The sequence below is a fragment of the Ursus americanus genome, chromosome 1 (genome assembly GCF_024610735.1).
Source record: "Ursus americanus isolate L20-20 chromosome 1, mUrsAme1.1.p, whole genome shotgun sequence".
Lineage (NCBI taxonomy): Eukaryota > Metazoa > Chordata > Mammalia > Carnivora > Ursidae > Ursus > Ursus americanus.
This window is the reverse complement of record NC_142127.1, coordinates 45,048,244-45,192,422: the sequence shown is the minus strand read 5'-3', so window position 1 is coordinate 45,192,422 and position 144,179 is coordinate 45,048,244. Positions and strand designations below refer to the sequence as shown.

The 144,179-nt window shown below is 35.1% G+C and overlaps 1 protein-coding gene and 1 pseudogene across 2 annotated transcripts; both read left to right on the top strand.

The window, feature by feature from the left end:
• The first annotated feature begins 14,029 nt into the window (after window positions 1-14,029).
• On the top strand, window positions 14,030-18,249 carry LOC123783225 (DNA primase small subunit pseudogene; annotated as a pseudogene).
• Window positions 18,250-53,223: 34,974 nt separating this feature from the next.
• SCN7A (sodium voltage-gated channel alpha subunit 7) lies at window positions 53,224-140,644 on the top strand. 2 transcript variants are annotated; one of them, XM_045780477.2, is made up of 25 exons: window positions 53,224-53,505; window positions 71,623-71,858; window positions 75,048-75,160; window positions 75,512-75,601; window positions 77,129-77,257; window positions 78,662-78,753; window positions 84,080-84,286; window positions 87,059-87,128; window positions 88,854-88,995; window positions 93,026-93,232; window positions 99,574-99,676; window positions 100,341-100,579; window positions 101,650-101,823; window positions 103,266-103,622; window positions 108,777-109,214; window positions 112,255-112,360; window positions 120,114-120,268; window positions 122,705-122,878; window positions 125,057-125,164; window positions 127,571-127,849; window positions 128,613-128,666; window positions 129,447-129,584; window positions 131,118-131,222; window positions 131,552-131,822; window positions 134,545-140,644. In XM_045780477.2, the coding sequence occupies exons 1-25, from the start codon at window positions 53,496-53,498 to the stop codon at window positions 135,609-135,611; spliced, it is 5,064 nt and encodes a 1,687-aa protein (XP_045636433.2). In that variant the 5' UTR covers window positions 53,224-53,495; the 3' UTR covers window positions 135,612-140,644. The 2 variants fall into 2 exon arrangements, with proteins under 2 accessions (XP_045636433.2, XP_087717321.1); XM_087861195.1 differs by lacking the exon at window positions 53,224-53,505 and adding an exon at window positions 53,662-53,735.
• The last annotated feature ends 3,535 nt before the right edge of the window (window positions 140,645-144,179 follow it).

Here is a 144,179-nt window from a genome sequence, read left to right as displayed (position 1 = left end):
ATCATTAAGAAGATTTAACTTTCTAAAGAGTGTAGAGACATTCTCATATATTAACGCACATGGTACTGAAATACATGGTCTAATGGCTCACCAGAGGTCAAATGGTGATCCAAAAAATAACTGTGGGTTCCTTCAAGTGCCCTTTGCTATTCATTTCCTTCCCTTTGATAACAATTATATATATGGAATTATTATATTTGCAATATTTACCCACTCATTCATTATTCATTTAGATGATAAATAGATAGCTAGAAATGATAGAAATAGAGAGAGAAAGTCTGAATCATAAATAGTGCAATAGATTTTAAATGAGTCTCTGTGACATTGGATGTATAGGCTGGTAAAGGAAATGCTTAGAATTCCACTGATTCAGTGTCTTCCTTTCTAAATAGGGGTAGCTTAATAATTCTAAATGAGGACAAAAATATTAATGTGAGTAACTCATAAACTTAATGAATTTTGTCCAAACTAAACAAGAATTTTTCTTAAAAATTGAACAAAAGTTTGTGTTTACTGTCTTTATAATGATTAATTGGATTAATGATGCTTAACAAATTTTAACAATATTTAAAACTATTTGATGGAATTCAAATTGATTTAACAATTTAAGTGTTCTGTCACCCATGAAGAAAAGATGTTAAATGATCCCAGGTTAATTAGCTTTTGATGCTTAACCAGTCTTATCTAGTCTTTTGCGCCTAAAAGCATAATCAGGATTTCAAAAAGTTTAGTTATTCCCAGCTTGGTTTAAGAAGGCTAAAGACACTAAGACTCATTTAATGAGGCTTAACTAAGTTTAATGGAGCTTGAAAATTTTAATGAAGTTTAAGTTTTAATAAGATATGAGAATTCCCTCCTATTTAAGATTATGAAGATTTTTCTTTATATCTGGAAAGTACCTTAATTCCCAAAGCAATTATGAATACAATGAAAATCTATTGATAAATAAAGATGACTTCTAAGGGATACAATATGCTTCTGGGGCTGAGAGGAAGAGCAGTCAGAAAGTGAAACTGTGAGTATTCCAATAAAATAGCAGATAATAGATTCTTAGAATCTGAAGGGGCCTTTCCTTCCATTTTATTTGATGTTCTACCCAACGCAGGATCCCTCTATATACTATTCCTGAAATACTGCCATTTACCTGTAACCTTGAACAACCCCTGTGATAACGCTACTACTCTAGAAAACATCACATTGGACGGTTAACCAACTACTTATAGATAACTAATTATTTTATATTGAGATGCAAAAATGGTATGAAGCCAGCTTGGCTTACATTTGAATATTGACACAAAACAGTTACCAACTGCATTTATACACATTGGTAGAAATAAAATAATATTTAAGAACATATGTTCTGGACTTAAGACTGCCTGAGTTTATATTGCTGCACCAATATAAGCATACTAGCTGTGAAGCCTGAGGGAAGTCATTTAACCTCTCTGAGCCTTGATGACTCAAGAAGATTTATTTCTTCATAGAGTTGTTGTGTGGCAAAATGGAGGCAACTGGTGAATCTGGATAAAGGATATTTGGGAATTCTCTGTACTATTCTCATATATTCTAAATGTTAGAAATCATTTCAAAATAAAAAATAAAGCAAATATAATAAAAATTAAAATGCAGCTCTTGTGAACATCAAATAATTGAATTGTGTTTTTATTTTGCTTCAGCGTATTCTGTCCATCTCTACCTATTCACTGGAGTATTCAATCCATTTAAAATTAATATAATTAAATGATTGATTACTATATGTTTTCTATTTTCTCCTCTGTTCTTTGTTCTTTCTATCCTCTCTTTCTGCCTATTTGGATAATGGAGTACTTTCAAAATAATCCTTTTGGCATTTCATTTTACTCCCTCTGTCATTTTTATGAATACCTCTGTTTTAATGTTTTAGTGGTTGTTCTAAGGACTAAAATAGTATCCTCAATTCATCCCAATCTTTCTTGAGTTAATATTACACCAGTTTAGAAAATCAACAAGGAGACACTGGCTTTGTATGACACACTGGACCAGATGGATCTCATAGATATATTCAAAACATTCCATTCTAAAACAGCAGAATACACATTCTTTTCAAGAGCACATGAAACATTCTCCAGAAAAGATCACATATTAGGTCACAGATCACATATTAGGTAACAGAAGTCTCAACAAATTCACATGATTTAAGTCCTACCATGCATCTTTTCTAACCACCATGCTTTGAAACGAGAAATCAACCACAAAACAAATGGAAAAAACACAAATACACAAAGGTTAATTAACATGCCTCTAAACAATGAACGGGCCAATCAAGAAATCAAAGAGGAAATTAAAAAATACATGTAGACAAATGAAAATGAAAACACAATGGTCCAAAATCTTTGGGATTCAGCAAAAACTGTTCTAAGAGGGAAGTTTATAGCAATGCAGGCCTAACTCAAGAAGCAAGAAAAATCTCAAATAAACAACTTAACCTTATACCTAAAGAAGCTAGCAAATGAAGAATAAACAAAATCCAAAACCAGTAGAAGGAAGGAAATAATAAAGATCAGAGCAGAAATAAGCAATATAGAAGCTAAAAAACAAAAAACAAAACAAAAACCACAATAGAAAAGATCAATGAAACCAGGAGCTGAGCTGGTTCTTTGAAAAGATCAACAAAATTGATAGACCTTTAGCAAGACTCATAGGAAGGAAGGAAGGAAGGAAAGAAAAGGAAAGAAAAGAAAGGGAAAAAAAAAAAAGAGAAAAAAAGAGAGGACTCAAATAAAATCAGAAATGAAAGAGGAGAAAAAATCACCACCACCACAGAAATACAAAGGATTATAAGAGAATATTATGAAAAATTGTGTGCCAACAAATTAGACAACCTGGAAAGAATGGATAACTTCCTAGAACATATAACCTCCAAAAACTGAATCAGGAAGAAATAGAAAATTTGAACAGACCAATTACCAGCAATGAAATTGAATCAGTAATCAAAAAACTCCCAACAAACAAAAGTCCAAGACCAGACAGCTTCAAAGGTGAATTCTACCAAACATTTAAAGAATACCTATTTTTCTCAAACTATTCCAAAAAATAGAAGGAAAACTTCCAAATTCATTTGAAGAGGTTAGCATTACCCTGACCAAAACCAGATAGAGACACTACAAAAAAAGAAAACTACAGGCCCATATCTCTGATGAACATAGATGTACAAATCTTCAACAAAATATTAGCAAACAAAATCCAACAACACATTATAAAAAACTATTCACCAAAATCAAGTGGGATTTATTCCTAGGATGCCAGAGTGGTTCAATATTTGCAAATCAATCAGTGTGATACACCATCTCAACAAGAGAAAGGATTAAAGCATTTGATTATTTCAATAGATGCAGAAAATGCATTTGACAAAGTACAACATCCATTCATGATATAAGTCATCAGCAAAGTAGGTTTAGAAGGAACATATGAAACATAACATATGAAAAACCCACAGCTAACATGCATGATGGTGAAAAACTGAGAACTGTCCCCTTCAGATCAGGAACAATACAAAGACTTCCACTCTCACCATTTTTATTCAACATAGTACTGGAACTCCTAGCAACAGCAATCAGACAAGAAAAAGACATAGAGGGCATCCAAATCAGTAAGGAAGAAGTAAAACATTCATTATTTGCAGATGACAAGATATTATACATAGAAAACCCTAAATAAAAACTCTACCAAAAATCTATTAGAACTGATAAATGAATTCCATAAGGTCACAGGATACAAAATAAATTGCTTTTCTATACACTAATAATGAAGTAGAGGCAAGAGAAATGAAGAAAAAAATCCCACTTACAACTGAACCAAAAAAATAATAACTAGAAATAAACTTAACCAAGGAGGTGAAAGACCTGTACTCTGAAAACAATAAAACATGGATGAAAAAAATTGAGGACAACAAAAACAAATAGAAAGATATTTCACATTCATGGACTGAAAGAACAAATACTGTTAAAATGTTCATATTACCCAAAGCAATCTACAGATTTAATGCAATCTCTATCAAAATACCAGTAACATATTCATAGAACTAGAATGAAAATCCTAAAATTCATATGGAGCCATAAAGGAACTGAATAGCCAAAGAAATCTTGAAAAAGAAGAACAAAACTGGAGGTTTCACAATCCCAGATTTCAAGATATACTACAAAGCTGTAGTAATCAAAACAGTATGGGACTGGCACAAAAACAGACACCTAGATCAACAGAACAGAATAAAGAGCCCAGAAATAAACCCACACTTACATGGTCAATTAATCTTCAACAAAGAGGCAAGAGTATTCAATGGAAAAAGACAGTCTCTTCAAAAAGTGGTGTTGTGAAAACTGGACAGCTACATGCAAAAGAAAAACTGGACCATTTCCTACGCCATACACAAAAATAAACTCAAAATGGATTAAAGACCTAAATGGAAGACTTGAAACCATAAAAATCCTAGAAACCATAAAAATCCTAGAAGAGATCATAGGCCATAATTTCACTGACATCAGTCATAGAAACGTGTTTCTACATATGTCTCCTGAAGCAAGGGAAACAAAAACAAAACTAAATAATTGAAACTCATCAAAATAAAAAGCTTCTGCACAGCAAAGGAAACAATGAACAAAACTGAAAGCCAGCTTACTGAATGAGAGAAGATATTTGCAAATGACATATCTGATAAAGGGTTAATATCCGAAATATATAAAGAACTTATACAACTCAATGCACACACAAAAAAAATAATCCAATTAAAAAATGGGCAGAAGACATGAACAGACATTTCTCCAAAGAAGACATATAGATGGCCAGCAGACACAGGAAAAGATGTTCAACACCTTAATCATCAGAGAAATGCAGATCAAAATCACAATGATATATCACCTCACACCTATCAGAATGGCTAAAATCAAAACACAAAAACAAGTGTTCACAAGGAGTGGAGAAAAAGGAACCCTTGTGCACTGCTGGTGGGAAGACAAACTGGTGCAGCCACTGTGGAAAACAGTGGAAGTTCCTCAAAAAATTAAAAATAGAATTATTATATGACCAATAATTCCACTATTGGTTATTTACTCAAAGAATATGAAAACACTAATTTGAAAAGATATATACACTCCTATGTCTACTGCAGTATTATTTACAATAGCCAAATTATGGAAGTGTCTATTGATAGATGAATGGCTAAGGAAGAAGTGATATATAATGGAATATTACTCAGCCATAAAAAAGGATGAAATTTTGCCATTTGCAACAACATGGATGGAGCTACAGAGTATTATGCTAAGTGAAATAAGTTCTTGTTGTGAAAAGAGCCTTAAAAGCATTCATTAACATCTTCTTTAAGATCTATAGCTTTTAACTCTATTATTGTGGGATATTTTTATTTTATTATGGTCATGAAAGACTTCTTACATCATTTATAAATTCATATTTAAAATTGGAGCATATCAAAAAGTACTGCTTGTAACTACAGATTTTCCTTTTCGTAGTTGACATCTTTGGGATTTGAAACACCTAAATTTTGTTATTTTTTTCTAACTTTTATTTTTAAATAAATTTATCTTTAAATAAATTTTATTTTTAAGTAAATTAAATTTTTAAAATTTGTTAAATTTTATTTTTTAATGTATTATTGATTTGAATTATATTAACATTTGAAAATGACCATATGATCTTATCTACCCCATTAAATTTAATCAAGTCATCAATCAAATTAAATTTGATCAAGTTATCTGTTCTCTTACCAAACATATTCATTGTCTTTTCTAGGATCAAATGATTCTTGAATTGTAGGCCAGGGTTCTGAAAATCAAATGCTATTCTTTGGCTACTTAAACTTATGTATTTATTTAATTTTCTAGAAGTCTCATCTTCATAAAAGAGATGAAAATATCATTAACTATATCCTTTTTGTCCTTGATTATTATCTATGAAAATGTAAATGATGGTAATTAGTATCAATTTGCAACAGTTCTTTATTAAGCACAATTTCCCTTAGGCAACTGTAGTAGTTCACTCAGACTTTGGCCAACCAGACTAAAAATATTTCATTCACCCCTACTTTTTTGTTGCTTGGGTATCCAAGTCACAGTTACCAAAATAAAATATTATTATCAAACCATAAGGAAGTTTTGCTTTCTGTTGACACTTTCAAGGAGAGTAACAAGAGATGATAGATTTAGAACAAAGAATAATTTAGAACAGATATCAAATGAGAAAAAACACCAGAAAAATCTACCAAACAAAACCATTTGACCATTGGATCTGCTCAAAGCTCAGAGCCCCCAACCAGCACCCAAACCTGTACCTGACATCTTCATCTTAACAGCCTGAGCAGAATTATATTTCAAATAATTAATGCTATTTTCTCCCTAATTCCTTACTCTTGTACTCTTTATATATTTTTAGGAACCGTGTCAGCCATGGAAGACTGGCAGATAAAGTAGGTGCTTGCAGAATTAGTTTTTCCATTTCAAAATTTAGGATAAAACCAGAGCTAGAGGTAGGCAGGAGGGATTAGGATGGGATCACTGTCCTGTGTTATCTGGTTTCCAATAATTGAAATATATATAGAGAAAAAGTTGTTTTGTTTTCATGTGAAAGTGTAAATTGTGTTACTCCGCTCCATCTTAGTTGGAAGCTGTAGTCCCCTGTGAATTTTTTATTTTGAAACCACCCCATATTTACAGTGCATAATCACTTAAAATGTCAAAAAAGAAGTAGCTATTGAATAATTTATATTTAAAATCTCAGACTGGTGAGACTTTTTACAAAGGAAACAGGCTTGATGTTTTATAAATGTAAAAGTTTTCACGCTGTGTCATAATCATTTCAAATTAATAGTCCTTAAGTAAGGTAGCAGTCCAGCAGTAAAAGACAAGTTTTCTGGATGGCGTTTGCTACTTTCAACAGTTTCAACTTTTAGCGGAAAGTCTTTATATTTTCAAATGGAATACGTTCCAATGATGCTTTAAAAATAACAATAGGGCACCACTTAGAGTGTGGTCAAAAAGCTTTATCATAAATCTGAAAAATAACTTAAAACTCCTTTGCAATCCTCTGTGCACACATCATTTTAAGTTTTAACTCTTGTGAATTACGCCTAAGATTCTGAGTATGGGATAATGGCAAATTTATAATTTTTAATGAAATATACAAAGTCACATCTAAACCAACATAAATGTTGTTAAATTCAGCTTTCTAGAAAGCTAACTTTGAAGTCTGTACTATATATAGAGAGTAATGATATTGTTACAGTTATGAATGGATAGGAAGATCACTTTGTCTTGTGAGGCAAGTTTAATTTGATTGCCCATCAGAGCTGCAGCTCAGACTTTATAAGTGAAGTATTCTTTTAAATAGTAGGAACAACATGTATTCATATTTGTGAAAAGATAGAACAATGATTATACTGTATTTTTAATTTGTAGGCATAGTTCTCAAGCAGACATTATCGATCCTTAATGGAGCTGAACATAGATAAGCATCATGTTTGTTTACAATCAGATTACGTATTAATCAATTAATTTATATTCTAACATCTCAGCTCTCAGTCTCATTTAATTTGTTGTACCATGAAGTTCTTGAATTTCTCTCCTATGCCTCTTTTTTTCAAGATAATAAATCTCAAAGGTAAATCTTTACGCTTTTTAACACCCTATTTGCAAAATGTTATCTTGTGTTATTGTGTACAAATAATACACTAGAAATAAAAGGAAAAATATTAACAGGGAATACCAATAAAATTAATTTTCTCAGGCCATAGAAACTAAGACCAATAAATCTACAATGAAGGGATTAAAAATGGTCAGCATCCATTGCTCTGCTATTCTCCATCGCTTTCTGCCTTTCTGGTCAGTGCTTACACCATTTCCACAGGACCACTTCCTCAGGCCCAGATTTCCATACCACCTTTGAAAATTGCCAATATGACATGGCTCTCAAAACAGTCTAACACTTTAAACTCCATTGTATACTACACTCAAACTCTCTAGATTTGAAGTAATGTTTCTTCTCTCCCCTTTAGCATATAAGTGCATGAAAGTAAAAAAAAAAAATTGATTTGTCTATTATGTTCAGATAGCATAAGTCAAATTCAATTTACTTCAATTTTTATACATTTTGTGTTTTCTCCTATTTTTTAAATGTCTTTGTAACTATGACATGAAAAATACAACATTTAAGCAAATTTTGTGCTATGGATAATTCACATATAAATTTTTCTGAAATATAAGAGAACAAATAATGAATTTAAGAATAGCATTGTCTTAGCATAAAATAGTTAATTGCCAGTGTTTGATTTCAGTTGCACTGGAAGTTTCTGCTATTTAAGAGAAAAAGAAAAGAAAACTTTTTAACCACAGGCTGATTCTTGATATTTCCACATTTAATGCCAGTCATTTGGCTTAAACCTTTGACCCTGCTTAAAGCATGCATTCTTGAGAGGAGTAAGAAATTCAACTTCTATCATATATTTATACCTTATTATATATGGTTTATAATCCTTGACTAGAAGAGAGGGAGTTCAGAATGTAAGAGAATTGAATAACTTAAAGTTAGAAGAATATGGAAACAATATGCAAGAATATGAAATGCAGGCACTCAGGGTGTTCAATGCCACTAATGTATACAATTGCCAATTCTGTATTTTTGCACTCTATGTTTCTTACTAATATCCCATATTAAAAAGGACACTTAAATACAAGCAACCCCCACACCTCAAAAGTGTTTACAATATTTTTGATGTTCTATGTTTTACTTTTTCCATTTTATAATTTATAAATTGCTATCATTTCAGTGGAATGTTTATTTTTTTTTTTTAGATTTTTTTTTTTTTTTTTTTTTTTTTGTATTTGACAGAGAGAGAGACAGCCAGCGAGAGAGGGAACACAAGCAGGGGGAGTGGGAGAGGAAGAAGCAGGCTCCCAGCGGAGGAGCCTGATGCAGGGCTTGATCCCAGAACACCGGGACCACGCCCTGAGTCAAAGGCAGATGCTTAACGACTGAGCCACCCAGGCGCCCCACAGTGGAATGTTTAAAGCAATAAAAATATTTTTATTTTTAGTATAAAATAACCTAAAGAAAAGAAGGAAGCTCTAACACCCATACCAAAATTTGCACAGGGTGAGCAAAGGCACTTCAAGTACCAAACCTAATTTCTTCCATTTTCAAAAGAAAATTTAGAAAACGTGGATTCAGTGGTTTGCCAATTATAGTCAGAGGCAAATCTAAGATTAGGACAAAGATCTCCTAATTGCCCAGTCTCAGTAATTAGTGTATGTGGTATCATAAAAATCCTTCCATTCACTTCCCTCTAATGTTGCCTCCCATCTATCCATATCTTTGTCCTGTAGTATTACAAATGTATGTAACCATAATTGAGGTTATCAAATAATTCTTAAGGAATTATTCTCCCAAATAATACTTGTATTTTTAATGGCATTTGTTAGTCAAATATCTAAGCACAAACAAAACATTGCAGTGAGAGGAGAGGCTGGTACTAAGGAACCTACCCTATGGCTTCCATTGTCTATCAAACCATTCACTTGCACTACTACATTTTCTGAACAAGTCCAAGTTAAGCTTCTAATCACAGACTTACCCCAAGACGTTTCACACTGGCACTAGGAAAAGGAGGGGGGTGTATTTGATGGGATCTGTAGATACAGTGAGAATAAAAATAAATATAGCTTTTGCTTAAAGTTTGTAAAACCTTGATGCAATAACCAAATATAAATCAGATTTTGGGCAGTACAAGAGAACTATTAGATATACCTAATATAATCCCAAAATTTTTATAGGAAGCTGCAAGGAGAAAGGGACAAAATCTGGGCCAGGTAATCAAGGCATGAAAAATTATATGTCACTATTGATATATAATAATGTAGACAGACATGAAACTACTGGAAAAAATTTAGGGACAGCTTAGGTCATCAAGACAAAATAAAGGGAATCATGGATGCCAAGTTTGAGCACGCAAATGAGGGATAGCCTTCAAATGTATCTAGAGCATAAGGTCATAAGAAGAAAACCAAACAACGTCAAAGGCAAGAATAAACTGGGATATGGAATTAAAAATAGGTACAAGAAAGCCAGGAACGTTGTCTGAGATCTGTCACAACAGGAGTCCGAAGTGGGGTCATGTTGAAAGGGAACCCTTTCCATGCACAAGGCATAAAGTAGGTAATTGTCTACCAAGCTTGATTTCAGATGCATGGGAAGGCCCTACTATATAAAACATAAAGAAAAAAAAAAACCTTTATCCATTGACTGGTTTTTGATTTAATATTTAACACCTCAAGCATTTGGTCTAAAGTTTGATCCTTGAAAGAAAACAAATCTGTTGTCAATTCTTTTCACCTTAGCAAGGCAACATCAGGATTTATGGTGAATCTCCAGTCTTCATAAGCCTGGAACCTATAGATAAGTGAATCAAACTATGGTTTACACACTGCTGGTTTCAACATAGCTTTTTTTTTTTTGGTATTGTATACATGCTCCTATTATTCTGAAAGTAACAGTGAACTAATAATTATGTGTATTCAAGTCTTCTTCATCTAATATTCTCATTTAAAATCCTTAGAGGAAGGCATTTTAACTTTTACTAATTCTTTATCTTCAAAATTTAGTATGGAATCTAATATATGATAGACGTTCAATACTAGTTGATTTGAAACTTTACTACAGGTAATTTTGTTCAAAAAAAGAAGTAATTTTCAGCATGTCAATCATATATTAATTCTCCTGATTGGCACACAGTCTGAAATGGTTTTTTTCCTTTTAATTTAGGTAAGTTCCCCTCTCTGAATAGGCTGCCATGTTTTAAATTTCATCATCCTCACTATCAAATTAGTTGGTGTTAAGAATACAAATTATGTTTCTACTTCTGTCTGATTTATCCTTTGTCCTTGGATGTCACTGCTTTTTTCCCTAGATCTAAATTCCAGATAATACTATTGATTTTTTTGTGTGTGTAATGCAGAGTGATGTTCTTTATCCACTTCCAGTAGGACATGCTGTTTGAAATACTTTCCTAGTAAAGTAGTATTTTCTGATGCAATATTGAATGAAGTACCATAAATCCTTCCTCAAATATTGTTGTATAAACATATATACATTTAAAAATACATACACATAGACTCTCTCACCTGTTCATCTTTCAAACCAATATTTCTATTTGGCTGTGGTTCTAGCAACAATTTGTATCACTGGAGTAGAGTGAAGCCAAATGTTTTGGGGTTTGTTCATTCAGCAAGATGACTGAAGCAAATGAGTTCACAAAAAAATATCATTTATAAAAGTGTCTAAAGAAGGTTTTGAGCAATAATAACATTTTATCAAGACACCAAAACTCTTTGCCAGGGAATTCTTAGATTTATGTAATAGTTTATTCAACACTTATAAATATTTCACTTTTGTCACTGCATTATAATATGGGAAAATTTAGATGAAGCCAGATATGGCGTGGTTGATCTTATTTCAATCAGCCTATGCTCTAGCTTTTTATAAAAGTCCCTTTTCTCTGAATAATACATTTCCCCTTCTTTGGAAGTAGTTAGAAACAAATTCATTCCTGCCTGTACAGAGCACATCTTTAGATCCTTGGATGCTCTCAGTTTCTTCTAAACAAGCAGCTGACTCCATGACCCTGCCACCTGCCACAGCCCACTGAGGTAGGTGGACAGTCAACTAAAACAGGGTCAATGGGAATTTGTCTCCAAGTTGCTACCCAGAGAGATTAGAGGTGCAGTCTCTGCATTGAAAGAGTCTACTATGGCCATCACTGGGCTGACAGGAGCAACTTGAACAAAGAAATTTCATGTGCCAGGAGAAAGATGAAAGAAGCTGATCCACAGGAGAAGTAGAGATGAGAGAAAATATGAACCCAGGAAGAGAGACAGAGAGCAAGAAACAGAGATAAGAGCCTTCTTAATGTCTGATTATCTTATACTTTTTGGTTCTTATTCCTATGACTAAATCCTATCTGACCTTTACTAGAAATTAGGAAAATTTTCTAATTATAAATGTTCTTCATCACCAGCATAGAATTCAAGCTCATGTTTGTACTTCCAAACTAGGACTATACAGGTCTCATAGTAAGTAGTCAAAAAAAGCGGGGGGGGGGGGGGAGGGTTATTGATTAAAATACACACAAAAACACAAAAAAATACTAAAAAAAAAGTTTGTTTAGACACTTTGGTTCCAAGAAATCAAACAGATAATCTAGAACTCTCATATCTGATAAAATCATCACTGAGAGAGTCCCTGATATGGGATAAGCTCTGGGCCAATGATTTTCCATTATCTCATTTTATCCTCCCACAAACTTAGGAGTTCCGTACTATTTTCAGCATTTCATAGATGATGAAACTGAGACTTAAACTTTCCTGGGGTCACAGAGGCATTAAGTGGTGAAGAGAGAACACAAATTCAGGTCTCTGACTCTGATCCTGAGTTCTTTTTATATATAATTCATGTGAACTTGGTCAGCTTTGTGTCTATGTATCTAGTTTATGACTAGATTATTCTTTAAGTATAATTGCAGATGAAAACACTAAAGACTACTAAAAATGGTTTAGAAGATTTGTAATTATATTATTTGTTACTTATTGCTTGTCAAATTAATTAAGTGAACAAATTTGAAAATTAAACGACATGAAATCACAGATAGCTAAATGCTAAAGACCGAAAGAGGACTAAAATCACCCAAATGCAATTTAATCTAATATAGGAATTTATTTTGATTGTGCCTTTTAGGAAGTAAAATGATACCTTTTTACTGTTTTTAATTCCAACAATATTATCTTCTATGAAGATAAAATTGGCAACTTTTTTGTTGAAAAAGTATGTACTTAGTATTCTCTAAACATGTTAGACATGAATGAATAAATAAATACCCTTATGACAAATATCTGAAAAAGATGATTCATAGAAAGGAATATTTTTACATCATTGTTATAAAAATTCACACTACGAGTAGCTACTACACATTTGGGTAGATATTTCTTATTAATTTAAAACAGATTTATCTCTCTGTGACCAAAATATTCATGCAAAATTTTAAGTACTACATTACTTTTAATGCATTTTGAAAATTTTATATTTTGACAAGGGTTGGTGCGACAGTGTACTTTCCGGTGAAAAGATTAGCCCAAATTAATGACTCAGATAAAGCACATTCAACCTTCAGGTTTTATTTTTACAAAATAAATCCATGAAAATAAGTTTAACTAAGCTACTAAAAATAAGTCTCTCTTTATTAAGCAATATTATTTGCAATTACGTTTTTGCTAGTATGTGATCAAAAGACAAAAAAGTGACTTAACTCTTCTAAAAGTTGTATCATTTTAAACGTTAAAAATCTTGACTAGCAACTGGCAGATGAAAAATAATTTATACAAATTCAGGAAAATTACTTTTGAAACATCACTCTCATGAAAGATTTTAAGAATGGAGACTAAAATATAGTTATGCATTTCAAGACTTTGAGAAAAGAATTTCTTTCAAATGATGAAAAGAATCTCTTATGTCTTATTTTAAGCTTTAAGTTTTTGTTGTTGTTGTTGTTTTGTTTTAATGAAAAAGAAGACTGAGACACCAGACACAGTTCACCGGGACAGCTCCATACATTCAGCAAATACCAATTATAGAGAAAGTCTGGAAAAGGAAAATTTTTTAAAGTAAAGCCATCCTTAAAAATAAGATAAACATCTATGGAACCAGTAATGAAATATGAGATGTGAAAAACAGAAAGCAGAGTTGAAACTTCAGGTCTTTGGGCTTTGCCTCCAGCAACAGGCACAATAGATGGGGGGAGCAGAGATTAAAAATGCCTCACCGAGGTAGACAGTGAATCTGGGTTCAGTTTGGATCCAGGCCTATGAATGGGGAGCAAAGAAAAGCTATAACTTTTCCCAAGCAAATGACTTACATAAAGAGGCGTACCTAAGACTATGAGGGGGGGAAAAAACAGAAAAATCTTCCTATTAAGTATAAGTACCAAGCTACTTGCTAGACCATGACTCAGTCTGAGGTTTCCCCACTAACCCCAGAAGATGTAAGTGCTAAACTGACAATATAGGATCGGATTGTATATGCAGGATTATAGAGACCAAATCGAGACACCCAAAACCAGACAACAGGAGCACAGAGAGGGAAGGAAGGGGAGAAAAATGCCATCATAGCTGGGCCTACAAACCAAAATTCCAAAACCAACGAGGAGAAAAATAGGTTAAAAAATCAAAATTCACAAGATTGTTACCGCAGATACAGTACAAAATAGTGCATCTAAGATGACCTCAGAATAAGTATGTTGCAGATTCTCAAAGGCATAGGAAAAAGGTAACCATGAAACAAAGTGCAGGGCAATATGAAAAACAACTATTTCCAAATATCAGGTATTAAAAATGTAATTACTGAAATTCAAAATTTAACAGATTTTTTTAGGTTGAAAGGAACACAAAGAAAGGATTATTTTCTTTTTATCTTAAAAAATGCACAGTAAACATAGAAGATAAAAAGTGAATACACAAAAAAGAGGTTCAGAAATAGATGTCAAATGACAGATTTAGTGAGAGGATCTAATTTATCTCTAATAGGAATGCATGAGACAGACACTGAGGAAGTGTTGGTGAAACAATATCCAAAGAGGTAAGGCTGAGAATAGTCTAGTACAATTGGAAGACATGAAATCTTCTGTTGGAAAGCACACTTGGAAGAACAAGCAAGATAAACAAGAATCACTATATCAACGCATTGCAGTGACATAATGGTAGTACAGTAATAAATAATATTAACGATAAATAGTACATGAATAAGTAATGAAAAATTTCACATTTAGAAATATATGGGTAGGAGCTCCCTTCTTCCTAGGAGGCCCAATAAATTAAGATGTTCAATATGCTCATTTTTTAAATAAAGTATTAAATAAAACATTCAGAACTCCCAATAGAAAACATCAAATATTAAGGGTTTTTTTTTCTTCCTTTCTTTTCGTTTTATTGTTTCGTTCTTCTTTGGAGCTCAGTTTGAAAGAACTGTTAATTACACATTTAAATTAAAAAGCACATTGACATCATATATCACTTTCTGTCCTCTTCTTGTATTTTTGCCTTTCTTTAATGATCAATATTCTTATTCCCCTCATCCCTTTGCTAATGTGCTTGATATTTACCCTTAAATATAACTTAATACAGGTTTACAGCTGGAAAGAAATTTTGCCTTAGATGAATCATACCTTGAGTCTCACTCATGTCTGATTTTGGTATTTATATGAGACTTTGGACTTTGACTTTAGAATTGATGCTGGAAAGAGTTTAGACTTTAGAGGCTGCTGGAATGGCATGCATGTATTTTGTATATGAGAATGGCATTAACGTTGTATAGCCAAGGAGTGAAATGGTATAGACTGAATTATGTCCCTCCAGAATTCATATGTTGAAGCCCTAATGCCCAATGTGATGGCAACTGGAGATGGAGCCTTGGGGAGATAAACAGATTTCAATGAGATCATGAAGGTGGGACCCTCATGTTGGGATTACTGCGCTTGTAAGAGGCATCAGAGAGCATGCTTCCTCTCTCCACCATGTGAGAGTACAGTGAAAAGCCTTCTGGAAGCCAGGAAGAGAGCCCTTACCAGAAAACTGAATCTTGATCTTGGACTTACCAACCCCCAGAAATGTGAGAAATAAATCTCACCCGGTCTATGGTATTCTATTTTGACAGCCAGAGTTGATTAATAGAAATATTTTTCCAAGTTTCTTTGCATTTCTTTATTTATAATAACTTCTGTTTTTCATTTTTCTTTCCTGCCCTACTTGACACATCCAATTTCTTTTGATGGTTTTAAATTCATTCACTCTTCAATTTTTTTTTTTTTTTTTTTTTTTGGTCCAGTCACTACCTTACCCCTTACTGTTGTCTTTTTTTTTTTTTTTTAATTTAACAATATCTCTGTCTTCCTGAAAGGCATGGTAGATATTTTAATACATTTTATCTTCTTGAGATCCCTAAGACCTTCCATAGCTTTCTCCCCCAGCAAGTTCTTTTCTTCACCAGAGTTAAAAAAAAAATGCATTCCAGTCTAATAAAGAAAAAATAAACTTTAATTTTTTAAAGAAGATATAGGAGAATATATTTATGATCTTAATATAGGGGAAAATATTCTTAAACCAGATCCTCTCCACCCCTCCCCCCCAAACGTGAGTAACAGTAACTTTTTGCACTGTGCCAAACAGGCAATGAACAGGAAGGTCAAGTACTAATTGACTGTTTTCTTTTTCTCACTATTTTGAAATTTAGATTACTAGTTCTGAAAGAACTAGTACAAAATGAACTAGAACTGGAACAAAAATGAAGTTTTACTCAGAGAGAAATAACGTCTCATTTGAGCAAATTTCATAACCATTTGGGCCTTAAGATTTGCAGACTAACAAGCAAGTTTTGAACTCCATCTAAGGTTAATTCATACTCTATGGAGCCGACTCCTGGCAGCAGTTACACCTAAGCAGGGCAGGCAAACAGGCTAGATACTCACCCCCGCGTTTCCAACCTCCTTCTTTTCCTCAGGCATACACAGGTTTTTGCAGCGCGCAATCTGCAGTGAATGAGAAAGCGCCCTGGGAGCTTCTGGGCTGGTGAACACGTGGAGACTGGGGCATCGCTGTGCGCCTGCAGAGAGCATGGAACCTCTCCTCCCGTTCTCTCGCCCTGGCCTTTGTCTCGCTCTTTGTCTCTCTTCCTCAGCTTGTTCGGTTTGTTCATTCTCAGTCGCCTCAAAAGTTCACTTTTCCACAGAAGCTCATCTTCCTGAAATGGGCGCAGCCTCCTTGCGTCCAGCTGAGCAGTGAACCCAGAGACTATGGGCTGAGACTGCGGGAGCCGCTGGAGTCCCCAGACCAACTTCCAAACGGGAGCTACAATTTCCAGCGGCTCCTGAAGAGGGCGCCAGCCTGCACCGGGATGTAGCGCAGGCTCGGGCTGTGCTATTCCCGCCAATTCCCGTCGTGCTAATCGTGCTGCATGGAGTCCGGCGCTCTATGCAGACGGGGGTGTTTGACCGCCTGAGCTGCCGCAGCTGCTTCAGCTTTATTACCTGTGCCGTCTGAACTATGGCAGAGTGATAAAAAAAATTGCTTTCACACGGTGAGTTTTCATTCACACTAGAAGATGACATTTGCATTTGCTACCAATCCTTCAACACCCAAAGTGGTCTGAAAAGGAGATGCAGGAAGTGCGCGGTATATTCCCGCAGACCCAATCAGCATAATACAGTGAGGCTGGAAGCTTCCCAGGCTCGGGGTAAAGACCTCACATTTGACATTGATATCATGCTATGGCAGTGTGTTAGATGTTCTGGTTCTGTAGACATATGTTCTGAGTCTGGGACCCTCAGGATGATGGCCATATGCATCACCGACTGAACATTGAAGGAGGGCTTTGGATTTAAGCATCGTCTCTAGGTATGTTCTGGAAGGAGGGGTGTTCATCGCTGGGTCTGTGATAAATCAGAAAATTGTCCTCCGCAGCACATTCTGGGATCCTTGACTATGTGAGTCTTGTAAAGGGTGGTGAAGATGTTAAAAACGAAGTTCATCTAAGTGAAAGAATTCACATTTGGGTAGAAAATCTATAACCGTAATTTAAAAATACATCAAAAAATATGCCTTGGTTATCAATATATTTTTTAAAATAAAGCTGCGATAAGATTTTAGCACTTGCCCTTGAGATGATTCATGAGGAACTTCAACAAATCTTCCAAAAACATCACACAGTTTACTTCAGCATTGGGAGCCTTTCAAGACGGTAGCCAGCAGATGTCAGAATAACATAAAACATGACAAATGCGGACCCAGGCTTGAGTGGGAGATCATGTTCCAACACTGTTTTCCATGGCTGGGTATCAATGTTAGCAAAGAAATCAATCTTTTGCTGAAGAGCTCTCTTAATATTCGTACTAAAACAGGTTGCATTTCTGTGCCTATTGATTTACAGAAAGTAGATCTGTTTGATCCATTCACTGTTCTAAACAAAATCTCTATCTGCCATGAATTGGGTAACATTTCCACTAATGAAGAAGAAACAGAGGAGAATGAAGCTGAATATCATCAAACATAGAATCAGAGATTTTAAGAAGACCTTTCCAGGTCCCCATGTGGAAGTTTTCAGTTTCTCTGAAACCTGGATAAGTCCTGAAAAGGTTATGTTCTCAAGAAGAATGATTTACAAAAAGACTTCTGAAGATAACAATTTCCCCCAAACCAATGTGGATATCTTCAATCTAAAATCAGATACTCCAAAAGCCATTCAATAAATATGGCATGACCATGTATGCATCTTAATGCTCAAAGCAAAATTTCCTTTTCTTAAGAAATAATTATGTTGAAAATACTCCTGAGAATACCAAAGGAGAGTGTCAAGATTCTTGGAAGGAGCAGTAATGGGAGGGATAAGTGGATTGCAGATGAATTTGTAAAATTTAATATTATACAATGATGATTCTAAGATTTCCACTATGAATACTCAGCTCTACCAATTGCTGTAGATAGAGGTAAGTGAGCAATAATATGCCTGAGATTTTAATCTCACCCCAATGGATATAGCCTCATATTTCTGGAGTGAATATTCTAGGTGAATGAGAGCTTTGTCCTTAAATCTTTGACCCTCTATTATACCTGAAGTATGTATTCGGTTATTACTAGTTTTGTTTACTAATATTTCTATTAGTCAGACTACCCTTTTAAAAGTCCTTTTAAACTGGGCATCTAAACCTACAAAAACTTCAATTCAAAAGATATGAGTTACTATATTACAATATAAGGGCCTAGTAGAGTATCTTTTACAACTAGCAATTATAGCTCTTAACTTCTTCCCTCAGAAACAATTGGATTAGTCCCCTAAAAAAAAAAAACAGCTTAGGAAAAATAACTGACTTCACCAACAAAACTGTTGTATTTGTCAAAACACTTGGACTTTCTGTATATCTGATACTTTAATTTTAAAGGTTCTGTTTCTTCCTTGTTTGATTTTGTGCTATAGATTTTGAAGTATCAGATTTCTTTTGCCTGATTTTACAGCCAATCTAAACAAACAAACAAACAAACAAACAAACAAAAAAACTCAGTTGTTCTGGTTTACATTCTATTTTCTGAGAAACATTAAGAAGCAAGCTATTGGGTTAGTGCTTTCCATGATTTATGAAAATTTTCGTTCCTTTGCTTTTCCTTGAACATTGTTTTCTCTATAGTTACACTGTCTTTTTTCTTTTTTTTTTTTTCTTTTATCTTTTGGTTTACATAGAGCAGACTAATGCAGGCAACACAAAGAAATGCCTGATTCCTTTCTCTTTGCCAATTTTTTTAAGAAGTATTACAGACTACTGTGCAAAACAAACAAACAAAAATGCCATTCTTGATTGTGGTCTGTATATGAGATCATGAAAATGGCACAGTAAAAAACAACCTAAATCAGAGTTGATTTGGGAGAAATCTGATCATTGTGCCTTATAAGAAGCATTAAGTGAGATTCTAGCTCCACCTAGTGTCCTGTGGTAAGATCATATTTTGGAAATGAAAACTAAGCCATCATAGGCAAGACTCAGATTAGGCAGCTATCATAAGGCTGGTGACTAACTCAAAGCAGTTACAGTCAAAGGCATATTGCTTTGTGTTTCTTAGCTGCTGTACTGAAAAACAGTCATGCAAGAGAAACTTTCTTATAGCTAAGGAATTTGCTAGATATTTACAGGACCAATCAGTACAAGTGCTCTTTCATTATATCAGGTTTAAAAATAGGAAGGTTTGAGATGATAGAAATCCTGATTTGCCGAAAATAACAATGAGATAGTGATGGAAGTCAGGATGGCCGTAACACCTGGAAATAACAAAGCTCACAACACATCTCAGGATAATTTTATGTATGCACGAATGAGGTCATATTGTGCTTGTCTTTCCTTTTAGTGCAAATATATTTCAATATAACCATTTAAGAACTGAATTGGGAGACAAAAAACAAATGAAGACGTAGAGGCTATGAATAATAAAATAAATATATTTGATTATATAACTATGGCTATAATGGGGGGAAGGGGAAATTTAAATTCACCAAATAGAGAATAATCTTTATTGTATACCTGTATAACATTGACAAAAATTAATCACGCACTTGGCTAAAATGAATATCTTAAATCCAAAAAGTAATGCTTGTAGATCACATTCTCCAAATAAAACTAGAGAAATAATTTTAAATGTTTCATAATTATTTAGGAATTAAGAGGCATACTCAACTCTTGAATCAAAGGGAACAAAAGAGTAAAATTATAAACTAAATAACATGAAAAGGAGAATACTTCATAACAAAACCTAGGAGATCTAGAAAAAGCAGAATTGAAAAAAAATTAACCTTCACAATACTCTGTTATTCCTGAAGAAAGATGAAAAATAAAGGTATTAGTATTTATCTCAAGCTCTTAGAAAAAGAATGACAATCTCAAATGAGGAAAGAAAATTAGTAAAGGTGTAAAGAACAAATTCACTTAAAAATGTTTTATTAAGAAACAATAACATAAAAAAAAAGCATGGCTATTTGTGTCTGTTCAAAGGGGCCAAACACAGCATTATTTCAAAGTCATCCCAGCAAAGTTTTCAGTCTGACTGCCCTATGAACCCAAATCAGAGGCAATTTAACATTTGTAATCAATACCTTTTTCAAAGTGTATCAATACTCCATCTAATTTTGAATTGCCATAAGAGCTTCTTACCATCCAACTTGGGCCAATTTTAATGTTTCACATATTCCTGAATAGAGGTTAGGAGTAATTGTCCAATTTTTTCTCTGTGGGGCCCAAAAGTAAATACCTTAGGTTTTGTGAGCTGGATTGTGTCTGGGGTCTGTCCCAGCTACTTAACTCTGCCATTGCTGCTCAAAAGCAGACATAAACAACTTTTAAATGAATAAGTATGTCTGTGTTCCAATACAAATTTGTTTATAAGGAAAAAAAAAGAGATTTGGGGATGATTTTGACCATTGTGCTGTGTTTGCTGACCCTGGGTAAGAGTGAATAGGGACCATAGATCTATATGTGAATATATAAGCAAGTTTCTACAGATTAGGCATTTCATATAGTGTTTTTTATTTTATTTTATTTTATTAAGTGTAATTTCTCACCTAATATCCACATCAACCCTATGAAGTAAGAGTGAATAGGGACCATAGATCTATATGTGAATATATAAGCAAGTTTCTACAGATTAGGCATTTCATATAGTGTTTTTTATTTTATTTTATTTTATTTTATTTTATTAAGTGTAATTTCTCACCTAATATCCACATCAACCCTATGAAGTAGGTAGTGATATCACTGCCCTTTTCCAGATGGAGAAACTGAGGTGTAGACACTGAAGATATCTGCCCAATGCTCTAATTAAATGAGATTTAATGTCATGTCTGCTGAGTCCAAGTTCTAAGCAGCTCTACAGCAATACTTGGAATCACAGTGTCATATACCCAGCACACGAAGGTGTTTTTCCTGGGTTCGGGAAGCTATTGCTCCATGTCCATATTTCTCTGAAGGCACTTCCACTCCATTTTTCAGGAAGCAACAGTTCATCCCACCCTCCCTTCGCTACCTTGCTCCAGCATGGAGTTCTCCCTAGTGATGGAAGAAGTGAGCATTCCAGTTAAGAATTCACCATTCCCTGAATCACATAATCATCAGATTAGGACCAAAGCATTATAACTGAGGCAGCATGGACCCACTCTCTCTTGTCCTTTGGAGTGCGTTGCATCCAAGCACAGCAAATGCTTGCTCCTATAAATTCTATGGAATAAACTGAAGAAACAGGGCTTCTTTTAGGCACAGGTTGTCTGCCAGCAATGTGATGGACAGATCAGAGACTGAAGGCTCAAAATAAATTTCTAGGCTCAAAATAAAGGTAGAAATACCCTGCTATATTCTTCAATCCAGCTTTAATAGTAAAAATTCCGAGCCTGTTTTAATACTTACTGGGTCCTTGTCTGACTTAATTGGTTAAGTTCCCAAAGATGGGAAGAGTGAATAATTAGGCTCACTCAAACCTCCTGACTATAAGAACCATAGAAATTATAATACATGCCTGAGGCTACTTGAGAGTCCACATTGTTTCTGGAATGTTATTATCTGCCTAGAGTATACCCAAAGGCAGAGTAACTAAAATCTGTTGAATTCTCCTCCATTTGACAACTCTTTAAGAGAATTTCTTAAAGTTACCTATAATGAAGTTAATGGAAGACCGACAAATTATAGTCTGATCATGAAACAGACTGGAACTGAACCTGATGAGACAAGGTGAAATTGCAGAAGACTGTGGAATGAATTACAAGGGTCGATGGTAGTCGCCACTTAAGTGAATTGTTTGGTAGAATGAAGTTCAACTACAGTGTGATGATTAAGGTAAGAACAAGGACATTAAAGGAAGAATAGTTACCAATTATTTTGTTTTCATGGGGTTCGAATGTTCATCCTTATGTAAGAAGAATGTAATTTAGGCACAAAGATACATTCTTTGAAAAATACGGTGTCAGACCAATAAGTTACTGAGGAAAAACCTTATTTGTTTACAACATTTTAAATAGCTCCTTTTGGAATCTAGAAGTCTTCCCTAAGCCTATGGCTTGGGACAGTCATCAGAATTTTGTTTTCATGCAATCAGGCAGAGATACAGATTCTCTGGCATCATCTAGTGAGATCACAGCCTGTCAGTTTGCACTCTGAAGCCACGAGGAAAGCAAAACTTTGGGATGTGAGAATTCTCCCTGGGTAATTGTAACAGAGGTGAGAGGAATGTCTGGCACGTAAAAAGTTTTTTTTCTTAAATTTGAGGATTCAAACTTGCTAATCACACAGCATTTAACAAGCACAGTCAGAAGATAATTTGGAATTATTCCTGGTTTATCTACATAGATTCAGTAATAATATATCAAGAATAACGTTGTTTTAAGGAAAAAAAGCCTGTCTTGTATTTAAATATAAAAATGTACCAAAAAATAGATAAAGTAAAATCAAATAATACCAAGACATGAATCCTTTCCACTATTATTTAAATACATATTTAATCAGTCTTGGAAAAGTTCTGACCAGTAGATAGATGGATTATGATGTGAAAATGTTGGGGTTCAGAGCAAAAGAATTCTTGAGGTGTCTTCAGTGCCAAAAGGGTGATTTTATAAAAGCATGTGGACAAAACCTGTGGGCAGAAAGAGCTGCACTGGGATTGTAAGGAGTGGCTGATTATATACTTTCAAGTTGGGAGGGCGTTAGGGATAGTGTAAGTCTCTAAGGAATTTGGAAGCAAGGTTTCCAGGACCTTGAGGGGCTACCTGTTGTTGGGAAAAGGTCATTTACTACTGTCTAGTAAAATATCAGTCGTGAGACCCTTCAGATGTATCTCAGTGGTCTCTATGCTTGGAGGATGATTGCCAATGTATAACTTGGGGAGTAGAGATAAAGGAAGTTTCCAAAGGAATGTTTATAAGGAAACTCACAGGATCCTGGAAGTCAGGCTAATGTTAAGCTAAGGTTAATTTTACCCTTAGCAACATATTTTTTTTTTAAGATTTTATTGATTTATTTGAGAGAGAGAGAGCATGAAGGAGGGAGTAAGGGGAGACGGAGAAGCAGACTTCCCCCTAAGCAGGGAGTCCAATGTGGGGCTGACGCTAGGCCCCTGAGGTCAGGACCTGAGCCAGTGGAAGGCAGATACTTAACTGACTTGGGCCACCCAGGTGCCCTGCCCTTAGCAAAGTATTAACATGGGGGCAGTTGAGTTCCTAGAGGAAGGTCACTCTCCCTGTCTCAAGGACTTGTCAATGGACTGTAGGTTGTAAGGAAATTTAATTTTTTTTTTTGCCTTTATTCTCCACATCAGATTAGATGTACAACAAATTTAAAAAGATAAGCATCTATTAATTAGATACAAATCTGAAATTAAATTTTAGGTTCTGGGTAAATTAATAGAAGACTGTATTCTAATAGAAAGTACACAATTTGAAATGTGAATTGTAGTTTAGTGTGTGGATAAACAGGAGTAATTAACAAAGGGAAAATGTAAACATTGCTTCTAATTTGCTAGGAAAGTTTGGTTTGAACAATAATTCCAGAATGCCTTTTAGGTAGTGAAGTTTATATATCAAACTGTTACATGCTTGGATTTATATCATTAACTCTCAGGAGCTATTGGGTTTTTTCCTGTAATAATCAAAACAACGGCATAAAATATTTGGTACTTCATTAATTAAGCACATACCTAAATCAATGTCTACAAGTATTTACATTTACATTGCCTCTTCACCCTTCTCCCACTATCAATCTCTTACTCCTCCAGGGGTAATTCAGTTTTGAAAAACTAAGATATATGAAGCCGCTTAAAGCATCTCACAAAACAAACTGGGTTTCTTTAGAATATTCCAAGAATTGCTTTAATTCTCTGTCCTCAGCAAAGCAAAATAATTGACTCTTTTAGGTGAATCAATACTAGTTCTTTTTTCCTTTGACAACCTTAAAACAAAACAAAACAAAAACAAAATTATGGTCATACCATAGGGGTATTAAATTCCTCTTGCTATTGTAACAAACATCACAAACATAGTGGCTTAAAACACAAATTCACTATCTTATTGTATGGAGGTCAGAAGTCCTAAAATCAAGGTGTTGTAGGACTGCATTCTTTTTGGAGACTCTAGAGAAAAATCTGTTTCCTTGTCTTTTCCAGCATTTGGAGCCCCCTGCATTCGTGGGTCCGTGGCCCTTTCTTCCATCTTCGAAACTATCTCTGATTCTGACATCTCGTCTCCTTCTTATAAGGATCCTTGTGATTACATTGGATCCACTCAGAGGCAGGAGTAGTCTCCCCCACACAAGATCTTTAACTTAATCACTGGACAAACTCCCTTTTGCCAGGTAAGATAATATACTGACAGGTGTTGTGGATTGGGACATAGACATCTTTGTCGGAAGGGGAGGATGTCATTCTGTCTACTACAGTAGCATTTAGAAACTTGAGTCTAAATTTAATGTGGTCTAGGAAAGAGAAAATAATAGAGATGAAAAAAGAGAAAAGCCCTTTTTGAAGCAGTTTAACTTCCTTCCTTATCACTAAAATTACAGTGAAAGAGGTCATGTAATTTTTATGGGATATTAAATGGGAAATAAGTTCTGTTAAGGCTGAAGCTAGCCTTTTTTTGGAGAGTAATTATGTAATTATTTTAATCTGTTTTATGAGGTATTTAAACAATTTATAGATGTAAATTGCCTTCCCTTTCCTGTTATCTGCTTTATCTGTCCTTCTACAGATATTTAAATGAAGCCAGAGAAGAAGTTGAAAAAGAATTTCACATTTTAAGAATTTTGTGAAAGGTATCTATCTGACCAGCTTCATGATTATATCTAGTACAAGCCCCAACACTTCACACGTAAATTACTATGTATCTAGTTACTACCATTTTTTTCAAATCTGTCCCCTACAATCTATCCTAAATATTATTCTCTTTAACACACACTGCTTAGTGATCACTGTTTCTTCAACACCTTAAATCAACCACCTGATGGAGTGATTTGTTAATCAATTCTTTCATTCATCAATTTATTCAACTGATGTTTTATTGGCTGTTTTCTAGAGTTTGTGCTAGAAACTGGGTGCAGGTGGGAGTGTGTGACAAGCACAAAAAAAAAATGTAAGTGTATGCGTTTTCACCGTGTTTTCCAGGCTCACCCCCACTGAGAATTATTTTGTTGCTTAAGGAGACAGTAACATACTGGTTAATGATGAAGATCATAGACAGTAGACTCAGACTTTCTAGGTTCAGACAGGGGCTCAACCATTCTCATCCTTCTAATTTTTTTTTTAATAATAATTTTTATTATGTTATGTTAGTCACCATACAGTACATCTTTAGTTTTTGATGTAATGGTTCTTAGCTTCCAAGTGTTTGAGTTTCTTCCAAATTTTTCCTTGTGATTGAGTTCCAGTTTCAAAGCATTGTGGTCTGAGAATAAGCAGGGAATAATCTCAGTCTTTTGGTATAGGTTGAGACCTGTTTTGTGACCCACTATATGGTCTATTCTGGAGAAAGTTCAATGTGCATTCGAAAAGAATGAGTATTCTGTTGTTCTGGGGTGTAGTGTTCTATATATATCTATGAGGTCCATCTGGTCCACTATGTCATTCAAAGCTCTTGTTTCTTTGTTAATTTTCTACTTAGGTGATCGGTCTATTGCTGAGAGTAGAGTGTTGAGGTCCCCTATTATTAACGTATTATTATCTATATGTCTCTTTATTCTGGTTAAGAGTTGCCTTGTGTATCTAGTTCTGTACATTTCTCAGTGCTCATCAAAATAAGTGTACTATTAATTTCCTTTGTTATTTTAGCCATTCCGACAGGTGTAAAGTGATATCTCATTGTAGTTTTGACTTGCATTTCCCTGATAAAGAGTGATGTTGAACATCTTTCATTGTATCTGCTGGCAGTCTGTATATCTTCTTTGGGAAGATGTCTATTCAGGTCCTCTGTCCATTTTTTTAATTGGATTGTTTGGTTTTTTGGTGTTGAGTTGTATGTTTTAATATATTTTGGATACTAACCTCTTGTTGGGTCCATTATTTGCAAATATCTTCTCTCATTTGGAAGTTTGTCTTTTTGTTTTGCTGATGGTTTTCCTTGCCATGCAAAAGCTTTTTATTTTGGTGTAGTCCCAGTAGTTTTCTTTGGGTTTTGTTTCCTTTGCCTCAGGAGACATACCTAGAAAAATGTTTTTATGTAAAAGAAATTACTGCCTATGTCTTCTTGTAGGAATTTTATGGTTTCAGGTCTCGCATTTAGGTCTTTAATCCATTTTGAGTTTATTTTTGTACGTGGTTTAAGACAGTGGTCCAGTTTCATCCTTTTGCCTGTAACTGTCCAGTTTTCCCAGGACCATTTGTTGAAAAGACTGTCTTTTTCCCATTGTATATTCTTGCCTTCTTTGTCGTGGATTAATTGATCATAAAAGTATGGGTTTATTTTGGACTCTCTATTCTGTTCTATTGATCTATGTGTCTGTTTTTGTGCCAGCGCCATGCTGTTTTGATTACTACAGCTTTGTACTATATCTTGAAATCTGGGATTGTGATCTCTCCAGCTTTGTTCTTTTTCAAGATTACTTTGGCTATACAGGATTGTTTTTGTGGTTCCATACAAATTTAATGATCATTTGCTCTAATTCTGTGAAAAATACTGTTGGTATTTTGATAGGAATCACATTAAATCTATAGATTGCTTTGGATAATATGGACATTTTAACAATATTAGTTCTTCCAATGTGCTCTTTTATTTATTTTGTTAATTTGTTTTTATTGAATAGAGAAAACCAGAGATACTTCTTTATAAAATTTCAAGCTAAACTATTTTTCACCCAACCTGCACGGAAACCCAATTCTAAAACATTAGGAGATTTTCTTGGCTGAAAAGAGATGTCAATATTAGACATGCCTGGGTGAATTTAAAGTCTTTGTACTGCCCTGCTGGCTGGGGCAGGAGACTTGGCTGCTGCTATACAAATTGAAGATAGTAAGTATTGTTTTTGACCAGAGACTGAAGAAATTTGTAGGTAATTCTGCACAAAGAAGAGGAGAAAAGAGGGGCGCCTGGGTGGCACAGCGGTTTAAGCGTCTGCCTTCGGCTCAGGGCGTGATCCCGGCATTATGGGATCGAGCCCCACATCAGGCTCCTCCGCTATGAGCCTGCTTCTTCCTCTCCCGCTCCCCCTGCTTGTGTTCCCTCTCTCACTGGCTGTCTCTATCTCTGTTGAATAAATAAATAAAATCTTTAAAAAAAAAAAAAAAAAAAAAAAGAAGAGGAGAAAAGAAATTTGGGTTAAAAGAATAATAAGCTCTTATTATAGAAGAGAGACAGAAACCATTGAAGAAGCACAAAAATGCTGCCAATTCTGTAAAGGTGTGTCTGTAAGACCAGGTATTAGTAGACAATGTTTCAGCAGAGGATGCCCTTATTATACTAGAAGGAACACATAACTTGGATTCATATGCAGAATTCATAACAGTTATTTAAATAAGAAGGGTACAAAATAATCTGCCTATGAACTTAAAGAGAAGAAACTTCTACTCTGAGTGATAAGTCAAGGAGCCAGCATTGTTGAAGATCAATACAAGCTGAATGAGCCATGGAGGAATCTTTCTTCAAAAATAAATCTGTCTTGATCCCACACCTAGCACACATCTTGATTACTTGGTAAAGTCAGTGAAGAATGAAGAAAGAAAGGAGAATTGTGGCAGGATTCTAGGACAAGAAAAAAGAAGCAGAAGGATCCGAAGAATGTAGATGTCAGGCAAGTAAGCTTCAGCTTCTTTAAGAAAGATATCCCAAGTCCCTCATGGGCAATTCTTAATTTAGAATCACCACAGCAAGCCTAGGGCAGAGCTTAAGAGAACATTACTTACATTTTTTTTTTTCTGAAATCAAAGTTGATTACAAGATGGATTACTATGATCATTTAGGGACACATGCCCTTGCGTTCCACAGAGACCTCCTTGAAAAACGAATGATTTAGTTAAGAATCTACTGAGTAAACAGGCATAATACAATATACCTATATGAATACCCAAAAAGACACATGAACAATGTGTTGTGAGCACAGAGGGAAAGATTCACCTTGTCTGGGCAACTTACAGAAGTTAGCCCAAAGGAGAATTATTGAATCTAGATTTTTATTTAAGGTTACTATATGTGTTAATACAATACCGATATCAACATACCTGTAGAAGAGTACATATTTAAGTGTACACCTCAATTAATTTTCATAACATGGATATAGCACCATGTAACCGACCATGCAACCAAAGCACAGATGAAAATATAGAAAATAACCAGCACCCAAAAAATTCCCTCTGTGCCTTCTCTCTACCACCTTACCCAAAAGAAAACACTATTCTGACTTTTTGACATTTAAATTCAATTAGCCAACACATAGTACATCATTACTTTCAGATGTAGAGTTCAATAATTCATCAGTTGCGATAACACCCAGTGCTTATCACATCATGTGCCCTCCTTAATACCCATCACCCAATTACCCCATCCTCCCACCCATCTCCCCTCCAGAAACCCTCAGTTTTCCTACAGTTAAGAGTCTTTCATGGTTTTTCTACCTCTTTGAATACTTCTCATTCAGTTTTCCCTCCCTTTCCCTATGATCCTCTACACTGTTTCTTATATTCCACATATAAGTGAAACCATATGAGAACTGTCTTTCTCTGATTGACTTATTTTACTCAGCATTAATGCCCTCCAGTTCCATCCATGTCGATGTAAATGGCAAGTATTCATCTTTTCTGATGGCTGAGTAATATTCCATTGTGTGTGTACAATATATACACACACCACATCTTTATCCATTCATTTGTTGATGGACATCTTGGCTCTTTCCACAGTTTGGGACATTGCTGCTATAAAAACTAGTAGTGCAGTTGCTGGGTTAAAGGATAGCTCTATTTTTAACTTCTTAAGGAACCTCTATACTGTTTCCAGAGTGGCAGTACCAGCTTGCATTCCCACCAACAGTGTAAGAGGGTTCCCCTTTCTCTGCATCTTTGTCAATATTTGTTGTTTCCTGACTTGTTAATTTTAGTCATTCTGACTGGAGCGAAGTGGTATCTCATTGTGGTTTTGATTTATGTTTCCCTGATGCCAGGTGATGTGGAGCATTTTTTCTTGTGTCTGTTGGCCATTTGGATGTCTTCTTTGAAGAAATGTCTGTCATGTCTTCTGCCCATTTCTTGACTGGATTATTTGTTTTTCGGGTGTTGAGTTTGATATGTTCTTTATAGATCTTGGATACTAGTCGTGTATCTAATATGTCATTTGCAAATATCTTCTCCCATTCTGTAGGTTGCCTTTTAGTTTTCTTGACTGTGCCCTTTGCAGTGCAGAAGCTTTTTATCTTGATGAAGTCCCAAAAATTCATTTTTGCTTTTGTTTCCCTTGCCTTTGGAAACGTGTCTAACAAGAATTTGCTGCAGCCAAGGTTGAAGAGGTTGCTGCCTCTGTTCTCCTCTAGGATTTGATGGATTCCTGTCTCACATTTAGGTCTCTCATCCATTTTGAGTTTATCTTTGTGTATAGTATAAGAAAATGGTACAGTTTCATTCTTCTGCATGGCCGTCCAATTTTCCCAGCACCATTTGTTGAAGAGACTGTCCTTTTTCCATTGGATATTCTTTCCTGCTTTGTCAAAGATTAGTTGACCATAAAGTTGAGGGTCGATTTCTGGGTTCTTTTTTCTGTTCCATTGATATGTGTGTCTTTTTTTGTGCCAGTACCATACTGCCTTGATGATTATACCTTTGTAATAGATCTTGAAATCCAACTTTGTGATGACACCAGCTTTGCATTTTTCTTTAACATTCCTCTGGCTATTTGGGGTCTTTTCTGGTTCCACACAAATTTTAGGATTATTTGTTCCAGCTTTGTGAAAAATGTCAATGGTATTTCTATAGGGATTGCACTGAATGTGTGGATTGCTTTGGGGAGTATAGACATTTTCACAATATTTGTTCTTCCAATTCATGAGCATGGAATGTTTTTCCATTTCTTTGTGTCTTCCTCAATTTCTTTCATAAGTATTCTGTAGTTTTTAGATTACAGATTTTTTACCTCTTTGGTTAGGTTTATTCCTAGGTATCTTATAGTTTTTGGTGCAATTGTAAATGGGATCTATTCCTTAATCTCTTTCTTCTCATTGTTAGTGTGTAGATATACAAGTGATTTCTGTGCATTGATTTTATATCCTACCATGTTGCTGAATTTCTGTATGAGATCTAGCAATTTGGTGTTGGAGTCTTTTGGGTTTTCCCCAAAAAGAAATATGGAAAGTATCATGTCATCTGTGAAGAATGAGAGTTTGACTTCCTCTTTGCCAATTTGAATGCCTTTTCTTTCTTTTTGTTGTCTAATTGCTGAGGCTAGGACTTCTCATACTATGTTGAACAACAGTGGTAAGAGTAGACATCCCTCTCATGTTCCTGACCTTAGGGGAAAAGCTCTCTTTTTTTCCCCATTGAGAATGATATTGCTGTGGACTTTTTGTATATGGCTTTTATGATATTGAGGTATGTTCCCTCTCTCCCTACACTTTGAAGAGTTTTAATCAAGAAAGTATGCTGTATTTTGTCAAATGCTTTTTCTGCATCAATTGAGAGGATCATATGGTTCTTGTCCTTTCTTTTATTAATGTGATGTATCACACTGACTGATTTGTGAATGTTGAACCACCCTTGCAGCCCAGGAATTAATACCACTGGTCGTGGTGAATTATTCTTTTAATGTACTGCTGGATGCTATTGGGTAGTATCTTGGTAAGAATTTTAGCATCCATGTTGTATATCTATAAAATGTAAATGTAAAAATGAAAATTAAAAAAAGACTTAAAAACAAAGAGTTGATAAAATGAGAAACTAGGTGGGAAGAGGAAAAGAAGGAAGAAGACAAAGAAAATTTTGAACTAAAAGACTAAAGACTCATGAGAAAAACCCTCAAATTCTATCTAGTATTTTTCCCTAGTGCAATTTTTAATTTCTGAGTCATCCATAAACTTGGTATTTGACTTATGTGCCTGCTGGTTTTCTGGGGGAAGGGCCTGTTGCACTGATTCTCAGGTGTCTTTGCCTCTCCCTTGTCTGGGGGCGGGGCTCAGTATAATCTGCTTCAGGTAGCTCTGCATGGCTTTTGTGCCTGAAGGCTTTTTGTGCCACTTTAGAGGATAAAAAAAACAAAAACAAGAACAAAAAAGGCAGTGACCAGATCTCCAGCCCTGGACCTGAAAGATCAGGGCCACCCCCTCTTCAGTGCACCCTCAGGGAACAGCAGTCAAGCACCTTTGTGTGCACCAAACTCCGAAGACTCCTGTCTTGCACACCGGCACCAATCCTCCCAGGGGAGGGTGTGGGGGGTCTCACTGCAGCCCCCTGCTGCTTTCTGGGCTCCTATTTTGGGAGTGGTTGCCCAATGGTGTGCTACTATCCTGATTTTTATCACCATAAATTATTTTTTCTGATTGGAGTAGTAATTTATAGAAATAGAATTCTAAAACATGTGGTCTTTTCTATATATCTTCTTTGGCTGAATATTATGATATTGAGGTTCATCCAGATTATTGTATGTGGCAGTAATTTTAATATACTGTAATTTATATATTCATTTGTACTATCCCAAAAGAGTAAAATATTAATTTAAGATAGACTCAATAAATCAAGGATCCATTGTGTAATCTCTGGAAAATTCCTCCCTCTTCCTCCCAAAATAGTAACACAATCTATAGGGAAGTTAATATAAAGGAAAATAGAAATATTAAAAAATGTATTTGATTAATTCTTATTAAGTCAAGAAAGAAGAAAAAGAAACGAGAACAGAGGGAAAAATGGGGGAAAAGCGTAAGCTAATAGATGCAGATTTAAATATACCAGTGATAACATTAAGAGATGAAGATTTTCAATCTGAATGATAATAGGCCTAACCATTTTCTAGTTACAATAAACACCTTAAATATAAGAAAGATTGAAAGGGGTGCCTGGATGGTTCAGTCAGTTAAGCTTCTGCTCTTGATTTTGTCTCATGTCATGATCTCAGGGTCCTGGGATCAATCCCCATGTGGGGCCCTGCACTTAGCAGGAAATCTGCTTGTCCCTCTCCCTCTGCTCCTCCCCAGGCTCATGCTCCCCCTCTCTCTAAAATAAATAAATTAATTAAATCTTAAAAAGAAAAAGATCGAAAGTAAAAGGATACAAAAGGATATGCCATGCCAATATTCACCAAAAGAAAGAATGTATAACTTTACTAAAATCAAACAAAAATACTTTAAAACAAGAAACATCAGTAGAAATAAGATGGCATTTCATAATGAGAAAAGGTTGACCTACCAGGAAGATATCACATTATATCTTTGTATACCCAAAATCTAGTTTTTAAATGTAGAGAGCAAATACTGACAAAATTATATGAAAAGTACACATATCCACACGCATTGTAGGATATTTTTCCAAACTTCTTTCAGTAACTCATAAAAGAAGGCAATGAAAAATCAGGAAGCATATAAAATATTTGAACAACATTATTAACAAAAGTAACTGACATACAGAACATTCTACCCATTAACAACAGAATACACTCCCCCCTCCCAAGGGCACATGGAACATTTAAGGAAATAGCTCAAGGTCTTGGACCATAAAGCTCAAGGCTTAAAAATCATACAGAATATTTATCTGACCACAATGGAATTAAACTAGTGGCAAATAACAAAGCAAACAAGAAGGAAATCTCTAACTCCTTAGCAATTAAATAACATACTTCTAAATAGCCCATTGGACAATTGTCAAATAAGATAATAATTTGAGCTAAATGAAAATGAAAAAAGGAAACAGAAACTTACAGAATGTATCTAAAGCTGTGCTAAGTAAAACGTAGAGACTTAAATCCGTATTGTGGAAAAGAAGAAATCTTAAACATTAATCTTTGATGAATCCATCTAAAGAAGCTAGGAAAATATCAACAAATCAAACCAAAATAAAAGAGAAGAAAATAAATAATAAAGTACACAAACAATAGAAAATAAATGAATGAGAGAAGTCAATAAAACCAAATTTAGTTTTTAAAAAAGACTTAAAAATTTGAAAAAAAAATAACAAAACTAATCAAGAACAAAAGAAATTATCAAACTAAGAATTTAAAAATGAGATATTGTTACATTTCCTGTAGGTGTACAAAGATAAGAGAGAGTATAATGGACATCTCTATTCCAATAAGTTAAATTGTAATTTTCCAAATTTGGCATGGGAAGAAATGGAAACCGTGAATAGTTCAGTACCTACTTAAGAACTTGAATATGGCATTAAAACCATGGTTTCACATGTGAACTTTTTTAAAATTGTAATTTTCCAAATTTCTTAAAAATGTAATTTTCCAAATTTGGCATGGGAAGAAATGGAAACCGTGAATAGTTCAGTACCTACTTAAGAACTTGAATATGGCATTAAAACCATGGTTTCACATGTGAACTTTTTTAGACATATATATAAACTCCTTCAGAAAGTAGAAAAACTTCTTGAATCCTTTTATGAGGTCAGCGTAACCACAGATCTAATATCTGATGAAGTTATTGTAAGAAAGATAAATTATATGCCAATGTCCCTCAAAATCATAGATGCAAAATCTCTAAACAAAATATTAGCAAATCAATCTAGTAATATATAAAAAAGATAATATGCCATTATCAAATTATATCTGCAATGATGTAAAGGTAGTATGACAGTAGTAAAGCAGTTTATTCCAAACTCTCTTTTCCAAGCCAGGCTTCCTTCTCTTGGCTGAATTCTGAACCATTTGCCTCTTTGCTTCTTTATTTTCCCAACTTCAGTTTTTTATATTATGTTTTCCTTTCCCTTGCCTTTCAGAAGTCTTCATAGTCTTAAATTGGGGTGCCTATCAACCACAATTCCAAAACTCCTTCTAGAAATATTCAGGCAGCCTTGAGTTGGGCATACAACTCTCCTTATTGGAAAATTTCTGGATTCCCTAACCCAGGCTTCCCTGGTGATGTATATTTCATATGGCTTTCCATACCTTCCTCTACTGGGAGATGGATAAACTCCTTTACCTGTTGAAACTTGCATTAGGACTAAATCTATGTTATTAAATATTGCTCAGCCAGCCACATTATCTTAGATAGGATTATATAAAAATAGAATATGAAGTAAAAGTAAGTAAAAGTTTACCTGATTTTTATTGGTAATTGAAGCACCATGGGAGCTGAGGTCTGAGGTACTACAGTCACCAACAGGGCATAAGAAAATAGCTTTTGCTTCAGGTTCTGATTTCTATAAAAGGGAGAAGAGATATACAGGAGTGCTTTACAGAGGCAGGCACAGCTTTGTAACAAGGATGAGTTCTTGCTTTGTCTCATGGGATGTTTTCTAGAAGCAGGATGGAACTTCCTCATCTCAAATAGTCCAAGCCAGGAGGAAGTTGAAAGGGAATTTATTCTGGTTCTCTCTGGACCTCTATCCCTCATCAAAGTTTTCCTCATGGAGTATTACTTTGCCTTCACTTCCAAGTGTTTCCCCTGACTGTGTCAGCTCTCATCAGGAAGGTAAATCCCTCCACCAGCTGCATGGAACTTTCTTTGCATCAGAACTGGTAAGAGGAGCAAGCATCACAATATTTAGCATTAGGTTGTACTGCAACAGTTGAGACAAGGTCCACATAAAGTTATTAGATCTCCAGCAACTGAGACCAAAGAATCGGTCTAGGGAACAAAAAAGAGTTTGAGAAGCTGTGGTAGCAATAGATGGTGACAGATACGCTCATATAACGTGAGTCTGCCTGTTAAACTCTAGAAATATATTCCTCACTTCTAGTGTTGCCTTTTTAATGAATAAAATTATTTGCTGCTTTTCAGTGTGATACTCAAGAACACTGTTAGATTGAATCCCTGAGTTTTTGCAAATTCTGAGCTACCACATTTTCAAGATGTGGGACACACATCCTACCAGAGCATACCAGGTTAATATCCCCAAGTAATTTATCGTTAGAAAAATAAGTCATACATTGAAATTCAGAATATATTAAAAAGACCGATGGTAATAGCAAGCTTTATCAATACCAATAATCTTCCCCAGACACATTTTTGTCTCATATTTTTATAACACTTCTTAGAGCATTTCATCAGTTGTGTTAACATTTCTTGCATCACTCTGTACTTCTCAGACATTATAAAACTTGGTGTGACAACTAAAAATGGATCCTGTTTAAATGGTTATAAATAATATTCACTGTAAAACAAATTTAGAAATACATTTAGAAAAGAATGAAAGTAGAGAACGGGTACTTAGAAGTAAGGAATAAAAATGACCAATATGCTAATTGGTTTTACGAGTAGTTTAACATTTCTCTTCTACATCAAGTTATGATGAAACCGGAAATTATGTTATTACTGTAAGAGAAGACTGCTCCCATCTTTCCATTCCCTTTAGCATCTCCATTTAATCGTGTTTAGAAGATGGATTAGAATTTAACTTGTCACTTATGGCTTTTAGTAAAAAGCTTGGAAAGAGTTGCTTTTCAACACTTTCTCCTCAGCAGTCCCAGTGGGCCTATGAGGACTATTATGTTCTTCCAACTCTTGGCATAATATTCTAAGAAGATGCCAATGCTTAGCCAAAGCAGCTACATTAGGAAAAGTGAATATTTGGGAGGAGACAGAGCATCCCTAGGAAGGAGTTTGGCTGGTGCCAGGCAGTAATGTGTGGAGGCAGCTCTCAGGGGATGTAGGGTACTGAGTGAAGAAGCTGGCTCCTCCAACTGGTAGAAAACAAATAACTGAGGCTCATGTGTACAAAATGACTCCATTATTATATTCACGGGCACTGCCAAACCAGTACAGCACAGGACTTTAATACATCTAAACTTGTGATCTGGGCTGTAGTTATAATGTAAATCCCTGGACTCCATCCACATCTCCTGGTTTTGCAGCAAATTCTTTAAGCTATTTTTATGCAAACCAAAGTTTGGGAACCATGATTTGGCTTAGAATCTAAAGGTTAAGAGGTTATCCACTAGGGGTTAAGAACATGGACTGTGGTATAAGTCTACCTGGACTCTCTACTTATGTTCAGATGATAATCTTACTTCCCTTAAGAGCCTTTAGCTCAGCATATAATTTGGGCTCCATGAATCTTGGCTGTATTAACAATTGTCAAGGCAAAGCTCCGTATTTTCAGTGCCTTTGTTCCTTGTGTGCTGCCTTTTAATAAATTCATTTCCCCTTTAAGAATACTCTAAACGATCATTTTAACAAGATTTCAAACCTGCAGAATTGGGAATGCTTTTAATTTAAAAAAAAATGGTATTCTGCATTCTTCTAGAGTCAGGGGCTTATTTATTAATGGTCTAGTTACTTCTCTACACATGGGAAAGTCCAGAGTTACCTGAGTACAGACATTACTGTTCAACATGTTAAATGTCAGAGGAACATAGGCTGAATTGCCCCCCAAATAACTGAGACCCAAGTAAGCAATTTAGGATTCTTTCAAGTTTCAAAACAAGTCAAAAATAAACAGATCTCAGTTGGACAGGGAATGAAGGAACTGGGTGAGGAGTGAGGAGCCCGAATAAAAAGAGAATGTCGGCTATATTCAAACAAACGAATTGTTGGAGAGTACGATATACTGCATTATTCACATACTCCATTACCACTCTGACTTCAATAAATAATTAACCCTCCATGAAATGAATACTGTAAGTTAGAGATTAAGCTAAAAATGTATTATATATAATATTATCAGAATTTTCAACTGTAAATATTTTTTAAACAACTAATTTCAAGTAAAATGGAGACATTATATTTCAGATGCAAATGTGAGTTCTCAGATAATCATAATCTTCTTAGCCTCAAAGTCCTCAAAACTCACATAATTGCCTAAGCAGTAATATATTTCTTACATTATCTTTACTCTCTAAATGCATTTTTGGTTTTTATTCCTTGCTCTTAGACTATTGAAAATCATTACCAGTGCAGCAAGACTAATTTTTATGCCATTACAAATACTGACATTTATTCTTAATGACTATAAGGGCAGAAGCCAAAAAGCAATTGCAATCGATTATATGCAGAGAGTTCTTTTAGTCACAATACAGCATTTGTATAAATTTCGAAATCTGAAGTTGTAGATGTCTCAGAAGACAAATTCTCAATTATCATTAAAATACGAAATATAATTTTCTAAAACAGGTGTATGTCTCTTAAACAAGATCTGGATCTTGCAACTAATTCTGCCCTGCAATGTTTTTGGTTTTTTTTTTTTTTCCTAGATCCCAATATAAATGGTCACTTTTTTGCAATTAACTTCCCCCAAAATATATTAAAATTTCTTTGCATTCTTTAATTATTTTATTAAATTTGAGCACTGATTTTATATAAATTCCCTATTCTCTGCCTGGAATTTTAAATGTGATTCCTTCTCTGTAGCACTTTAGTGCTATTATTCTTTACTGAAGTGATTCAAAAACCTTCTAATGTCCTTCCTGCCAGCTTACCTGTTTCTCTTCTTTCCTTGCTTTTTCCTGTGCTTGGTTTGGGGGAGGCTCAGTTATTTAATCAATGGGTTCTTTGTTTTTCTTTTCTTTTTACACATCAATCCCTATTTCTAAGCAAATACGGTCTGTGGAAATAGAAACTCCTTGCTCTTATACCTCAGGCCAAATTTCTTATAGTTAGAACCAAACTGCCTTTTAAGGGGTTGTCAGAATTGCTGCATTGGTCAAAGCTTAGCTGTCACTCTGACGAGAAGTGTTTTGGATCCTTGTCATCTAGATCTGGAACGATATTTTTGATCCCCCATGTAGTACCTTCTATTTGTTCTTTTAATGCACCTATCACATTGTACTGTAAGTTCTATTTATTTGTCTGTATCCTCTATAAAACTATATATTTCATGAGGGAAAATAGGGGTCTGCCTTGTGGCTAACACAATATCTGGCACATATATTTGTGTGTAAAATTAACAATGAAAACTCCCTCTGCTTGCCTTTGAGGAATTAAGAATGAAAGGCCTGAATGGACAGGACATCTAGCAGTCTATCATTGACATCTATTATCTTCAATGTCCCTTACGAAATATATCTTAAATTCTACAATGAGAGAGTTGAACTAGATGCTATCTAGAGATCATTGTCAGCACTGAATGTCTAATAACATCTGATTTTTGCTGTTCCTTACAATTAATCTGAACAGGAGGGGAAAAAGGAAAGCTAAATGAAGATGTATCACGGCAAATGTGTGGAAATGTAGATATATGAGTAATGAGAGGGAGAGAATAGAAAAGGAGTAAGGGAAAGAAGGAGACTGAGATAAAGAGAGCCAACACAGACTCAAATTTGATTTCAAACTGGAATTATTTCAGATATACCAATTGAATCAACTCAAACATATCATGTATAATTAGTAATTTCACCAGAGTCACAGCTGCAATAAAAATAGATATATCTGAACCAAAATTTTGCACAACACCATATCTCCAATAAGAAAAAGCTTAATAAAACCATGGGGATATAGGGTGGAGGGACCTATACTGTGTAGCCTAGAAAGCTTAATTTGAACGGCAGGGGGCAGTAGGGCATTTTCTTGTTTAAAATATAACGTATCTAAAGGAAAAACTTAACTTGAAATTTTTCCATCAGTCACATTTACTCAAATGCCCACTATATGCAGACCTTTGAAAAATATATTGAGGAAAATTTCCTAAGAAATAATGTACTAGTTCATAAGCATTTAAAATGGAATAATTATTAAATTAATCATCATTTCTATGTTACTTTACTTAAGTCAATGTTTACTAGTTCAATTAAAACAGATAGCTAATATATATACCCCCATATAACAGCAAACTATAATTTCTATAATTTCTTCTTTTAATTGAGATACACTTGACACATAACATATTTGTTTTAGGTATATAACATAATTATTCATTATAGGTATATATTGAGAAATAATTACAAAAAATCTAGTTAACATCCATCACCACACATAGTTACAATTTGTTTTCTTGATGAGAACTTTTAAAATTTCTCTTAGCAACTAAACTATAATTTGTGGCTTTCCATTTCCTTTGTGCAAATGCTCTCTGAATAAATGCCAATAACTAACTGAGTGATAATTCTGTTCTTCAGTATTTAAGCTACTTCAAGGCATGAAAAGGAAATCTTTGGTATTGATGTTTTTAGGAAATCATTTTCCATGAGAAAAAAACACAATAAAAATTTTAGAGCTAGAAGTAGAAAGTATCATTGAAATCAACTGTTCTGATTTTTGCAAATGAAATGACTGAGAAAAAATATTATTTTTAATTTTTGCAAATGAAGTGACTGAGAAAAAATATCTTCTCGAAGATCACACTGTTTGCTAGCACTACACTGTCCACTATGATAGCCACTAGCTGCATGTCACTATTTGAATTTAAATCTATTGCAATAAAATAAAATTTTACAGTGTGGTTTCTCAATTTCACTAGCTGTATTTCAAATACTCAATAGCTGCATATGACCAATGACAATTCTTATTAGACAGGCAGATGTAAAATATTTTCATCACTGCAGAAATTTCCTTTGGATAGCACTGGACTAGAGAAAGAACTGGAATAAAAACAGATCTCTTGAGATGATGTGTGAGAGAAATTGAATCAGAAAAGTGTGGTGTCAGCAAGCATGAGGAAAATGATAGTTTCAAGAAGGAAATAATAATACAATAGAGGTGTTAGCCAAATAGAAACTGAAAAGTGTCCACTAATTCTGGCATTTAGTGATTTTTTTTTTAATAATTGTGTACAGTGCTTTCCCACTTCCAGTATCCTAATATAACACCATGATTTTCCAGAGAGGGAAAAAATTGTAACAAAATGAAATTAATGAATTATAAGACATGATAATACATAATATCAGTTAATTGGCATTAAAACATGTCCAATTTTAATTTTTGTGGTGTAAACTTTGATAAATATTTGTGAAAATATAAATTAAAGGAAAGATAAACTAATATGGCAATTTATGGAGATACTAACTACTATCTTTGTGTCTTCTGCAAGATATTTTATATAGATAAGATGCTCTTATTGGTGACCATAGCAAGAGCAAGTGGGAGAGAAAGAGCCTAAAACCAAATTTCAGAGTAGAATGAAAGAATGAGTATAGAGGAAGCAAAAACATTAAGTATAAGTTGTTCTTTTGAGAAGTTGGCAGAGTGAAGAAAGAGGATGGTAGCCTATAGACAACCAGGAGTTTGCTTACTTTAAATTAATAAATGAGCTTCAAACTGGTTCACAAATCTTATGAAACTAACTGCAAACATTTTTTTAAGTTTATTTATTTATTTAGAGAGAAAGAGACAACATGAGCAGGAAGGAACAGAGGGAGAAGGAGAGAGAGAATCACAAAGAGTCTCCATGCTCAGCATGGAGCCCGATGCAGGGCTCGATTCTATGACCCCGAGATCTTGACCTAAGCTGATTTCAAGAATTGGACACCCAACTGACTGAGCCAGCTAGATGCCCCTTAAGTTTACTCTTTAAAGTAATCTCTATGCCCAACGTCAGGCTTCTAATTCATGACCCTGAGATGAAGAGCCTCACTCTATTAACCAAGTCAGTCAGACACCCTTAAGTGCAAAACTTTTTAGGTTTGTGCATTTGTGTCTTTTTCTGTAGATGAAGTGTCTAATGCGAGAATTTGAAGATGGAGAAAAAGGTAAAAAGTGATTGATCAATGTCCCAGTAAACAGGAAAGAAAAAGAATCAGGAAGAAAGGAGAGAAGTAAGTCTTAGGAAGGAGTAAAGACCTCAATTTTGGTCATAATAGAGAAAAAATCCTGGATGGGGAGAGAGAGACAGTCTTGAATAGTCATATTAAGAAGTCCTGTAATTCTGCTTCAAACTTCTTGGTTTTACCCAGGCTTTTACCAAATATTTTTGCTAAACATGACTTCTATGTAGAAAAATGTTTCTGTTATACAATATATTACATTTTATGGAAAATGTGTAAGAACAGTAATTATAAACTAATTTGTCAACAAGTATTAATTAAGCAGTTAATATAAACCAATTATACTCAGTACTATGTTTTAATATTCTTACGTAATATATACTTGTACCAAGACCAAAACTATGCAAAGAAAGACCTAACTTTATAGGTATAACTTTAATAAATATAACTTTAATAATTTTAGAAGAGGAATCCAATTACTCAAATGTGCAGATACCAATGTTAGGAATCAAGAACTACAGAAAATCAGGTAAGTATGACACCACCAAACTAATGAGGCTGCTATAACCAACCCCAAAGAAATGGAGATCTATGAAGTGTCAGACAAAGAATTCAGATTAATCCTCATAAGGAAATTCAGTAAACTACAAGAAAACACAGACAGACAACTAAATGAAATTAGGAAAGCAATGTATGAACAAATGAGAAGTTTGACAAGGAGATAGCAACCATAAAAGAGAAGAAAGAAGAGAAATCCTAGGGTTAAAAATGCAATATCTAAACTGAAGAATTCAATAGAGAGTTTTAAAAGTAGAGTCAACCATGCAGAAGAACCAGTTACCTGCAGGATAGGGCATTGGAACTTACCCAGTCAGAGGAACAAAAACAAAAAAGAATGAGAAAGAGTGAAGAAAGCCTAAGCCTACAGGAATTATGGCATACAACAAAAAGAAACAATATTCACATTATGGGAATTCCAGAATGAGAAAAGAAAGAGATGTGGCAGAAAGTATATTTAAAGCAACTGTGGCTGAGAACTTCCTAATTTGGGGAGAGAAATGGACATCCAGATCCACTAGGCCCCCCAAACCCCAAATAGGTTAAACCCAAATAGGGTTACACCAAAACACATTGTAATTAAATTGTCAAAAGTCAAAGATAAAGAAAGAATTTTAAGGATAGCAAGAGAAAAGACAGAAGTTACATGCAAGGGAACCTCCATAAGACTACCGGTAGATTTCTCAACAGAAGCTTTTTAGGCCATAAGAGAATAGGATGACGTATTCAAAATGTTGAAAGGAAATAAATGTCAACCAAGACTTCTATAACCATCAAAGCTGTCCTTCAGAAACAAGGGAGGGATAGAGATTTTTCCAAACTAAGAAAAACTGAGAGAGCTAATCACCCCAGACCTGCCTCACAAGAAATGCTAAAGGGAGTTCTTTGAGTGGAAGTAAAAGAATGCTATTTAATATAATAAAAGCATAAAAAGGTAGGGGCATCTGGGTGGCTCAGTCGGTTGGGCATCTGCCTTTGATCAGGTCATGATCTCAGAGTTTGGGATCAAGCTCCTCATCAGGCTCCCTGCTCAGTGGGGAGTTTGTTTCTCCCTCTCCCTCTGCCCCCACCCCAAATAAGTAAACAAAAATCTTAAAAAAATTTAAAAACCCATGAAAATGTAGTGTAAATATTACTGGTAATGGCAAATAATTTTCATACATTTAGTACATTTGGAAATCTTTTCTTTCCTACTAATCATGCACAATTTGTTTTCTGCCAGCATGTCCAAATCCTCATTGCACTTTGTATTAGTCACGATTACTAGGAATGCTGCCTGATTATAATATGACACTATTTCCTTTAACCTGTCTATATTTATTATACTCTCAGGGAGATATTTGGAAATTGCACTGTGGTTCTGCTATTGTTCTAATTGTTCCTTAACAATCTGTAGTACAAAGTCTAATAACAATAAAATATAACATTTATTAAGCAATTTCTATGTTGAGAGACTTATATTCATTTCATTGTTTAATCATTCCAATGACTTTAGACATAAATATATTATCTTGTTTTACAGTAACACATGCAACAATTCTTGAATCTCCAAAGTCATACTGAGCCATGGTGGTAAGCACAATATGTTCTCTGATTTCTTGGGTGTTACATTCTGGAAATGTAGATACATACATGTAGATATATCTAGGAAGAAGATACCCTCTGAGCAAATAGTGACACAACTAATAAAGTAATTACAATAAGTAATATGAAAGCCTACAGCTGGGGTAGTTATCTCTATCCAGTAGGAGGCAACAAAGAGTTCCTTAAAGATTTAAAAAATGAAGAACAAACAGTTGAAGGGAAAATAAACCTAGAGACAAAATGGCTTGAGATACTGTTGGGGCAGAAGCTGACTCATTAGAATGAAATGATAGTTATATGTTTTGAATAACATGCTGAAGGAGAAAAAAAGCTGATTTCTTCACCATTTATAAACATTTCAGAATGTTGGATTCAGATGATTAGCTATTTACCTTAGGTGGTATTTGTTGTACAAATTGAGACAGTGTTGGCAGGATATGAACCTTCCTAAAATGTTTCATTGCAAGTTGACTGTTGATTCATTCAACATTTGTTCTATCCATCAGCTGTAATTTGGGGGGCAGGGGTGGGGTGCAGGGGTCCTGAAAGACAATTACATTCTGTTTCTGCAAGGGATGCAATTACTTCTGTAAGAGAGTTGCCAACAGAGGGGAGGTTAGAACGTGGAGTCTGCAGATAGGCTCCACTGAATGTGGGAGTGGAGTTTGAACAGATGTATAGGTGAATTTCTCAGGATACGGCTTTGAATGCAAAAGTTACATAACAAGAGAAGAGCCAAATTAAGATTTGATGGTTTTTTTGATTTGAAGTTCCTCTCATTTTCCCAATAAGAAGAAGGAGGTGCCATCTTCTTGTTTTGATGCCTTCTCAGTGCATTTTTGTCAGAAGGAACATGATGTTAGCATGTCTTATAACTGGTGATGTTAATTTTGATCATTTCATTATGTTGGCCTCTGCCATTATGTTAGCTTTGCTTCCAAGTCCCTTTGCTTTGGCATACCCCCATTAATGTGAGGTGGGGTTTTGTGGGTTTTCTGAGCATTTCTTTATTTTCTGGCACTACGAGATACTCCACTATAAAGTTGCCTTTTTTCCCCCTTTGTAACTAAAACCTATTTTCTGACTATATTATTTGAGATTATGTGAATACTGTTTCTCATAATACTTTCATCCTAAATAATACTTTGTTATTTACAGCAGTTTTAGATTTGCCAAGGAAAATTTTTGAGAAGACAATACAGAGTTCCCATGTACCACTGCCCCTATTCTCCACACAGTTTCCCCTCTTATTTGCATCTTAAATTAGCATGATACTTTTGTTACAATTAATGAACCAATATTGATACATAATTATTAACTAAAGTCCATTATTCAGATTTCTTTTGTTTTTTAACATAATGTCATTTTTTTCTGTTTTGGTATCCCATACAGCTTACCATATTTACATGTAGTTGTCATATCCTAATCTTCTTTTGGATGTACCAATTTCTGAGACTTCCTTCTTTTGATATTCTTAACAGTTTTAAGTAGTACTGGTCAGGTATATTGTAGGTTGTTCCTCTATTGGACTTTACCTGGTGTTTTTCTCTTAGTCTGGGGAAATGTGTTTTGGAGGAAGATGACAGATGTGAAGTGCCATTTTCATCAAGTCATATCAAGAGTGCCTACTGTAAACATGATTTATGACTGTTGATGTTGACCTTGGCTAAGGTAATGTTTGTTAGGTTTCTACACTTTAAAGTTACTCTTTTCTCCTGTTTTCATACTTTTTACACTTTGGAAGGAAGTCACTATGCCCAGCCCACACTTAAGGGGTGAGGAGTTATTCTCCCTCTCCTTTAATGTGGTGTATCTACATAAATTATTTAGAATCCGTCTGCATGGGAGATTTGTTTCTTCTCCCACATTTATTAATTTATTCAATCATTTATTTATATCAGTATAGACTCATGGATATTTTATCCTTTGAGTTATAATTCAACACTACTTTTTTATTTTGTTGCTCAAATTGTTCTAGCTTTGGTCATTAGTAGCTCTTTCAGTTGGCTTCCAAGTTCCTTTGCTTTGACATACCCCCATTAATGCGAGTTTGTTGTTGTTATTGTTGGGGTTTTGGTTTTTTTTTTTTTTTTTTGAGCATTTCTTTATTTTCTGGCACTATAAGATGCACCAGATTCATCTTGTATATTTCCTGCTCTAGTCCTAGAAACAGCCATTTCTCAAAAAGTCCTGGTTAATTTTATTGGGCAATGATATAGCACTCAAGATTTGGGCAGTAGATATACTAACCAACCCTTGCTCTTAACTCATTTTTTTTTCTGTCTAGGAGTTTTAAAATCGTATCTTTTTCCAAGGATTATATTTTATGATAATTTTCTTTTGTTGAGGAACAATTTTCATTTAAACCGATTGGCTTTCTGTTGTTCTATTCACTTGGGAGACTTAGGCTCTTCCGTTCTAAGAAATTGGCTTGTATTATTTATTTAACAATTTGCTCTCACTAGTTCTCTCTGCTCTCTTCTGGAATTCCTTTCAGCTGAAGGTTGAACCTTTGGAATTTATTCTCTAATTTTCTCTTTAATATCTTGCTCTCCATCTCTTTATACATTCTTGGTGTTTTCCATAATTTTATTATCAAGCTCTTTCCACATCATCATCATCATCATCATCATCTGTCGTAGATATAGATTCCAGGAGGTCTTTCATATAGTGTTCCTTTAAAGTTGGACATCCTATTTTTTTTTTTTTGGCATCCTATTCTTGTTCCATGGATGTATCACTCTTATTTCTCATGTTAATTATATTGTCTTTGAATTTTCTTTTATGCTTTACTCTGTCTCTAAGTCCACAGAATTACTTCTTTCAATAGATTTGTTTCTTTCCTCTCTGCCATGCTAAAGACATTCCTCAAATGTTCAGTGATTCTTGTTTAGTGATCCCTAAGTAGCTAAATGGATACTCTATACATTTATGCATGTGTTTGAGGGTTGAGGGAATACATCCTGTGGAATAGAAGGCTTTATTCTAGCTTGATCCAGTAATTAGCCAACTTTTTTCTTGAAGACACCAAAATATCAGAATCAATGGGCCTATCTTGTGGGATAGATCAGGTTTTCCAGAGGAAGATCCTAGAATCTCTCTTCTGAAGTATAAAATGTAACTACTGGAATTCTGGGTGTTGGTTAAGGGAAAGAACCTGGAGCTGAGGGGAGAGTCTTATCACTGAGAATATAAACTTTTATTAACGGTCCTCTTTTCAGTCCAGCACCTCTCTTCATCTCTTGCATTGTGATCAGGAACATTTTGAACAGAAACTTCAGGTATATCTGTGATCTTTGTAATCTGATTCTTAGGACCAAGACAAACTATAAAGTATAGGTACAAAATGAATCACCATATCCTATATGAGTGTATGTTTTCCATATGAGATATTTGATAGTTTTCTCTGCTGATTTCCATTATTTATTTATTTATTTATTTATTTATTTATTTATTTATTAAGATTTTACTTATTTATTTGACAAAGAGAGCATGAATGGGGGAGGAGGGGAAGAGGGAGAGACAGAAGTAGGCTCTCTGGAGGTGGAGCTCAATTCCAGCACCCTGATATCGTGATCTGAGCCAAAGGCAGAGGATTAACCCACTGAGGCACCAGGTGCCCCTGATTTCCAGTATTAATATGGCTTTTTGCTGATATTCTTTATTGACTGTGCCTATCTTTGGAAGATTTTTGGAAAGAGTTAAATTGGGGCTATGAGTTTATATATATATATATACACACACACACACAAACACACACATATATATGTATGTATATTATATATACATATGTATGTATATATGTTTGTGTATATATTACACATATATGTATGTATATATTTTTTAATATATGTAAAACATATATGTAATCCAGGTGTGTATGTATATACATCCAGGGAGCTGAGAAATTGAAATCAGTTTAGAAATTTATCAACTGATAAAGTGTTATTCCCCACTTTTTTGTAGAGGATCCCAAATAACTTTAACCATCTATGGTCTATTCTTTCATTTCTGAGAATCCCTAAGAAGCGAGCCATTTTCTGTGTTCCTCTGACACTGTTAAGCAACTCTCTATAGTCTTATTCACTGTCCAGATTCTTACAGTTCTGGAACCTGGGATGGAGTGGAAGACTATGGTAAGGTTTTCTTAGAACAATTCTAAAGAACTCAAACATATAAATAGAATCATAAGTAGAATGCTTTACCACTTAAAAATAGTGGTAAAGGAACTGATTCTGGCTTTGCAGTACTGTCTTCATATAGGTATGTGAGGATGACAAAAAGTGAAATAATAGGGGTGCCTGGCTGTTTCAGTCAGTAGAGTATGTGAGTCTTGTAAGAGTTGTAGTTTGAGTCTCATGTTGGGGTTGTAATTTCAAGTCCCATGTCGGATGTAGAAATTATTTTATTTATTTATTTATTTATTTATTTATTTATTTATTTATTTATTTATTTTAAAGATTTTATTTATTTGACAGAGATAGAGACAGCCAGCGAGAGAGGGAACACAAGCAGGGGGAGTGGGAGAGGAAGAAGCAGACTCATAGCGGAGGAGCCTGATGTGGGGCTCGATCCCACAACGCCAGGATCACGCCCTGAGCCGAAGGCAAACGCCCAACCGCTGTGCCACCCAGGCGCCCCAGGATGTAGAAATTATTTTAAAAAATAAAATCTTAAGAAAATAAACAGGTATTATGGATGAACTATTTGTAGTCCCCTCCCCCACATGCATCCAAATTAATATGTTGAAACCCTACTCCTCAGTGTAATGGTAATAGGAGATGGGGCCTTTGGGAAGTGATGAGAATTAGGGCAGATCAAAGAGTAAGCCATGGTGAATGGGCTTAGTGGCCTTATAAGAATCCTGAGAGAGGGGGCTGGGTGGCTCAGCTGTTAAGCATCTGCCTTCGGCTCAGGTCATGATCTCAGGGTCCTGGGTTCGAGCCCTGCATTGGGCTCCCAGCTTGGCAGGAAGCCTGCTTCTCCCTCTCCCCCTTGTTTGTGTTCCCTCTCGCTGTATTTCTCTGTCAAATAAATAAATAAAATCTTTTAAAAAAACAACCATAAAAAGAATCATGAGAGAGCTTGCTTCTTCTCTCAGCTCTTCACCATTGAAGATACAAGTAGAAATCTATAGTTTGCAACCCAGAAGAGGGCTCTCACTGAAACCTGACTACGCTGGAACTCTCATCTCAGACTTCCAACCTCTCGAACTGTGAGAAATCAATTTCTATTGTTTAGAAACCACCAAGTTTGTAGTATTTTGTTATAGCATCCCTAACTGACTAAGACAAAATGGATTCTAGGTATTTGCCAATGATATGGAAAATTAACTAGCATTAGCTAAAAAGAAAAGATATGAAGTCTTAAGACCTTTAAAATTCAAATGATTCAAATCATTCAAATGATTTTCTACAACATGATTTGTGTCATATTCACCCTGAACGATATCTAAGCCTGTATTTTGACAACAAACCCAAGCCAACATCTGACATTCCTTATTATACTAGAATAACGGTAGGGGAAGTTCCTCTTTGATGCTGAGTACTTTAGTTCCTTGAGTGCCTTGGCATTCCCCATAGATATAATTGGACTTTCTTGTTTTTACCCTTTCTTTTCAGAGAGGCCTGTGCTTTATATCAAGATTCTGCAGCCAGGGGAAATTTTCATACCTTTGTATTACAAAAGCATTAAAGTACATAAGTACCAGAGGTTAGGCAGAATGAAAGCAGATCAACAACTCTCAGGTTCTTCGTGTACTCTATGATCTATTTCTATGGTGGATCACTACATTTTTCTGGGAAGCACATTGTGGATTATGGGTATGCTTGGTGTTCATTCCTTCAGCAAATTTACTGGGTACCAACTATATTACAACCTGTGTTCTAAGTGCTGCCTCATAGCAGGGGATAAACAAGAATTGTCATGCAGCATGCATTCTGGTAGAACAAAACACAAAATAAACAAATAACCAATTGATATTTAGCATGCTTGGTAAGTGTTATGGAGAAAAACAAAGCAGTTGCTAGCTATGACAAGATTCAAAGTGTGGGAATTATAGCTGAGGTGGAGTGGAGAAAGTGATCCTCTATTAGGGAGGAAATCAGAAGCTAGGCTATTAGATGTTTCATCCAAATGTTGTTGGTATCCAAATGGATGGGAAAGTTATTAATAATAGAAAGAGTCTGGGTAGAGGAGAAGACTGTCAACCAGAAAGTAAATCTTTAATAAATAAGAATGTCCATTAAGTTAAAAGATGAATGCTAGACTGGAAGAAAAAGATGACACAGCTAGACACACATATCTTCAAAAAAGGAGTTTTGATTTGTTTGCATTTGGGAAGAATTGTTTAAGGTTTTACCAAACGTGGATGTGGTGATACGGAGTGAGAATAAAAACAAGAGTCCCATCCACACTCCTGACTCTGACATCTTTGAGGTTAGAATAAACAGCCCCTACTTAAGCAGGCTGCAAGGAAAATAATTCCCCTAGGGGCATATCAGGTTCAAGTGTAGTGTGATGAAGCAGGTTTTTCTTTTCTTTTTTTAAAATGTATTTTATTTTAATTCAATTAATTAACATATAGTATATTATTAGTCTCAGAGGTAGAGTTCAGTGGTTCATCAGTTGCATATAACACCCAGTGCTCATTACATCACATACTGTCCTTAATGCCCATCATCCAATTACCCCATCCCCCATCCCTATCCCCTCCAACAACCCTCTGTTTCTTATAGTTAAGAGTTTCTTATGGTTTGTCTCCTCTCTGATTTTTTCTTATTTTATTTTTCTCTCCCATCCCCTATGATCTTCTGTTTTGTTTCTTAAATTCCACATGTGAGGGAGATCATATAATTGTCTTTTGCTGACTGAGTTGTTTCACTTACCATAATACCCTCTAGTTCCATCCATGTCATTGCAAGTGGCAATATTTCATTTTTTGAGGGCTGCGTAATATTCCATGGTGCATATATACCACATCTTCTTTATCCATTCATCTGTTGATGGACATCTGGGCTCTTTCCATAGTTTGGCCATTGTGGACATTGCTGCTATAAATATTGGGGTGCAGGTGCCCCTTCAGGTCACTATATTTGTATCTTTGTGGTAAATACCTAGTAGTGCAGTTGCTGGTTAAAGTGTAGCTCTATTTTTAACTTTTTTAGGAACCTCCATACCATTTTCTAGAGTGGTTGCACTAGCTTGCATTTTCACCAGCAGTGTAAAAGAGTTCCCCTTTCTCCACATCCTCACCAAAACCATTTTCTCTTGATAGGACATGCAGGTCTAGAGCTTCCACCCTCTGAAAACGTACTTAGGAAACACAGCTTAGAAAACATGATTATAAGGTTCTTAAAGCAGAAGTGTGGAAAACAAACAGCTTCCCCCTACTAAGCAATTCAAAAGAATCTCATCAACTCATTATTAGAAGGATAATGATTGCTAAATTTGTGAGATTACCATAGTAATATTATCTAACAATGGTGGCAGTGATGTAGGAAAAATGTTACGGTTCGAAGCCGATGGCCAAGAAAGAATTCTTGAGACATCTTTGGTGCAAAAAGGTGGTTTTATTAAAGCATGGAGATAGGACCCTTAGGCAGACATTGCTGCACTGGGGTCATGAGAAGTGGCACATTATATACTTTCAAGTTGGGAGGGGTTTGGGCATAGTGTAGGTCTCTAAGGAATTATGGAAGCAAGGTTTCCAGGACCTTGAGGGAGCTAACTATTGTTGGGAAAAGAACATTTATTACTGTCTAATAAAATCTGAGTCATGAGACCCTTCAGATGTATACTGGAGGGTCATATGCTTGGGGGATGATTGCCAACATATATCTTGGGGGGTATAGATAAGGGGAATTCCCAAAGGAATTTTTATATGTTAAAGTTACAGGATCCTGGGGGTCAGGATAGGGTTGTCTTTTTCCCTTACCAAAGTATTAATATTAGCCAGCTGAGTTCCCAGAGGAATGTCACTCTGCCTGTTTCAAGGACTTGTCAATGGGCTACAAGTAGTAAGGAAATTTAATAATTTTCTTCTGCCATTGTTGCCCATATCGCAACATATTTGCTCCAGAGCAACAACAAAAAATGATTGCCCAGCTCAGAAGATAAATCCATTGGTTTCCCTTCTATTTGTCTCTTGTTTCTGTTATTGGTTTGCATAGCAACTCATGTTTATTCCACATGTGTTCATTCCACATTATACAAAGCAGTTTATGTCAAGTATATTATTTAAGTTTTAAAATACTTATTATTAAATTTGTTAAATGTTTCTTATGTTTTAATATACTGAAAGATGCATAGATTTTCCTGGGTGAAAAGGTGCATAAGTTGGATTGCCACAAAAGAAAGCTCTATGCATGAGAACATCCACTTGTACTGCCACCACAAAGTGTGGGAAAGAGAAGACAATAATCTATACATTGTTTATTAAAAAGAAATCAAGTGGATGTTTGACACTATAAGTAATTGTTAATTTTTAGGTATGATAATGGTATTGGGTTATATTGAAGGGGTTGTATTTTTAAAGAACTTATTCAGAGACTTATGTTAATATAATTTTGGGTAAAATATGATATCTGGGCTACTTTTAAGCTAATCCAAGCATAGATAAAACAAGATTGGCTATATGTTGACAATAGTTGAGGCAGTGTGATTGAGGCAGAGTGATGAGTACATAGGAGTTTGTTACACTTTCTTCGTCTTTTTGTATGAAATCTTTCATAACGTGTGTAATTTAAACAGACAAAATACATGTAACAAGGCCTTCTCTGTGAATCATGGATGAAACATGCAGTCCCTGACATGGTTTGCACAGAACCAGTGTCAGTTTATTTCCACTTTAACCTTCTGCCTCATACCTTGTAATATACACTTAGAGCCTCTTATAAATATACAGGATTTCTTTTCCCTTTTCCTCGTTTTTGTTATTTTTTCTTGGTGTGTTGTAGAAATCGTTTTTGTTTGTTTTTAAAGAAACTTTACCATTTTCAAACAAGATAGGGTTATAAAATGAATATTCTGTGGTGTAGCAAAGTTCCCAAGCTCCCTTTAGGAAACAAGGTCCAATACCTTTTCCCTTCACCCCCAAACTTGATGCACACAGTTTTTCCAAATATGCATGGTTTTTCCTCTGCCCTTTGTATCTCAAATCACCAGAGTGGGAAGGAAATCCAGAGTGAGGTCGTAATAGCTCCAACCCATTCTTTCCTAAACAGCCACCCCCCACACCCTAAGCAATGTTCAGATCTAGCAATGTTGGGATCTGAACACAGAAGACTGACAATTGCCCCTGACAAGTTCTACTGGGGCAGCTAGGCAAGGTGAGAGAGAAAGCAATTGAAGGTTAAGACCTGAGTTTGCTGCCTCCCTCTCTTCCTCCCCCCTCCTCTCCCTCCTATTCTCACCTCTCCTAAACCCTTAGCTGCATCCCTCTCTTCCTCTTCTCTCCATCTTTTCAGGCTCTCACATCAGCTCCCCCTCCTCGCGAATCCCCTCCTCTCGCCCCATCTCCCTTCTCCCGCTGCTGTGGAGGAGACTGCCCTTCTGACCTAAGCAGTGGTGGCTGCGGGGCTGTCTCCATCACCCCGCCCACGCCCGGTCTGGACCGCGAAGTCGCACACCGGCCTGGGAATGAGGGCGGGGGAGAGGGTGGAGTGGCTGGGAGATGGGAGGGTGGAGTGGGAAGGACACAAAAACAGCATCAAGGCGGCAGGCTCGGCTCCACTGCGCATCTGGCCGGGAGGGGTCTCTGGGTCAGTGGCTGGGCAGCAACCCCAGAGACCCGGTTTCTAGCTGGGAATTCAGTGGGGTCCATTCACCTCCGAGCCATCGTGGCCTGTAGCGTCAGCTGGTGAGGGCAGACGCCAGCCTAGCAACACCTCCTAAGCAACCAGAACTCGGAAAGCCAGAGAGATCCGGGAAGAAAAAGAAGCCCAGGAGGACAAAAGGGCTCCAGGGAGTTCTGCTTCTCAGGGTTCCCTCAGGTACTGTTGGAGACCCGTCACATGGTAGCAAGTAAGTGCCTTTTCTTGCTGTGTGCCCAGCCCCAGGATGGTGATAGCTGCCATCTGCTGCCAGCCTTTCTCATCCACCCCCAGCCTGCCCCACCCCATACACACCCTTAGGGTCTTTAGCAGTAGATTTAAGATTCTGGACTTGAATTAAGAGAGCTACCTCAAAGGCAGCATTGGTCTGCGGATGTTTACTCTGCACTGTGTCTGTGGTCAGTTTTCTCATCCCACCAGGTAAGCTTCTGAAGCCAAGATGCTTTACACCAACAGAGCAGAAATTAGAGTTTCTAATATCTAGAAACCCTATATGGCAATGACTTTTAGATTATATGACATAATGATAGAATAGAGGGAATAAAAGCTTACACAGGATGGAGTATACTTTGAAGGAATCTTGCCTCTTATTTTAAATAACTTAGTGATTTTAAGATCAGTGCTTTTCATATGTGAATCAACAGTGTAAAATTAGAGGCATAGATTAAAAAATTAAAAATAATAAAAAACAGAGGCATAGATGTGATGGGAAATGGTGTGCCAAGTTTAAATGGCTGGGCATTTTGGTATTATTTGGATCAACAGGTTTGTTTTTGTTTTTGTCTTGGTTAGCATGTAAACTGCATACCTTCTGGAAGTTTTCTTCTAGAAGTGACAATGTATTCATTGTGACTCTGGTTATATGTTGCCTCCAATACTTAGGATATTGGTCAAAGCAGGAGAAATGATAAAAATATGTGGAATGACACACTGATATGCTCCCTTTATTAATGGAAATGATGGAGTCAAATTTGGATATTGGTCAGAAAACTCTCTTGAGATGAGCAGTTTGGGTGGTATTTTTATGGATACTTTTCTTCCTAGCTATTGTTCAGGAGAGTAGTTTATGGCAAAATAGAAGGAATCTGGGCCCTATAATAAACAGAGTCTTGTGCACCATACCTGCTATTTTCCAGCTCTAATTAAAGTTTCTAAAATCCAGCCAGTAGTTTTACAAATCAAGAAGATAAGGTCCGTAGGTAATTTCTTGAGGTTACATGGCTAATCAATAATGAGCTGAAAGTCCAATGAAGACTTTGAGATTTAGAATGATAAAAATTTATATTCATTTTTCAAAAATGAAATGAGTTATTTAACTTTTGATTAAGCTTTATTCTTCTTATTTGTAAATGACACATCAAAAGCTTACATATCCTGGCAAGGACTGAATAACACAGATTACATGATGGGTTTTGTGAATGTAACGTCATGTGTAACTGTTGCTTGTATAAGGCATTGTTTTGTGTTTTTACCCACTTCACTACTCTAGCTCTCATTTTATGTCTATATAAAAATGAAAGGGGGGTTGACAGCCTCACTACAATGTACTAAAGGAAAAGAAATTCAAATCTAGGTTCCAATCTCTTGACACCTGTACAGTTTAAAGTATATTCTAACCTGTGAGACTCCCATCTTCACAAAACTGTGTGCCATGGTTCACAATTCATATTCAGATACTTTTGAATATTCTCAAAATAAGCTTTACCCTCTTCCTCCTTTTAGCTTTTAATTTTATTTTAGGTATATGGTCTTACTTCCTTGGGATGTAAGTATATTGGATATTGCTTAATTTATTTGGCCCATTACTTAATGTAAGAGAAATGAAAGTTTAGGTATACAATATTCTACTCTTCACTGCTGGGATTCATTGTAATCCCGGACTCAGGGAAGAGGTACTGTGAGCCCCTTTTTTTCCAATCGATGTGTTTGAAAACAATAGGAGAAAAACCTGAAATTGGATGTAGGCCAAGAAAAGGGACCTACAGACCCCTGATGACATAGGCAGACCCCATGATCTGCTGTTGACAATCAGTCTCCACTAAGGAACAGAAGGTAGAGACAAACACCTAGGAACCGGGCATTCTGTCTCACAGCCTCCTGTGGGAGAGGCTCTGGTAGGGTAATTGATATACATTCCCACTAATTTTGGCCAGGTAGGATGAATATAGCTTTAAAGCACTCTGGGAATGAAACAGCAGTATTTTGCTCAATACCTTACTTAGGGAAGGAGTATCCTAATACATCTCAGTCCTAGATTTCATTATGATAGGATCTGTACCACAATGGGGCTACTTAGAGACTGACAACCCTATGCCTAGCATCATAGACCCTCCCTTGAAAGCTTATAGTGGGGCCATTAGTATAAAAGTGATGTTCTTGATTTTTGGGACTCTGGTCCTACTATTTTCACAGTGTCAGTCTGGTCAGCTGTGAGAGGATATCTGTAAGTCCCACCCACACTGACTAGCTATTAGCAATGTAGTCAACCACCATCATATGAACTTGTATAGATCTCATTTTTCCCTGAGTTGACCCCTTTCTCTTCTATTAGTGTGGGCTGACCAAAGCCAGGCAAGTAAGTTGTCACCTCTGCAATGCTGAAGGAGGAAACCTTTAAGGCTGAAGAGAAAGTTTTCATCTGAGGGCTTCTATGGATGTTTTTCAGCTGGTCTGTTATCTCTTGACCCAACTAGGATCATGATTTCCATGGATTTGTTCATTCAGTGCTATTTATAAATCAGGCTTATTGTAGTTGTACTCCGTGCCAGTGGGAGATCCCTCCTTTTTCTGGCAAACAGTTATCCCTGTTATATACATAGTATTTCTGACTGAACTGACTCAGCCTATTGCTAGCTGAGGATAACCACTCTGTGGACAGCTGTGGACACCATGGTCATTGTGGCGGCAGGCAGGTGACAGACTGACTGCAGCAACATCAAACAAAACGTTGACCAAAATGCTGAAGCTGGCACCCCCTCACCAACCTCCCCAACCCCGCCCAGAGAAATTATGACTTTAAAAGTCTGAGATTTAGGACAGAGCATTTGGTTTTAAACTAGAGCTGAAGAATGCTGATTTGGGGGCCATAGTGCCTGATTGAATATACGGTGCTGAGTGGACTATTTCTTCCCTTCTACTTCAAATGCCAGAGTGAGGCAACTGATCCACCAGTCTTTAATTCTGAGTTCTCCCAGAGGTTGCAGGGTCCAAGCACCTGATTACAGGCTATAACTTTGGCTCTGGTCCATATCTAGTCTCACCCTAATATGTTTCAAAGTTGCTCTCCAATTTGAGAAAGAGTTGAATATCTATGTGTTTGGTTCTACATTTAAAAAGCTAGAGTAGTTTTGGGGTGGGAGAAGATCCTGAAAAAACAGACCAACTCTTTCAGAGTGACCAGAACCAGAGGCAAGTAGCCAGTTCTAAGAGGCCTCTAGGGTTCCAGTAAATGTGCCAGTTTTGGAATTTTTTTTTTTAAATAATGTATTCCATAGATCTAATTGCATCGAAAACCATAGGCGAAAAGGCCTCAGGATTGTTGATGGGTATAGAAGTTACATGTATAACAATCTCTCCTTTGTTATTACTCTAGCAGGGGCAAGAATTCATTCTTCCTTCCTGAGCTCTTAAATGGACTCTGGCCAGTTTCTTCTGGTCAAGGGTCTGACTGACTAGGGTCACAAGAACAGTTAGTTCTGTAAAGATTCTGGCCTTTCCCCAATATGCTTGTTTTGGTGGGCTGGACAGGCACAGCTTGGAAGTTGTTATCGTATCCATAGAAATAAGTGAACCATGCTAGTGAACCATGAGGTTGCCATAGAGAAGTTCGAGCGGGCTTACTTAAAACTGAGGCAGCTTTCCTTCATGTTCCTGGAAGCCTTCCCTGCCTCCATTGCTAGTCATAATGGCTCACCCTGGTGAGACTCCATCTTACACAGTGACTTACTGTCCTGCATCCACTCAGGGCTTTCAAATGTCCACTGAGCTTTCCTTGGGCTAATTCTGGTAAGTGAATTTGAAACCAGATGCTAAGATTTTGTCACATGATACTTTTGTCCAGATTTCTTCTCTTCAGTATAAGTTGTACCATTCTGAATGAGTAGGACCTGCACTCCTCCTCCCTGGCAAAGAGATATTTTTGAAGACCTCAGCTCCAGATTATTTTAATGAAATATTACTAGAATCCAAGTTTACTAGGTTTGGGAGGGAATTCAGTTCTCAAAAGAGATCTTTTTATTTGATGGACAGTTGGGACAGGTCTGCTGGGATTTTTGGTGGTAGTCATTTATTTATGAGGGTGTTTTCCTAGTTTTTGAATACAGAAGAATTCCTGGATTATAATTCTTAGGGAATATAATCAAAACAAAATAGCAATGCATAGGTATGTTTTTGAGAAAGTTACTCATTTATAATTTTCCTCTGCAGGATGATATACTCTAGGAATACTTGGCTGCGATTGTCAGAGGGAGTTGAGTCCAGAATTAAGTGGGTATATTGAAGCCAAAATAGACTGATCTGGAAGCAGAGCAGAGCTGCAGGAAGAATCCAGGTCCAAGGACAAAGGAGAAAATCAGGCAAGATAGACTGTATGCCCAGGAGAGGTAAAAAAGTAGGAGTAAGATCATTAAAACTAAACCAGAAGTAAGCAGCTCAAGTGGAAAAATAATCCAAAAGCAGAAAACCAAGTCAGTTCAAGTTGAGAGGAAGAGACAGCTACAAAATTCCAGGTGGATTGGTGCCACTCTGGTCAACCTGTTCTTTATTCCCAAGCCTGCAGTGTGTAAACTCTCCCTTTCTGGATTTTGGTAATACATATACATGGTAAATTGTGTTCAAATAGTATAGAAATATTAACCAGAAGGTGACAAAATCCTCTGACACTTTTTCAACCCCCTCCATAGATTTAGCAACTTCCTTCCAGAGGGAGAACATTATGCATGCACTAGCAGATATAACACTATGTACTTAATTCTTATAAAATACTTTAGTCAAAGGTGAACAATGCAAGCCAATTTTAACATTAGGTTTTTCAATAATTTATTTTGGGAATCTTTCCATATAAGCACAGACATATGTGTCTCATTTTTCATTATTACTAAATAGCGTTCCGTGATAGCAACATATTGAAGTTTATGGTATCAGTTCCTTAGGGTAGACTGTTTAATTGTTTCTAGTCTTTGAAGCTGAAAGTATGGTGTGATTAACATCTTCGCAAACATACTTTCTCAAACTTCAACAAAAAATATTCATAGGACAACTTAATTGCTGGGCCAATGAGTACCTGCAACTTTATTTTAGAAACTATTGCCAAACAGAAAAAATAATGTGTTTATTTATGCTCCTAGCTGGAATGTGTGAGGGTGCTCATTGCTTCCATATCAAGGTTGCATCCATTGAGAAGAGTTTCAATGATGTCTTCTAGAGCCTTACTGTAAAAATGATTGACCGTTTTAATCTTATCCATATCTGTCAGAATTTCATGAGCTTCAGTCATCTTTCCTCATAGCTTTCTGCTTCCTAAAAGACAATGATATTATTTTTGTATCCTCCATAAGAAAAAAATCAATACCTCTCATATCATTTGAGTTCTACACACTGGAGAAAAATAGTGGAGAGAGAGCTCTAAGGGAAAAAGCTCTACACCAGAGAATTTAGCTGTGAGTCATCACAGAATGTGGGAAGGATGAAATATAAACCATAATATATATATGAAGTTCATTTAAGTGGTCTCAATGAACAAAAATATATATTTTTTTTTTCTTAAAGATTTTATTTATTTATTCGACAGAGATAGAGACAGCCAGCAAGAGAGGGAACACAAGCAGGGGGAGTGGGAGAGGAAGAAGCAGGCTCACAGCGGAGGTGCCTGATGTGGGGCTCGATCCCATAACGCCGGGATCACGCCCTGAGCCGAAGGCAGACGCTTAACCACTGTGCCACCCAGGCGCCCCAACAAAAATATTAATCTAAATTGGTCACTTCGCTAAAAGCTGGTATGCTTCTTACATTCTCAACATTATAGATCATTTTAATGATCACATTAACTCTGTCTCCTTTACTTGTGCATGTAATACCTTCCAGTCTCAAGTTAATTTGTTTATCAGCCTTGTCATTACTATCATTACTTTTTTTTTTTTAAGTTGTCTGAATGTCATTGGTCCAATAGGCTTGATGCATTGTCCATGTCTGATAGAGAAAATACTTTGGAAACTAAGGAGAAGTCTTTTTACCCTTAATCTCCTATTCCGTGTCAGAGTGAAATTGGTATTTGGGATATTATCCTTACTCTGTGGATCCACTGTCTTATTTTTATTTTTGCTTCACTTTTCTTAATTTATATTATCTTGATATCTGACCTACACCCTTGTAAGCTACTATAAATCTTTTTAGCAAATACATTAGGAGAATAAATATGTATTATCCGGTATACAGTAGAACATCTCATGATTTTCTTTGGCAAAGCTACTCAAGCTCATCCTAGGATCAACTCCAGCTTCCCAGAAAACATAGAGGTTGATTATTTAGATGCTGTGGTTCCCATTCCCTAAGGTGGGGAAAAAGTAAGGGAGCTGTGCCTGTCCTGGGCAGTCATTTCCTACATGTGTGGAATCTGTCTCCCCAGCCTGACTGCATTATTGGCAGGCTCTACTTTGGGAATCAAACTAAGGGATGGGGAAGCCAGAGGGAATGAGATAAGGAAAGAGGAAAAACACTGACTTCTGGAATCCTGTTTCTTCCCTGTCCTTCATTATCTCTAAGAAAATGCAGCTGCAGTTGCCGATACAGAATTCTATCCTCATAACCTCTTCCCTGGGAACTGAGCTAAAGAGGCTGAGCATTGGCTCACTGCTTGGATGGCTGTGTCATTCATCATCCCTCTAAAAATGATTTTGAAAAGGAAATAGAATGCTATTAACAATTAGTTCTCAACAACAGGCATAAATCCAAACTGTCCTCCAAAACTGTGACTTTTGGTCATGCTACTTAAATATGAAATTAGATGTATTGGAAACAAGAGGAAGAGTAGAAGGAAAAAGATAGATTCATTATCTTAGAAGGAACTGGAAGCAATAGGATAAGGTGGATGTCCCAGTTGCATTTCTTTGATTTCAAACATTAGAGCTGTTTTGCACCAGGACCTCTGTGGCAAAACGACAACTTCTGGTAAGATCATTGCCAAATAAACACCCAGAGAAAGAGGACTATTTTAGAGCTGAGGGGAAAAAAGGCACCCAAAGAGGTGAAAAACTTGTGGATCTTTTGGAGAAGTTATGTTCTAAAGCATGTATTTGCCTTAGCAATTCTGGTATAGCTTCATCTCTCATAGTTAGGAGCTCAGACAAGAAAAAAAAATAACCCCCCAAAATGTAATGATGTCTCTGCTTGCTTTATAAAGTGGGTGGATGAAGCCTTGCTATCAGCCAAATGAATCTTTCTGTCTGGCAAGCTGCGTTAGATTCATCTCAAAGGGCCCAAGCTCAAGATATTCTGAAATTGTCTGTCCGGGTTGGGCTGCTGCTTCCTAGATTTTCAATATTAGCACCAGCAGATTTCTAATATGCAGTCAAGGGCTGGTATAATTCAAATCAGCTGCATTAAGAAGATTTTCTTTCCATACAACTCTCAGTACCACCATCCTCTCACCGTCTCTGTCCTCTCAGAGGCCCTAGGATTCACATCTAATCAGCTGTCCATGGTCTGGTACATTGTTCAAGGTCTTGTGCCCATCTCAAGCTAACCCAGAGCCAAACTAGGTGCTAGAGGTCTACGGTTAGCCTTACATGACAACTGGTTTTGAGCTCTTCCATCTGTTACAGATTTTGGGCATAGTTTGTGGATCTCTAGCTTAGTTCTACTGCTCAAAAGGTGGGCAACAATGAAGGTTCAAGGAAATATAACAGTTTCACTTCAGATTAAGAAGATGCTCATGGAGGTCAGCTAGTTGTGAATGTCCCCAAAAACTCCAGGGAGAGTGCCAGCTTGGATTTTTTAAAACAGAAACCAGGGTCAGGTCTGGCATATCAGAGGAGCCAGTTGCATCAAGTACTTCAGGATTGAAGGCAAGTTATAGAATCTGGTTGCATGACAGAGCCCCTTTGCATTCCTCTGGGAAATTACAAAGGGTACTTTTCTTTCAATTGTTGAGCCCTAACATGGCCTCTGGTCAGAAATTCTTGGTCAAGGATCTGACAGATTGGGTTCACTATGAATACAATTCTAGGAAGATTCTGGCTCCTTTACAACTTGCTCATTTTGTTGGAGTAACAAGGGATAATTCAGAAATTCTAGAGGTCAGGGGCGCCTGGGTGGTGCAGTCGTTAAGCATCTGCCTTCGGCTCAGGGTGTGATCCCAGTGTTCTGGGATCGAGTCCCACATCAGGCTCCTCTGCTAGGAGCCTGCTTCTTCCTCTCCCACTCCCCCTGCTTGTGTTCCCTCTCTCGCTGGCTGTCTCTCTCTGTCAAATAAATAAATAAAATCTTTAAAAAAGCAAAAAACAAAAAAAAAAAAGAAATTCTGGAGGTCAATTTCAAAGCAGTAGAAGTTTTGAGAACATCCGGAGAAATTTGGGACATTGAGTGGTTTAGAATGTTGGGCTAGACCCCTTTCCCAGACTGATTGGTAGGGATCAAAATCTTCATTGTCTTAGAAGATTCGAGTAGGAATATTTAAAGCAGAATCAACTTTGCTTTTGTGTTCCTGGCAACCTCACTTTCTTTTGTCTTTATCACATTTATATATAGTGACATTCCTTAGTGAGGCAGGAGACCTTCACTGAGATCTTATTCCCAGTCAACTGCATCCATTCCTGGTGTTTTAACTGCCACTAAGTTTTCCTTCTGTTCATTGTTCTTCCTAAGTTTGCAATCAGATGCAAAAAGAGAGACTTTGTTATCTGACCCTGGTTATGAACTTCTAATTCTATTATGTGTATTGACTGTGTCATTCTGAAGCTTAATGTCTTAGACTGCTCTTCTCTCAAGAAGAGAAACGTTAATTGTTCTGAGATTATTGGAATATTTGGCATGTTGGAGATGATTTTAATTTCAGTCCTTGTTGCTCTTAAAGCTTAGTTTTCAGAGATGACTGAGATGAATTGGTTCTTATTTGTTTACAGATCTGTCTCCCATTGTCCTTAAATTCAGTGACTATATTTTATTACTATTTCCAGCACTGCCATCTGGCATAGTGCTTGGCATTTAATAAGTATATATTCCACAAATGATTGCTAAATAAATTATGTCAAAAGCAAACACCATGGTTAAACTTACTACCATAAATGACATATCAAAATGAAAGAACAATTTTTTAAAGAAAAATCGAAGTTCAATTTTTAAATATATCTGAAATTAAAATGTTAAAATATAGAACTATAAATAAAAATAAGAACATAGTTCTTTCTGCAAGACAACATATTCCAATAATGTGCTCCAAGGGGCCTGAGAGGGGTTAGGACAAGGGAACTAAGGAAGGATAGAAGTGAGCAATCATGAAATCTGAAGCCCCCAAAAGCCCAGAACTGGGATCCAAAGTAGGTCAATACTAGGTCAGATACACATATTGAGGAGCCTTTGCCAAAATTGACTGAACTCTGGGCAGAACACAATTACAGAGAATGTAAAGATCAGAGCCATCAATCAAAACTCATTTAAGTCAGGAAAGAGTAAACAATTCCAGGGGCAAGAAAAATAGCTGGAATAAAACAAAGTGATCACCAACTGGAGTGAAGAGATGCAGATACACAAAGAATCCAGAAATATACATTAGTTATGCAATAAATGGAATGAAGCCTGACCCAGTTTTGAAGACTGGAGCTTGTATGCTTACAGGACGAGATGGCTATTTATGTTATGTTAAGTCTGTCCAGCCAGCTGCCTTCCAATCATAGAAATAGTTATGCCCTTGGGACATTAAGTCATTGTGACATGCTTTAGATTATACTTACAATAAAAGGAAATACCATCAGCTTCTTCTAAAGCTGAGTGGAATCTAGGAATCGTAAGAGATGTGTGTTCTGCCTTATTTATCCAAGAGTCAACCTTCATCGATCTCAACCCTTTCATCTATATCTCAGGATAAGAAAATAATAACACTTAGGGATGAGGGAGGAGGGAGAAGTTTTATGAAGAGCCAGAACTTTAAAGTTTGGTTGATTTTTTCCCCCTCATTGGAGATCTTGGGCTGCCATCGCTATAGCTTATTATAATGATATTTACATCTAATAAGCTGGAGGCAATTGCTAAAAAAGGAAGCAGATAGAAGCAAGTAACTTATAAGCAGCAGGAATAAAATCCTGAAGTCTGATTATAAAAGAGATATAAATAAGTAAAGCAGAAGAAAATGTAAAAAGCAGAACTCTTTGAGTTTTTAAAATTATTTAAGGATGTCATAGTATTACAATTACTATAATTGAATATTTACTTTGATTTATCAGTAAGAAATTAAATAAGGGGCACCTGGGTGGCACAGTCAGTTCAGCAGCCGACTCTTGGTTTTAGCTCAGGTCATGATCTCAGGGTTGTGATATCGAGCCCTGCATCAGGCTCCGTGCTCAGTGCAGAGTCTACTTGAGACTCTGCCTCACCTGCTAAAGTAATTAAATCTTAAAAAAAAAAAAGAAATTAAATAACATCCTGCCTATTCTTTTTATAAATTCCATGAAATACTATCATAGTTTCAATTAAAAAGATGGTTAAACATAAAAATACCATGCTTTAAAGGATTAAAAATAGTAATAGTATTTATTGTGTAGTAACCGGCAGACACTGTTCAAGGTGCTTTGTATTTATTAACTCAATACTCACATTGCCCTGTGAGGTAAACACTTCCTATTCACATTTATGGTTGAGGAAACTGAGGAATGGAGAGGTTAAGTACTTTGTTCAAGGTCATAGTTAGAAAATACTGAAGCCCAGGTTTGAATCCAGATAATCTAGCTCCAGAACCAAATATTTTTTTCCAAATTTTTATTATAAAAATATTGTAAACATACAGACAAATTGATGGAACTGTGTAATGAACACCCATACACTCCGAACCTAGAGTCTTCAATTGTCATTTTTTAATATTTAGTTTATCATTTATCTATCTATGCATTCCTCAAACCATCTGTCAGTTCTTCATATTTCCATATTGCCTTTCAAAATAAGTTGCAAAGACCAGCAGACCTCACTGTAAGCACTTCATAATTCATATATTTAACTAGAATTCAGTATTTGTTTATAGGCTTTTGTTTTCTTATTTTATTTATTTATTTATTTATTTATTTATTTATTTATTTATGGGGGGACTGGTCGGGGGGAGACAGGGAGAATATTAAGCAGACTCCATGCCCAGTGCAGAGCCTGATGCAGGGCTTGATCTCACAACCCTGAGATCACGACCTGAGCTGAAATCGAGTCAGATGCTTAACTGACTGAGCCACCCAGGCACCTCTGTTTATGGGCTTTTTAAAGGTAAAAAAAAGTAAAATGTACAAACTTTAAGGGTATCATTTGGTCATTGTTCACAAACGTGTACACCCGCATGCTCTGAAGTCCTAATAGGCAGTTGAACATGATTATCACCCCGGTGGTTTCTATCAACCCTCCCTCTCAATTCCTGTTGCACACCTAGAGGTTAGTTTTGTCCATTCTAGCACTTCATATAAAGTGGATCATGTAGTTTGTGATACTTGCTGGAAGGCTTCTTTCACTCAGTGTAGTGTTTGGCACTTTGTCATTTTTATGTCTATCATTACTTCATTTGTTTTTATTGCTGGGATTGTGTTCTATGATATAATATGCCACAGTTTTTATTTTTCTGTCTATTCTCTTGGTGAACAAGTAGGCTGTCTCTTTGGGGCAATTATGCTTTATATTTTTTATATTTTCCCACACATATACCAATTCTCTTGCTCTTCATTTCTTCTTGAAGATCTAAATTTCCATCTGAAACATCTAAAAATATCTTTGTCTTCATTCTTGGAATATACTTTTCTTTATGTGGAATTCTAGATTTACCTTTTTTTTTTCTTTCAATACTTTAAAGACATTATTACACAGTCTTCTGGTTTCTGTATTTTTTGATGAGAAACCAGTAATCATCGTATTATTGTTTCCTAATATATGCCACTTTTCTTTAAGTGCTTTCACTATTTTGACTATGATATCTCTTATTTTTTATCCATGTGATTTAAAACACTTATTAGTAGTGATACATAAAATCAGTTGCTTTATAAACTTTTTAAAAATCACAAATGTTAAATGATAGTTAGATGCTTTTCAGTGGGCTGTCCTTAATATCATTCTATAAGGAATTTCACGTTTGCAAGTATACATAATCTTTTGTACTCTTTTGATTTCAACTATTTATACATCTATATAACTATATGACCATATTTGGTATACATATGTATATGTATGCTAATATACACACATATGTTTATGTATGTATATAAAATATATACACACACACATAGAGTCTAATTATCTTCATTAAGATCCAGATCCAAATTTCTAATTAATATCTGAATTTTTGATTTTGGATATTTCAGATACACCTCAAACTTCAAAAATACAAAACATTACCTCTCCTGTCCCTAATCTAAACCGGTACTTCTTCCATATTCCATATACTTTATATGGTATGACAATCAGTCGTATGATCCAGATGTGTGTGTGTATATATAAATATATTTTAGTAGCTGCACCTGAAATCATGTTGACTGCTTTATTCTTAGCTATCAAAATACTACTCTGATCAATCTTATGCATAGAAATTGGTTTGAGGTATACCAATGATGTAAATTTCTTTCGTTTGTTTGTTTAAATACGTTCTCTAGAGAATTACTGCTTTATTTATTTATTTATTTATGAAGATTTTATTTATTTATTTGTCAGAGAGAGAGAGCACAAGCAGAGGGAGTGGCAAACAGAGGGAAAAGCAGGCTCCCTGCTGAGCAAGGAGTCCAATTCTGGACTCAATCCCAGGACCCTGGGATCATGACCTGAGCTGAAGGCAGATTCTTAGCTGACTGAGCCTCCCAGGCATTCCCCAATGAAGTAAATTTCTGTTCAAATTGCTAGGATAGGTATATACATTTTAATTTAGATTAGTTCCAGATTTCATTCTAGAAAAGTTATACTATTAACACTACCAAAAAAAGTTTATTAGAGTGCTTATTTCCTCAAATCCTAAGCAATAGTTTACTTCATTAATTTAGGACTTCCTTTTTAAATTATTATAAATATGTTCACTTATGTTTTCTTTTTATAACTTTCATTGTTTAGATTTTTTTTAAATTTATTTTTCACTTAAATCACTGAACCATCGATTTGGCTATTAGAAGTATATGGAACAAGGGTAATGGAAACTGCCCAATTCTGAGCCTCCACATACATGCTCCACAAATAATACAAGATAAAAAGAAAAACAAAACTACACAAAACCCACACCATCTGCATAACTAGAAGGCAGAGAATGCCTGAACTTCAAAATGCCTATAAAGAAAACCAAATTCATTTGTACACTCTTTCATGCTCCAAATCTTTATGGAAGATAAGTTATAAGTTTTATTTAAAATGACTAACAGAAAAAGAATGCTCACCCTAATTGTGAAAATAATGGGGGAAAAGAAAGCATTTTCCATGAACTTCCTTGTATCAGTTATTTAATAACCTTTATTTTTCCATTCTTATTTGAAGCAAACTAGTTTTTACATAGATTCTATATTATACTAATACTTCAGATTATGCTTAATGACAGTAACAAAATCAGTCTGGGGAAAATAAAATCATGTGATAGATTAAAACTCAATTCTCAGTAATCTTAAATCTGGGTATCTACAAAAGAAAATAGGGGGAAGGGAGTGTACTAAGTCATAACCAAGATCACAGCCAACATCATATGGCAGAACCAATCCAGTGGGCATCATAATAACTCTTCTCAGACCACCAAAAATATAGCACTGGTCACTGCTACTGCCTCTGTTCCTACTATCACTCCCAAAACTGTTGAAAGTTGCTGCTGAAGTTTCTATCTTTCTTGCAAAAAAGGGATTCTCCACTGCCTCTCTTATTTTGTGTCATTAAATCAAAATTAGAAATCTTGAGTTAATGCATTTGGTTTACTTGGCAAGGTCATGTTGTCACTCCTTAGATCCATGAGACCCTGGAAAGTCATTATCTACATTACTTGGTCCTTTCCACTTCTGTTTCAGGAGGTCTCCCACCATGATTCATACAACAACACATTTTATAAATCTATGTAGAAAATCACCACGCTAGGCAGCACCTTCTCTCCTCCAAATTAATGTCCACTATGCTAGCTCACCTTCAATTTAACAAAATTTTCCAAAATATTCGACTTCGACAACATTTACAAAAAAGAAAATTTCCAGACAGTCCCACATGACATTAACCTGTCAGTTACTCAGTGAAACAAATTACCCCAGTAAGCCCATTGGTTTTTGGATATCTCAAAGGTAGCTATACCAAGGTATCAATTGTTTATACTTGTCTGAAAATTTATAGCTTATAAGCACTTTTGTGGTATAGTTTAAAGATACCCAAATCTAGATTTAGAAATACCTGAGTTAGCATCTCTCTTTACCACCTAACTAGCTATACGGTGATGGAGAAATCATGAAACTCATCAATCTCTGTTCCCTCACTGGTAGAATGGTGACCACAAGGATAATAAGTGAGAATATGAGATCATAGAATTAGAAACAACTAATTCAGTGAGTGCCTCTCAAATGGTAGTCACTCAGTAATTGTAACTATAATTAAAATTGCCATTATTATTATGATAAATATTGATTTATGTTCAAATATTTGAAATTTGTTTTAAGGAGAATATTTTTCAAAAGAATGCATCTCTTTCCCCCATACTGATGCTGTTTGTGCTACTTTCAACTGATGTCCAAGAGAATTGGCTTGTCCAACAATATAAAATATCAGTACAACTGGAAACTTGTCAGAAGCCAAGTCTGAGTTGACTTTGATACAATTTTTGCCAAAAGCTTACTTTAGCTATTCAGTTTTTTAGAAAGGCATTCTAATGGACAGATTAACTATTAATCTTTCTGTATTTTTCAGGCTCTGGCATTATATTAAGATCACTCACTGGAAAGCATAGTGCCTGACCACATTTCATAAATTCCCCACAGAAATGCTTTCACTGAATTATGATGTAATGATCAATAATTTAAAGTCTGCACTCAGCCATCTAAACGTCGGATGCAAGCCAGTTCTGTTTGATAAATGCTTGCATTTCTTTGTCATACCAAAGAAAAGAATGCCCACTGTCCATTCATTCATCTAGTCAACAACCCAGAGTGGTTTCATTCAACATCAAAATCATTACTAGAGATGTCTTCTGGGATAACTGACTGGGTTGGGGGAGAGAATTAGTACTGGCAAAGTCAGTACTGTGGCCCAGGCTTTCTGTATATGGTCTGGTTTATTATTTATGACCTCGTGAGATACATAAGGGATTCCAAAGTTTACTTATGAGGGAAGTATGACAGGCTACGTTATCAAGGTCTCATAGCTAGTAAGTGACAGAATAAGGAATCAAAGATTATTTTGCTATGTATGAGGTGATAACAGGGAAAAAAAAGATTATATTTGGACAATGTAGTAAGAAGACTGGCTTGCAGGGGCACCTGGCTGGCTCAGTCAGTGGAGCATGCAGCTCTTGATCTTGGGGTAGTGAAATCAAGACCCACGTTGGGTGTAGAGATTACTTTAATAAATAAGCTTTAAAAAAAAAAAGACTGGCTTGCAAATTTAATTTTGAGGTTTCAATGGAAAGTGTTCAAAAATATTTTCGTCAATAACAACATCTTTGCAGTAAGTTTGAATCTCCCTTTGTATCTACTTTTAAGACAATATTCTTGACAATATTCTTGATTCTAAGCTTAATAATATTTGTTAGCAGTTACAGTGGATCCCAAAAATATAAGATATAAGAAGGACTTTTATTGTAATCTGAAAAGAAAAAAGATTCTTTTGATTTTGTTCATTCAATGCTGCATAGGTTCAGTTTAGCTAATAGTTAGCCGACTTTTAGGTCATGTGATACTCTGAAAATTCAATCCAAAGATTTTAAGATCGGAAAGTTCTAAAATTATAAGGTTGCAACCAATCAATATTTGGAGGCATTTAAATTATTCTACCCAACTGTCAAGAAGTGCATGCTTTCACATTACTAGTTACAAGGAAGGATTAATGCCCAAATCAACCTATTCCATGTCTTGACAGCTATTTAAAAAGTACTTTATTATTTTAAGCCAAATGTATTCTGCTTCAGCTCAATGATCCTAGTTCATCTTTTCTTTTTTTTAATAATACTTAAATCTAATTTCTCTTCTATGTGAGAATCATTGAGATACTTGGAATCAATAATGTTCCTCTTGAGTCTTTTCTGCTTTCAACTAACATATCCTCCATTCTTTTAACTGGTCTATAGATGGTGTGATTTGAGTCTAATCAACATTCTGATCCCATTTGAAGACTCTTCAATTTACATACAAGCCTCTCTGGTGTGGTCATGGAATGCAGCAAAATAAAGGCTGCCTCCTCCATCTTCTTTCAAAACAGACAAAAGTTATATCAGGTTTTTTGGCAGACACAAACTGGTATTGATTTATATTGCAGTTATTATTAAGTAAAACCTCTTGGCAATTTCTTTGCTGCACTTGAACAGATATCTATTGCACTTGTACAGATGGGTTGTTTTGGTTCAAATTTCAAAACCTTACATATGTTCCTACTATCTAGTATTCTATTAGATTTGGCCCATAATTCTAAGATATAAAATCTTATCACAATTGAAAATTCATATTTACTTCCCACCTATTGTACTAGGCGTTTTCACCCATATTATTCTATTTTATCCTTCTTTAACCTGAGAAGGAATTCAATTTTATGACCGCCAGGCTCAAGAACATTAAATAATTTTACTGAGACCACTAAGAACATTAATAACAGAATTTAGGTTTTGAATGTAGGTCTATTTAATTCCAAGATTCATGATTTTTTTTGTTTATACTAGTCTATAACCATGAGTCATTAAGAAACTATTTAATATGTATTCAAGGAATTACATGTAAGCAATACAATTTTGAAAGCTCATTAAATATGTTAAAGGAGGATTTTATATGTAAGAGCAAACGTCAGTTATCTGTAGCTTGTATTTATAACTTGTACTGATTCAAAGCATTTTGACTCCCCTCAATAAAATATATGTGGGGTGTGTTCAACAGGAAATAGGATGGAGAAAATCAGTAAAATAACATATTTTTATGTGAGAGAATAATGCAAAGTTCATGAATGGGGAATTGATGCATGAAATTATATTTAATGAGAACTAACTTCATTGGCCTTTAGGATGACTTGAAATAGGCAAAGACTAAGAACTGAGAGAATCCTGTAGAGACTACTAGCACAATCCAGGTAGAGATTTATGAAGATGTGTACCTTGACATAGATATGTAAACAATGGATAATATTCAAATACATAATTAAAAATAATTGTAAGAAAATTATTTTGTTCAGAGGAATTGATGACAAAGAAAAATTTCACAAATAATTTTAAAGGTATTAAGTCTGTGTATTTGTGTGTGTGTTTGTTTTTACTATGTCTAAAAAGTTAAAAAGTAATTCTAGTTATTCAGGAAAACAATTAATTTTGTTTTTACTTGTTAAGTTGCTATTATTGGTGTAATTGCCACATGGATAATTGAGAGGAAGAGAGTGTTTTGGGAAATGTACTCGGTAAATATCCATGTACAGTAATTCATCAAAAACATGGATATAACAGAAAAGAAAGGCAGAATTTTAAAGTATATCAAAGTTAAAATTTGGGAGAAAGAACTGAATGGAGGAAGTAATCAGAGCTATAAGAAGAAACACAAAGGATGGGGCCAAAAGCCAATGAAAAATGAGTTTGAGGAGGAAAGTTTAGTTAATGGTTCTGAGAAAGAAATAATTGGGTTTGGTCCCCCCAAAATCTCTGGAACTTTAGAACTCTTTTGTTATGAGGGAGAAACTGAAAGGCAGATTTCAATAAAACAAAGAGAATTCAGTGGATGAGTAAATGAAGTAGGATTGGTCACTCATGAACTTACAAGTAAGTATAATATCAAGTATAACAAAACCTAGTTTAACAACTCATATCTCTACAAAACTTGGGAATTTTCTTTGAATGCATGTTTTCAGTTTGCTGTTCTCTTTTAATCATATCCTAACCATTTGCAATTTTAAATGTTTCTTTATATACCCAAATTTTATATAGAACTGAAGAAAATAACATTTCTTGCAGGTACAAAATTGGAAATGGCTTCCCTAGAGCCAAAGGGCCTTGTCCCCTTCACCAGAGAGTCTCTTGAACTTATGAAACAGCATATTGCTAAAAAACACAATGAGGAACAAAGAGATTTAAAGCCAAACACTGACTTGGAAGTTGGAAAAGAGCTTCCATTTGTTTATGGGAATCTCCCTCGAGGAATGGTGTTGGAGCCCTTGGAAGATGTGGACCCATTCTATAAGAATAAAAATGTAAGGATTAATTGAATTTATTATGACTACATTTTCATTATTTTTTTCCAGATGTGCAAAAAGTGTAATTGAGATAGGATTTTAAAAGAATGAAGAATAAATCGAAGAGTTAAGTTATAAAAAGCTGGACAAGAAATTTCACAAATATTTGGGATTTTTATCAAAACTGATTGCTTGCCCAGTAGGTTAGTTTGTTGGGAGTTACTCTGCTTTTAATAAGCTATACTATTATGCCTTAATGTAAATGACTTGTTTTATGGGAGCATGATGATTGGCTACTTAAGGTTATTGATTTTAAAGTAACTCTAATATAAAATTTTTATAGTATGTACAACAATTTTAAATGTTCAACTGAATAAGCTTGTTCAGTCATTGGGAGAATAAAACCAACCTATATTTTATTTACCATTTTTATTAATTCATACATTCACATCCTGTCTTATCCCTGGAATGACTCAAGGAGCCAATTAAATATTTTAACAATCCAAGAACAAGCACAAAAATGATAAAAATAATAATTATGCTTAGTACAGGCAGAGATCTGTGTGGGCTGACAAAGCTGGAAGAGTCTTCCTTAAGAATATAGAATTTGAATTACAGCTTGGAGAAAACTTCACATTTTAACAGTGCAAAGGGAAGATCTTGATATTAATTAGAATAGGGAAGAGACAGGGTGATGATAGAACTCAACCCCTATTGCAAGTTGTGGGAAATGAAGGAATGAGGAAATGATGTCAACATGGATTTAATGTGATGGCGAAAGGACTGATGTGATGAATGTGATGTTTAAGTAAGTTTAATATGAAGATTTCTGAATTACTATTGCATAGAAGAGATAGGGTCAGAAAGATGATATAGGAAAGAGGGTAATCCAGGCCTGAAGTCAAGAGGCCTGGATGATAGGAGGGTCTCAAAGGAGGGAAAAATGTAAAAAACCTGAGAAGAAACAAAAGGATTTGAAGACAGACTAATAATTCCCTAATTTCCAGCCTGGAATAATGGTAGTGCTACTTATAAAATTGAAATAATTCTAAAAAAGATTAAGCTTGGGGAATATGAGGATTAGCTCTGTTGTGGACAAATGTAATTTGATATTCTTGTAAAGCATTCAGTGATATTACCTAATGGGCAAAATGGAATTGAACCAAAGTCTCTGGATGGAACACAAAGTGATGATTTTGCATAAACACAACTCTTTCAAGTATTTTGCATTGTGGAAGAGTATTGGCATTGTAAATATATATATTAACAAAGACTCCAGCATCTCTCGTAGCTTCCATGGGCATTATGTAACATTAGCTATAAAACACCTGTAAAATCTTCAGAACATTTTAGTGAAAATGTAAGTCTTCATCTCACTTATCTCTGCTTTTACTTTTGCTATGATTAAGTACTGGCAGTTGACTTAACATAATGACCTTAGACATAATTCTTATCTGGCAGAGTTCTGAGTTCTTTGTAGTGTATACAGACATGGTAGGCAAATCTAAGTTTGTTACTGAAGACAAAACCAAGAATTTTGAAAAATAAAACAAGCCAAAGATTCTAAGGATAGTTTGTATAAAAAGTATTGTTAGTAATGATGACACAAAGTATTAAAAATGTGAATTATATTGAGTTTATTCTATTAAGTGTGGCATACCAATAAATAATCCTAAAATTAAATAATTTCCGCACTTAAACATTAACTGGAAAATTGTTATGTCTGGAATTATTCATTCCTTCACAATAATATAAGCTAGTTTATTGCACATATATTACCTCTTTTTTTGAGATTATTTATTTCAGAGAGAGTGCAAGAGCATGAGGGGGAGGAGCAGAGAGAGTCTTAAGCAGACTCAATGCTGAGTGCAGAGCCTGACCCTGGGCTCAATCTCACAACCCTGAGATCAGGACTTGAGCCCAAATCAAGAGTCAGATGTTTAACCAACTGCACCACCCCAGTGCCCCACACATATATTACCTCTTGTATGAAGTTTGAGATTGTTCTGGAAAATAACAGAAAGCACATTTTAAAAAATCAGATTGGGGGGGGGCCCTCTTATTTTGTCTTTGCATTTGAAATGGGAAGAGAGAAAATAACTACAATACATGCCAAAATATCCACAGATTGTATATTGGAAAAGTGTTTTTTTGAGAATTATAACACAGTTGATTTCCATTTAGAACATGTATTCATAAAATATCAATGGATATATATTTGTCTTCACTAATATATTTATATATATAGACACAAATATAAATGCCAATATACAGTCACCATAGATATCTCTAATATGTAATTATATATCACATACAATACTTAAGTATATAATAGATTATATTTATATACATCATTATCATATTACCTTTTATACTATATATGACATACTATGTTATATTATAATGGGCATAATATCATTATGTATAATGTATTTTTACTCGCACCATCATAAATGAATTTTCCAAATGGATATGTATATATATAGTAAAAGTGTATATGTGATATATATGCACACACACAAAGGCACACACATAGGTAGACACTTTCACTATGTGTATCTATAATGTAATATAGATACACACATATACATATACATACATATTATATAATTCATTTTCAGGATAATTCTGGTCTTTCATTATTTTGGGATTTAATGCTTCTATATCCCAATATATTAGTTTTACATGATGTAACTTTCTGTTTTAGGTATGTTTATGCCAACAGTAACATACAGGTGGGATTTTATACCATAGATAATTACTAATGATTGATAAAATATCTTAGTGAATTGGGTCGTTCTTACTATTGTAATCCCACATCTTATTTGCTTTGAAATAAAGTTAACCTTTTTTTATATTCATTAAATTTGGGTTTCTTTAAATGCATCTTCATGAGCCATTAGGATATAGATTTCTTCCTATTACATTAGTTCTGCAGGAAGACTTGAGGATTGGAGTGTGGCAAATGGCTTTGTTACGCAGAACACTGGCCAAAAAAAAAAGTGGGAGATAATCTTAAATATCAATGAAAATGTTTAAAAGAAGAAGTCTTTCCATTTGATTTAGTCTGTAAAATAATACCAAAATATAAGAAAGTCTAACTGTTAGAATTCACAACTGAAATGATCATTGGCAATATGTTGCATAATGGATGAGATTATAGTTCCTAGTTGTAATTTTACTTGATATTCTTTTTTCATTTTACAGACTTTCATGGTATTAAATAAAGGCAGAACAATCTTCAGATTCAATGCCACGTGGTGTACATTTTCTCCTTTCAATCCAATTAGAAGAACAACTATTAAGATTTTGGTACATCCATATCCTTTTCTATTGGCTTTAGACTGTACTAATATCAAATGCAACTATTCTACTCAAATATTGTTGCAGTCTTTTCCTCTTTTGAATTGATATCTCATTTTAGGTCATATTGGAGTCTGGATTATAACTGCACCAAGTGTTCCATATTTGAAAATACATTTAAGATTTACTTTCTAGCACACACAACAGTAGTAAATATTAACGAATCTTAATCCTCGTTTTTCAATATGAATAGTATTCTTTTTGACATTTAAAAAGCTATTTTATCTCATGTGTATACATATAAACATGTTATAGAAACATATATTTCCAATATTATTTTTATACATTATTCCTTGACCATAACCTACCTTTTTCCGACTATTCATTTTAATTAGCGTCCTGATTGACTGCATATTTATGTCCCTGACTGAGATGCCGAAATGGGGCCCAGCATTACAGTAAGTCATATAATTTTATTATATATTATCTCACATATGATTGTACCTTATTTAACATATTGCATTATAGTACATTATATACTACATATTTAACATTTTACAATTTACTATTTATATTTAATATATAATATTCATTATAAAATAGATTCATTGTGCATAATATAATATTTATACATATAGCACAACTAATGAATTTTCAAAGTAAAAACAAATACATATATCATTTAATAAATTTAAGTGTTTTTCTGCCCTTTCATTATTCTTTTTTTTTTAAGATTTTTATTTATTTATTTGACAGAGAGGGAGACAGCTAGAGAGGGAACACAAGCAGGAGTGGGAGAGGAAGAAGCAGCAGACTCCCTGCTGAGCAGGGAGCCCGATGCGGGGCTCAATCCCAGGACCCTGGGATCATGATCCGAGCCAAAGGCAGAGGCTTAACCACTGAGCTACCCAGGCGCCCCCCCTTTCATTATTCTTAGTTGAACTTTAAATGCTGCTATTTCCCAACACGTTAAGTCAACATGATGTAAATGTTTGACTATTTAGCTATATGTTTATGTCTGTCATAAAAATGAGGTTTTATCATAAAGTTAATTAATAACGATTAATATATTATTTCAGTACCTCGGATTTTTTTTTACTATTGCAATTCCATACCTGATTTGCTTTAAAGTCAAATAACATTTATTCCTCTTCATTCTAAGAAAGTTATTTCTATTGCTTCCTTTCTGTTCTATTTCTCTTCTCTTTCTTGAGGGATGTGGATAGTTTGGCTTGCATTAGACAACAATGATAGAAACGCCCATTAAAATTTCTAGAGAAGAAGCCTTTCTTTTCTTTTTTTTTTTTAATTTTATTTATTTATTTGAGAGAGAGGGTGAGCATGAGCAGGGGTTAGGGGCAGAGGGAAGGGAAGAAGTAGACTCTCCCACTGAGCAGGGAACCCGATATGGGGCTCCATCCCCAGGACCTGGGATTCCAGGACCTGGGATCATGACCTAAGCCAAAGGAAAACCCTTAACTGACTAAGCCATCCAAGTGCCCCGAGAAGTCTTTCTCAATGTACCTCTTAAGCTTTAATTCTATTCTTAAAACTAGTTAATTTTGGAAGGTAAATATAAAATTGATTCACCACAAAAATTCTTATATGTGCACACAATAAAATTAGTTCTTTCATACTCTTGAAATTCAGTTAATTATTGTGTGATTTCCAATGTGGAATAAATTTGATATTTTATATTTTCAGTATTTACCAAAATATATGTAAACACTATAATTCTAGCTAGGGCTTGTTGAAAAAAACTGATAGTCAAATTTTATGGTTAATGCTGTAAGACCTAGCCTACCCTAAAAGCTAACTAAAGCCCTACCCTATGGTTCAAGGAGCATAGACTTTTTGTTGTCTAGTTGGTTGGTGGATTGGTTGGTTGGTTGGTTGGTTGCCAAATAGTTACCAAAGGCATATTAATTTGGAGCTGACAATGCATTATCCTCACTTTTAACATTTATATGAAAAATTTTCTGCAGGAATACTTTGCTTGGAATTTACACATTTGAAATACTTATAAAACTCATTGCAAGAGGCATCTGGGTAGAACCTTTTTATTTCTTTGGTGATCCATGGAACTGGCTTGATTTCGGTGTAACTTTGTTTGAGTGAGTATTTCTTCAAATTACAAACAGCTTAATACCTTGCTAAGTTAATACTTTTCATAAAGAAACATCAAGATTTACAAAGTTTTCTGCTTGCAAAAATTCTGTGAACAAAAAATATTTCATAAATCATAACCATAATGACTCTCAGGCAGCTCCAACTGAACCAGCCCTAAGAATATGCAATAAAAATGAAAGGAATGGGATATTATCTGTTTTCTATCTGAAGCAAAACAGCAGAGGTTGAATTTTAGAATTTTAAGTGGTTATTTTCAGTGCACAGAAAATCTCTTGGGGACTTACAAGAAGATCCTAACATGTTAGATCTTGTCTCCAACCTACATTTTATTTAACTACATTGCTTAAGACCAGTAAACACTAGATATCAGAGTAAAATATCTTAAACACATACACACACACATTTTTGAGATTGTTACATTAAATTCTAATGATTTACATATTTTTTTTTCAATGCTTCTATTTAGTGTACTCTGTTTTATGGCTGGGCAAATGATCACTGGCACCAAACTCCTGTTAAAATAATTTAAAATGATATTCCATTTTTAGGTTTGGGGTTGATTTTTTAAAACAACAAATAGCCTTCATAAAGCACGTAATCAGTGTCTACCATGTTGTAAGCAATAAAAAATAGTAGCTAATATCATTGAAATTATTATTGCTACTACTTTGATTACTACCATTATTTTGCTGTTGCCATTGCTGGTAGCTAATACTTGGCTAACCCAGCTACTACTTAGTCCCATGTGCCAGGTGCTAAACTATGCACTTTACATGTATGAACTTGTTTAATCCCCACAAAAAGCCTCAGAATTAGGAAGTATTATTATCCCCACTTTAATTTTAGTAAAGGAATCAGTACTTTTTCCATGTCACTCGGGTAGTAACTTGGGAGCCTGGATTTCTACACAAGCACTCTGGCTACACTCTGTGCCCTTAGCCACTATACACCCTGCCTTCTGCTATCATCACCGTCATCACCACCACTATGATCATCCTCTCATGATCATCATCAGAAGTTTAAATACTTAAATCTCATTACTTAAAAAACTAAGGATTTTTCCTATTTTTAACTACCTCTTCAATGATTAGATAACAAAAGATTTATGAACATAATATAGGGTTTTTGGTATGAAATTATGATTAATCACAGTGTCAAGTTTTTATAAACTGTCATAATTTGTGGATTAATTTTTACCTGGCTACCTTGCACTGTAACAATCTTTGTCTTCCAATCAATAAGGCAACTATTTGCAAAATGGAACAATGAAAGCAAGGGAAATGTTTGGATATGTGGTTTTAAAAATAAGTTTTAAATAGTATAAAAAGTCAGTGATAAGCAGCATAGACTCACTATGACTTCTAAATAACTCTGATTTAATTCCACAGGCACATAGCAAGACACTTAATTCTAAACTCCATTACAGTATTTATAATTTCAAGAAATTTGAGAATTTTGAAAATTATTCCCCTAAACCAAGGTAAGAAATGGCATTTAGTTCTTGTGTTCATTTTGATTTACATACCCTCTTGTATTCTTTCGAACTCCCCTGTAATTGCTTGGAGAAATACTAAATTGAACAGTGTTTCATCTTTGAAGTCAGTGAATTATCTGATCTATAAGTTTATTTCAGTCACTCCAGGAAAGCCAAAAAAATCACATTTGACTGTTATTTACTTGAGATGGGTTCAGTACTTAATGATAAAATATAGAGATTAATCAAAATATATTTTCTTTTTTCTTATTTCTTTATCCTTGCATCTTAAATATGAACTTATAAAATTGTCCCTAGACTTCTGAAAGAGATAACAACTAGACAGATATCTAATCTGCCTTCTTTTCCTCACTACATCTAAAAACCAGTTGAAATGAACAAAGTAATATAAAATAAGATAAATTCCATTTTGCTCTGAGTGCTTGGATAAGGTGCATTCCACACACCAGAGCTCAAGGAGGTTCTGCTAAATAAGGTAGAGCTGTGACCACATGGATGGAAGATGCCGAGGTTGATTTACAGTTCCCATTCCTGAAGATATCCTAGAGAAGCCCACAATACCTTCTAATTTGTGTTAAGAATGAATGAAAACTATCATACATGAAACAACTCTTCTCAGTGTTTGGGCTGCTGAGTCAGGAGTATGAAATAGGTGAACCAATAAACCCAGAGGCAAGGGTGATAATACCAAAAATGAGATCTACAGACAATTTCTGTTCACTCGAACACCATGAAGAAGGTTAGATATATGCATACCGTGTACTTGGACTCCAGCCTGGACACAACAGTAAAAAGACTAGAGAGTGTCATGATGGATGGCACATAGCCCTGTGGATATATTAAAACACTGAATTGTACACATTAAATGTGTGAATTGTATGATTTATGAATTATAGCTCAATAAAGCCGTTTAACAAAAATGGTCTGTGCATGGCAGCTTCACCAAACCCAGTGAAGAAAGTGGCAGTGAGAGATGCGCTGGTAGGAATTCTCACAGTTCTACCTCCCTTACTACTCTCCACAAATTACTAGAACATAAAATTGCATCATCTGTGTCTTCATCTTAGGCTCAGAGGTAAAGATTAGAGAACGAATCAGGTGTATCCAAAAAGAGGAACATGTCTTAGTGGAGTTGGAAACACACAGGCTGATAGAAATTGCTCTTTTTTCAAGGAAGAAAATAATCAAGGTACATACCAGCAACATAGAGCATGTGAAAGTATTTTTGCAGTACCAAAAGGGAAACATACTATTTAAGAAAATGAAAATAAACCTCTTTTTTTCTGTAAAACATATGTCCTAAGGAATAGGGGTAAGCATAAGAAGTCATCTTTTTTGTAGTGCCTTCGAGATTTTATTTATGTATTTTTGTACTTATGTATTTAAGAGAGAGCATGAGTGCAGGGAGGAGCAGAGGGGGAGAGAATCTCAAGTAGACTCTACACTGAGCTTCACACAGGGCTTGATCCCATGACCTGAGGTCATGACCATGAGATCATGACCTGAGCAGAAACCAAGAGTCCATGCTTACCTGACTAAGCCACCAAGGTGCCCCTTTGTAGTGCCTTCAGAAGAAAACCTAGACTCAAGTAAAAGATGAAAATGACATAATAAAATAGACAAAAACACCTATCAGACAAAAAAGTGATAAAAATTATAATACCTAGGGCACCTGGATGGCGCAATCATTTAGTGTCCAACTCTTGGTTTTGGTTCAGGTAGTGATCTGAGGATCATGGGCTCTGCGCTCAGTGGGGAGTCTATTTGAGATTCTCTTTTTCTCCCTCTGCCCCTCCCACTCATGCTCTCTCTTGCTAAAATAAAAAAATAAATCTTTTTTTTTATAATACCCTTGGTGAATATTTGCTAGTAATACAAGCATTACAATATGGTATTATCTGTACAGTATTATGGTATAGTAAAATAAAACCACTTGTGTAAAGAAAAACTAGGGAAATTCTATATTAATACAATAGAACCAAAAATGGATGGGTTAATGAAAAAGAGAAAATGAAGTTCCAGCTTATGGATAGTTGGTGACCCTAAAAAGAGATCAGAATAAATGTAAAAGACAAATTATTCAAAAATACACTAGAAAATTTTTTTAAAAATTTTTAGCTTGAGATTTTTGTCAAAATGGAAAAGTTCATTTTATAGTAGACAAAAAAACTAAAAGATAGACATATTATAACATTTTTTAAAATTTAAACTTTTAAAAACTAAAAGTATTATAAAAATCCTATAAGCAAAAAAGCAATGAAAATTTGCCTGAGGAAAGGTTATTTTTAGACTTCTTGATAATATTGAACGTGAACAGGCAGTGGAGTTTCAGAGCTTGGAGGAGGTGTAGGCAGGGAGGTTATTACAACAATATTCTATACGTGTCTGTCATCCATATGTGACGTTGATAGGAAGATATTCTCAGCCATGCAAGAGTTCTGAAATTTTGTATATGTACCTTTCCTGAATAACTGGTATGAAGACAAAATTTCAACAATGGGAAGATTTAATACCAGAAGCAATCACAGTGAACTCTGAAATCATTTCAACACAGAATGAATTCCAAATTGCTGTTGTTAAGTGGTATGCAAAACAGAATGCAAATATTATAAATCCGAAGTAATAACAGACATTCCTGAACTAGAAGCATATTTTGTGTTCCAGAAAACTTTGAAATAGATGCCGAAATTATAAAAATCTAGTGATTTTTAACATTAAAATCTAAATTCGTTTGGATGCATTCTCAGCATCCACCCACCTGCATTCTTGCATGGCAACTACTAGCTCTAGTTGAGGAGAAGCTACTCCTGTAGATCGGGAGTATTCATCCCAGTCCCCTCTGCTCCCTTTGTGTGAATTTACATTTCCTCACAAGCCATTATAAGGATTTGAATGTTATCTTTCCTGTAAATCGTGAAAAATAATATATAATGCCAAATACACAAATTGAACAATTATAACTAGGTCGGAAGTCCTAAAAAAACTGAGCAGTGGGAATAGGAAATGTGAGAAAGTGAATATGATCATTTCCTTATCTTACATGCTGAGACTATAGTACATACAGTTTTATTTTTTATGTAGAGAGTACAAGTTTGTTCAAATTAAGAACTTAAGTTTGATACAGTTTCTCAAAATAGGTATATTTTACTTTAAATACTAGAGGAAAAGGAGAAAAAGCAAAGTTTATTTTTTTAAAGATTTTATTTATTTATTTGAGAGAGAGTGAGAGAGAGATCATGAGAGAGCAGGGTGGGGGGCAGAGGGAGAAGCCGACTACCCGCTGAGCAGGGAGCCCGATGTGGGACTTGATCCTGGGACTTGATCCCGAGACTCCAGGATCATAATCTGAGCCGAAGGCAGACGCTTAACTGACTGAGCCCCCCAGATGCCCCAGTAAAGTTTATTTTTAAAAGATAGGACACATAAGGGGAATATATAAATCAAAAAACAAAATGGTAAAGTCCTATCCAAAGTTAAGGCAATTTATGAAAATAAATACAATTGGATTAAATTTTTCTGTCAAGATGTAGAGACTTTAATATTAAATCTTAAGTAAATCAAACTCCACGAAGAATATACCTAAACTAAAACAAAATGGAAGTTTAAAAATAAAAAGAAGGGGAAAGTTATACTAGGAAATCCAAATCAAAATTGGCATATGGTTCAGACCTTTGAATGGTAGATAGCAGCGAATGGTGGACATCAATGAAAATTAGTAACAAATTTGCTTTTGTAAGATTTGATGATGACTTTTTTTTTTTTAACCTTCAAACAAAATGTTACCACTAAAAGCTGCACAAGAAGCTTGGTTATGTATATATGTAACACACACTTTCAAATACATATATTCTTAATTAAGAATTGCTATTCTTAAAAATAATTCTAATAGCGGTATCTGGGGGGCTCAGTCAGTTAAACGTCCAACTCTTGATTTCAGCTTAGGTCATGATCTCAGGGTCCATGAGTTTAAAAAAAAAAATATCGAAGTGCAGTTGACACCCAATGTTACATTAATTTTAGGTGTGCAATATGGTGATTCTACAAGTCTTGTCTGTTATGCTGTGCTCACCACAAGTGTAGCTACCACTGTCAACATATCACGCTATTACGGTACCACTGACATATTCCCCATGCTGTACCTTTCATCCTGTGACTTATTCATTCCATAACTGGAAGCCTGTACCTCCCATTCCCCTTCACTCATTTTGCCCATGGCCCCCACCCCCTCCCCTCTGGCAACCACCAGTTTTCTGTATTTATGACTCTGTTTATGCTCTTTTTATTTGTTCATTTGGTTTATTTTTTAGATTCTACGTATAAGTGAAATCATATGGCATTCTTTCTCTTCTGACTTATTTCACTTAGCACAATATACTCTAGATCCATCCATGTTGGCACAAATGGCAAAATCTTATTCTCTTTTATGACTGAATTATATCCCATTACATATGAAAATGACATCTCTTTATCCGTTCATCTATCAGTGGACACTTAGGTTGCTTCCAATGCTGCAGTTAACATAGGGGTGCATATATTTTTTTGGATTCATGTTTTCTTTGGATAAATACATAGTGTAATTAATGGATTTTATGGTAATTCTATTTTTAATTTTTTGAGGAACCTCTATCCTATTTTCTACAGAGGCTGCTCCAATTTACATTCCCACCAACAGTGCATGAGGGTTTCTTGAACAGGTTTTATTTAATAAATAGAAAAATGAGTTCCTTAAATAAAATTAGCTTTACGGCTGAATTCTCAATTAGGAAGTGTTCTAATATAAATACAGTCTACAGATATCACAATTGTGTGTTATTCTCCTTCTTAATTCAGATTTGCTCATGTTTTATTTAATCAGCTCCAAAAATTGAATTCTTAAAAAGTTAATGAAAGAATAGCATAGAATACTGCTATTTCAAACTGTTTCTTGTTTCAACATTTGCAACCTATTTTGATTTATAACTCTACACTTATGCGTATAAACAGTGGTGGTTGGTATGAAAAGCAGTAACCAAGAAAAAAGTCTTGTTCTTTATAGTAAGGAAAAACAAATAATTAATTTTAAAATTTGTGCCTGAATTATTTTAACAGATGTAATAAGCTAGTAATAATATAGGAACCTTTAAGTTTGGACTTGTATTTATTTTATTTTTTACTCATTTTTTTTTGTTAGATCTAGATAATGGATGATTTAGATTATGAAACACAAAGTTGTTGATTTCAATGGAGTATGCATTTGCCATGGAGGAATTGTGCTAACGGCTGTTTTACTAAAATATTTTACTTTATCAAAAACAAACCTTTCTCTCTTTAGGTCTGAAGTCTTTTGCAGGGATCCTCATCCATTGCTTGAAGAAACTCACTGGTGTCATTTCCCTAACTCTGTTTTTTCTGAGTGTATTTTCTCTAATTGGGATGGGGCTCTTCATGGGCAACCTGAAGCATAAGTGTTTGCGATGGCCCCAAGAAAATGAAACTGCCACCCTGCACAACAGAACTGGAAATCCATATTATATTCGAGGTAAGACTCATTTGCCATCTATGTCAAAAACGTTAAATTTTTTCTTAGCGACCAAGCAGACTTCACACAAGTGTTGAACACTCAACTTCAGAACGAACTTCTTGTAAATGCCGTACCTATGTTCAAGTACACGTATCCCCTGCTTTTTGAAAGTTCACATGTTGCCACTTAGCTTTTACCAAAGACCTACAGGAGTACCTGTTTTCGCTAACCAAAGGAAATCTGAAGATGATTTTCACTTTTATGAAAAAGGCTAAGAGTAAAAATTGCATTCAGCGTTTGTTTGAAGCAAGCCATTATAAAGGTAGTGAGCATCCCCGCCGGGAGAGCGGTACCACCGAAACTCCTTCCCTTGGACCCACACTCAGCCTCTCAGCATCAAGCTGAATTGTGTCTCTGAGCACCTCTGCTTTATCTCAATTTATTTTGTGCATCTGTTAGCAAGATGTGTCCTAATATATCAGAAAAGCAGAGGAGAGGTTATGTTTGGGACTTGGGAATGCCCACAGGTTTTTCCCCATCAACTAATGGCAATTGCTTTTTGCTTTACATCATCTCTGTTCACAAAGGGTTTCATTAGGAATGCTCTACTCTTGGGTAGTGGGGGAAAGCTGTGCTGATTTGGATCGGTTTCATTTATCAGAATTGCAAAGTTCCAATCTTCAGACAGTTCGGTGAGGGAGACCTAAGTTTGAAATTGCTAAGTTTTGCAAATGTTATCCTTTAAAAAATAAATAAATATGACCAAAGTCTTATTTGCAGTTTCATCAAAGTAGAATCCTCATAATATTATTTCTTCAATAAAATTGTTTATTTAAAATATAAATTTAACTTTACTCATTAGATATTTTTAAATGACCTTATAAATAAAAAATAGCTACATCAGAGAAATTCTTACTGTTGTTGGATTTTAGTTACTGCTAAATATTTGAATGTTTTGGGTTATCCTTTGGTAAATAATAAACATACTTTAGGCAAATAGTAATAATGCCAGAATAAGTATTGCTTAGCTCCTATATATAAGTAACATACATGCCTGATCACATATCTTCACCATAATTCTTCAGAGAAGCGAATGACCCCTGTTGCAAACAGGAAAATGGAAGTTCAGAGAAATTCAGTGAATGTTCTAGCACATTGTAACTACTCAGTGATAAAACTAGGATTCTAACCATGCTCAATCTGGCTTTGAAATCCATTCCTTTTCCACAAGGCTATATTCTCTTATTGGATTTTTCTCTCATATTAAAATTATCAGGTTCTTCTGACAGTATTTGAAAAATATAAAAGCATATTTTTAAACTAATAAAAATAGATTGTTGATCAATCTTATGTAGTCCTCCTACATTAATTTTATTTGTACTTGAATATAATAAGTTCCAAAACAAATCTTAATGAATTTTACTCTGTAGTTTACCCCATAATATCATTATGATGCAAATAATACAAAATTATTAGTATATGAGTATGTGAAATGTTTCCTTATTATATGTGTCTATTTCATGGTCTTGATTCTAGTGGTGAGGGAAACAGGAAATGGGTGTTAAATCTTAGATTCTAATTGAAATACTCTTTGGTTTCTTTGGTTATAACTAAAATATACAAATTATATAAAAAATAAACAATTTTTACTACTTCACTGGTTATTGTTAAACAAAGTCGAGGTTCTTTTCATCTTAGGTAAAGCATAATTTATATTGTAAAGAAATCACTTTTTAAAGATTACCACTTTAAAATTTGTCCAATTCTAGTCATTCCATTTCCTTTAAAAACGTGTTAGGACTTGCTATAAATATTACATTTGTAAAATGTTATATAACCTAATTGCCATGTCAAAGTCCTTGTATTTAGAAGAGTATCTGGGACTACCCTCTTCTACTAATGTCAAATTTCATTTGGCTTTGACTGCCATTTAAAAGGTTTAATCAATGGTTCCTAACTATGATTTAAAGCTTCTTCTAAAATTATTTTAGGTAACAAGTTAAAGTGACATTATTTGACATTGGAGTAATTTCGTTTTTATGTGTGTGTACATACATATGTATATGTATACAATTTTGTACATATAGACATGCAGTCAAGACTGATCTCATGTGTTGGATCTCTGTGATTTAAGTTCCGAACCTAAAATCAATGCTCCTAAGCATGCATGTTCCCAACCCTGGTAGCTCGTATCTATAAATATACAATTTACATTTTGAATGACAGCAGATAAGCGTACCTAAATAAATTCTATGGGCTATGATTCAGATTCGTTGGGATTGTGGTTGGAATTAGGTGACATCCGGGTGAGTAACTGGGTCTGGATGCTCAATATAGAAAAATAAGCTTCAAAATGAGAAGAGAATGACATTTAAACCCAGAGACAGAAATACGGTCTTCTGTTAAGGAAGAACATTAGGAATAAACCCTGGAAGAAAAGGTCCTCAACTTTCAAATACTTTAGTCTTGGGAATTTTTCCTTCAGGGTTCTGGTTATACCTGACTGGTTAAAATTCCTTTTCCAGAACTCTAATTTTGAAAGTGATTCTCCTCTTTTTATGCTGGGCTTTGTCACTTTTGGGGCAATGAAATAAGTGAATTGCCAGACATCTTTTGGCCTGTGCATCGCAGGCTAGGACAATTTTGTAGATGAAAAAGGGTGGGTTTTCTGTTCCTTCCTTTTCACTATTGAGAGGGATGTTCATCTTCTATGCAGATCTAAATGGATATCAGATAATGCTCTTCACTTGAAATTAGATAACAGAATAGAATTTCTTTCCTATTTTTCAGAAACAGAAAACTTTTATTATTTGGAAGGAGAAAGATATGCTCTCCTCTGTGGCAACAGAACAGATGCTGGGTAAGTGGTGTTAATGTTCTTGTTTCAAGTCAGTATCATGGATCCATAGTAAATACTGAATGATTATTGCTTTGGCTGATGGTTCTGATTTAATCACATTATCTCATTTTATCATTAAAACCGTGCCAAGAAGTATACAACATCGAATGCTATTATCCTGATTTTAGAGGAAAAAGCAATAAACAGACCACTTAAATGATTTATTCAAGGTCAAGAAGTTAGTAAATGGCAAGGCTGGGATTTAAATAAGGATCTCATTTTTTGTTTCCTGTGTATCCCAGAGCTAGTGGGAATTATCAAGAAAGATGATAAAATCATTTCATGGGCCAGAAGCCTTTGAAGAGAAGAAACAGGAGAGATACGCTGTTATTTCACTTGTTTTATGGCTTATATATCTTTTATGACTATAATTTACATTAATAAAGTTTATTGCTCTTAAAAGTAGTTCTTATAAATAATTCTTCAGTGACATGACAAAACTCTCAAGTCTTACTGTCCTGTAATTTCAAATGAAGAGAAAAGAAAGTAGAAATACAGTGCTACTCAGCAGTACCAGCACTCCTCTAATACCTTATGTTACTTTCCTCAGCTGGAAATAACTTGAGGCCCAGCTATAGGCTTAGCTCTGGGGCCCAGATTAATGAAAATCATATGGGGGTAAAGGAGCATGAGTTATGTAGTTTATATATTCACATGATTTAGACATTTTTATCACTTTTCAACTCTTCCCAGCTACTGCTGGGCTTCCATTCTATTCTCAAGTCCATATTGTGAACCCATCTCATTGTGTCTGCCACATCACACTCCAGCTACCCTTTTTCATGGACAAACTCAAATATGACCTGAAATGCTTGTTGAAATTATCTGGTCATGGATAATCAGAATCACAGTGATATATTTCAAGATCAGACAAGAAAGTCATGCAGTGTTTCACCTGTAGCCATCATACCTTGCTGCATGGTAAACTATCCCAAAAGTTAGTGCCTTAAGACAAGAAGAAAATGTATTTGTTCAGATTCTGAGAGACAGCAACTTTGCAAGCCTTGATGCACAAGTACATTTTCAATCTCTCTTTGCATCACATTTGTTAACTATTAACAAAAGTCCAAAACAAATCACATGGCCAAAGCCAGAATAAAGTGGGAGGAAGCTACACAAGGGTGTGGATAGAGGGAAGCATGATTTATTTGGCCACCACTGTAATAACCAGTCACAATACTCAAGCCCCCAGAAGATAAAAGTATGACGACTTGATCAAAGGAAATGAGATAAATCTCTAATCTGATCCTTCTACCAACGTGCAAGTACTGCATATAAATTATCAATGTGATAAGTGTTTTCTCACCTTAAATAATGGGATCCAAGAGCTTGAGGTGAGAGCATTTGAAAATTAAACCCTCAACGACTGCAGCTTTGTTTTATGACTGTTATTTCCCATCATGTATGCTTTTGCTTTGATACTGGGTAGCAAAGAAATCTTTAGCAAGGCTTGGCAAAAAACCGTTTTTGAGGCCGTTTTTCCTTTTAGATTAATTAACACTATTCACTTACATTAACTTAAAATCTACGTCATTGGCTGCTTTTTCATTGGGCTTTGTTTAGACTATCCCCCGTGGAAGAAAGGGCTCTTTATTATTCATGGGTGGACATTCTCTATTTATGATTTGGCCATAATCTGAAAGTCACTTAAGTGTAAGCAGTTTCTCTTTTCTTTGTCTTCTTTAGTCAGTGTCCTGAAGGATATGTGTGTGTGAAAGCTGACACAAATCCTGATTACGGCTTCACGAATTTTGACACTTTCGGCTGGGCCTTACTTGCCCTGTTTCGGTTAATGACGCAGGATTACCCTGAAGCACTTTATCATCAGGTAAGAACAGAGAGAATCTGCATGCACATAAAAACGGTGCCATGCCCCTCCCTTCTCAAATAATGGTCAAATGTACCATGGTTTATTAAATTTCTGTGGGGAGAAGAATTTGAGGACAGAAGAAAAAAGAATCAGAATTACTGAATGTCAAATTCTATGCTAACACCGAGCCCAAGTCTGTGCCCTTATGTATATCTCATTTAATCTTTGAAACAATCCTGCAAAACATATATATATGCTTTTTATGTGAAGACACTAAGAGCGGTTGGGTAACCTCTCCAAAGTTACAACACATGTATCTTCTAGAGATCACTGCCTTGCTCCATGATACCACACATTTGGTATTAACTAAGTAAAGAACATTGGTAAGTACTTATTCTTTAGTCAAAAAATCTGAACCTATGAGATTACCACGTATTAAGGAATTGTTTATTTAAGGCTTACAATGTGTATTTCACTGCATTTCTTCTATTTCTTCTCATTTCCCTTTAATATTCCATCATGCTCTGATTATAACAGAAAGCTTGCCGTTATGAGACTTGAAATTCAAATTCTGAGAGTCTCTCTTCATAACTGATGATTTATGTGCCATAGTTTCTCAGAAAGATATAATATACATTAGAATGGTGATTTAATTTTTCTAAGAGAAGTTTCTTCACAGTGGAATATGCGATGTTAGTTTAGCAGCATAGTTAATATCAAAGTATATTAGAGAAATTGAATTACTTTAAATTTCCAAAGTATGTACAGTTGAAGGAGAACACTCTTTCTTTTTTTTAAACATGTACATACACTCCATATTTTTTTATGATTGGATAGATAAATTATGGGGTGTGTGTGTGTGTGTGTGTGTGTGTGTGTGTGTGTGTGTAATGACCCATACAGGCCATTAATAAAGATAGGACTTTTAGCACAAAGTTTCATGTTATGTTATTAAATGAAAATCAAGTAAACTAAACAGACATCTAGTACAATTATATTTCTTATGAAAGAAATACATGAAAATATTAAAATGACTTTTTAAAATGCAAGCTATATTTTTCTAATTTTGTAAGGCAAGTATTTATTTATATTGTTATTTTCCAAACTGACAAATATCAGTGCCTCCTCCACAATACTAGGGACTTCTTATTTCTGAAATAATCTTATCATGTTATCTTACTTCTAAAAATCCTTCAGAGGTTTCTTATGGGATAAGTTCAAAGTCCAAATGCATGGTCTATAGTGCCCTTTAAGATCCAGTTTCTGCTTACTTCTCCAGATTTATTTTCTAATGATATCCCAATATATACTTACTCTCTGCTTTATTTGAATATAGGAAAGGCTTGCTGTTTCCCAAGTGAGCTTTTTCCCGTAATTTCTTGTTTCAGTGTATGTTGTACCCTCAGCCTAAATTCAAGTTTCTATCTTCAGTCTCATACTTCAAATTCATACCTCAAACCCAGAAGAAATCTTGAGCTTTCCCCCAAACTCTCCTTTCACAGCTAAGCAAGTCCTACACTAGAATACCATGGCACTGTGTAATTGCCTCTAATTATGGTTATTTTATTTTATTTTATTTTATTTTTGAGAGAGAGTGAGGGCATGCACACAGGAGAAGGGGAGGGACAGAGAGAGATAATCCTAAGCTGGGTCCATGCCCAGAACGGAGGCCCACACAGGGCTCAAACCCACAAGCCTGGGGGCGCCTGGGTGGCACAGCGGTTAAGCGTCTGCCTTCGGCTCAGGGCGTGATCCCGGCGATCTGGGATCGAGCCCCACATCGGGCTCTTCTGCTGTGGGCCTGCTTCTTCCTCTCCCACTCCCCCTGCTTGTGTTCCCTCTCTCGCTGGCTGTCTCTATCTCTGTCAAATAAATACAATCTTCAAAAAAAAAAAAAAAAACCCACAAGCCTGAGATCATGACCTGAGCTGAAATCAAGAGTCAGATGCCTAACCAACTGAGTCACCCAGGCATCCCTAATCGTGGTTATTTTAAGTGCTTGTTCAGTAGTTTCTCCCACTAGGAGATAAGCTACCTGAGAAGAAATGTTTTGTCTCATTTTAATTTTTGTGTCCTCAGCATCAAACACATAGAAGTGCTTAATGAAATTTTAATAAACAAAAATATAAATGAATAAATATAGATTGTATCACTTTATATAATGTTTTCTGGGTTTTTTTGGTTACAGCCCTCAAAGTATGTTAGCTAATTTTCTTGTTAGAATTCATCTAAAGGAAATCCTTTCCCACTACTAGTGAAATGAAAAATCAGTGTGGGAGTACCCCGGTGGAGTCCACATAGAACTTTTATCAACATTGAACTCTTGTTATTGACTAACGTAGAAAAGGTTTGCTTTGGTTTGGACTGGATTTGTGCTCTCAGCATTGCCCCACACAGAACTGACTTTGGCTAGGGAAATTCATCAATTATTTCCAAAGAGTGTAGTTTATGTTTTCGAGAATACAATTCTGTATTCTTTCATCAAATATTTATTTGATCCAAGCACTCTTTGATACACCATGGGTACGGAAATGAACAATACAAGCTGTCAGTCCTCATGGACATAATGTTACGTTTAACAATAGTTAACCTTTACTGCATACTTGCTGTAGGCTACGTGCATCTTCACATGCACTTTCATTTGATTTTTGTAACAAACCTAGGCTTTGGGTGCCATAATTAGCCCTAATCTCAAACTACAATATACTAGAACCAGAATGTGTATATGTTTCCATTGTCATAAAAGTGTATACTTTTATCCTCCACTGGCTTCCTATAATGGAAAGAGCCAAAGTTTTGGATTCAGGCCTTTCTCCATAGCCGTGAGATCTTCGACATGTCATTTTGCCTAATTTTCATCTTTCTTCTGCATATTAGAAATAATAGTAAATACCACATATATGTGCTGCACAGAATTAATGAGTTAATAAGCAAAATATTTATTAATGTGCATGGCCTGCAGTATATCCCATAATATTTATTACTAACTCTTGATGTTCTACTGTAGATGATAGCTAGTTCAGTGGGGAAAATACTTAACCAAATCCTAAATAGATGACTTTTTGGGGAAATAAGGTTTATTAAAAATACTTTTAAAGTTAAATATACTATAGATTAATAAGAAATTATTTTTATTGAATGTTAGAATTTATTAATCTGTAAACATTTTTAACTTTGTTGTATCAATATAGTATTTTCCATAAAAAATACCTATCTATTAGAGTGGATACTTAAAAATTAACACTAGTCTCATCTGTGGGTTTTTTTTGGATTTTGTTTATATACTTTTAATCAATGATGATAAATCAGTTACCTATATTGCTTATATAGTGGACTGTATAAATCACTTACAATTTTTTAAATTTTTAAATTTTCTCATCTATCTTAGGTAATTATTATGAAATAAAAGCTAGTCAATGCTCAGTTTTGAAATCTAAAATCTTTTTTTCTACCCATAAATGACTTAAATAAGTGAATTATATGACTTTCCCATGTGATTTGTCTAAATGTTCTTCACCAAAGCAGGTATTCTGACAGAAAAATTTTCCTGTTTTCCACCTTTTTGAATAGACCTAAGTTTGTACCTTGTTATGATTTTTTCATAAAGTAATGACAAGAAGAAACTAATCTCTTAACATTCATTCTCTTTTATTAAGCTTCGTATATTTAAAGATTCTACTGTAAAGGAAAGAGTCTTTACTTTAGACTGTTCAGCTTTCTTTATTGAGAAATGACAATTTTTTCCTTTCAATATGCTTTCTTTTTTAGTGAAGACCTAAAAGCCAGATGCTCACCCTAACTTAATTCAGTTACTAAATTCTTTCTTTGGTTTTGTTCCATGCATTTTGTACCTTACATATATATCTAAAATTGAAGAGCTTTTCTTTTATTTCTCCAGGTAGAGCCAGTACAACTGTCCTGTGATTACATTTCACCTACAACTAAATTATTTTCATAACAAAATGTCATTTTTTTCATTTTAAAATAGGAGATTATAGGAAGACAAATAATGTTTTCCTCTTTTGTCTTGTTTTCCAACTCTCCTTAGATCCTTTATGCTTCTGGGAAGGTCTACATAATATTTTTTGTTGTGATAAGTTTTTGGTTTGCTTTTTACTTAGCAAGTTTGTTCTTGGGCATACTTGCTATGTCTTATGAAGAAGAAAAGCAGAAAGCTGCTGAAAAAGCGAAGAAGATTGAGCCAAAATTTCAGCAGACTTTAAAAGAGCTTCAAGAAGGAGACAAAGCAGCTGAGGTATGTTTTTTTCTTAATGCTTCATAGAATCACAGAATCTGAGTTATTTTCTCTAGATCTTGGAGTATATTGCTTTCTACGTGGTGCTCAGTATCCGGGTGTGGTACATGGTAAGAAGATCAAGAGTGATCTTGATAAGTGGGCTCACTTTTGCTACATAATAGTATTTCCTCAGTGCACTGTGGCAAGGGTGGCCAACATCTTTAAATATTTCTTTAAAACAGACAATTTTTTGTTCCAAAAAGTGTATTACTCCTGCTGATAAATGGTGGATATGTTATTTTTCAAACTTGACTTCTCTTAATGCAGGTTTAGTTTCTTAATTCAAACTTCCTTCAGATAGTACATCAGAATTAATTGGAAAATTTCAGTATTCAACTCAAAAGTGATAATGCCTTCCATAATTTAGAAATCATGAGTACTAAAGGCACAGATTAAAAGTACAGTACTGAAGTTGTAAAAAGAGCAAACAAATGTACTTACGGGCTTTCTAGCTCTTTCAAGAGGAAATGCACTATGCATCTTGGTATAAGGAATTATTTTATCCATGGAATAATTAAATCCATGATTAGTAAAACTTAATAAAGTTTTACTCTAATTTTCAATTATTTTAGTGTTGTTTTTGAGTTTATTTTCAGATTTTTAGCTTCATAGCAAAAGATTCAGTCTATGAATCTAAAAGTATTGACAGAAGAAGCATTAAAGAAGTTGTAGAAATTATCTTTAAAAAATCAAAATTGTGCCGTAAGTGTACTAAAGGAAGAGGACCCAGGAAAGCAACCAGAAGTAGCTTTCTTATATTCAGTAGGAGGACCTGGCAATTTCACAGCTTTCTCATCTGGGGAGGAATAGGTTTAGCCCAGTCTCCTATCAGCCCTACCTGGAGCTGTTGAGGTGTATGGTGGGCAGGAGCCAAGTGGCCTGGGGTAGGATACATCCCCTGCCCCTTCCAGGTGTTGTCGACTTCCCGTGCAAAAGAATCCTTTTGCCTGGGAGCTTGGTCTTTGGAGAGTGCTGGACCCAAAGTGGCCACAGTCAAGTTGAGTGCTCCTTGACTGGAGTGGCCTAGTTACAGGACTGCGTTTGGGAGGGGGAGTCATGCCCTGCCTCCTTTTCCATTCTTTTAGATTTGTTACTATTTTGCACTCTCAACACCTGCTCATAAAGATTGTCTACACTGGGAAAAAGAAACAAACTTGATGGTTAAATGATAGATTGAGGGAGCAGACAAAGGATAGAAAGGAGCTATACTAAGACCCTGACATATGAAGAGGATAAAAAGAGATGGGGAAAAGTAAAGAGCCAAGATACACCCTGGTACTAAATGGAATGCATAGTAAAGCTGGCTGAGAGGTTCATTAATATCAAAGGTAACTTCTGGGTCAAAAGGGGGTGAAATGTTAACTTCCCTACATAAAAAACCCTTTATTAAGTCATCATCAATGAAGAAGCTCTAGAAAAGTAATTCTACTAAAAACGTGGGAACGAAGAACATAATGTAGGATCACATTATCCTACGTTATTGATAGATACTGTGTCTACATGGTTCATAACATGCATACCATTGAAACAAGAAGCAATTATAGACAGTATGAAGAAAACATGTATAAAAAGAGGCTATTGAGTGTAGCCATTATATCACCCATGAAGAAGTCACAGAAAAAATTACAAAAGATTTCTGTCTCTAGAAATGAGCGCGGGTTCCTTCTGATTGAATGATTATGTTCTAAATGATATGTTGAATGTGTAATTTGTTTTGAAGTGGCATTTTAAATGTCAAGGGCTATACACAAATATATCCAAGAGCACAATACTTCTCTTATCTCAAGATGAGATGCCCTATTAACTCTGCTTAGGAAGAACTTGAATTATTTCCCAATTTCTTAATATCTCCATTCATTTGGCTGCTTTGGATCACATGAAGCCTTTCTGGTTTTAATTAAAATCTTTCTATTGTAAAGGATTTCTTTTCCTGGAAGAGCACTAGAACATTTTGTCATGAAAAACTTTTTTGGGGGAAGTAAGAGTGAAGGTCATTTTTACAAGATTTACTTTCTTTTCCTTTTTTATTTATACATAAGAAAATACTGGAAAGAGAAGAATTTAAAGTGGAACATACTGAGGACCCTTTAGGTAACGGATCTGATTTAAGACTTATCAGATTCTAATTCTGATGTTGGAATTACTGAGAGATTACTTAGGTGCTTCATATTCTCACATTGTAGGAGAGCAGTAGATCATATTGGGTAAAAGCACAGTTTTGCAGTCAGATAAATATAGATTTCAGTCTATTTTAGCCACTTAATAGATGTATGGTATTTGCCAAGTCTGTTAGCCTTTCTGAACTTCAGCTTCTTTATCTGCAAGATGTATATAATTGTAGTATCTGTCTCACAGGTTGATGTGAGATTGTAGAGCAGTTGGCAGTGCTTAGAGTATACTGAGCGACTGAAAAAAAAATGTTAATGGCTAATTATAGGAAACACATAAAGACACAGCAGTACATAATGGAGAATACTCAATCAACGTAAAACTCTTAAGTCTTTGACTATATCCCCTTTTTAGGGGCAATTAAAATAACAATAATGATAATAGTAATAATAGTATATAATGTTTATTGAATGTTGGCTATGTTCCACACATATAATAAGCATCTTCATGAATCCTTAAATTTTATCTTTACTGAGGAGTTCCAGTTGCAAAGTTTGACCTGTATTTATTGGTGTCTGATTTCTCAACACTTTACTTCATTTTTCACCACTCTATTTTTCTGGAGGCTTAATGCTGAAACTATATTATTCCATCAAATACACAGTTGGCAGATGAAACTTTCTTAAGAATTGCCAGTTGCGGGGTGCCTGGGTGGCTCAGTCATTAAGCATCTGACTTTGGCTCAGGTCACGATCCCAGGGTTCTGGGATCAAGCCCCACATCGGGCTCCCTGGTCAGCAGGAAGCCTGCTTCTCCCTCTCCCACTCTCCCTGCTTGTGTTCCCTCTCTAGCTGTCTCTCTATGTCAAATAAATAAATAAAATATTTAAAAAATAAAAAAAAGAATTGTCAGTCGCTGTCCAGACCTCATGAAGAGAATCAGATATATACAACTGTAGAAATATAAATATTTTCAAAAATATTCGCCCATCTAAAATGGCATCCTTATAGCTTATCTATCCAATTAATTAAAACATTATTGACAATCTACTATATGCTAGGCATTATACTAAACATTGGAGATTTTAAGATGTTAATAAATACAAATACAGTAACTATCTTCATGAAGCTAATGGGGCGATAGACCATAAGATTATCACAAACACAAAATTGTACCTCTCAGACTACCAGACATTATGTGTTTCCTGATGTTATGAAACAGGAGACATAAAACACCACATACAATATATTCTTGCCATAATCTGAGTTAGGTCTAGTAAGCCTCTAGATCTAACTGTCTTTTTATAGAGACTATAAGAAAGAGAAGAACACATTAAATTACGGTAAAAGGACACAATCTGCCAAATCAAGAATGTGGAAAATTCTACAGTTATAAGTGATCCATTATCATCAACAAATAAATCACATAGAAAAAATAAAGTCACAAGATAATCAGTAGACCTGTGAACTAAATACAATATGGGGATCTTTTTTGTATTTGATTGGAACAAATAAACTATAATAGAAAGTTTCTGAGCAATGAAAGAAAATGGAGCATGGTCTGGGTACTGGATAATATTAAGGAATTACTAAATTTCTGATTGTGATCCTAATATTGTGATTATGTGTCTTACAAAGCTTATTCTGAGAATTATATGATGTCTGAAATATTTTTCCTGAAATATTTTAAATAAGGTAGGGTGAGTAATACATGAGAAATGAAGAGTATAATGTTATTAATTTTTAAGGCTGGATATTGGGTACCTGGTGACTCACTGTACTATTCTCTACTAAAAAAAAAAAATGAAGCTGTGGGAAGTGCTATAAAAGTGAGAAACATGATGTTTTGAGAGATGTTTAAATCCCTGCTCAATAAAAGGGTTTTCTGAGGAACTGATGCTTGAACTGACATCTAAAGAATGAGTCCATGCTATACAGGGGGAAGGAACCGAGTGAGTCAGGCCAGTGTAGCTGCAGTAGAGCAAATCGGAGTCCAAGATGAATACTTCAGGTATTCATATCTAAATGCTAGAAATATGACTGGATTCTTTCTTATTCATTCCTCCTCTCTGGAGAAAATTTAAACCAGTTATGAGAACAAGGATCCTAAGTCCTTTTTCCAGCCTAATTTTAACTTTGGATAAGTCTTTATTAACTCTTAAACTTCCAAACAGGAGATTACTGAGTCATGATCTTTTTAATTTGCATTATAAAATGGTCCTATCCTTAGTAGTTGGCCAACTTGTGGGCATTCATACTGTATTTTTAAGAGCTCCATTTAGGTAACTATATTACTAGACTGATATTTAGTTAATTCATTTTATATTCTAAAATATATCCACAGTTCAAGCCAAATAAGTAGAGAATTAAATATGATTAAATCAACAATAACAGTATTACTCTTCTTACTCTACCCACTCCCCACAGATGATTATCTTTACTGAATTGCTTCTTGGGGTGATTCCATCAGACATTGTCATTATCAAAAACATCTCTAGGAGGCAAGTCATTTATATTAGGACTAGTGCAAGGTATTATTCAGTGTATCACAAAGTATCATCTTTATGAAGATATACCTGGGAAATCCCAGTTAGACCTTAATAACAGAACAATTATGCTTCTTTTGGTTTTTGACTCATGGAAATTTGGAATTGTATAAATTATAACTTCTATTTTATGTAACCTTGTAAGTCAGTTAAAAAAAATACTTTCTGGAGTAAGTTTAATTAAGGTAAATAAATTAATCTCACACCCTGAATTTTTAGCTTACTTTTTCAATAAAAAAAATAATAATGAAAGCACAGAGATCTGTAGACCTGAAGAATCTTACCATTTTCAAGATGAAATCAATATATAGTAGAGTTGGTTTTTACCTCCTTTGACTCTAGTATTTATGAAATTAGAGAGAATTTGATTGATACTGAATGAGATAAATATGATCATTCCTCGATACCTATTATGCCACTTCAGAAAGACCACAGCAGAACCAGCCAATCAGGTGTACTGGGTATCCGTTATCATTGAGCCTAGACCACTAATTCCTTCAGTGTTACTGAAGCAACACCCTCATGACATGTACTTCTGTTCCAGAGCAGCCTTGCCTATTCAAATTTATTTACTATTTATTTCAGCTATCTAGCCACACCTATTTACCAAGTTAACAAACATACAAATATCATTCTTTTGTGTGCCAAATGTAAAAAGTGTTGGGAATTCTGTGGTGTGATATTATCTGCCCATTGTCAGTTTCTTTCTCTCGCGTGCGCACACACACGTAGAGGGGGGACAGGCAGAGGGAGAGAGAGAATCTTAAGCAGGCTTCACACCCAGTGCAGAGCCCAATGCAGGGCTTGATCTCACCACCCTGAGATCATGACCTGAGCTGAAATCAAGAGTTGGACATTTAACTGACTGAGCCACCCAGGTGCCCCACCATTGTCAGTTTCTTAGAGCATAAATTCAAATATAAATTTTATTCTTGGTCACTAGAAACACCTGAGCTCTATTTGTGATAACTACGATGGTACAGAACTTGTAACATCTACATCAAACCCTAGGAACGTGTTTTCAATGCAAGACTTCTTTTGAACTTTGTGTAACCACATCGGCAAAACAGAATATCTTAAAATCATTACTCAAGAGACATGACAGGAAGAAGTGATTCCTTTATGGAATTATCATTCCATATCAAAACAACTCTTTTAAATCCATCCTTTCACCTCATGCTATTCAAGATTATTTCATTACTACAAAACCAAATATTTTGATTTTATCAAAAGAGTTTTCAAAGTTGTAAAATACCCTCAAGGAAAAATTTAAGTTGTTTGAGAAATACTATTATTCAGTAGCATGTTTGCCAACTGGATATTTTGCAATAATCCTAAAGTATACATTGAATGGTTTATCAAATACGAGTAATAAAACCAGTATTCTCCGATTTCCTCCTTTTATAGTTCATTTCATAGTATGAAATGATTTTGTTGAGTTGCAAGTTATACACCTTCATTACCCAAATAATCCTAAATCAGTTTAAGTCTGCCTATAGTGTAAAGAGTAGCAAATGATGAAACCCAAAACGATTTCTGGAGGTAAGAATCAGCATTTTAAAGAGGTTATAAACCTTCTTATAGTTATAGTCTTGTAACTACAAAGGGAAGAAGTCAGCACTGGACTCATCTAATTTCTTTCTAGACCAAGACCACACAAATAGAAATGAAGAAAAGATCACCAACTTCTATGACCACTTCTTTGAATATGTTGGATGATGCTACTGTTGCTATCAGACATGAGGAAGGTAAAGTAAAAAATATTTAGACACTATGAAAGGTACTATTCATAAGATTCACTTTTAAAGGAATCCTACAATTTCTTTAGAATTTTAGATGATAAAAATTTAAGGAATAACATAAGAATATTAAAATGAGCAATTCCATACACATGGTATTTTAGACATTGGAAAGGGTCACCAAAGAGTGCTAAGGAATTTTCTTTAACATTGAAAGCAATAAAGAAGTATTAACTTATAACTAAAAATAGAGGTTGGATAATATAATAATAATGTATTATGATACTTTCTGTACTGTCTGCTTTTTTAAATATATAACCAGTAACTCATTATCATGGACAACATTAAAAGGCATTATTTGGTAAGCATAAAAGTCTAGAAATTATTAATTATAATACTCTCAACTTTATTCCACTTTTGTTTTCTTGAGAGAAACTCCTGTTTTGCCTCTAATACAGTTTGTCTCATTTCATTTGTCTAACGCAGCAAGCATGAACAAAATAGAGGAAATTTGCTTTGCTCTGCTTTTTATTAGTACAAAATATTTCTATTTGCTAATTCCAAATCAAAAGTCTAGTTTTAAACATCTCTTTGCATGCAAAAGTCAAAATATTTTATTAATTAGAACTTAATCAATTTGCTAATGTTTAACTTTTTTATTCCTTTATTTCAGAACTTAAAAAATCCAGGAAGAGATGCTCATTGTGTTGGACTAGATTTGCTAAAACTTTCTTGATCTGGAATTGTTCTCCCTGTTGGTTAAAATTGAAAGAGTTTATCCATATGATTATAATGGACCCATTTACTGATCTTGTCCTTACCATATGCATAATTCTAAACATATGTTTTTTGGCCTTGGAATGTTATCCAATGAGTGAAGAAACCAACAATAGTCTCAGCATTGGAAACCTGGTAAGGCTCTTGTACATTATTTTCATTTGCGATTTCATCATTTCTTTAGTCATCATTATCCCCATTATTTTATTTTATAAATCCAATATATTACAAATGCATTATATGCATATTACATGAAGTATTCTGTTCATACTCCCATAATCGGCCATCCCCAACCCTGCTTTGTAAGTGTTCATATCATTGAATAGGTTTGTAGCTAGAATTTAAGATTCTGCCATTTAAGTTTGAGATTCTAGTCAGTTGCTTGGCAATTAGGTTAAATGGAAATATTACTTATTTCCTCACCCTTCCCAAACATATCTTCTCTTGGTACCATAGTTCTGCAGATCAGAGCAGGGCAGAGGTGAAATAACAAATACAAGTTCTTCACTGACACCTGAATTCTGAATCCTGACTGCAACCATACCTGCCCTGTCTGCTCTAGCCACCTGTCTTTGCCTTAGATGGAAACTTACCCTTTTTTTCTCAATACAATGCAAAAAGCAAAACAGATTACTGTGAGTTAAAAACAAGTCACATTCAAGGAAATATACAATATTTAATTTTCTTTGCTTTTATGGTGGTGGTTGTTTGTTGCTTGGTATTAGTATAAATTGCCAAACTGCTACCCCTTTTGAATTATACATTTACTTGGTACCAATACAATAATTTAGTCATTTCTGACAGTATAGTTTTCAAGAAACAGTGTTCATAGGTTTACTTTGTTTTTTTTTTTTCCTGGTTCACATAAGTACTTTTTAAATTCTTTTACAGTTTAAAAAATTAAATATCTTATGTATTCCATATCCCAAAAGAAACCATTCAAAATGAAAAGATTTTCATCTTTAAATATACTTTTGTTGTCTTTCAGGATAGATTTTATTAAATAATTGAAGATTTTGTATACAATGTTTGACGTTAGACTGTTAAGTAAAATGTTTGAGTCTATCCTTATAATACAGACTCCAGAACTAATCAGATTTTGACAGAGAAACTGTGATGAATGTGGCAGTGAAAAGTTATAGTTTTTGTGTGTGAGGGTTCAGATAGGAAGCATATTCTCATCCATGTGTTTTGTTTTTGTTTAGATTTTTATTGGAATTTTCACAGCAGAAATGATTTTGAAAATAATTGCAATGCATCCATATGGGTATTTTCAAGTAGGTTGGAACATTTTTGATAGCCTGATTGTGTTCCATGGTTTAGCAGAGCTTTATCTATCAAATATTCATGGAATGGCTCTTTTTCGAACATTCAGGGTGGTAAGTAGGATCCAAGATCTAAATTTTATTTTATGAAAATTCATCTCCGCTTCCTCAGACACAGTATGGGAAGAATAGTAATACCTATCCCATTGGGACATTTGGAGTAATACATGAATTAATTTTTATTTAAAAAGCTTAGAAAGTGCCCCAGGAAGAATAAGAATTTTCCAATGCTGTCATTTGACCAAAGCCTCAAAGGAAATAAGCCATATGTATAGCAAATTTGAGGCATAGTTTTAGGAAACAGGACCAGGGTTACTGGTCAATTGTGAGGGGCAGGATAATGTGGAGTCCCAGAAGCTGAATGCCAGTGTATAACTAAGGAACTGGAATCAGGTGAGTATTTCTAAATGTAGAGTTAGAAAACTTCACAAAAGACCAGTCAGGCCAGCAGAACGTTGTTATGAAAATTATTAAGTCAGAATCGTTATATGCCTGCAGTGTAGGGTGGTAGTAAGAATCAGAAAACTAGCCGAGGATATACTGTTATTAGAAGAGTATGTATGGAAATATTAAGTACTTGATAAGTAATATATTCTGGTAAGAAGTTGAAGGAATGTAGCAGGAATCAAGAACAATTAAGTAGATTTGATTTTACCCAAATAATTCTTCAGAACACTGTCTTACGTCCTCATCTGTAGACTTTTCTAATCAGTAAGATAAACATATACGAGATGTACTTATCAAATTTATGGATGAAACAAGACTGGGAAATACCAAAAAAATATGATAAAATATAGTATCAAAGTATCTGAAGGGTACAGACTGAATATTTTATATTCTTGAGTCTAGAAAGACTACATACTAGAAAAAGTTGGGGAAGGTATAACATATATAAAAATGATGTTTCAGTTTTAGATTACTAGGTTCACTGTAATATGGTAGCTAAAATTTTAAGGTAATTCCTATCCTGTATCAATAGAAATAAAAAATCTAGTGAAAAGAAGAGAAATATTCAGACTAAACCTAAGCTGCTATATTTGGTCTCTGATATGTTACTTTAAAGGAAAATACATAATAGAATCTTCAGCAGAATTTAATGGGACCTAACCGACTCTTTTCAATATCATCTATATGTCAAAATGTGGGAGAATTTCCTACGTGTTGTGAAAAGCAAAACAAAGAATGGATAATTGTCCTACCAGATATTAAAACATAAAACTAGAGTAATTATAATCATATAATATTGAATGGAAATTGATAGATCAACAGAAGAAGATATTGGATCTGGTGTAAAAAATACAGAATATGTATGATGTATTAAGAATTACATAAAAATGAATTTTCATTGGTTAGTATTAATAATACTTAAAGCTGAGTATTAAAGACTATGTGTATGTGTATAATGCTGATAAAAATGTTAAATGTACATCATAATAAATAGTGACCAGGCTTTTTGTTGTTTCTTATTTTTGTTGTTTCTGGCATTGCTGTATTAGTTGAGAATTTTCAAATTGGCAAAATACTGGCCAACATTTAAGATTCTGATGCAGATTCTTAATAACTCCTTGGTGGCCCTGAAAGACTTGGTCCTGCTGTTGTTCACATTCACATTCTTTTCTGCTGTGGTTGGCCTGAAGCTGTTTGGTATGAGTTATAAAGAATGTGTCTGCATCATAGATAAAGACTGTCGACTCCCACGCTGGCACATGCATGACTTCTTCCACTCCTACCTGAATGTGTTCCGGATTCTCTGTGGAGAATGGATAGAGACTTTATGGGATTGCTTTAAGGTAGCAGGCCAATTCGGTTGTATTTCTTTTTACATGATGGTCATTTTAATTGGAAACTTATTGGTAAGTAATCCATGCTTTTAAATCTTCCTTGAAAAACTAATGTAATGTAGTCTGGTATTTTCATGATGTGGATTTATGGGATCCAATGGTCTGTTAACTGTGTTGTCCAGTATGGTGGCTGTTGGTCAGATGAAATATGAGTGGTTCAATTTGAGATGTGCTACGAGTGGAAATACCCACTGGATTTGAAGTCTTACCCAAAAAAAAGAGTGTGAATTATTTTATTAGTATTTTTTATATTGAATGAATTTTGAAATGATGGCAGTTTTTATGTATTTAGTTAAACTGTGTTAGTAAAATTAATTTCACCTGTTTTTGTTTATGCTTTTAATGTGGCTACTAAAAAGTTGCATACGTGACATGGGTCATATTTCCGTTGGATAGCACTGGTTTATAACCTTGCTACTCAAGTAGCATTGGCATCATGTGGGAGATAGTTATCAATTCAGACTCTTAGACTCCATCCCAGACCTATGGAAGTGGAATATATTTCTTAACAATAACCCCAGGTTATTTGTGTGCACATTAAATTTTAAGAAGCACTTAAACATAACACTGGTTGTCAAACTTGGCTGCACATTGGAATAACCTAGGGAATTAATAAAACTGTAGTAATGCCCTGGATACATTCCCAGAGATTCTGATTTTATTGGTTTGTGGACATAGCCTGGTCATCAGGATTTTTTAGAAGTTTTTCATTTGATTAAATTGTGCAGCAAAGTTTGAAAATCATTCTTTCATAAAACTATTGTGCATTAATTAAAAGGGAAAGCTATCACTTTTAAATTCCCAGTAATTGAACTGGTGTTACATGGATTGAGTAAGTAGCTTTCACTTCTTCCAAGAAAAGGGAATGGCTTACAAAAGAAAACTGCTCTTACAGTGGAAAAAAGGATTCAACATTTGGTTTTTATTCATAAAGTCATAGAGATCAAATACATTTTCCAAAAGACTGAAAAAAAAAATAATAACAGGTTAGACTCCATCATATCTATTGGTGCCCTTTCTCATTGCTTCTGTTTCACCTTGGTTATAACCCCTGTCCACTTATCACTGCTGACATTATATTTAATTTGTTTAATTGTTGATGTACTTGTCTAAACCTTCATTATTAAACTAAGCTCCACAAAGGAAAGGATCAAGACTATTCTCTATATCATCAAAGCCTAGAACAGAGCCTAACATGTAAAAATATTTCAGTGACCTCAGCCCCTGTAGCTATCAGTACACTTTCAATTCCCACTGACATAACCCTATTCTTACTGGTTGAAACAAAAATCAACATACATATCAGCATGCTTAACTCAAAATGTCAGAGATAGATTTCACTTCAGTTGTGGTATGACACATATGTTCAAACAAGGTCATTAGAGACATATCTTTGTATGTCTCAGATCTGTCTTCTGTATGCCCCTTGCCAGCTAGTAGCCTCTGTTTTATCAAGATGGCTGTTGCTGTCTAAAGCTTCATGTGTTCATATCATGTCAAGTCTAATAGAAGAGAAATTCCTGTTTCTTTCCTAGAAGTCACAGCAAATTTCTCCTTATCTTATTAGCTCTGAGTCACATGTCTATTTGTAAACCAATCTCTATTGCTCAGGGTGTGGAATACATTTAGTATTTATTGTGCAGAGTGTAGAATATATTAACATATATTATTATGTTAAGCTACTCAGAACCCTGTTCTGGAGCTGGAGTTGGCATCATCCCAAAGTCATATCATACAACTAATAATGAGATAAGGGTGATTTCCCAAATGAAATATAAGTTTCTGTTCCCAAAAGGAAGGGCAATGGTTGCTGTTGACGTAAATCTCACTCACACACACACACACACACACACACACACTTCACAGAGAAGCAAAAATGCTAAAGTAATTATATAATTTACTTCTGTTTCTTTGTTTTTGAACTCCACTCTGTTTCTTATTTTTCTTATTCCTACTGATCAGAAACTTGATGTCAATAGGCAGAGGGATTTCAGGGAAAAGTGGAGTTACACAAGCCTCCATTTCCAATTGATTGGTCATCATGTTGCTTGGCTTGCTGAATCTTTTCAACTTTATTCCCCTCAATAGTCATCCATGTGTGGGACATCATGATAATAACACTAGAGTAAATAAAAGGGAAAAAATGCAAGGAAAGAATCTGTAAGGCTGTAGAACTTTTCCCCCTGTACTTCCAACTCATTGCATTATAGCATTGTAATTTCACACTAAAACTCAATATTGGTGTAAAAAAAAGGTATTTCCCATTTTTAAAGTTTATCTTATTCACCCAACAAAATTCCAACAGTGAATCAGCCTTAAGTGGAAACCATAAAATTATATACAAAAGCAAGTATTTAAGTGGCTTTTAAATAGTTATATGCAGTGTTGAGTTGTAGAAGAAACAGAGTTCAGATCCAAGAAAACATGGGTTCAGGGGCGCCTGGGTGGCGCAGTCGTTAAGGCGTCTGCCTTCGGCTCAGGGCGTGATCCCGGCGTGCCGGGATCGAGTCCCACATCAGGCTTCTCCGCTGTGAGCCTGCTTCTTCCTCTCCCACTCCCCCTGCTGTGTTCCCTCTCTCGCTGGCTGTCTCTCTGTCACATAAAATAAATAAAAAATCTTTAAAAAAAAAAAAAAAAGAAAACATGGGTTCAAAAGGAGTTCTATCATAAACTAATTAAATGGCTTTGTGCATATTACTCAGCCTCTTTAAGTCTGACAGTCTCTAATAGGAGAATGAACATAATAATATATGCCTCATAGGGTTATTGTAACTTAAATAATATTAGCTAGCACTCTATAAATATTCATAAATGTTTGTTTTACTTTCTTTAAACTCTAGAAAATCATAACTCCCGCATATAGAGTTTTGTTAATTAAACATTATTTAGAAGTTTCAATTATGCAAACCCTCCAAGTGTTTTTACCTGTAATTTAAGTAGTTGTCACCAGGTGAATTGTGGTCTCTGGTTGAGGGAGAGAACATAAAAAGAAATAGACAACAATATAAAATGCCGTTGCTTCTTAAAAATAAAAAAATGATAAATATATATATTATGCCACATGTTTACATATTCTCAAATTAAATATATGTTAAGATATAATTTGAACAATATTAAAATAGAACCTTCATACATGTTAAATTCCTTCATTACTAATCATATAATTACTTGTACTTTAAAAATACTTGAAAAATGCTTGCAAAATACTTGAAAAGTACTTGAAAAATAATTACTTAAATAAACCTTGAATCTTCTTTCTCTTTCAAACTACTTTATTTTGATAAGAGTTGCTCAATTCTCACCTAACAGATAGACATCCTTGAGGTAAAAGGGAAGGCAAATTTTAGGGGAGACATTTAAATGTTTTTTTATATATATACATTATTTCACATTTTATCTTTTAACACAAAAACAAAAAAAATGGTTTGAATCTCTTTATAAAAACACTGGGCCTAGAATAAAGTTACTCTAAGCTTATATAATATAATCTTTGTGTTTCCCCCTTCCTTCTTTATTAATGCTCAGATAAGAAGTAGTCAATCCTCTATAGTTTTGGTGATTTACACTTTCTGTTTTTCTTCTTTAGTCCTTTAAAAGACTATTTTTAATTCAGAGCACACTTGAATAATACAGTAGTATCTTGTAGTATTGCAAAATTTTTCTTTATACCTTAGAGCATTTCGAATTTCATTTTCAGCCTTTTAACATTTTTACTGTATATGTAAATCTGCAGGTACTTTATGTGGGGTATGTGTATCTAAGATATAAGAAATCTTAGATTGTAAGCTCTTAAAAATACAACTATTATAGCAAAATTTTTCCTTGCCTAAATCCTGTCACAAAATCTATTCTTTCATTCATTCTATAGTTGATTTTTTCAACAAATATGTATTTATCACTTATTGTGTGCCTAGCACTGTGAGAGTTGTCTACTTAAGAGAAAACTTGGTTCCTGCTCACGTGAAGCTTGTAGTCATGAAACTCTTACCTAACATCCTTTCCTTATTTCTCACCATGCCTAATAACCAAAGGAAGGAAAAGAAACAACCAACAACCATAAATTATATTTGGTGTTGCCCTCTTAAAGTCCTGAACTCATTGTCTTTTAAGAATGATAGAAATGCTAATAATGTAATTCATACAAAGGCCATAGAGCCCCTGCCCATATTATCTGTAAGTAAACTTTATATTAGCATATATATATATATATATATATATATATTATTCATACATATATTCTTAAACATAATTCATGTCGTTTGAATTTTGACCGTTAAAAACAATATGTAAAACATAAACGAAATCAAATCATAAAAAGCTCAGATATCCAAAGAGAGGGAGAAAAACTTCCATAACAAGCAAGATGCTCAAATTATTACTTTAAGTCTAAGAGAATTATCAATATGAATCTCCAACTCTAAACTCCAAAAATATTATCTATGTCCTACAATTAAAACAAGATAAAAATATGATTCTCTGGAAACTAAGCGTGGCTTGATCATATCTTTCAGTGACAATAAAGGTCAAAATGTACACTGTCCTTGAGTTCAAATAGCTTACAACTATTAGGAATGATTCTTCCATCACTCATCTCTTTCTTATCTAACCAAATTTATTACTACAGAGAATCAATTAACCTATCCACTCCCTGTGCTAACATGTGGCAAGAAAATTTAGATGCAGGCTTTGGAACCAGGAATAGCTCTCTCCCCGTGATATTCCTTGTAGGCTTGCAGAACCCATGACGATGTCACTGTACATCTTTCCGGGATAGTGCCGAAGTGGTCAGCCATCAGAAGTAGCAGTTTGTTCTCTCATCTTGGAAGAGGTAGCCTGGCTCAGTGATAGAAAACAAGCTTTGGAATGAGACACACTTGAGTCTGATCTATGTGACCTTTGATATTTGACACCTGTAAGCCTTTCCTTTTTCATCTATAAAAGAAAAACAAATGATATGTCATAGGATATTGTGACTCTAAGATGAGTTCTGGCTGTACAAACTCTTCGCACAGACCCTGACCCGCTGGAAGAACTGAATAGTCTATATAGCATTGTAGCTCATGTTCTGTTTTCAAATCTCAGGTCAGTTTTTTAAAAAAGATGTTTTATTGTTCAGAAGGAAACAGAAAGTGAGATAAACTTAACCTCATTTACTTCCTCATTTAGATAATTTACCTGTTTCTGGCACTGGTGAGCTCATTTAGTTCATACAAGGCTGCCACAACTGGAGAGGATGATGAAGCAAAAAACCTCCAGCGTGCACTGGCAAAGATTCAGAAAGAAATAAACTATGTGCTTTCTAAAATATTATGCAAAAACCAAAATGTTTCAAAGGACAAAATGGACAATGTAAACGGTGTATATGTTAAAGAGAATATTTCTGACCACACCCTTTCTGAATTAAGCAACACTCAAGATTTCCTCAAGGATAAGGGAAAAAGCAGTGGCACAGAGAAAAACACAATGACTGAAAATGAGAGTCAATCACTTATCCCCAGTCCTAGTGTCTCAGAAACTGTACCAATTGCTTCAGGAGAATCTGATATAGAAAATCTGGATAATAAAGAGGTTCAAAGCAAGTCAGGTGATGGGAGCAGCAAAGAGGTAAGATGTTTGACTATTCTGATTGCTTATTGTTGATTTTTGGCATTATTGGTAAGAAAGTGAATTAGTGTTGAAGTTGCAGAGTTAGTTAGATGACCCATTCAATCCTAGCTATAGCACTCCCTGCTCCTGATTGTATGCTCCTGATGAAGTTAATTAACCTGTTTAAGCTTCAGTTTCCTTGTCTATAAATTCAGATAAAACTGAATCTATTTTTTTAGGGAGGATAGGACTGAGAAAAAAGTTCAATGGTGCATAGAACAACGCCCAGTCTATAGTAAACCTTTAGTAAAATTAGATAATATAATTACAAAATTCGGTAAATTAATAAGAAGGCAGAATGGGATGAAGAAAAGCATATTGAAGAAAACTAAGTTTTCAAAATCAATGTGTATTATCAGAGAAATCATTAAACTCTCCTGGGCATTTTCATCTTTGAGATGGGAAACTGGACTACAAAACAGCTAAAATACTTTCTTACTTGCTTAAATTCTAGGATTCTGGTCACTTTATTTCTGCAACATTTACTATAACGTATATAATTGAGCTGGACTAAAAGAATAAAGAAAACCCACCAGCTTGCATTGTGAACAGTGGGTAGCTTTGTCAATTCCGGGATAAACAAAACAAAACAAAAAAGCAACAACAACAAAAAACCCAACACATTCAAAGAAGTGTAGATATTGCTGTTCACTTAGCTTCTAAAATGTACACCCTACTGGAATCAATCTTATCGTCTTCATTTGCGAGCACTATGATATCTCAGTAGGAGGTGTAATTTAATAGGAAGCTACAACTACAGAGATCACATGTGCTCTGTGAGCTTCTTGGATTGTACCTCAGTAGGGAACTGTCTCGGATCGCTCACAGGCACTAGGGAGAGGGAGACAATGTCTTTTTCCACATCCCCAAAAAAGTCTCTGGCACAATCTTGTCTCCCAGATCTCTTACAGCTTGGCAGCTGCTCTGCGATAACCTCTCAAATTGGCCTAGCAGGAGTTGAATTACAATTATTCAAAATCCTTCCATTCCTAGTGAAGGCATCTATGTATTAGGGAAACACTTTCACTCCCTAGCATGCCCAATATTTTTAGGTTCATTTTCCTTTAATTAATACCATTTCTAGAAAACAGGGAAAACTCTTCTCCAGTTGCACTTATGTATCTTCACCTACAACTTTGACTATCATCTATTTCTGGGTAAAATTGCTATTTATCACAGCACATCGTGTTGAGATGCTCCAGGAAACTTCTTGCCAATCTCATTAGAAAGTCTGGGATATGAACATAATAGGAAAGATGACACTAAATATAATTGTAAATGGTGAGGTTTCAGGAGTTGTAATTTATGGTGCATAATTATTTGGTCTTGTTGATTGATTAGCTGCTCAGAGATTTATTCAGTTATCTGTATATTTAGTTACATATTTAATTTAGACACTTTAAAGATTATGTAACTCATAAGTACGTAAGGATGCTGATCTACTAAAAACCAAAGAACATAAAATCACATGTGATCTGATAATTCTGAGATACATTCTCTTCTTTCTTTGGTATTTAAACTTCCAGCCATTTTTTAGTTGCAACATAACTAAATGTATATAGTTATAAAAATAACATCAAACTTTACATTGGGTTTTATAACTTTTTTCATAATGTAGCAGTATAACATGGTCACTTTCTCATGTTATTAAGTAGTCTTCTAATAAAATTGCTTATAATTTTGAACCCTAATTGATTTATTTTTAAATTTAGAATAATACATACTAAAAACGTTTGGAAAAATCACATCAAATAGTTTATGTAAAAATTCTAAAATAACATAAATATAAGGTATATAATTTTCAATTATTGAATGCCCAAGTGTTATATAATATTCATTTATTTATTGTTTACTTTCAAATCAGTACATTGTTATAGCCTTTATTTCATCAGAAATAAAGAAAATATGAGGAATTGAAATAATAAAAGTAATTCGTTTAAGAGTAGTCTCCTGATGGATATGTTTTTTTAAATTGAGCATCAAATGTCTTACTGACAATTGATCATGTAAGGTCTAAGGCAAACAGAGCTTCCTACTTATATTTCCTTGACATTTATTGTGGATAAGACCAATAGGTAGGACATAATATTTATAATTTTCCTTTTGATATACTTTACTTAGATCTTTCCTTAATTTTTAAGAAATAAGACTGTTTTTTTCCAGATGTTTTAATAATTTATCTTATTTTTTAATCAGAAAATAATCTTCCTTATTAATTTCAGGATTTTGGTCATTTTAAAGGATGATGTGTTGTATATTTATTTTTAAAATAAAGTAAAATAAAGCATTGTGAGAAAATCATTTCAAGTAAAAGCCATGCATGTCACATGCATTATTCCCACATATACAAAGTCATGGCTATCTTATCCTATCCAGGCTTGAACTTCAGTCAAGGGCAGAGTGAGAAAGAATGTCAGTCCCGGCAAATAGCCTCTCTCCATACGGCTGGTACCACTTTGCCAGGTCTATTCCTTACCCTTATTCCTTGTGCCGTTTCTTCATTTCACCTCAGGGTAACCTCTCATCAGTCCTGTCCTATGATGGTAAACACAAGAATGTCTGGATTGGATTTTACAATACAAACTAAGTGCACTCTTGTCTACCCATATTTAGCATCAAGGGGTAATTTATTCTGGTACTGCTCATCTAGCTGCAATGGCATACGTGGAAACCTTGTCAATACCTTCAAGAGAGCTTTGAAATTCAAATCCTTTTGGATACTGGAGACACAGTATCCTATACAGCTTTAAGGAGAACTGTGTTATGAACTGTATGTTAATTATTTTAGCTTAAATGAATTTTTAATTAAGTTTTTAAAACTTTAACTCACAGAGATATGTATGCATTTTAATGTCAATCCTGAAGTTAGCCTAAAAAGACTTTAAAACTTATAGAAGTCTTTCTGTACACAATTTTTCTTATTTCTGAAAATGAAATAAACTTAAACTCCAGTGAGAAGCTTTAATCACAGCTTTTTTGGTGGGAATTTATTTTTCAGAAGGTAAAACAATCTAGCTCATCTGAGTGCAGTACAGTTGACATTGCTATCTCTGAAGAAGAAGAAATGGTTTATGAACGTGAGAAGCCAAAGCATCTGAAAAATGGTAAGAAAAAAATAAGTTCCTTTGATCATTATATTGAAATCAGACTAAATTTCTCTTATCCTAACTAATACTATTGGATATATTTTAATTTTAGAGAGTTTATTAATTTGGTTAAGGAACACACACACACAAACGTGTGTGCACATACATGCACACATGCCCATATGAATCCTGATAAAATTTATAGGGAATGTCAATAAAAAAGTCAACATTTGGAAAAGAGGGAGTGGGCCTATTTCCTGGGAAGTTTAATACAGTAGTTAAGAGCATTGGCTCTGGAATCAGATAGCCTTAATTAAATCCCATCCCACCATCAACTAGCTTTAACTTACCCTTCATCAGGCTCATTTCCTTTTTTTTTTTTTTTTTTTTTTTTTTATTAATAATGATTTTTTATTATATTATGTTAGTCACCATACAGTACATCCCCGGTTTTCGATGTAAGGCTCGATGATTCATTAGTTGTGTATAACACCCAGTGCACCATGCAATATGTGCCCTCCTTACTACCCATCACCGGTCTATCCCATTCCCCCACCCCCCTCCCCTCTGTAGCCCTCAGTTTGTTTCTCATAGTCCATAGTCTTTCATGTTTCATTCCCCCTTCTGATTACCCCCCCTTTCTTTATCCCTTTCTTCCCCTACTGATCATTCTAGTTCTTATGTTCCATAGATGAGAGAAATCATATGATAGTTGTCTTTCTCTGCTTGACTTATTTCACTAAGCATTATCTCCTCCAGTGCCGTCCATGTTGTAGCAAATGTTGAGAACTCATTCTTTCTGATTGCTGAGTAATATTCCATTGTATATATGGACCACAACTTCTTAATCCAGTCATCTGTTGAAGGGCATCTCGGCTCCTTCCACGATTTAGCTATTGTGGACATTGCTGCTATGAACATTGGGGTGCATATGGCCCTTCTCTTCACTACGTCTGTATCTTTGGGGTAAACACCCAGTAGTGCAATGGCTGGATCATAGGGTAGCTCAATTTTTAACTTTTTAAGGGACCTCCACACGGTTTTCCAGAGTGGCTGTACCAACTTGCATTCCCACCAACAATGTAGGAGGGATCCCCTTTCTCCACATCCTCTCCAACAATTGTTGTTTCTTGCCTTGTCTATTTTTGCCATTCTAACTGGCGTAAGGTGGTATCTCAGTGTGGTTTTGATTTGAATTTCCTTGATGGCTAATGATTTTGAACATTTTTTCATGTGTCTGTTAGCCATTTGTATGTCTTCATTGGAAAAGTGTCTGTTCATATCTTCTGCCCATTTTTTGATTTGTTTATTTGTTTCTCGTGTATTGAGTTTGAGAAGTTCTTTGTAGATCTTGGATACCAGTCCTTTATCTGTAGTGTCATTTGCAAATATATTCTCCCATTCCGTGGGCTGCCTCTTAGTTTTTCTGACTGTTTCCTTGGATGTGCAGAAACTTTTAATCTTGATGAAGTCCCATAAATTCATTTTATCTTTTGTTTCTCTTGCCTTTGGGGATGTGTCATGAAAAAGGTTGCTTTGGCTGATGTCGTAGAGGTTGCTGCCTATGTTCTCCTCTAGAATTTTGATGGATTCCTGTCTCACATCGAGGTCTTTCATCCATTTGGAGTTTATTTTTGTGTATGGTGTGAGATAGTGGTCAAGTTTCATTCTTTTGCATGTAGCTGTCCAATTTTCCCAGCACCATTTATTGAAGAGACTGTCTTTTTCCCACCGGATGTTTTTTCCTGCTTTATCAAATATTAGTTGCCCAAAGAGCTGAGGGTCCATTTCTGGGCTCTCTATTCTGTTCCATTGGTCTATGTGTCTGTTTTTGTGCCAGTACCATGCTGTCTTTGTGATCACAGCTTTGTAGTACAGCTCGAAATCCGGCATTGTGATGCCCCCAGCTTTGTTTTTCCTTTTCAACAGTTCCTTGGAGATTCGGGGCCTTTTCTGGTTCCATACAAATTTAAGGACTATTTGTTCCAGTTCTTTGAAAAACGTTCTCGGTATTTTGATCGGGATAGCATTGAAAGTGTAGATTGCTCTGGGTAGCATGGACATTTTAACTATGTTAATTCTTCCGATCCATGAGCATGGAATATCTTTCCATCTTTTTATGTCTTCCTCAATGTCTTTCAAGAGTGATTTATAGTTTCTAGAATAAAGGTCCTTTACGTCTCTGGTTAAGTTAATTCCAAGGTAACGTATGGTTTTTGGTGCTATTGTAAATGGGATGGATTCCCTGATTTCTCTTTCTTCGTTCTCGTTATTCGTGTACAGAAATGCAACTGATTTCTGAGCATTGATTTTGTATCCTGCCACGTTACTGAATTGCTCTATAACTTCTAATAGTTTGGGAGTGGCTTCTTTTGGGTTTTCCATATAGAGTATCATGTCGTCTGCGAAGAGAGACATTTTGACTTCTTCTTTGCCGATTTGAATACCTTTGATCCCTTTTTGTTGTCTGATTGCTGTTGCAAGGACTTCTAGTACTATGTTGAATAATAGTGGCGAGAGTGGGCATCCTTGTCGTGTTCCTGATCTTAAGGGAAAGGCTTCCAGCTTTTCCCCATTGAGAATAATATTTGCAGTAGGCTTTTCATAGATGGCTTTTATGAGATTGAGAAATGTACCTTCTATTCCTACACTCTGAAGGGTTTTAATCAGGAAAGGATGCTGGATTTTGTCAAATGCTTTTTCGGCATCGATTGAGAGGATCATATGGTTCTTGAGTCTTTTCTTGTTGATATGATGTATCACGCTGATTGATTTGCGAATATTGAACCACGCTTGCATCCCAGGTATGAATCCCACTTGATCGTGGTGGATAATCCTTTTAATGAACTGTTGGATTCTATTAGCAAGTATCTTGTTGAGGATTTTGGCGTCCATATTCATTAGGGAAATCGGTCTGTAATTCTCCTTTTTGAGGGGGTCTTTGCCTGGTTTGGGGATCAAGGTAATATTGGCCTCATAGAATGAGTTTGGTAGCTTTCCTTCTGTTTCTATTTTTTGAAATAGCTTTAGGAGAATAGGTATTATTTCTTCTTTGAATGTTTGGTAGAATTCCCCAGGAAAACCGTCCGGGCCTGGAGTTTTGTTATTTGGAAGGTTGTTTATCACTGACTCAATTTCTTCATAATTAATTGGCCTGTTTAAGAAATCAATTTCTTCCTTTTTCAATCTTGGTAGTTTATAGGTTTCCAGGAAGGATTCCATCTCTTCCAGATTGCTTAGTTTATTGGCATATAGCTGTTGATAAAAATATCTAATAATCCTTCCAATTTCAATGGTGTTCGTCGTGACCTCTCCTTTTTCATTCATAATTTTAATAATCTGTGTCCTTTCTCTTTTCTTTTGGATAAGTCTTGCCAGTGGTCTGTCAATTTTATTGATTCTCTCCAAGAACCAGCTTCTAGTCCTGTTGATCTGCTCTACTGTACTTCTGGTTTCTGCTTGATTGATTTCAGCTTTAATTTTGGTCAACTGCTTCCTTGTGCGTGGATTAGGCCTGTCCCTCTGTTGCTGTTCCAGCTTCTTGAGGTGAGAATATAAAAACTGCATTTTAGATTTTTCTAATCTTTTGAGTGAGGCTTGGATGGCTATGTATTTCCCCCTTAGGACTGCCTTTGCAGTATCCCATAGGTTTTGGACTGTTGTATTTTCATTCTCATTGGTCTCCATAAATTGTTTAATTTGATTTTTGATTTCCTGGTTTATCGAGTCATTCCTGAGCAGGATGGTTCTTAGTCTCCAAGTGTTTGAGTTTCTTCCAAATTTTTCCTTGTGGTTGAGTTCCAATTTCAGAGCGTTGTGGTCTGAGAATATGCAGGGGATAATTTCAATCTTTTGGTATCGGCTGAGACCTGTTTTGTGTCCCAGAACATGGTCTATTCTTGAAAATGTTCCATGGGCATTAGAATAGAATGAGTATTCTTTGGTTCTGGGGTGTAGTGTTCTATATATATCTAAGAGGTCCAACTCGTCGAGTATGGCATTCAAAGCCTTTGATTCTTTGCTTAGTTTTTGCCAGGGTGTTCTGTCTATTTCTGAGAGTGGAGTGTTGAGGTCCCCTACTATTAATGTATTTTTATCTATATGTCTCTTTATTCTGGTTAAGAGTTGGCTTGTGTATCTTGCTGCTCCCCTGTTGGGGGCATATATATTTATAATTGTCATATCCACTTGTTGAATACTTCCTTTAAGAATAATATAGTGCCCTTCTGCATCTCTAACTATAGTCTGTAGTTTAAAATCCAATTTATCTGATATGAGAATTGCTACCCCAGCTTTCTTTTGAGGTCCATTTGCATGAAAGATGGTACTCCATCCCCTTACTCTCAGTCTGAATGCATCTTTGGGTTCGAAATGAGTCTCTTGTAGACAGCAAATGGATGGGTCATTTCTTTTTATCCAATCTGCAACCCTGTGGCGTTTGAAACCAGAATTCAAACCATTAATGTTCAGGCTGAGTACTGAGAGATATGCTTTTAATTCTGCCATGTTGTCAGTAAAGTCTTTGTATTGGCTGTGACTTTGTTTTGTATCACTCTTGGGGCCTTTTTACTTTTATAGAACCCCCCGTAATACCTCCTGTAGGGCTGGTTTCGTGGTTACGAAATTGGCTAGTGACTGTCGATTCTGAAATGTCTTTATTTCTCCATCAATTCTGAATGACAGCCTTGCTGGATAAAGGATCCTTGGCTGCATGTTTTTCTCTGAAAGAGCTTTAAAAATGCTCCCCCAACCCTTTCTCTCATTCCAGGTCTGATGTAATTCTGATGCCTTTGCCTTGGTACGTGAGAAATTTCTTTGCCCTGGCCGCTTTCAATACTGTTTCCTTGGATCTCATATTTGCGAATTGCACTATGACGTGACGTGGTGTAGGTCTGTCATGGTTGAGCTTGGGAGGGGTCCTCTCTGCCTCTTGGACACGAATTTTTGTTTCCCTTGCTAGATTAGGGAAGTTTTCAGCTACAATTTGTTCAAATATCTCTTCTAGACCTCTGTTTTTCTCCACCCCCTCGGGGATGCCGATGATTCTAACATTGGATCGTTTCGTTGAGTCAGTAATCTCCCGTAGCCAACATTCGTGGGCGTGGATTTTTTTAAGACCATCTTTTATTTTTATTTTTTCCTCTATTAACCCATCCTCCAATTCACTAACCCTTTCCTCCGCTTCCGTGACCCTGGCTGTCAGAGCCTCTAGTTTTGCCTGCATTTGGCTCATAGAATTTTTAATTTCTGTCAAATTCGCTCTCATTTCCGCCCTTAGGGATTGTATATTCTCAGTAATATTTTCCTGAATACTTTTTTCAAGTCTACTCATTATCTTGACCATTGTTACTCTGAATTCCATTTCTGATAATTTGGTTACATCCATATCCGTTACTTCTGTGGCAGAGGCCACTGACTCACTGTCTTTTCTTTGCTGGGGGGGGCTTCTCCTTCTTGTCATTCTGATGAAGAGAGGTTGCGGGGTTTCCAGAGCCCAAAATTATTGACTGGGTCCCAGGCCGTGCCTCTTGTTTTATAGGGATCTTAGAGATGTGGGCTTCTTCTTTAAAGATTTTATTTATTTACTTATCTGAGAGAGGGAGACAGACAGTCAGCAAGAACGGAACAGAAGCAGGGGAGTGAGAGAGGAAGAAGCAGGCTCCCAGCGGAGGAGCCTGATGAGGGACTCCTTTCCGGAACGCCGGGATCACGCCCTAAGCTGAAGACAGGCGCTCAATGACGGCGCCACCCAGGCGCCTCGGGTTGTGGGCTTCTTGATTTTTCAGCCTGCCTTCTGGGGGAGGGGCCTGCCGCGCCGATACTCAGGCAGCCCTGTTTGGTTAGAGTCTCTGTGTCCCCTGCGAGGGAGGATGGGGATGGGCACTCTCTGAGCCGGTATTTCCAGGCTTTTGTTCTCTGGCGGCTTTTCCTGGCGGCCGGCTATGCCTCTTCTGAGGGTCAGAGCAGCAGAGGCTGCATTGTCGCAGAACAGAGGGATTGCGGCCCGTTCTCCACTGATGTTCTGGCCACTTTAACTCTATTACTGTTGGTGCTGCTCAACCCTGCAGCGTCCCGGGATGTGCGCACCAACTCGGCGACCCTGCCCTCACTTCCAGGGCCGGCGCGTCTCTGTCCTTTGTGTTTCTAATGCCGCCAGCCACCGGCCGCCCCATCTCTGTCCTTTGTGTTTCTAATGCCGCCAGCCACCGCCCGCCCCGCGCGCTCCCGGGTCTCCCGGTCTCAGTCTATGCCCGGTGAGCACACCTCGATTCCGGAGTTTCGTGAGAAGCCTGGTGGCGCGCGCACCCGGTTCAGGGTCTCAGTCTGCTGTTTCGCGGGTGCCGACCGCGAGTCCGCCCGCTCCCCCGTGCAGGTGGCCCGCCAGCCGCCAGCCGCCCCGCGCGCGCTCCGGGAGTTCCCGGTCTCAGTCTGGATCCCGTGAGCACACCGGGATTCCGGTGTTCCGGGAGATGCCTGGTGGCGCGCGCGTTCACGGCTCACCGGTCCAGGCTCATTTCCTAATACATAAACTGAGAATAATAATAAAAGTTATCTCACAGGACTGGTAAAAAGATTAAATAAGCATACGTGTATGTGTGTGCATGCATGTGTGCATGTGTGTGTGTTTTTATGCTTCATGGAATACAGTCAATATTCATAATGCTCATATGAAAACATCCTGTATCTTTCATAGGAAAACAAACCTTGTAATGGTGATTTGTTTTTATATCCCACATGAATATGAAGAAATGTATAAGGCTTTGGTCAATTGATCGATTCACGCGATATGTAACATTCATCTCTTGATGACTTATAATTCAAATTAGTTTCCTAGCAAGATTAACAAATAATTACAGGTTCTGGACATTGGAAATCACTGGAAATCATCAGAATGGTAACTGGTAAATGCTCTCAAATTCCTGTATTCAAAACAAGAACTTGCTCTCAGTAGCTCAATTTCTAGGACTTGTAACATTCAAGACAAAGGAGGAAACATTTTTTTTATCAACGACGTATAAATTGACAGTAGGTAAAATTCTAAAATGAAATGCATTGACTTTAAATTCCACCCACCTCTGTTTCTTCATTTTCTCACCTGTTAAACACCGTCTTCTCAAGTCTCGGGTTTTCTTTATGCTAACTCTCCTAACCAGAAAGTAGAGTTCAACCCATGCACGTGTACCTCACCCACAAAGTACTCTGTAATCCAGGCGAGCTCCTCAGATAGTCTCAATCAGAATCCCATTCTCCTGCCACTTAAGACCTGACATCAATTTAACTGACTTAACTAATATTACACTTCCTAATGTTTCTAAATATCCATGTACTAAAATGAGAATGCTTATTATGCCATGTGAATCTTCAGAGAATGAACTTTCAGGCATTATGCCAAAATGTGATATTTAGAAGATGTTGTACATGTGTGGGTTTTGTTTGTTTGTTTGTTTGTTTTTGAAGGGTGGGGCATTAATACTATTCTCAGACTCTGTCCCACAAGGCTAGGGGATGTTCTAAGTCATCTCTGCCTTTCACAATTTCTTTCCTCCTACTGTTTCCAAACTACTCCCAAGTTAAGTTTTTTTCTTTTCCTTCCTCAATGCCTGCAGTGGTCACAGCAGCAGGGGTAAAAATCAAAAGTTTGTAAATCAGACAGCACCTATATTAGATTTCCTAAATAACAAATTGCTAAGGCATATGGTAGAAAGTTTGAGATGTTTACTTTTTCATGACTTATTAAGATTTTTCTTCTTAGCAGTTTCATTCTTGACAGGTTATAGACAAAGATCTTCACTTGGCCAACTTAGTAGAGAATCCAAGAAAGGAAAAATTTGGCAGAACATAAGGAAAACCTGCTGCAAGATAGTGGAAAACAGTTGTTTTAAGTGTTTCATTGGCCTTGTCACTCTGCTCAGCACAGGTGCTCTGGTAAGTAAGTATGTGAATCTTTTATGGGAAAAAAAGTATCTTAAGTCTGTTACTTGAAGTCATCATGCCAAATTAGTTTTTCCCCAGAAAACTTATTATAGCAGCAAAGTTCATTTTCTGTGATTTTACTTTTGGAAAACATGGTTACAGTTTCTTAAAACCTGTATATACCTCTTTCAATAGTAAATAAATAAAACGATTTTGAAATATATGAATGACAGTGGGAAAAATGAATGTTTAGATACCTAATTCTTATTTTAACGAAGTTTTATGTATATGCACACACATACTGTTGTACTGTGCTCGTATTTTGGAGCCAATTCAATCAGGAAAGAGAAGTGCTGTATATACTTTTAACAACCTTTGAACCAAAAATATATTTACTCATTGACCCAACAACCCTAATTCTGGGAAATTATCCTACAAATATCTGAGCATGTATTAAAGGCATTTATAAGGCTATTCACTGAAGAATTCTTTGTAATAGAAAAAGATTGAAAAGCAAAAAAAAAAGTCCATAATAAGTGACTGTTTAAATATACTATGGTACAATCACCCAATGGGATACTGTGCAGCTATTTTAAAAATATAAAAGCTGAGGTGCCTGGGTGGCTCAGTCAGTTAAACTGCCAACTCAGTTTTGGCTCAGGTCCTGGGATCCAACCCCAGGTCAGGCTCCATGCTCAGCAGGGAGCCTGCTTCAGGATTCTTTCTCTCTGCCCCTCCGCTGGCTCTCTCACTCTCTTTCTCTAAAATAAAGAAATGGATCTTTAAAAAAATACAAAAGCGTGCGGATATTGCAAGATATAGTAATAAGTGAAAAAAGGAAGATCTAGAATAAAGTGTATCTATTAGATATCTATTAACATTCATATTTCCGGCTGTCATTCATGTATTCTTAAATTGTTTTATTTATTTAATATTGAATGAGGTATGCTACATTTTACATAGGAAATAAAGAAAAATAGAATGTATATTATTTTCTTGTATTTGATTGAAGAGGATTAGAGAAGGATACACAAGAAATAGTTAATTGTGAAATGCACAGAGCAGAGAAAATGGAGTCACAACTGGGAACCAGACTTTGTATTGCATACTTGGTTTTTTTTTTAAGATTTTATTTACTTCAGATAGAGTGAGAGAGCACAAGTGGGAAGAGGGTCAGAGGAAGAAGGAGAAGCAGACTCCCCAATGAGCAGGGAGCCTGACGTGGAGTTCCATCCAAGGACTCTGGGATCATGACCTGAGCCACAGGCAGACGCTTACCTGACTGAGCCACTCAGGCATTCCTGTACTGCATACATTTTTTAAATAAACTTTATATTGATATTTAGCACACATACTGAAAACCATGGCAATTCTAAGGGTATAGGCTAAAGAATGCTCACCAAGTGAATGCACCTGTGTAACTGTCACTTAGCTTGAGGAATAGAACATTACTAGGACTCCAGAACCGCATACCCTGACCCCTAACAATTACGTCCACACTCCACGTGGGTAGCTGGTATGTGGACTTCAACTGCCCTAGATTAGTTTTGCCCATTTTTTATGTTTTTCTTTAATTGAAGACTTTTGATATCTTTTTATACTGTTTTGCAAAATATACTATTTAATAAATAAATACATGCAATAAAGCCCTTTATAATCATTTTAGATATTTATGATTTGCTTATATAGACACTTTTACTCCATATTTGGTTCAATTGAAAGTCAGTAACTCTACTGTCATGTTATATTTACTTTTATTTAACATTAGACTTATAAGAATCACACCATTATTTGCATATGATTGTTTTAATCCTTATTTAATTTTTGACCTTGGATGCACTTTGATATAAGTCTGCCTGATGTTATTGGTACTTTATTGCCTTTTTTCAGTGTTAAAATAAAAACACGAAGTTGCATTAAATGACATTGTCAGACTTTGCATCCTCCACAGTAAAATTAAGGTTGACCTATTAAATCTGAGACGCTTCGGATAAATAATTACAGTTTTATTTCATATTCATGTGTTTCCACTGGTTTACCTGATTATTTCTGCAGCAGAACAAGCTTTGTGACTTTTCTTGTAACAGCAGTGTGGATATCTGAAGACATATTCTTTAAAAATCTCTACTTCTCTATTAGCAACTAGCATATATCTGCGAGTTGGCAACATGGAATTAGAGATAAGAACCAGTCAGATATGAGTAAAGGTTCCACCTCTTATATTAAGTGTGATTAACTGATTTGAGAGAAGTTTTTTGGATCACTGCGGTGCCAAGTTCAGTCTGTATAATAAGTTCTGGGACCAATTAATGATGTCTGCTATGGGCATGGGATCAGAAAATGACTTTGCTCATCATCTGCTTGCTAGAGAGGACATTTCATTCCTCTTTATGCCGAAGATTTTTTAGAAATTACATGTACACTAATCCTTAAATTTTTTACCCACAGGCTTTTGAGGATATATATATTGATCAGAGAAAGACTATTAAAATCTTATTAGAATATGCTGACATGATCTTCACTTACATCTTCATTCTGGAAATGCTTCTGAAGTGGATGGCATATGGTTTTAGAGCCTATTTCACTAATGGCTGGTACAAGCTAGACTTCATGGTTGTTATTGTACGTATTTTAAAGAAAAATTTAGAAGCTTATTGTTTGATTTTCTTCTTTACTCTGATTCTCACTTAACTCTTGCATTTACTTATACCTTCTTTTTTTTCCGTCTCTGTACATTTGCAGTTATAAAATCCCCTATATCTTCATTTGTAATGCTTAACATTTGTCCTTTTCTTCAAGTCCTAATATTTTAGAAGTTCGACATTTCTTTCCCGGATTATTCTAACAATCACCTATGAACCCACTACTAACAGAATAGGCTTATTGCACATCGTGTCCTAAAATATTTAAATTCTGTTGGCTCAATTTTTAAATCATATATTCAAAATTAGACTACTTACCATAGCTTTCACCATCATCATTCTGATTCAAGCTACCAAAAATTCTCATTTGGATCACTGCAACAGATTTCAGCCTGAGACCCAGGCTTCCACCACTGCACACCTTCATTCTGCTTTTCACATAGCAACCATATGCATTTTACTGTTGTAAAATAGAAGCCAGCTCAAGTAGCTTTTCTTCTTGAAACTCTCCAGTAAACACCTCATTTCACTCAGAGTAAAAAGCTACATTCTCTGCAATCAAAGCCTACAAGTCTCCTCCACATGATCCAGTCTTACCTCTACAACTCTCCATTTCCCCCATCCCAGTCAACGGACTGCTCCACCAACACTGACTTTCCTGAAGTTCTTCAGCTATGCCCAGATGACTTCCATCTTAGTGCCTTTGCACCTATTTTTCCTTCCACCTGGGACTTTGGCTGGCTCACCTCCCTTAGTTCATCTTTCTGAACTACTGTATTGAAAACTGCATCTACTACAGGGCTCCCTTTTCCTTTCTCTGTTTTCTTCATCTCCATAGCACCTATTAATATTACATATTAATTAGTATGCATTGTTTATTCATTGTGATTGTTTGTCTTCCTCCACTGAAAGGTTAGCTCGTTTAGGGAAGAATTGTTTTCCCAATATGGTTCTCTTCTTATCCTCAATGCCTAGAACAATTCATGTATCATAATAGGTACTCAGTAATTTTTGTTACATGAACAAACGGCTCCTATTCTATAAGCAATGATTGAGGCTTCTCGCTGTATAAAGAAGATGACTTACAATATCTGACCTCTGTCTTCTAAATAAATTATTGCAAATTAACCTTCTATTCCAACAAAAATCACACTGTACCTTCAACCCACCTTCCTCTTTCCTAGTCATTGTTCTTATGTCTCCACATCCCTCCACACTTACATAAATCATATGCTTACTTCAAAGCTCACTTTAAGACCATCTCTTGCTATAGTATAAAAAGAACAAGTTTTTCATTTATGCTGCCTTGAAAATATAGAAAATATGAAGATACTATAAAAGTTAATCGTAATTCTACCATCTTGCTTGATCTCCATTAACATTTATTAATCCTGATCGATTTTTAAAGATTTATTTATTTATTTATTTTTGAGAGAGAGAGAGCAGGGGGAGGGGCAGAGGGAGAGGAAAAGAGAGAATTCCAAGCAGACTCCTCACTGAGCCTGGAGCCTGACATGGGGCTCAACCTCATGACCCCAAGATAATGAACTGAGCTGAAACCAAGAGTCAAATGTTTACTCACTGAGCCACTCAGGTGCCCCAACCCTGAATGATTTTTATGCATACGCTTACTTTAAAAGATCACCTTAGTATCTTTGTATACGTTTTGTAATTTGTACTTGGACTTGAAAATATTCATACCCTCCTCGATGTCTCTTCTCTGAAATCCTATTCTATTTATCATATTTATGTATGAATTCATATGTTAATATATTCCAAATTTTGCTTTTATGAATACATAGTGCATTATTACTAGATTGTAAATGTTCATGAAACTGATTTTTAATTTCAAACTAAAAATTGATACAAATATTAACCCTTGATCATAAAGTATGTCAAATATACAATTTTTGTTTATTTCAATAATATATATTCCTAACCTTTTTAAAAGTAATTTTAATACAAAGTTATTTTCTTATACATTTCTATAAGTCATCATTAAGATATATGGAAATATACATTAAATCTTTTGCATATTTCTTGGTAAGGTTTGACTGTTTATCTTTTTTATAATAAATGCAAAGTTTATTTTGCAGATTGTTTTGATTAAAGTTAAAATTAAACCCTATTAACTCTTTTTTTCCTTAAATATATTTAGGTGTTTTGTCTTAGCTTAATAGGCAAATCTCGGGAGGAATTAAAACCACTTATTTCCATTAAATTCCTTCGGGCACTCAGAGTTCTATCTCAATTTGAAAGAATGAAGGTAAGAAAAATATTTCTAAGCTAATGTGTATATTTTTATTTAAGATTACTAAACTTCTACAAATTAAATCTTCATAGTCTTCTCATTTGCATTCTTAAGAATATTAATGCAAAAACCTTATATTCTATTATTTTAGTGTATAGAAGAAAGGTATATTAGTTATGCTTATTAATATTTCAGGTCTTTAGTGCACATAAGATATGAAAAATCATAAAAATAAGAAGAAAACCCCTAGTAGTTGGGAAAGAATATAAAGTTTCAAAAAGCAATACCATTCTAGCCTACATGGATGTCTATGAGTATTAATAAAATTATCTCAATGTTAAAAATATAACTGGCAGAAGATGAAACTTTGATCACCTAGCTGTTTAAAATTATAGGAATATTGTACATACTAAGTAATTATATGGAATAAAAGTTTGATTTTTAAAATAAATTAGTTTTTTTTAAGTCACACATCACAAATTATGAATTCTTGTCCTCTCTTCCTCACCAACATGTTAAAACCTCTTCTGAACAATGTGAGAAAAACTAATAGGTTGAGCCACATAAAACAACTAATGTTCAATCTTTTGGGCCTACAATGGAAACCCACCCCTTATGGCTTGACCTAATGAAGAAAACAAACTTTATGACCAGCACACATAGTATAATTATGTAATATACAGTGATCAGCTATATGCAGAAATGGCAGAAAAAAATCTAATTTTACCTTTCATTTCATAATCACACATCAATGTTTTCTTGCATTTTTTGTTTACAGAGATGATTTATCATTATCCTGCCTATTTGATTAATATTACAGAATATCACATAGTCAATATAGATAGGATCTAATAAGGAAATTACCTATGTTTAATGGTATAAGAAAGGGTCCAGTTTCATTCTTCAGCATGTGGCTGCTCATTTTTCCCAGCACCATTATTGAAGAGACTATCTTTTCACATTGTATATTCTTGCCTCCTTTGTCATAGATTAATTGACCATATAAGCGTGGATTTATTTCTGGGCTCTCTGTTCTGTTTTATTACAGATTCAGATCTTAAGCTTCATCTCAACCTCTGGAAATTCTGTAGATGAATGATTTCTGAAAATATATCATTGAATATATAAAGAGTCACATGATTACAAAATTAATGCTTTACATATTTAATAAGCTCAGTCTTGGGTGCTCTGATTACTGAAATATTTGTGTCAACTGTATCTATTGCTTTTATTCTTACATAAGTATATTTTCTAATAAGCATAGCATTTTTTTCCTTAGAAGCATCAGTGGACCTCTCAAAATATTAATGTGCCAACAAAAGATCTGGGGTTTAGTTTTAGAAATAAAATGAAGTGTTACTGAAAGCACAATTGAGAGTGAAAATATTTATTCAAAGCCAGAAAACTAAGAAATAGCAGCAAGAAAATACAGCAAAAAGGGTATGTATCCAGTAATGGCTGAGGGAAGGAAGGATAGAATGGTGGCAAAGAGAATCAACGGTGCCTCACAAAAAAAAAAAAAAAAAAAAAGAGAGAGAGAGAGAGAGAAAGAAAGAAAGAAATGAGGTTGGGGGAAAGGAGTCAAAAGTGTAAATGGTAAGGGAAAGACAATGAAATAGCAGAGTGAGAATTTCTGTTGGCTATAGGAACAGGCTTACATTTGCCATAACAGCTATCACGGAGTGGTAAGAATAAAGTTCTGACTATAAAATTCAAGAGAGAAGGAATTTGAAGAAATGGTGACAGTGGTTCTAGGCTCTTCCTGTTACTCAAGTTGAGGTGGTGGATTTATGTCCCACACTTCCCACTCTGGAGTGGCTCACCAGTGATTCTCACCAGTGACGTCGAGTGGCGCAGTGAGGAGGTTTGTGGTTTTGCAGGCTACAGCTGCCCATTCAGTGTCTCTTGACATAGCCTCTTGCCTTGAGTTCATTGATTATGATCTCTTGGTCTTCCTCTTACTTCCCCTGCCACTTCAGTGTCTGCTTTGCAGGCTAATCCTCCCAAAAGTTAGAGTTATCAAGACTTAGATGTAGTCCTGTTTCTTTCTCATTTTACATACTTTTTAGTTAATACGTACACATATATTCACACAGGTTCAGTTGTCTTGCCCATTTCTGGCACAATACAGGAAGTTGATAAGCATGTTAAATCAGTGAAATAATTATTGTGTTAATCGATTCTGTTGCCTTTTAGTGATTATTTTAGTACAAAAATTTTGAGAATATCTGAAATTTTAATGTATATTTTTTAATTAAAATTTATTATTTAGGTTATTTAAATACTGGCATGTGGCCTATTAAATCTTTAGTGATGGCCCTTTTTTTTCATTATTTCTATATGACATTACATTTAGTATTTCCAATTAAAGTGAATTCACATTTCTTACCTAAAGTTTACCTGTTTGTTTTTATATGCCAGGTGGTTGTGAGAGCTTTGATAAAAACAACTTTACCTGCTTTGAATGTGTTTCTGGTCTGCTTTACGATCTGGCTGGCTTTTAGCATCATGGGAGTACACTTATTTGCTGGCAAGTTCTATGAATGCATTGACCCAACAAGTGGAGAAAGGTTTCCTATATTTGAAGTCATGAATAAGAGTCAGTGTGAAAGCCTTCTATTTAATGAATCCATGCCATGGGAGAATGCAAAACTGAACTTTGATAATGTTGGAAATGGCTTCCTTTCACTGCTTCAAGTGGTAAGTTCACTTCTGATTTTTTTAATCAATGTTTTTATATGTTCATTCATATTAGAGGTGGACATAAAGGACAAAATGTGGATGATTCCTAGAGTTGGTTATAACAAATTTTAGCAATTACTAGTAGATACATGTTATGGAACATGCTACACTAGGCTTCTTTGGAAAGACAGAAGTGAAACACAGACCCCACTCTGCTTGGAGAAGGAAGTACGTATGAAGGTAGGATTGACAGGGGAGATGGCAGGTACTGGGAACCTATTTCTACCATCGTTGATAAGGTAATAGGGTCACAATTTTTGGTCTAGCTACTACTGTTTTGTTTCTACTTAAAGCTATAGCTCCTCAGTCCCCCAACATCTAACAGAAATGAGGAGGTCAATCATTTATTCTTGTCTTACCTCCCCCCATAGAAAAGCACATATACAGCAGTTACAAGTAACAGTGACACTTGGACAGCATGTATTTATTTACCATTTATCTATCTATCTCTATCTCTCTATTTATACTATCTTATAATATTTTGTTATCAACTATAATTAAGCTACACAATGAAGCTAACTGGTTTTAAATACTTATTAATAGACAATATAAATGTGGTAATGAAAGTGATAAAGGCCCCAATTACATGGTTTTTTGAAATGTGGTCAGCCTTACTAATCATGTTTTACTGTATTAATAATCATAATAAATTGAGTTTTACATTTTATTTTCCATGAAGCTTAAGATTTCCATAAGAATTAAATACATGCCATTTTTACAGGCAACATTTAATGGATGGATCACTATTATGAATTCAGCAGTTGATTCTATTGGTGTAAGTACAATATCATCTTAGAGCCATTGTTAAGGTTCAAGAAAAATTATTTTTGCAATTCAAGAACAGGGTACCTACAATAACAAAATAAATAACATGATAAAAGTAAATGCTTATGCTAGACAGATATTAAATACATTTCAGATTATTTCACTGAAAATGAAATCCTTCCAGGATTATGTACAGAGGATGAAGTCAGTAGGCCCCATTTGAAGGACTATCAGACTTCATTACAATGATTAAACCAATGCAGTGAACTTTAAAATCCAAATAAACAAAGCAATGCTATCACTTCATCAAAGAACAAAGAAGAAATATTACCTCATGTAGAATTGTTGGTTTTTCCTGTTATAAACTGTTTTATAAATCTTATGTTTTAGAAAGTTGGTATATCAATATTTTGCTTAATTTTTTTTACTTTTTAATTTATTTTTATTTTCTAAGATTTTGCTTTTTAGAGCAGTTTTAGGTTTACGACAAAATTGGGAGGGTGGTATAGAGATTTCCCATATAACCACTGTCCCCACACATGCATAGACTATTATCAACACCACTCACAGAATGGGCACATTTTTACCAAGGATGAACCTACATTGACATGTCATAATCACCCAAAATCAATAGTTTACCTTAGGGTTCGCTTGGTGTTGTACATTATATGATTTTGGACAAATGTGTAACGACATAACTATCATTACAGTATCATACAGAATATTTTCACTGCCCTAAAAATCTGCTATGCCCTACCTTATTTTGTTTATTTTTTAACTTAACTTTTAGGTAAATAGGCAACCGAATTTTGAAGACAACATCTACATGTATTGTTACTTTATCAGCTTTATTATTATTGGATTATTTCTTCCTTTGAGTATGCTGATCGGTGTTATTATTGCTAATTTCAACAAGCATAAAATAAAGATAAGTACAAATATTCTTTGTTCACTAATGCCTGAGAAAATCAAACACATGTATAAAAATGTCCTGCTTCAAGTAATTGGTTTGGGATTCAGCTTAATGTCTTTTTTATTTTGTACTTAGCTAAAAAAACCAGATTGATATTCCTGCATATTGAGAAATATTGATAAAATGTTCATCTTTACACTGTTTTCTATATTCAAATGTAAATGGGCAAGTTTAAAAGTTACAAGTGTTTTTATATATGTGTTTGTAAAAATGACATGTTGACAAGTAATGTGGTGGTGTGTCTGCACAAATGTGTGAAGAAGTTCAAGAAAAATAAGCTACACTTTTTTACTCTCTGATACGTTCAAAGCTTCAGAGTCATAACCAACATAGACATCTTTGTCAGCACAGTAGCTTTTCCAGCTGGAAGCAGAGAGAATCCTAAATCCTAAATACATGACCTAAATAGGAGTGTTTGAACTGATGAAGAGACAATTCAGAGAAGGAACCGAACAACCCGTTTGGTGCTGTCTCCGCACAAAGATTTCCTTCAGGGCTGCTAGAAATGCAAAGGCCTCAAAAGTCCTTGAAGTCTGCTTATTTTAACCACAGAGACCTACTCTCTAGAATTGTAGGAAAGCCTAAAAAATCAAAGAAAAAAATAGTCTGTCTTGAAATTCTATCTTCAATCATGTCATCAACATTCAGCCATGTACAGAATTTGGTAAACGGACTGCTCTCATCTCTGCTAAACAACTGGGACTAGAACAGTGTGCAAATATGCATTCGGTTGGATGCTTCACCTTCCTCGGATTTCAGCCCATTGTAACAACATCCCAGGATCTGCTTCTGGACTTCAAATTGGTGACTTTTGTCAAATTTAAGTGACTAAGTCCTGACTTGGGGCAGTAATATTCCTAATTTCTAGATTAACACAACATTCACTGTTTACCTCTTAATCCCTTTATATATTTTGTATAAGATACTGAAATTAGCACTAGAAACACAAAGATAAATAAGCTCTAGAAGGTGCTATGAAGATGTAAGCAAAAGGTGCTGTTGGCATAATAGTATAAAAATATATTCTGATAAGTATTATTTGGAAAATTAAGTAATATATGAACTTATAAAAACTCATAAATGACCAACTCTATTTTTTCCTGCTTATTAGAAGGTACAAACCAATTTTATCTTTAGCTTTTGAATTCAATTTTTCTTAGGAAACCTTTCCATTTACCCCCACTGTTTCTCCTTTGTGTCTGTTTAACATGAGGTAGGCCTCAGGAGACCGAAAAGTTAAAGAGTTGACTGCCCACAAGAAAGTGCGCCAAAAGACAATTGATTTCAGTCATTACCATATATTCTACATGTTTAGTGTGGATTTGTAGGCAGCAAGTCAGACGTGGTTAAAGGTGGCTTAGATCATGGCCTTTATGCCCTTTGTAAAAGATAAATCAGTGATTACCAAGCTTTCCAAGATGTCTATTAATGATAAGGTAAAATGTAGATTCAATGTGATTTTAATATCTTTTTCTTTCATTTCTTTACCAGGGAGGCTCAAATATCTTTATAACCGTCAAACAGAAGAAGCAACCCCGTGCGCTGAGGAGGCTGCTGTGTGAGGACTCTCAAAAAAGAATACGTCGCCCAGGAGTAAGGAAACGTCTAGATTTGTTTTTCAAGCTTCAGGAAAAGTTTCTTTTGTATCTTCCCTTTTAAAAATGAAAATGTGTTTTTGAAATTCTTCACAAATGCTTTTGACAAAATTTAAAAATATGTTCCTTAACAAAGTTTGGATGATCTTTTATTTCTTTGTTTTGACTATATTCACTATAGTTATATAGTTATATAGTTATAGCTCAGTAAAAACTTAGGCCCTCACTTATTTTCCTGTTTATGCTAGGAGAGAAATTATAAATATACAGACAATATGTGTGTGTATAACCTATTGATAAGGCTCTTTTTCTTTTCTTCATCCACAGAATAAATTCCAAGGATTAATCTTTGACTTGGTAACAAGTGAAGTTTTTAATGCCATCATTATGGCTCTTATCTGTTTTCAAGCAATAACCATTATGATACAAAGTGATGAACAGAGTCAAAATATGGACATTGCTCTCTGCTGGATTAACTTAGTTCTTATTATACTATATACTGGAGAATGTATACTGAAGCTCATTGCTTTCCATTGCAACTATTTCACCATCGGATGGAACATTTTTGATTTTATGGTGGTCATTTTCTCTGTTACAGGTAAGATTTTTAGTCGGATTTTCTTCTATAGTAATACTAATTCAGGCAAGTTCTTATACTGAATGTGCCTGAAATATAGTCTCTTAATAGGCAAAACAGAGAAGAGATTCTTCTTATTCCAATAGGAATGGCTTATATTTTTGCATTCATACATGTACACATACCTGACAGCTATAAGGTATTCAAAATACTGTTGAATTAATACATACACTTTACTTCGGAAGTCACCCCTTCAGTATATCACATACAGTATTTTCTAGGATGGCTCTAGAAAGAGCTTTATGTCTTAGCATGATATAACCTTTCATGGTCCCTATTCTTTTTTCTCTAATCTCTAAAACTGTTTACAACTTTCACAACACTAGAGTGTTAGGCTTTAATGAATTTGTCACCAGTTTTCTCTTATCCTGGGGATTTCAGTCTTTTATTTAACAAATATATTTGATTATCCCCTTTGTGAATAGATATTATACTAGATGCAAAGAATCCAATAGTAAACAAGGTAGACATAACGCCTGTATGCACATAGTTTACAATCTAGTAAGGGATACAGATGATTAAGTAGTACATATTTAATGTTGTGTTATTAAAGTTGTGATAAGGGAAGAAGCAGAGGGTGTTACAGTGGCACAAAAGAGTGAAAGGAACCTAACGGTAAATAGAGGTCAGAGGAAACTGCATGGATGAAGCAAAATCTAAATAAAGACATATTGGATAAGGGGGTAGCCAAGGAAAGAATCTAGGATAAAAATGTCTCAGGCAGGGAAAAGTTTTTTTATTGTCTGCCTCCCCATAAGACACATACTAGAGTATAAGCTCCATAAGAGACAGTATTTAAATGTTTGTTGTGTCAAACACTATTCTATATAGTCATAGTGAAAATGTGGACAAACTATCTGCCCACTTTTGCTTCCAGAAAATTCAACTGGTTCATTTGGTAGTAGAAGCAGTCCAACTTGTCCTAAAGTACAAGAAGCTTGAAAGAAAAGTACATAAAGGCAAGAAGGGGCTGAAAGGAAGAAAATAGAGGAATATGGAATTAAAAAGCCCTTTGGGATTAAAGTGAGAGTTACTGAATCAGAGATCTCGAAGGAGAGCAAATCACAGTCAGAGAGAAAGCTGTTTGATTTTGAAATCTCAGAAGGTGGAGAATCCTGGGTCCAGAATATGGCCATAACTGCATATGACTAAAGTAAAATGATGGAGATTATTACAGTTAAGAAAGTCAAAGAACAAGAGACTGGCCCTTCAATGAGCTGTTGGTGGTAGGTGCTGGGGTGGAAAGGGCGACACTGAACCAAGTACTAAGTCTCCAATGAGTGTAAGTGAGGAGGAATAAATAGATCACAGAGCCAAGAAATGGTAGGCAATAGTATATAGTTCAATCACATGATTCAAAATGTGTCAGACAGAAAATTCTTTTTTTCTTTATAAAATTGACTTAAAGTGTCTGGAAATCATATCGGAAAGAATGAAAGATGCTTGATCATTCCATTTTTCTACCCCAAGAAATATGGAGTGGGAAGAAAGAGCCGTCTGCACTTGACAATATTCCAAGGGAAACAGTGTCCTCAAAATAAAGTCAGATTTTAGATAAGAAAGGAGGTGAAGAAAATGTAGCGATGAGGATGTAGAAAAAATTGTCTGCAATTATATGGGGATATGTCTGGCATAATGGAAGAATTTAGAAGATTGTGAGGAGAAATGAAAATTTGAGTCAGAGCAGAAGATTCACTAAAACAAGGTGGAGATGAAGATATAGGTAAGATAGAATGTCAGAGAGAATGTCATCATCGACAATGACCAAATTGAATGGAAATATGAGAATTGATCCTTCCAGATTCAGCAAACCTCCCATCTTAGTTAGAAGCTTCATGGGAATCTCTCCTTCCCACCTTCTCAATTCAATATGAACCTCACTCTCTCCAGTACTTCCAGAGAACATCCCCTATACTCTTAGGGTAATTGTAATTTTACTTTGTTTTATAGTTATAGCTCTCACTCCCATAGTTCCCTCATCTACCAACAACTGCTACAGAAATAGTTCTAGGCCAAGATTCATTTACTTAATTCCATTTAAAGCTGCTAAGGGCCCAAATACTACTTAAGAAATAAATTAATTAAATTATAATCTGTGAATCACTGAATGCCAGACATTTTTGTAACTATATTTATCAACTAGGTCTTTCTACCTTGCATTAGAATTACTTTAAATATCTTCCTCTACTCTCTAGATTATAAGGTCTTTGAGGGAAAAAGTCAGGTCATTCATCTTTACATATTTGCATGACACCTTTATGAGATATCCAGTAAAGGCTAGGCTGGATTGAACTAAATTTCTTTATGCAACTACAATCAGAAAAAAATATGACTACTATTTTTTATTATGGAATCATGCCATCTGTGATTCCAAAAGTACTTGCCCTATAGTACTCTTAAGATGATGATACAAATAATTCTCTTCCAAATTTTGCTAGATACCCTGAAAATTGCCACAATTAGTATTTGGCCAATCCCCACTTTCAATATGTTCTGTTATATGGGAAGGGCTATTAAAATGATCTTAATATATAGAAAAAATGATATAATAATAATTGAAATAAGAAATAGTTGAAATAAATAAATAATTGAAATAATAAATGAAATAAAATAATTTGTATTCCTCTAAACATAATCATATTTAAGTAATTTTTTTGCCTGTCTTATCTTCTCCCACACCAAGAACTATTTCTGCCTATGATGGTAGGATACTACCTTGTGCCTCCTTCCATTATGGAACTGATAAGACTCTCACGAATCATCCACATCCTGCGTCCTGGGAAAGGACCAAAGCTATTCCGTGATCTGCTTCTCCCTTTGATATTGTCTCTCCCAGCATTGTTGAACATCAGCCTTCTCATCTTCCTGGTCATGTTCATCTACGCCATCTTTGGAATGTACAATTTTGCCTATGTTAAAAAGGAAGCTGGAATTAATGATGTGTCCAACTTTGAAACCTTTGGGAGCAGTATGCTCTGTCTTTTCCAGGTTACAATATTTGCTGGCTGGGATGGGATGCTCAATGCAATTTTCAGCAGTCAATGGTCTGAGTGTGATCCTGATAAAATTAACCCTGGGACTCAGGTTAGAGGAGATTGTGGTAACCCCTTTGTTGGGATTATTTATTTTGTCAGTTACATCCTCATATCATGGCTGATCATAGTAAACATGTACATTGTTGTTGTCATGGAATTTTTAAATATTGCTTCTAAAAAAAAAGCCAAGACATTAAGTGAAGATGATTTTAGGAAATTCTTTCAGGTATGGAAGCGGTTTGATCCTGATAGGACCCAGTATATAGACTCTAGCCAGCTTTCAGATTTTGCAGCAGCTCTTGACCCTCCTCTTTTTATGGCAAAACCAAACAAGGGCCAGCTTGTTGCCATGGATCTTCCCATGGCCGCTGGGGACAGAATTCATTGCCTTGATATCTTACTTGCTTTAACAAAGCGAGTTATGGGTAAAGATGTGAGGATGGAGAAAATTATTTCAGAGATGGAATCAGGGTTTGTGTTAGCAAACCCTTTTAAGATTGCATATGAGCCAATTACAACTACACTGAAACGAAAACAAGAGGCAGTCTCAGCAACCATAATTCAACGTGCTTATAAAAGTTACCGCTTGAGGCAAAATGACAAAAATACATCAGATATTCGTATGATAGATGATGACAAAGAAGTTCAAGCTACCACAGAAAATGCCTATTTTGACAAAGCTGAGGAAAAGTCAACTATTCAAAGCCAAATCTAATCCCACTTACCACCTTTTCACCTTCTTCACCTTCTAAAAATGTTAGAAGTTTGAATCAGAAATAAAAACAAAGATCAGAGAAGTAAAGATTTTACTTACTCATCAATTGTTTATAATCCATGGAAATTTAAGCTTGTGTTCACAAGACTCCATGTCAAGTTTACTTTTTATCTTTGTATATTCAGTCTAACTAAGACAACCACTTAAAGTCACTTCAGTGAGTTAAAATGGCTTCAAATTGCCATTTGATAATCCAATGCTTGTTTTCTCTCTCTGGTTTTTATGGTGTGTGTTTCTTCTTGAGGATCAGGGAAGTGATGGTAGAGATTAGTAGCAAAAGGGGCTTCCTTGTATATTTTATGTCTACTTCATGGGATTCAAGTCACCATTAATAGGACTTAGTTTCAAATAAGCAAGTACAATAAGTACTTTCTTAAGGTGGGATAGTGTTAAAAAATACAGTGCTACAAGCCATTAAATCATAAAGATGCCAACTGCGGGGAGAGAAAAGGGCAGTTCTTAGAAAGTTCCTTTGAGATCAACCGCAGATACTCTTGGGCTGATCCAAACCGTGTTTGGTTGACTGAAGCCTTGGTTTTGGTTTTTGTTTTCTTTTATTTTTGGTCCTGGGAATTAGTATTGTTTGTTTTTGGAGTCCTGGTTTTTCATCTCTTTGGCTAGCTCTACTTAAGCTCTAGCTCTTCAACAGAATGAATTCAGAGAATGAGTAGCACAAAGGGAACTCTAGTTATGGCCTACATTTTCCTCATTTTTTTTCTCATTTACACTTTTTTAAAGTATACATTTACTAAAATGATAGAATACAGAAACTGTTAGTAGATTCATGTATTATCATAAGACTGATATATTTTTACCATTTATCCATAATGTAACACTGAGTAGCAGGATCTGACAAATGAAAGTCATGATATGAATTAGAAGAGTCAAGGGTCGCCATTATGTCTAGGGATTTTCACAGTCTTGATCCTTACTTGGGAAACTGTGTCCACTTAGAAATACTTTTCACTGTACTTTATGGTTCTCTATAACTTAGAGAAAGAAAATGACCACTGATACTGTGAAGAGTCTGATCAAAGTGTAAGTTTGTTGTTGGTGGTGTTATGTAATATTAGTGCATACAAATTAGTTTTCACTTTCTCACTCATTTAAGTTTGTTTTTGCTGTTTTGAATCTCATAGCACACACTGTAAAATGTTTTGTGTTTGAAAAACTTGAAAATCCTAAATATTAATTCTTGCTATTGAAATTGTCTTTAAAAGATAGGCACAAATAGTTGGTTTTTGATATAATCATAAAAATGCAGCCACTTGCATCCATGTAGTACAAGATTTTGATATTTGTTCCCTTTGTATGAAGATTGATTTCAATGTGCCTACCAAATCCCAAAGGATTCAGAAAGAAAATATGCATACTGTTGATTTAAATGGCAGACTTTAAATATATTGTATGACATTCAATATCACTTTAATGTCAGTAATTGTATTTTGTTATGAATGCATGATCTTGAGCCTTAACTATTATAATCTATTTCTGCTCCTCAGAAATGTTTTAACTTGACCAAGATGCCTTTGGGGGAACCCTTAAGTAAATGTAATTTCAGGGTTCTGTTTCTTTCTATAAGTGTTCCTTCCCTTTCTCCTCCCATTCTTCATCATGTAATGGGGACTAGTGAGGAACTAATGTTAACTTGGTGACATGGTGACTGCTGGTGCTTTATCTAAATTTCTTAGTTTTCTCATTCTTGGAAATGCTTTAATGTAGAAACTGCTTCAGATATTTAAACTAAACCTTAACATGCTTCTGTAAATTCAAGACCATTAACTGATTTTAGTTTGAAAGTTATATCCCACGTAAACCATGTTTGCCATTAACCTTCCAAAAACTGTGTAAAGAATTATTTTTAACAAAGTCTTACAATATATTCTACTTTTTAGAAACTATAGAATATAATAAATACAACCTGTTAACTGCAGTAAGCTTTGGGTTTTTTTCTTTGATAAGTCAGGTCATCTACTTCGTATGATAAGAACTTTTCAAATGAGCCTAATTACATTAAAGCTTATTGATTCAGGCTCAAAATTCAAAACTGGCAAAACTGTGCTTCCTTTGGATTAAAAAAATTTTGTAAAATAAATGTTAGTAAGCTTAACAGAGACCCTTACACATTGACAAAACTTATAAAGTACTCCTCCTATCAAAGTCGTAAGTTTATTAGATATATCTCAGTATTAATTAGAATTTGCTTTATGGAGGATAATGCTGAAATTAAATTGATTGGTGTGCTATGATTTGTCAATCTGCTTCTTTAAAAATTTTTTCTGCTCCTTTAATAAATATAGTGAATATACTTTAAAATGGTTTTAAAGATATTGGAAATAGCTTCCATTTATTGAGCAGACTATTATGCCTAGCCTTGTGCTGTTTTTATCATGCATGAACCTAGCATATTCACAACAACTCATGAAGCAATGATAATTTTCATTTTATAGATGAACAAAAGAGACTTAGAAGGGTTATAAGAGCCTCTATATGACACAGAACGCGTAAGCAATGAGGCCAGAACCCTAAACCAGGGAGAGTTTCAGAGCCTTAATATTTGACCACTATACACAATAACTGTCTCGTAATAAATGACCTAACTAGAGGCAGAAGAAGTTTAAGATGAATTAAGTTGTTGAAGAGAGATAAGTCCCCACCTCTCTCTCTTTCCCTCTCAATCTCTCCTTTGGTGGAGGGAATTTTAAAAGCAGAGACAACCCCTGGAAAAAGGAAAGACACAAGGAATAAAACTATAGACGTTTTTTCACTCAATATTTATTGTGTGCTAGATACTAGAGGTAAGCCCAGAACCTGTATAGATATACATGCGTACATATATACATACAAAGATAAATCTGAGAATAGAGAACTTGCTGACTACTGAGGGAAAACAGCTATTTATAATATATGTTAATTTTTTATCCCTTAAAAAGGGATTTCCAGAGAAACAAAACTAATAGAACACAGAGGTTTCCTCCACTATCCAAAAGTAGAGTGCTCCTATAAAATCTCATATGAGCTGAAATGATGTAAGGTGAAGTAGTTACCACTAATTGATATGAAAAAAAAAATGTTATCATTCCCAAACCCAAAAAATAACCTCTTAGGCTTTTCTGTTACCTTAGGACAGAACTTGCTAATGGATACACAAAATATATCAAGACAAAGTACGGATGCTTACAAACACAGTTCAAAGTTGTGGCAGTTTGATGCTGAGATGCTGAGTGTATTTCCAGGGAAGGAGCTTGATGGGGCCGCTCTTGCTGCCTGGATAACAGCTTATGGCAAAAGAAATGCTATTTTCACTTTTCCTTTAATTTTTCTTTTCTTTTTTCTTTTTATAAAAGTGAAAATGCTCTTTGAATTTCTTTTGGTTGGCGAAAACGGGTACTACTGTAGGTTTTTTGTAAAAGCAAAGTGGTGCAACTCAAACTTTTGAAAAGAGAGGGATACCTGTATATAGATTTGTAAGAGGAAATTTATTATTAAGGGAAATGTTTTGCAGAATGAAAGAAGCTGAGATATGTGGCAATATACCATGTGAAAGCTGGAGAATCAGGAAAGTCAGTGGTATAATTCAGTCCAGATCTTAAGGCCTGAGAACAAGGAGAGCCATGGTATAGCTCTTAGTCCAAGGCTGAGGCCAAAGAATGTGGGGAGGGGCACTGGTGTAATACCTGGAATTCATTTTAGACCCAAGAACCAGGAACTCCAACGTCCAAGGGCAGGAGAACATGAATGTCCTAGCTCAAAGACAGAGAGAGAGAATTTATCCTTCCCTCCATCTTTTTGTGCCATTCAGGCCCCCAATGAATCGGATGATGTTTGCCCACATTGGTGAGGGCAGTCTTCTTTTTTTTCATCCGTTTACTTTTAACAATAAGATGTCATTGGATTTGAAGTGAGTTTCTTGTAAGCAGTATATAGCTGGGTCACATTTTTTAATATTTTTTATTGACTTACTTAGACCATTTACATTCAAGGTGATTATTAATATGTTAGCACTTAAGGTTTGCATTTATTATTTGTTTTCTATTTATTTCTTTTGGTCTCATTTCTCTATTTCTGATTTCTCTGTTTCTGTTTTCTGGACTTCCTTCACAACACTTGAACATGTTTTAGGATTCCATCTTGATTTATGTACAGTGTTTTTGAATGTATCTCTTGTGTATCTTTGGTAGAGGTCATTCTGAGTATTACTAATCTGTCCCTCTCTCTAAGTATGAATTACACCGTTCACTAGCATCAACATTTTACCACTTTGAGTGAAGTGTGGAAACCTCATTCTCATTTATATCCCTTTGTCTTCCTCCTTTTAAGGTCTCGGTGTCATGGGAATCAGATGATACTATAATTTTTTTTTAAGGTTTTATTTATTTATTTAGAGAGAGAGACCATGCATGAGTCCGGGGAGAGGCAGAGGGAGAGAGAGAGAGAGAATCTCAAGCAGACTCCATGCTGAGCATGGAGACTGTCACGGGCCTCGATCTCATGACCCTTAGATCACGATCTGAGCTGAAATCAAGAATTGGATGCTTAACTGACTAGCGACCTAGGCGCCCATGATGCTATAATTTTTGTTCCAATCATAAAATATAGTTTTAAAACTCATGAGGAAATGAATGGTTCTTTGAACGTACCCATATTATCTGCTCTTTGCCATTATTCCTTTTTCCTTCCTGATGCTCTAGTGTTCTTTCTTTTATCAATTCCTTTCTGTTTGAAGAATTTTGTTTAGCCAATCCTTAAGAATAAGATATTTTATTTCTCTTTAATATTTTTATACTTATATGTTGAAATGATACCATTTTTTTAAAGATTTTATTTATTCGACAGAGAGAGACAGCCAGCGAGAGAGGGAACACAAGCAGGGGGAGTGGGAGAGGAAGAAGCAGGCTCATAGCGGAAGAGCCTGATGTGGGACTCGATCCCGTAATGCCGGGATCACGCCCTGAGCTGAAGGCAGACGCTTAACCGCTGTGCCACCCAGGTGCCCCAAAATGATACCATTTTTGATATAGATTTTGGTATACATTTTTGGGCTAAACAAAATATATTACTAAATTTTAAAAGGGAATATGTCTGCTAGTAATAAATTCTTTTAGCTTTTCTTTTTCTGAACATATTTTTATTTCTCTTTCATTCCTCAAGTATGGATTCACAGAACATAGAATTTGTGGCTGACATTTCTTTTATTTCAACACTTGAAACATATGGTACCACTTTCTTCTAGTTTCTATGACTTCAGATTTGAAATCCATTATCGTTTGAATTGGTATTGTCCTGCAGGTAATACTCATTTCCCTCTAGTTGCTTTCAAGAATTTTTCTTTGTGTTTATTTTTCTAAATTTTAACTGTGGTGTATCTTTGGCATGGATTTCTTTGTATTTATCCTACTTAGTGTTTACTCAGCTTCTTGGAATTATAGGCTTGTGTCTTTTACCAAATTTAGGACACTTTCAGCCAATACTTCAAACAACTTTTCAGCTCCCCTCTTTTCTGCTTTCGTTCTGGGATTGTGTTGACATGAATGATGGCTCTTTGTTATTGTCTCCTAGGTCCCTGAGGCTCTGTTCATTTTTTTTCTGGTCGATTTTTTCCCTCTCTGTTGTTCAGATTGAGTGAATTCTATTGTTCTGTACTCAAGTTCACTGATTTTCTCCTGTCATCTTCATTCTATTCTATTGAGCCATCTACTCAGTTTTTTATTTCTGTTATTGCATTTTCCAGTTCTGTAATACATTTTTTCCTTCTAAAATCGATTTCCTCAGAGATTTTCCATTTTTTAAATTTGTTTCAAGAAAATTTATAATTGTTGAAGCATTGTTATAATGCATGCCTTAAAATTTTTTTCAGATAATTCTGATATTTGATTCATCTCAGTATTGCATCAGCTAATTGTATTTTCTCTTTCAAGATGTGATTTTTTTAGTTCTTAGTATGCTGAATAATTTTTTTTCCATCATACTCAGGGAATTTGTCTACTATGGTGGGAAATAGTGGATCCTATTTAAGTCTTTTATTTTAGCAGGTAGTCACATTATTTCAGTTTAGCACATAGGTCTTGATCTACTTTTGTGAGCTGTGGTTCGTTGGCAGGTTAATTTTTCAGAGGCTTTGTGGTGCTATTTTGATCTTCTTGGCTTTTCTGGTGTTGCTTGGACTCCCGCTGGTTTCTGTTGGTGCTGCCTAAGGGACTGGAAGAAGTTTCTACAGGTCAGGCAACCTGGTTTTTCTCAGTGGTGGTTGGGGAAAAGAGGTGAATCCCTTTACTTATAGCTCATGAGAAAAAGAGGCTCTCTGAATTGGGTTACTTGTGGCTACATTCCCCTTGCTGGCTCTACCCACCCATTATAGTGTCTCTGGACATGGAAGGAGAGTCTCGGGCAGGCCTCTGGATCAAAGAGAGACTTTCTGGATCAGGCCAACTGCTGCAGCTTGGTCTCTCTGGCCAGTTCCATCCATCTGCTTTGGCAGAAAAGGGTCATCTCTGGCCCATCAGAAAAGGAGAGTTCTTCCCCAGTTACCTTATTTTTGGGAGGGCCCTCAAGAAATTCTTGTCAGTGGTGCAGTCTTGTTTAATATTGCCAGAGGGACTCTCTTTAGATTCAGGAAGAATAAGCCTACCTGAACTACTTGCTGTTTTTAGATCAAGGGTGGGTGGACTTCTGCTGTCGGGTGTTAGGATGCAAGATGCCTTTCACTGCGCTGTGTCTCTAGTCATGGGTTCTCAAGCCAACTTGCTTTCTTTTTACCACCCTCAGGGTCCTTCTTTGGTTGTGTTTTGTGCCATTCCCAGTTGTATTTAGCTGAAAGGAGCAGAGAAAATATGGTCTACGACATTTTGTCTTAATCAAAAGTTTCAATATATTTTTTAAATGTCTGTTAAAACTGTTAAAGGAAAAGTTAGTTAATGTAGAATATTTCATTTTCCAATATCAATTAAATGAGGCATCACTTTAATTGGACAATTAGGTAAATATAGTATTAATGTAAATACTAAAGAACACTAAAATACTATGAAATTAGTACTAAATGCTAAATATTAGAATTAGTGTAAAATTATATTTCCACTAATCAGGCTGCTTAGAATTATCATTATTAACAAGCATCACTATTTAACACAAAGAATTAAAGTAATCAAAAATTAATTAGGCCATCAAAAATTATGATCAATTTTTTGCATGGATAAATCCTAATCCAGAACAGTGGTTCTCAAAATGTGTTCCTTGGAGGTGCCTGGGTGGCTCAGTTGGTTAAGTGTCTGACTCTTGATTTCGGCTCAGGTAATGATCTCGGGTTCATGAGATGGAGCTTGCGTTAGGCATGGAGTCTGCTTAAGATTCTCTCTCTCCCTCTCCCCCTCCCCCCCAAATAAATAAATAAATCTTTTAAAAATTAATGTATTTGTAACCATGAACTGTCAACTGTCCTGGATATCTACTCTGTGTCTTCGCAAACCAATCTCCTTCCTTCTCCTTGCTCTGCTCTTAGAGGCTCACTCACAACAGCTCTTCAGTGGATTCTCTTGCCCTCTGGCTTCTGGTTGGATTTGCCCAACAAAAAGCACCAGAAAAAAGTGCTTACTCCCTCCCAGATTACTAGGTTTAGTTTCCACTCTTTACCGATGACCACACCTTCTGGGAAGGACCCTACCTTGCAGTTAATATCTAGTCTCTAGAGATTTCCAGTAACTATGCCGCCTGCACCACCCCCTCCAGGCCTAGAAGCCGAATTCCTTAATTTCTCCTTACACCTTGCCCACACCTTTTATAAGCCCATCTGCTAAACTCTCCACAAATGATTTCCTTGTACTATGACTTTTTTCTGTAATAAAAGCTTATCCCTGACCCATATACCAACTAAGCTTTTGGCCTTTTATAGTTTTTCAGACTGAAAGAACTCAAATCCTGTCTCCTATAATAATTTCCACCAGAGAAAGCTTACATCTCATTTCTCTTCATTAAGCCAAGAGAAAAAAAGAAAAGAGAAAGAAAGAAGGAAGGAAAGAAGGGAGGAAGGAAGGAAGGAAGGAAGGAAGGAAGGAAGGAAGGAAGGAAGGAAGGAAGAAGAAGAAGAAAAAGAGGAAGAAGAAAGAAAGAAAGAAAGAAAGAAAGAAAGAAAGAAAGAAAGAAAAAGAAACTTTATTACATGTTATGATACTTGTGTTTTATTATTATTTATTTATTTATATTCAAGCATAATTAATGTAGTGTTTTATTAGTTTCAGGAAAATGGTACTATACAGGGTAAATAATCTAAATTAATATCATATATCTTAAAATATGCAAAATAGTCTCATTTTCTTTTTGTGTTAAAATTCTTATACTATAGCCTATCCTACATATGCCAAAAGCCAGGTTACCAGTTGTGTGCTTAGGTACACAAATCATATAAAATGCAGACTTTTTGGCCTCTAGAAATTATAATCTAGCTCAACAGACCATGAAAAAAGACATAAAATAATTAAAAGTAGTATATGCTGCAACTCAAATTATTAATAGGTA

Coding starts and splice junctions, on each gene's coding strand:
- SCN7A (XM_045780477.2), top strand. Junction 77,258..78,661: donor TTCGGTGTAACTTTGTTTGA/GTGAGTATTTCT, acceptor TTAATTCCACAG/GCACATAGCAAGACACTTAA. Junction 131,823..134,544: donor GGTCATTTTCTCTGTTACAG/GTAAGATTTTTA, acceptor TCCCACACCAAG/AACTATTTCTGCCTATGATG.